A 144,179-nucleotide genomic window follows, 5' to 3' on the forward strand; every position below is an offset into this window, starting at 1 on the left:
ACACCTGTACAAGCAATCACTCAACATACAGGGGCCAACTTCTAGTGATCAATCACTATTAGACGAATGGAATGAACTTAAAGGGACACTGTGTAGTATTTATGGGTTTATATAACCCAAAATCCACTTTTTTATACATATTATGTGCTCCTGCATTGTCTAGTCGCTGTATAATAGTTTTTGTTTCATTTTCGTAGTGTTTCAAAAAGTCATGTAAAATAACATGGTCGCGGGCCGCGGTTGCATAGCCACTGTTAGCAGTGAGACGCCATGTTTCTACCGGAGCCTGTAAGGACAAACTCGAGAGTACAAATCAAGCGTCTCTTTAATTGTAGCGGAAGTCCCGCCTCCACTCTCTCCGCTTCGTCTGCTACGGCAGCGGTAGCTCCGCCCTCTCCCTCACCTCACGAACCTCATCTGCTGACACGGAGAAAGACGACGAGGACGACATTTGACCAGCTGCGGATACCGTAGCGCTCAGGGAAGGGAGGGGGTGAGCAGAGCAGCAGGTCTTTGTTGTAAATTTCAGCCTCGACTCTAGATGGCACTATAAACTACTTACTTCACCTTTAAAAGTATGGGACAGTGGTTCTGCACATGCACGAGGAGAATTTGTTGTTGTTGCCGATGTTTTATGGAATTTGGCATGCATAATGTTCTTCTCTTTCCTTCTTCTTGACTGTACTGCGAGTAAATGTTGACGCAGCCTAACAGGTGCAACCAAACTGTCACTCCAGAACGAACCATGTACTACACCTACACAGTCATGAGATCCACGATGAACCTCATTTGAGAAGGTGGAGTCAATACTTGGTGCTTACGGATGTGCCAGGTGATGTGCTCCAGTGGCCAACAAAAGCAGACGAAACAAAACAAACCACTTTCTAAGGTAGAGCAACAAAGAGAGAGGGGGGGGAAACATGTTTGAGTGGATAAAGAATTATTGAGTAAGTGATTTGGCCACACCTTTGCAGCGACTCGGTTAGAACAGAGGTTTTCCCTGGGTTTCCCCCGGTTTCCTCCCAGAGACCAAAAAAGATTTGGTGATTAGGGCAAACTGGACACTCTAAACTGACCGTAGGTGTGAGAGTGGATGGTTGTTTGTCTGTTTGCGGCCCTGTGATGGACTGGCTCATGCGGAGGATAAAGCGCGGTAGAAGACGGATGGATGTTTTCATAACCCTCAGCTTAAAATTCTGACATTTCTACGGACCTTGAAGCACAGCACAAACAACGAGGATTTGTTTACTAATATCTGCACACAGCACACAGTGGTCCACTCCCATCACTGCTGTCTAAACATACCATAGTTGAAGGGTGTGGTGATCATTCCTTTTGCACAGAAAGAAAACGTACTCGCTGCCGTTTGTTATTGTTGTTGTTATCGTGATCCTGCAGGTACATTTTTTTTTTTAAATTTTGCACATGCGGTGGGAACTGAAACAAGGTTTTTTTTTCCGAACACCACAAGACGAAGAAGAAGAAGAAGCAGGTGACAGTATATGTACTGGTGTGTGTGCACTGCTGCGTGCTTTAACGCCACAAAAGGCCTCAAAGACCAGATCAGCAGCAGCGTGGTGAAGCTGTGTTTGCTGTTTCTCAGCAGACATCAGAGGGAGAGGAGCTTCTCAAAAAGAAGAAGAAGAAGAAGAAGAAGGGAAAAAAAAGAAGGTGTTTTCTTTGTCCATGAATTCACAGAAGACTCAGTAGTTTGACCTTCAGGTGCTTATTTACAGTGAGTTTGATCAGAAGGGTGGAGGACATGAATGCACCTTGATGTCTCGAGCAGGGGTTTAAGTTACTTTTGGCCGTTGTCATGTGAATTTGGCCGACAAAAAAAACATTGCTAAAGGTGAAAATGTCTGATGGAAAAAACAAATAACAAATAATTAAATCAATAATTAAAGGGGCAATAAGTAGTTTATAGTGCCATCTAGAGGAGAGGCTGAAATTTACAACAAAGACCTGCTGCTCTGCTCACCCCCTCCCTTCCCTGAGCGCTACGGTGTCCTCAGCCGGTCAAATGTCGTCCTCGTCGTCTTTCTCCGTGTCAGCAGATGAGGTTCGTGAGGCGAGGGAGAGGGCAGAGCTACCGCGGCCGTAGCAGACGTAGCGGAGAGAGAGGAGGCGGGACTTCCGCTACAAGTAAAGAGACGCTTGTTTTGTTCTCTCGCGTTTGTCCTTACAGGCTCCGGTAGAAACATGGCGTCTCGCTGCTAACAGTGGCTATGCAACCGCGGTCCGCGGTCATGTTATTTTACATGACTTTTTGAAACACTACGAAAATGAAACAAAAACTATTATACAGCGACTAGACAATGCAGGAGCACATAATATGTAGAAAAAAGTGGATTTTGGGTCATATAAACCCATAAATACTACATATTGTACCTTTAAGGGACCGTTCACATTTAGGCGACTATGCTTATTTATTTTTTTGTCGGAGAGGCATTCCGTCCACATGGAGACAGCGTTTTCAGGACATGAAACGCCTCCAAAATCTAAAAATTCTGGCATTGCGTTTCCGTGTAGACAGCGAATAAAATACTTTAGGAAATGATGATGTCGTATTCCCCAGCTCTCTCTTACCCTGTCATTCATTGTCTTGTATTTGGAGAATGTTTTACCAACTACTATCAATGAAAAGTCACTAAAGTCAGCCCTGAAAAGACGTTAGAACACGCCCTGTTTTTAAAGATTTCACCCATGCGGGTGAAAAAGATATCGACTATAAATGAATATAGTCAATATAGAAATAATGAAAATAAAGTTCACTTGAATAAACACAACAGGTCACTCAGGATGAAATGTCAACACTTATGCTTATCAGTGTAAATACTGTGGTGGTGGCAACAAATACATTAAAGATTGGGTGCCGTTTAGTGTCAAAGTAAACACTGCTCTCCTCTATTTTGACCGCACGCACGACAATATTATTATCTTACCGTTGTGCGACATGCCGACGTGAAGGCACTTCTGGAAGCGACAGTATTGGCACTTGTTGCGGGACTTCTTGTGAATGCGACAGTGAAGGTCGCAGTGATCGTACACCAACTTTAACCTGATTGTGCGTCTGAAGAAACCCTACGAGAACGACAAAAAAAACAACACAATCACTTATGGACAATGTCAGTGCAAACATTTATCATTTAATTTACCGAGTCTGCCCCCTTTTTTTAAAGAGTAAAGGAGAAATACACTACCGTTCAAAAGTTTGGGATCACTTAGAAATGTCCTTATTTTTTATAGGAAAAAGCACTTTTTTTCAATTAATACAACATTAAATGAATCAGAAATACACTCTACACATTGTTAATGTGGTAAACGACTATTCTAGCTGCAAACGTCTGGTTTTTAATGGAATATGTACATTATTATTATTATAGGTGTATAGAGGCCCATTTCCAGCAACCATCTCTCCAGTGTTCTAATGGTACATTGTGTTTGCTAATCGCGTTAAAAGGCTATTTATTATTATTTGAAATAAAAAACATTATTTCTAATCTTGTCAATGTCTTGAATAAAAGTGTGACTTTTAATGGAAAACACAAGAAAATTGAATCGTTGACGCGAAACCTTTGCGCCACAACAGTGCAGATGTACAGTATGTATTTATCTTTAATTCCAAATTTGTATTCCACTTCTTCTGTAGGGTTGAGAGACTGTCTGTGATGACAGTAAAATAAGGAAATAAACACACGATCACACATAATACAGAGACCGGACATAACAGAGGAAGTCTTTTAAGCATACACAGAAGTCTTATCAGTAAATATTCTATCACTGATCCAAGTTACATCCAATTATTTTTATTGAAGCATGACATTGTGTATTGTATATTAAGATTGTTTTCTAATCTGTGAGGAAGTGTCCGACACAGCGTCCAGAGGTGGATTCAAAGCAGATTATTATGGTGGATTTGCGCTTTTCAACCTTAGGACCAAAAGAGCCATAACACTTATCTCAGCTGTAGTCATACTCCTACACTCACGTGTTTGTCTAAGGTGACTAAGAAAAAAAAAAAAGATATGAATAGAAGAAGAAGAAGAAAAAATAAAAAAATAGTACTGGGATTGTATTCATGCTTTTTTTTAATTTTTTTTTAAAACCTCACAGGTGGCTGGAGGCTGGTGTGTTTGACATCTGCATTCCTACAATCCACACAGATGTCCCTATTTTAAATGTAGGGTTATTTAAAGCAGGAAAGGAGGAAGTTAAAGGGGGTCAAGACTCCACCTCAATAAAGAATGTTTTCTGTTTAGAAACAATTAAGCGTTTGCCTGCTTGGCTGACCCCCTCTTCTGGTGGAGTGTCCCCTGAGAGCGGAGCAGAACAATGACCACTGTGCTTTACCTTCGCTCAGCCTCCGTGGAGGTACAGTGCGATGTTCACAAAGAGGACAGAAAAACAGAAACCTTTGTACATTGTAATGGCCCCAACACAACAGACCCGACGGCGTTAAAGATTAGGTGATTTCACGCTATTCGCGGCCGCGGTGAGTGGGTGGGTGAATCGGTTTGGCCCGAGTTACACGATAAGTCATTTTATTTGTTGGACTTTTTTCCATCTAAAATGAAAAATAATGTCGACACCTTTATTTTAATGTTTTTTAATATCAGGTCTCTTAGAGCTAGGCGTATTTTATTTTACTGTCTGTGTGTTGTTTTGTGTTAAACACAGGATGCCAAGGCAAATTCATGTGTGTCTATGATGCATTTGGCCAAAAAAAAAGTGATTCTGATTTTAACAGCTGAGCATTTGAAATGAAAGGTAAATAATACTCTGTATTTTTTATTGCTAGTATAAACTAGTATAAATACTGTAAATCTTCATCATATTATTAATTCCCAGAGACTGGAACAGCACTCACAGATCGGATGGGGGAAATTTGTTTTATTTATTAAGGAATAAAATAATAATAATAAAAAACATGCCAACATTTCTATTGTGATTAATTTATCCAACATGTCTCTCTCAAAAATGGCTGCACCATTTTATCCATTTAAATAATTGTAAGTGTTACATAAATGGCTGTAAAACAGTCAGAAACATTGTTATAGTCTCTGCTCCTCTTATCACAGTTTATAGTGTGAAGTGGGTCGATTTACTCTTGTTGCTTTTAAATAAAATAAATAAATAAATAAAAAAAGAATGGGAAACACTGCAGTTAAAGACATTTTTGTTTGCATTTCAGTTCTTGTAAGATTTGTACCAAAATCTCCTCATAAAAAGGCTCTTAATTATTTAAAACATTCCAAAAATTTGTTCAGCTTTATACTCAGATGGTCAAATTATGTTTTTGCTGACAATGCCGGAAAACAGAAGACACGTAGTTGCTCTTATTACTAACCCAAAAAAAAAAGAAAGAAAGACGCATCGGTAGGACCGCTGCGGTTACCCCACGTCTTTAATCACAAAAAAACATATATAGCTACTCTTCTTATACAGACTCAATATTTCAAAGAAAATGGAAATATGTGTGAAACCCCCCCCCCCCCCCCCCACACACCCTCGCACCCACACACACCCCCACTCTCTTCTATTAGTTATTTATACTCTGTACGGATGGAGCGTTTAAGGGCTCGTCTGAACAAGCAACCAAAACCCGTATGTTGAGACCATGCGGGGTGGAAAGTGTGTATGAGGCTTGTGGTTGAAGTGACAGACATGAAAGGCATTAGTGTACACTTGTCTCCGTGCTTTATAGTTTCTTATTCCACCGACACGTTTCATTTCAGAGTGACACGCAGTGACAGAAAATGTAAAAGGCTGGCAGAGAAAACCCACTGTTACACCCGTTACCATTTCCTGACATGACTCAATAGGTGACGAGACGGTCAATTTGATTTTTTTTTTTTATTTTGAGAGGAGCGATCAATCAAAAAGACGCTAATCCTAACAAAGAATGGACACACTGACACGGTTAAGCCTTAAATTTTAAACGTCTGACGTCCGATCGGCTGGGCGTGATGTGCAATGTGATCCATTGGTTACTTTCCATTGAAAATCTGCTTCCTTGTTGTCTTTTGTGGCGTTAAAATTAAACATATTTTGGTTTTAAACTGTTGGTTGAACAAAAAAACTGTGAAATATCAACAAAATAATCTTATTTAGTGTAATCTAGTAGGGCTGCAGCTATCGAATAGTTTTGTAATCGCGTATTCGACCAATTCTTAATCGAGGACGCAAAACTATTATAAATATGCATATATATATTTTTTTTAATCCGAGTACTCAATTAATAATCGGTAGAATACTCGATTACAAAAATATTTGATAGCTGCAGCCCTAGTAAGCTACATTAAATCAGCTAACATCATTGTTTACGTTAGCATGCGCTGGAAGCGTTAGCAACTGGATTTTCTGCCTTTTACGGGCTGTTTCTCCGCCATCGCGCCAGCTGAAATCCGGACGTGTGGTGTGCGTCTGCTAAAACGGTCCATGTGGAACAATGATCCCTGCACTAAACGGGCCACGCGAGTACGAATTAAAATAACACTATAATAATAAGGCAGAATTTTTGTAATCGAGTTACTCAAATCACTCGAGTTATCATTGCAGCCCTATAATCTAGTCATGATACTCTACCGTTCAAAAGTTTGGGTTCACATAGAAATGTCCTTATTTTTTAAGGAAAAGCATTTTTTTTTAAATGAATATAACATTAAATGAATCAGAAATACACTCTATACATTGTTAATGTGGTAAACGACTATTCTAGCTGCAAACGTCTGGTTTTTAATGGAATATGTACATAGGTGTATAGAGGCCCATTTCCAGTGTTCTAATGGTACATTGTGTTTGCTAATGGCGTTAGAAGGCTATTGGATAATTAGAAAACCCTTGAAAACCCTTGTGCAATGATGTTAGCACAGCTGAAAACAGTTTTGCTGGTTCTAAAAATCACAATTTCTAATCTTGTCAATGTCTTGACTATATTTTCTATTCATTTTACAACTCTTTTGATGAATAAAAGTGTGACTTTTAATGGAAAACACCAAGTTTTTGAACAGTAATGTATCTATCTCTGAATTGGTCCGTGTGTCCTACCTTACAGCCCTCGCAGGCATGGACGCCGTAGTGAAACCCTGAGGCTTTGTCTCCACACACGCGGCACTCGATGTTTAGCGACGTCGCCGACGTGTCGTCTTGGAGCTTTGAGAAGACGGGACTGTCGGAGTATTGAGGCGGCGACTCGGGCTCCAGCTTGATCGAATCGGATACTAGAAAACGACCAAAGCAGAACACGTTTAGCCTCGTCTCTGCCACCTGAATTGTGTGTGTGCGTGGATGAACATCTCGGACTTACTGGGCGTGCTGGGCTCCGTCCTGTAGCTGTGCAGGTTGGTGTAGTCCATGTGCGTCAGGTGCTCGTCGCTCTGCGGCAGACTGGGGTCGTACGCCAAGCCGACGGAAGAGATGGAGGATACGAGCGGCGGAGACAGAGGGGAAGGGACGGCGGCGGAGGAGATGGAGGTGTAGTCCAACGTGGACAAATGCTTCATGTCGAGCGAGTGGGAGCTGTCTTCCAGCTCAGAGAGGTCCACGGCGTTCAGACTGAATCCCACAGGCCAGGCTAGGAGCTGCTGGGTGTCCACCATGTCTGCTGTGGTAGAGAGAGAGAGAGAGAGAGATGAAGCAGTGATGAGTTTTGCTGGAGCCATTATCGTATGTTGACTCTCTGTGGCCTCGTTCAAAAAGAAAACAAGAACTAAAAGAGAGGAGGGGAGGAAGAGGAAAAAGTTGCACTGACGGAGAAAGAAAGGGAGGATGAGATAAAAAAAAATTCAAACAGGAAGGGAGACAGAACGATGACAATGAAAATTGTACACGAAGAAACCCACATGCTGTACATGATGTTAATGATTGGACATAAACAAAGCAAAAAACACAGCACACCCTCCCACACACAACCCGCAGCAAAGATTAATCCCAGTGTCGGCGCTCGTTTATCGTTCTCAAGTTTGTCGGTTATCGAGTAAACAGAGAGGCAGACTGTGCCGCGGGGAGTACAAGGCGAACTCTTGCACATCTTTTCTCTGCTCAAAACACCACGTCTGCCTTTGCTGCTGTTTGGGCGGCTCGCTGCGTTATTGCCCAAGCAAAGGACACAGAAATCACAACTGTGTCAACCTCAGTCTGTCTGAGGCCAAGGATGCAGGAGTGTTGGGAGTAGAACGCGCTGTATGTTCTTCTGCATGTCACGACGATTTGGCACAAAAACGTATTTTCAATTCAAGACTAAATAACTATTTAAAGCCGATATAGACGGCTTTTTAGCTTTTAAAATTGGCAGCATTCATGTTCATTGTTTTTCCAATACCGAATTTCTCTATGGCCGATGCCAACCTTCAGAAATCAGTGCAGGTAATGGAAACGGTCATGAGTTTGTTGAATAAATAAAGGAATATACGTTTTGGTGACATAGCAGCATTTATGAAGGATGTGAGAACAGAAATGTACAATGTGAAATAATAAATCAACCAATCCAGATTATTAAAAAACTGCTAATTTGCCACTGGATAAGATTTTCTATTTTTATAATTATGCATTTATTGAATTAAGCTAAAAAGAAATGTACTGTTTTATATCCAAAACAGAGCAGGCAATTATGTTTACTCTGTATAAAAGTTAAAGTAACTGTGTCTTTACTGGCAATCTTGCTATAGCTGAATCTTTATGACACAGGTAGAAAATGACTGAACCTACGATGCATTCATTCCTCTCCCTGTACTCGACGAGACATCTTTTCACTTTAGTTAGTTTCTCTCTTCTCTCATAGTGAAGATTTCTAATAATCTTGACAGAAAGGTGACATATGTATACGGGGACTGTGATGATTAGTATCCGTGACTCAAACTTGTGTGAATATAGTTCCTGAGTATCTATAACAACAGCACCGTCTATATATGAGGTTTAATAAAATTAAGTGGTGAAGTAGGTCAGCCTCACCAAAACGCCAAAGAAAAATAGATTTAAATTCACTGAGTTTTTTTTTGTCAGAGCACTTTGTGAACCTCATCTTCAACAGTGTTATCTTATAATAAATACATAGGCAATGTTTGATGTCCTAGAACACAACATTCTTAGGGTATTCAGGTCTGTGCAAATAAATAAAAGACACCGTGATCCGATTTTGTCTTTCCAATATCTAACTGACACGGTCAGGCATTAGAAGAGAGAGAAGTCAGCTGAGATGGTCCAGAGTCCAGTCATCAGAGGTTACTCCAGTCCACACAAATCTATGTCATCACGGGTAAATGTGTACAAGGCTTTGGGGGTTAAAATTGGTAGAATGTTGGTTTTTTTTTTCAATGTTTATATAATTTTCAGAGAGCAGATCTTATATTTTATTATTGTGAGCAATTGGCATTAAAATACTTTAACAAAGAATGCTTTTGTCAGTGTTATTCCAGCTTAAAATATCTGTGTTTTCTGCTACACATGATCGGCATGACGGGCGTGTCTGTGGCACAGGGCCAGATTTGCTACTTATGTTCCATTTAAATTTGTTTGAAGATATTTTTCATGCAACATCTGAAGCCGATCTACGAGTCGACTGCACATATATCGTTTACTTTCCCACATTTGTGTAATTCCTCTGAGCCTAATTTCAACTCTAGAGAAGAAAAAAGACCAGAGAAACAACAGTATATAAATAATCAATAGAGTCAAACTACACGCCACGGCCTGACAAACAACCTTTTGTATTATAGCCAGCGCTGAATCTCGAAATAAACGTCCTCTAATTAACCTTGGAGTTCTGACTTTGGAAAAAAAAAAGTGCCACAAAGAATGTGATAAATTATGCAACAGGGCAAAACTAAAATTAACAACACGGAGATGGCACAGTCACACAGGTATAAAAATGGCTTGAAATGGCTCCAAATACCCGACACAACATCCCTGTGGAGAAAAACATCCTCCTTTCTCAGCTACTTATTGTTTCCTTTTACTTGTTTGGCATATCCACTTAAATGTGTGTGTGTGTGTGTGTGTGCACATGTATGTGTGTGTTCTTCCACTGCCTTGGATGCGTTGCAGGGGGAAAAAACGCAGGCTATTAATAACCAGTGAAACCTGACTATTCTTTCATTTGTGGGCCGGTTGCCAGGTTGAATCTGAACCTAAAACGGGCACAACAGCGCTGGAAGTGACTTTGTATTGTCCTGGTTGGCATCAAATCAAATAGGGACAGAAATCTAGTGGGGGGGGGGGGGGCGGGTGGGAGAGAGAGAGAGAGATACTGAGGGAGATAAAGTGAGAGTGGTGACAGTGAGTGGAGCGACTCCTCGAACCACTTCAGGAAATCCAACTGCACTCCAGAGGGTTTAAGAAAAAGCCATTATCTTAGGAAATCCACGCTCTGGAAAAAGTTACTGCAGCAGCAGCAGCAGGCAGTTACACAAACATGCTCCGATAATGTCGTCATCAAAGGTGAAACAAGTTTTCTCCTCACGGAAACACCGTCGTACCAGCATGTTCCGATCTGCGTTTAGTGTCAGACACAAAAGATGACAAATGAGTACAAGCAGCCGTGTATTGTGTGTGTGTGTGTGTGTGTGTGTCAGTTTAGCCGGTGTCTCCTGATACTGCTCAGATTTCCACATGTCAGAACTGGTCCTCCAGGTAAGAGCAGCACAGTGCGTAGGAGTTTCTCTTTCTGTCAGCTCGCGCTCGGCGATGATGACGACATCCTACCAGAACAACCACACCGACCAGCAGACCGGCAGGTCTGGCAACTTAACGTAAACAAAACGACACACACCAGACAGGTGAGGCACGAGTGAAAGGTCGGCGGGGTCACGCACTTACACCGAGTTATACGTTACGAAGTGAAATGAAAAGTGATCTATAAAAAAAAAAAGTCAGACGCTGTTCTCAGCACTTCTACACGAGGTCAAAGAAAGACGTGATGTGAAATCACTTCTTCGTTCGGGGACGCGGTTGCAAAACGAATGCAATTTTTTTTTTTTTTTAACAGTCGTATTTCCTCACAACTGAAATGATTCAACGTGGACAGCAGCAAAGGCTGTGGGGGATCGGGTTTCTGCACACAATCTGGCTGAAGTCCCTTTTTTTGGGGGGGGTTGCAGCTGTGAATGTAGAGTTTAATTTAAAGGAAACAAGCTTTTTTTGGTACAGGCTGTATGTACAAAAATGCACAACGACACAAATGATCACAACAAACAACACACACTCGCTCACTCACACACTACATGCACGAATAAGGATAGGACACGTGTGAACACAGTAGCTGCTCTGGTGCATTTAGTAATGTGGGAGACAAAAGAAACCAGTCCTGCCGCATTCAAAAGTTTAAGTACACTTATCTTTTCTGCCTGAATGAAAAGTGTCCTCGTCTCTGAGGGGAACTAGAACAACTATGAAGAGAAAGCACTGCTGGAAATGTTTGTTTGATATTTCATTTTTTTCCCACTGGATATAATAAAAAAGTTGGGTTTGGTGATGCTTTTAATGGCGTATGGTTTTCACACAAAGTCTGTAAAGTTCTGCAGTAAATCACACAAAAATAAGTATGACAAATAATAATAATTCATTGTTAAATCAATTTATGAAGTAACAGTGAAAACACTGTGCAATAATCCATCCAATATATCTTAATCTGTTCTATCTATATGTGTATATTTTGTGCCTAAGAGTTTACTGTTTATTTTCTTTTCTTTTATATATTGCTGGAAATCTAATTTCCCTGAGGGAGTCATCCCAAGGGATCAATAAAGTCTAAGTATAAGTCTAAGTATTATTAGACAAACTATTTTCACAATTGAATAAGCTTTTGAGTGAAATGTGTTAAATATGAATATTGTCCGTTTTCTTTGCTCATTGCTCTGCGGAAGAAAGAAGACTTCATTTTTATTTTTATTTAACCTTTATTTTTCTGACATTAGTTAATTAGTAAATAATAAAAAATTATCATGAGGTGACACCCCATTTAAACCATAACACGTTTTCCTGCTCTTGTCTTGTTGACATTGTGAAGAATATAAGTATATGGACATGTATATGTACATGTACACTACCGCTCAAAAGTTTCAGGTCACTTAGAAATGTCCTTATTTTTTTCAATGAATATAACATTAAATGAATCAGAAATACACTCTATACATTGTTAATGTGGTAAACGACTATTCTAGCTGCAAATGTCTGGTTTTTAATGGAATATGTACATAGGTGTATAGAGGCCCATTTACAGTGTTCTAATGGTACATTGTGTTTGCTAATGGCGTTAGAAGACTATTGGATGATTAGAAAACCCTTGAAAACCCTTGTGCAATGATGTTAGCACAGCTGAAAACAGTTTTGCTGGTTCTTTGACGAAAGGGCAACATTATTATTTTGAATAAAAATCATTATTTATTTCATTTTGCAACTCTTTTTGTGAATAAAAGTGTGACTTTTTAATGGAAAACACAAACAAATTGTATAGGTGAGCCCAAATCTTTGAACGGCAGTGTATAATATGGCACAATCTCTCATTCTCTCTCACACACACACAAACTAAGAGAGAAAGCGACATAGAGATAGAGCTGGTGCTCTGAGTTCAGTGACTTCCTGACCTTGTCATGAAGGCAACATGTGGTTCAGCGTCGGTGACTAAAAACAAAGATGTGCCCGCCTGCATGTCTGCCTCACTTTCTTTGAAATAGATGAAGCATACTCAAAGAGTGAACATCTATTCTGGTTAGTCCTATATCAGGTCAACTTTGGGACACTGATTTTTTTTTTTTTTTTTTTTATGAAATGAGCTAAAGAGCTGCTGGGGGCTTTAAAAAAAAAAAAAAAAAAAGTTGCATGCGGTGTAGAAAAGCTGCCATCCTGTTTGACTCCTCAGGAAGCTGCAGACACTTTGCTTGATCTTTGTTAGTGTGAAGCCACTGCAGGGCAGGACACCCGTACCAGCCGTCTCTCTTTCTGAACCTAAATAATGAAGCAGTCGTGGAAAAAACCTGGTGCAGTGTCAGCCAGAGGTCTGGACTCTTATTCTCGACAGAGAGCGAGAGTCTGCCGCTCACGTCTTTAAACCCACTTTTTCCTGGTTGGTACTGAGTTTACTCACGAAAACTTCAAAGCAAAGCGTGAGGTTACAAACCACCATTTCCATCCGCGTGGCGCGGCTTGAAGTAAAAAACTGAACCCAGATCTGTGTGTGATTTCGTTTGTTTGATTCTTTTCTTCTACGTTTCGTCAAAAGCTAGGAAAGAAAGCTGATAAGCATCAGGTCGACCCGAGGTCAGAGTGACGTGGAGGTGCGGAATAAAAAATGTGCTCAACAACACAGCACATTTGTGGATTTTCATATTCAGCTGAGAACGTCTGTAATCAGTGAAGCAGATTTTCCTCCTCGGTGGACAATAAAGATTTATTATATTCTATTCCATCCTAAAGTATCAATGACACTCCTTAATATGGGACAGTACCAGACGTCACATGTACCATCATATCATATAAAAACTGAGAAAAGTACTTTAAAGCGGAACTAGACCGGAAGTTCCTATTCTCGCTGTTTTTTTGGTGTGTATCTGCGTCATTACCTTGTTTATGAAGCCCTGACGGTTCGAAACAAACAGTTCAGCCACTGCTGAGAACGTTGTGTTTTATTGTAATCTCGGGGCTCAACGAGATCACTGAAAATCCCGTTATAGTTACGTAAGCAGCGGTTCTCCTGAACAACCGATCGTCCTGCTCCGGGCGGTAGTCCGGGCTCATCCGGTTACGTACATTGAACCGCAGAAGAAGAATAACGTCCGTTGTGGAGGTGTTTCACGAGCAACAGTGTCTTCTGACTCTGGGTCTGACTCCGGTTTAAAGTCATAAAAGGGACTGCGGCGGGGAGTCGTGACGAAGCTATTTTTAAACACTGTTAAAACAATGTTTTGATAATGAGGAGCAGTGCATCCGCCGTTCCAGAGGGGGGCGCTGCGCTTCTGAGAACGGATGTGCTGGATAGTACTGGCCAATCACAAGACTCTGGTCTTTTGGGGGTGAAAGTTCACTCTGAAATCTCGCAGCAGAAAAACACCGTCAGAAAAGAGGATTTCTATCGGCTAGTTTACAGAAACTAGGAGGTTTTTGACCATAAAAACAAGTTAATATGTGTAAGTAGACCTCCATAACTAACATTTATGTGCAACAGGACCACTCTATGTGACCTTTAAACTATAGTTGTTTTTTTGGAGTTGGTGCAACCAAATACCACACTACAAAACCCAAGCAAGCTTATGTTGTGATAAACAGTTAAACAGTCAAATTTGACTGACTGAGCTGCAGTATATCTCGCACTGATGAGCCCCAATGTCTGCTCTTCATTGGCTAATAGGAAATCTCCTCAGACACCATGATGATACACAAACAAATCTCATCGCCGCTACCTGAAAACCTTTATTTAGACATTTTAGGACGCTGCATTGACCTGGAAATGAGGTTCTGCCTCTTTAGGACCAGATGTTGGTCTCCATAAGGACTAACTACCAGAGCTGAAGGTCAATATTCTGCTACAGATGAGGTAACGGAGACGAGTCGAGTGCAGCTATTCTTATTGGAGAACCAAAACCATTACCACACCCACAACCATAACCATAACCATAACCATCTGATGCCTTGTGACAACACAACAAGTGGGTGTTAATAGCAGAATAGATCCTGAAGAGCTGCTAAAAACAAACACACACACATTGACAGAAAGTGTGGGCTCACCCCGTTTCTCCAGTTCAGTTCAGAGAGTGCTGGTCTGAGTTCACTGACCAAACCAAGTGACAGTGACAGTGACAGGAGAAGTGACTGGTGTGTGTTTGTGTGTGTGTGTGTGTGTGTGTGTGTGTGTGTGTGTGTGTGTGTGTGTGTGTGTGTGTGTGTGTGTGTGTGTGTGTGTGTGTGTGTGTGTGTGTGTGTGTGTGTGTAGAGTCATGCTTTTCCTCAGGAAGTGATGACCGATAGAAAGAGAACTACACACATTTTCTCCCTCGAACAGACTCTGGACTCAGCAGAAGTTCAAACAGCTAACTATCATGTGCTCTCTCTCTGTGTGTGTGTGTGTGTGTGTGTGTGTGTGTGTGTGTGTGTGTGTGTGTGCATGCCATGTTTCATTCCCAATTTCTCCCCATGCGTCCATGTCTCTGCATGATTGTATAACGTATAACTGTATATGTGGCCGATTCATACAGTATATGACAATTCTGGTTGCATGTGTGTGTGTGTGTGTCAGGATGTGTGTGTGTGTGTCCTTACGTGGGCTTGTGTGTGTGAGCGTATGTGTGCGAGGTGGTAGACATCATTTGCAGATGATTTCCTGTTTCTTCACTCTGACAGGCGACCTCATCATGCCTCTCTGGTTGCACTTCTCCCCCTCAGCTCAGTCACTCAGTGTGTGACAGCAGTGACACACTTACTTCTGCTACCTCATGTCATACCAGCACAACACAGGCGCTTCATTTATAAAATATATATATGAATAAACGACTCATCATTTCTTTGCTCCGTACAACAAAGAAATCATTTAAAGTAAGTGAATCATTTTGGGACAAAACGACACGATCGTGAACATCATCATTTCCAGGGTTTGACAGACATTTTCTGACGCTTTATGGACCAAACAATTACCGAAGAGTGAATCAGACACGAAGAGAGAGACGAGTGAGGCAGACTTAACAATACGCAGACACAGAGGCTCGGCTATCTCGGCCACCGTCAATCATTCACTCCTAATCATGTTGTTTTGACAGAAACGGGGTCAAGTTGGGACAGATAGGGTTAAGAGATGTCAGATAGGCTTGGCACAACTCCCATACTACAATCAGTGCACAGGGAATTATAACTGATCTCTTTACCTTCTTCTTCCAGCAGGAAAAATAATATTTATATATATAAAAACAACAGCACACAGAGTGTGTACCTGCTAATTAGTAATTTACTCATTTGCATTGACGCTGATCTACTAACAGGGCGCAATGAGGATTGCGTCTCTCATACAGGCAAAATAGCACTCGTAATCCATTTAGCGGTCTTGCCTTAAAGCAGAACTAGACCGGAAGTTCCTATTATCGCAGTTTTTTTGGTGTGTATCTGCGTCATTACCTTGTTTATGAAGCCCTGACAGTTCGAAACAAACAGTTCAGCCATTGCTGAGAACGTTGTGTTTTATTGTAATCTCGGGGCTCAACGAGATCACTGAAAATCCCGTAATAGTTACGTAAGCAGCGGTTCTCCTGAACAACCGATCGTCCTGCTCCGGGCACATCCTGTTACGTACATTGAACCGCAGAAGAAGAATAACGTCCGTTGTGGAGGTGTTTCACGAGCAACAGTGTCTTCTGACTCTGGGTCTGACTCTGGGTCTGACTCCGGTTTAAAGTCATAAAGGGACTGTGGTGGGGAGTCGTGAAGAAGCTATTTTTAAACACTGTTAAAACAATGTTTTGATAATGAGGAGCAGTGCATCCACCATTCCAGAGGGGGGCGCTGTGCTTCTGAGAACGGATGTGCTGGATAGTACTGGCCAATCACAAGACTCTGTCTTCTGGGGGTGAAAGTTCACTCTGAAATCTCGCAGCAGAAAAACACCGTCAGAAAAGACGATTTCAATCGGCTCGTTTACAGCAACTAGGAGGTTTTTGACCATAAAAACAAGTTAATATATGTAAGTAGACCTCCATAACTAACATAATATGTTTATTGTAATTAATGAATATGCAATGTGGGGCGTTTACATGCAATTTTGTGTGTGCGCTGGGAGGAGAAAATGTAAATATAAATATAATTTTAGCACGGGCAAAGTGATTTATGAAACCTGAAACTAATCGCGGTGCTTATTTTTGAGTCTATAATTAGCACGTTTGAACGGCAGGTCTTAACCGGCACAGCCGTGTGCACAAATGGCTGCGGTCACGCACATACTTCTGCACCCTTGCTGAAGCATAATCCTCTGAGAAATCCATAAACAAAAATACTTTATGTAAATCAGGAAATTATGCTTTTCCAGAGCATGTTCAACTACGCGTTCACAGATGACGCACATTCATTTAATTTCAAATTAAATTTTGCGCTTCCGTTGAGTCTGCTCTTTCTCCATGTTGACAAACCTTGACTAGCACAAAATCCTCATTTAAAGGTACAATATGTAGTATTTATGGGTTTATATAACCCAAAATCCACTTTTTTATACATATTATGTGCTCCTGCATTGTCTAGTCGCTGTATAATAGTTTTTGTTTCATTTTCGTAGTGTTTCAAAAAGTCATGTAAAATAACATGGTCGCAGGCCGCTGTTGCATAGCCACTGTTAGCAGAGAGACGCCATGTTTCTACCGGAGCCTGTAAGGACAAACGCGAGAGAACAAAACAAGCGTCTCTTTACTTGTAGCGGAAGTCCCGCCTCCTCTCTCTCCACTTCGTCTGCTACGGCCGCGGTAGCTCCGCCCTCTCCCTCACCTCACGAACCTCATCTGCTGACACGGAGAAAGATGACGAGGACGACATTTGACCAGCTGCGGATACCGTAGCGCTCAGGGAAGGGAGGGGGTGAGCAGAGCAGCAGGTCTTTGTTGTAAATTTCAGCCTCTCCTCTAGATGGCACTATAAACTACTTATTTCCCCTTTAAACAGGGTGGTCTTAATCACTTCTGCACCTGTAGTCAATTGCGGTGGCAATCTAAGTAGGTCACCTGCAAAACGCAAACCACCAGCGGGCGCAAACTTTAAGCTTGCGCATGCAATTTAGCGTTCTCTATTTGGGGATTTTAGTAAATCAAGCCATTTGTGTGGTGGTGGAGATTAAAATGGTATAATTGCAAAATAAAAGGGTCCAGAACAGTTTTAGGGGAGAAGGTAAATTGCATCATCTCCAAGGCCATGCAATCGTTTCTCAAAAGCTTTTGCACCCAAGACAGATCTACCGCAGCGTATCGACACTGAAACACTGCATCTGAAGAAACCTAAAAACTGTGAAAATGACTCATAAGTGCAATTGTTTTTTGTTTTGTTTTTCCACAACAAGCATTTTCACGTTTGCTGCACGAGCAGCACACACACACACACAGACGACTCTACGAATATGACTCTCTTACTAAGAAAGCACCAAGCGAGCTGTGATCTGTGCGTGTTCATGCACAAACACATGCAGACAGACACTGTGTCTGTTGGATGATTCTCGTTTTGTCTACTAACAAGGGTCTGTATCGTGTTTTTTAAATACTGAGAACCAGCTAAACCTGAAACTTATGAGGACTGGGCATGGAGTTCCCACCATTTTGGCTAGTAAATAGCGGGTAATAATAATAATAATAATCATAGGTTATATTCAGGGAATACATCAACAGTTATGTAAACAACATTTCCCTTTATTTTTTGCCAAGAGCTAGATAAGAAAATCAAAGACAAGAGATAAAAGCAGGAAGTGGGAAAAAGTTTTCCTCAATGTGTCCAAACATTTAAGAAACACACCTACCAGCAAATCTACTATCTATATAATTTGTTTATTTATTTAACAGAAGTATACATGTTAAAGCTATCAACGCTGGTTTATCAGTAGCTTGACTAAGTAACAAGTTGGCAATGGTGGAAGCACTGATTGATCCGTGCATTTAAAGGGCAGTTTCACCCACTTTTTCCCCACTCGGTCAAATAAAGAATCAACTTGAAATCATTATGATGCTGCTGTAATGATGATGCTTTGGGTAATTTGACCAAAATGTATCATTTTCAGATAATTTATTCATAAAACTTGACAGAAACACAGTAAAGAGAGCAGTGTAGGGCTTTTGTTTTCTTTAAAAAGGAAACGACTTTGACCATGACTTTTTGTCAATTTTATTTATTTATTTCAATCCAAACTTCCTCTGTTGTTGAGGGAATGAGACATGCGTCTCAGATCCACTGTCGGATCATCAAATAACACATTTATCTCTGGAAATTAGTAAAAAAAAAAAATGTACTAGTTTTATTGGGTGAAGTATTTCTTACCTGTTCAACTGTTTTCTGACAAAACTGTTAATTCTGGTGGTCTTGGACACACTCCATCATTATGACTAATGACTAATAACATTCAGAACTTGCACACAATGCTGCAAATTAAGACACACAAGACACACACTGCTAATCTACAATGCTTTTTAAGCCATTCTAATTTAAACCTTTGACTTGGCTCTGGTGGTCCAATAGAACCACTGCACATAAAATCGTAGACAAGTTGGACAAGGGCAGAGCCTGGAATCAGCAACAGAGACATGTCAGACGTGTGTCCACGGTTTAGCCGGCCCATATTACAAAAAAGTAACTTGGCAACACCTGTGATAGACTGTTTTCTTTGGCTGACCACATTGTGCAGAAGAAGAGGTCACCTCTGTCTGCTCAAAATGTCAACATGCACGATCGTCTGCCCGAGCAACAAGTCAACGGAGTTCACACCCGTTACGAGTCAAATTATTCAGCGTAGACTCGTAAACGTGGAGACGTTAGACGTGTTTGTTTCATTCGCTCGTTCATATTTTGTGACAGTTCTTTTTGTGATGATCTGTTATTTAAAAACTGCAGCTGTAGATTAAGCTACAATTAAGTAAATAGTAATAACTAGTCAGTGTCAAGTAAATACTCACCAATAATAAGTTTGTTTATGATTGACACACACACACACACACACGTGGAAGTTCACCACTGTCAGAATCATAATGTGATTGGATCAGTGAGTGAGTGAGTGAACTGTGCTGACCTGCTGATACGCAACTCTTTTCATGCAAACAAAAGGCACATATTTAAGGACACACACACAAACACACACACACCAGTCACGCCACATCTATTTGCACAAACAAGGCCATGTAAGTGCACCACATGCCCATGAAGACTTGTTATTAAACTGACGGATAATGGTCAAGGCTACGCAAACAACAAGGTCAACTTCAGATGCACGAGGACGCGCTTCATTGAGCCGCACCGTGTACTGTATGTATACATCCATGTTGACACTATTGACGCTGCTCTCTGGGAATCTGCCGTTACACAATAACCTAAGGACGTGAACTTTCTCCAAGTCCTTTAAATAGTCACGAGTTGATGAGTCCCAGGAGCCCCAAAAGATTACTTGCTGGATAAAGGGATGGACCAGTGCTTTCGAAACATACACACACACATGTTGGCGCAGCAATCGTGGTGAGGACACTCGCCCCTTAAAGGGACACTATGTAGTATTTATGGGTTTATATAACCCAAAATCCACTTTTTTATACATATAATGTGCTCCTGCATTGTCTAGTCGCTGTATAATAGTTTTTGTTTCATTTTCGTAGTGTTTCAAAAAGTCATGTACAATAACACGGTCGCGGACCGCGGTTGCATAGCCACTGTTAGCAGAGAGACGCCATGTTTCTACCGGAGCCTGTAAGGACAAACGCGAGAGAACAAATCAAGCGTCTCTTTACTTGTAGCGGAAGTCCCGCATCCACTCTCTCCGCCTCGTCTGCTACGGCCGCGTTAGCTCCGCCCTCTCCCTCGCCTCACGAACCTCATCTGCTGACACGGAGAAAGACGACGAGGACGACATTTGACCGGCTGCGGATACCGTAGCGATCAGGGAAGGGAGGGGGTGAGCAGAGCAGCAGGTCTTTGTTGTAAATTTCAGCCTCTCCTCTAGATGACACTATAAACTACTTACTTCAGCTTTAACTTTACCGTAGCCACTACAAGTAAACTAAACACCTAAACCTAATTCTAACCCCTGACCCCAAAAACAAAACGTTTCAACCCTCAAAAAGCCTTTTTTTTACGGGGTGAGAGAACGCGAGGACCAGACAAAATGTCCTCGTGTTCCCTATAGTTTACATTTTTTGTCCTAACAAAGACACCCATACAAGAACACACACACACACACACACACACACACACAAAAATGTATGTATGTACGAGAACACGTGCACAGCGTAAACAAAGCACAGTCGGGGACACTCCTTCCATTTATGACGAGAACAAAGTCAAAATCAATTTATCTCTGTCACTTTACACAAACTGTCACTCACACACACACACACACACATACACACACACACACACACACAGAGCTCACTGTGAGGGTAAGGAAGAAAGGAGATGGAGGGAGGGGGGGGGGGAAGAGAAGGACTTGACAATAGGTAGTAGAGAGGAAGGTGGGCAGGTTCACGGCCTGTTCCTCAAAGTGGAGCGGAAAAAGGGGGAGTGCGCGCTGCCTGCCGTCCGAGCTCGAGTTTAGCTCGGCTGGACAATAACAAAACACGGCACATGACGTACGTCTCATTCACAGAACGTACTGGAAGCACAGCGTGTGTGCCGGACGCAGAGGTGTGTGCGGACGCATGAGAAGCGGATACTGAATTGTCAGAAACTGGCAAAATAAGTGTCAAGAGTTTTTACAATAAACAAGCGAGTGTTCACTCAGATAAGCGGCGACTGTCCAGTCAACAATAACACGCTAGGGCAGGAATTGGCAAACGTGATGTGGCCGAGTAAATAAGTTTACCTGTACGATTAAATACATAAAGTAAGTAAGAGTGCATCTATATTGACTGAATTTGCGATAATGGTCTTTTTTTTTTTTTTACACGTGTGATATTTGTGCTGTGAGAAACAAAGATGTTTTCCAAAGTCAATACTGTATTAAATTAAAAGTACAAGTGCAGTGCCCGTATTCCTGTATTCCTATAGTGGGAGCTGAAGAAGATGTTTCAGTTATGGTAATGCGTGATAAGGAACGTAAAGGCTAATATAATACAAAACACTGTGCAACCTCATTAGGCGCAACGCAATGTGCCACTGGTGTGGCTGACAGTCACAGGAGCTAGCTACGCTAAAGCCCAATTTATACTCCTGCGTAAAGTGCTCTGCGTAGGCTACGCAGAGTCCTCTGCGTCGACGCAGAACCTGTCGAAGAGTCTCTGCGTCGTCTCCGGGTGCACGGAATATTTTTTAAGTGTCCGTCACTCCGTCAAGGCACAACGGAGACGGCAAGAGCTGCGATTGGTCCTCAGGACAGGCCGAGCGAAGCTGCTCTGTGCCGGCTCACAGTGAGCAGCGAGCGTCCACAGAGGGCAGAGCTGAACACCGCCGACTTCGTCGCTGCCAAACTATAAATACGTCATATCTTAACACACACAGCACATGTTTAGACTCTAAATGGCCAATTTCTCGCCTCAAATTATCTTAAAACTGCGTTCCGGGACACAGAAAAGTGACAAACGGCCACTGTTTCAACAACAACAGTCTTTCTCCCTCGGACGCCATTGCTCACTGTAGCCAAAAGCACAACAACCTTGCGCACCGACCCCTACTGATCGGGCGGGTAATTGCAGCGCCTGTCCGTTACCACGACGCAGAAGTATAAAGACTCGAGTGGTCTACGTGGTGACGCAGACGGATAACGCATTACGCAGTCGGAGAAGTATAATGTGGCCTTAACGGTCAGCGAGATAGGCCCGTCACAAACACACAGACGCAACTTGCTTTATAGAAAGATTAAAAGATATATTGCGATAAGTCATTGTTCAGCTCAATTGTACATTTTGTTTTAAATATATGTTGCAAAGCAAAACAAAACAAAACAAGGCAATCGGAGATGGCAGATTTCACCCCATTCACACAACAAGCCTCTGGCGGCCTCTGCTGGTCATATGGGCAAGTGCAAGTGTGGAAGCACAAACAAACACACTAACTAACAGACAGACAGAGACAGACAGAGCCGCTAAAAACAATACTTCACTCCCACACTGTGGATTGAAGTGAAAACCATCTGCACCTAGATGAGTGTTCGGCTCCGCATCAGTAAAACAGAATCTACATCCAGCTGCAAAAAGTGCATCACATGACCACGTCACGTACACTGAACGTAAACGTGTGTACCGGTGTCAACAGGATGCAGATGTTCTACTCTGCAGTTGTTTTTTTCTTGCTTTCAATAAGTACAATGAATAATGGGAAATAAGAGAAAGAGTGCACAGGACTTCTTGAAAAGTGATACTAAATGTAAGTATTAACCACACTTCTTTTCCACAATCAGGAAGCAAAGCAGTTAACTGCGATAGTGTGATCTAGGCCTGAACAACTGTTTCTAAATCAAAATTACAGTTTGAAAATAACAAAATAAGAATATTACAAAGGTTCCAATTAAGTGTTTTTTACTTTACATTGTACATTGTTTGCGTAATATTAATTGATTACTACTTTAATTGCCAACAATTTTTTGTGACTGCAAATAGGGCAATAGAGACTGCAGTGTTTTGGCAATTACTCAGCTGTCCACAGGGGGGCGATAAAGGGTTCACACTCGAGGTTTAAGTGTTAACCAACTCTGTGATTTTAGCTTGAATGTGAATGTGTTTCGTTTTCATCCTCTGCGACAGTGAACCGGACATTTTAAAGTTTAGAAAATGCCACTCAACATTTTACGACACGTCTCAAATTAGTTTGAGAAAAGAATCAACAGTTGGCATATTTTCTCATCTAACTAATTTTAACAAACCAATCAATCTGTTACTGAGCCTCTAAAATCCTTAAGTATATAAGTGTTTATGGTCTGCAGTCCACCCAAGTGCAATTCTACACCACATTTGATAAAGGAATAAGTTAAAATCCTAGGATACCGCCCAGCTCGAGTTCAACATAATTATTATTTTAAATAAATTGTAATTCTACAGTAAAGCCCCTTCTTCAATAATCCAAGTGAAAGCATTAAAAAAGAAAATGGGGAAACACCGTCACCGTCTTTGTTCCTCTTTTGTTAACATCACCATTTGGCATTATCAGTATGTGCCAATTTTAAATTGAGGGGGAGGATGACACACACATTGTGCTATCTTCGTATAAGACCTGAACTATGACGTCACACAGTAATCCCACGTGCACTGAAGCATGTGCGTGTGCACACATGCGTGAGTCAGACTCGTGTTTCCATCAGAGAGAAAGGTTTCGACCCCGAGGAGCTGAGGTCTGCTCCCACATCTTTCTAAAAGAGAAAACAGGGACAAAGGTTTCTGGAACGTTGCTACTGTCTGATGAATAATATCCATGTTAAAGTGCACTGGTGAGGGAATATCTCAATAGATTATTTGTGAAATAGTTTGGGATGATGAACCAGTACAGAAATAGTGTGGCACTTAATCCAATTTGGGCCCTATTTTATCCATTCTGCCTTTTTTTTTTTTTAATTATACTATTGTTACTGTATGTGAGCAGGGTGACGTTATAAATATGTAGAGATGGGATGATACCACTAGTTTTGTTATTAGCCTGATACAGTAATTTAAGACTTTTATGACATTTATGAACGTATGGAGTTGTTGACAACACATTTTTGCTGAGTCATGATTCTCCAACTGTATAACAAAGGTCTGTTCTCCAAAAAAAGAAGAAATAAACAGCGGGAACATGACTCTGCAATTTTTTTTATTTTTTTTTTTGTCTGTGCATAGTGAAGCATGCAATATTTTGAATTTTGTAGGATTTTTACATTTCTATCTTTCAGATGCAATCATTTTAGCCCATTTATGAACGTATGAAGCACATTTTTGCTGAGTCATTTCAAAGACGTAATCCTCCCAACTGTCGGCTAAAATGTTTTTGCTGATTTTTTGGCCCTGCATAGTGAAGCATGTCATGTTTATGGGATTTTTGAATTGTATAGGATTTTACATTTTTCATCTTTTTCGATACAGTCATTTTAGCCCATTTATGAACATAATGGAGCTGTTTTTGACACATTATTGCTGAGTCATAATTCTCCAACTGTGTAACAGACGTGTGTTCTGCAAAAAAGAAGAAATAAACAGCAGAAACATGACTCGGCAAAAATGTTTCTATTGATTTTTCTCTGTGCATAGTGATGCATGCGATATATAGGATTTTTTGGATTGGATTTTTAAATTTCTAAGTTATACCTAAATTCACTACACATTTCAACACAGGTTTACACGAGACAGTCTGGATATTAATTACAGTTTTCCTATTTCATTTATTTTTACTAATAAATTCTCTCATATGACCTCTTCTTGGTATTTCCAGGGGTTGACCTGGATGTTGTGTAAATGTTGGCAAGAAAAATTAAAAATTCCTGAAAAGACCTTATTTACTCTGGTAAAAGCCAGAATTGCTCCATCACCAACACGGATGGCAAAACTACCGCTATTTTACCATCACTTTTAAAACCATAACAATCTTGTCTGGTGTTCATCATCTACATATATATTTTTTTACACCAAATAAAAATGCTGAACATTTACTTATTTAGACCACCGTGTGGCGCTGATCCCTGCCATAACCTCCACCACAAGCCCATCGTCTCCACTCCCGACTCCTTCTCTGCACGTTAACAAAAAAGGTCAAAGAGGTCACACAGAGTCTCTGCTCCGCTCTGTCCGTCATCCACAGAGGTGAGAAGCAAAAACCTGCTTTGATGTGCGACACTGAATATGAGTCAACTGCTCGAAAAGTACCAACAAAGAAGAAGAAGAAGAAGAAGTAGAAGAAGAACGTGTGAGTCACTTCTGGGATGTGAAGTGTTTTATCTTCACAGCATCTCGTTAGTCCCAGAAAACAATTGCTAATAGGTGAAGCGACAACTGAAATCAAACTGTCTTTGTTCATCTCCATCATGTGAGCATATAAACTCTGAATGTTTGACCCTGACCCTGTTTCCTGCTGCCTCTCAACCCCAAATATAAGCTGACATTGACCTCTGCTCCTCACACACAGCCCCGTAAAAGGGGTTAGGGGTTTTTGACAATAATAGATTCAATTAGAGCTGAAATGATGAATCGATTATTAATCAATTACTAAATTAATCGGCAACTATTTTGATAATCGTTAATCGGTTTGAAGCTATTTTTCATGATTAAAACCAGATTTCTGATTGTTTCAGCTTCTTAAATGTGAATATTTTCTTTGTTTCTTTGCTCCACATAAACAAAGAAATCATTAAAACTGAATCATTTTGGTTTGTGGACAAAACAAAGACATTCAAGAACATCGTCATTTCCAGGTTTGACAAACACTGATCAACGTTTTTTTTTAACATTTTATGACATTTTATGAACCAAACGATTCATCGATTAATCGACAAAAAAATCGACAGATTAATCGATTACGAAAATAATCGTTAGTTGCAGCTCTAGATTCAATATGCTTTTATTGTGAAGTATACATACCGTAATTACATATCAAAACAAGCACTTTTACTTTGGAATTCTGTGTAATAAGTAAACGATGTATGTATGTATGTATGTATGTATGGATGGAGGTTCCAGTTTACAGACTTTTTTTAGATTAGATCAAACTCTACAGCGCTGTAAAATGAATAATACTTAAAGGTGCCATATGTAAGAATGTGGCCAAAAACGGTTACTACATTCAAATTCAAAATACCGAGGTCTTTTAGGTTTCGTTTTCTGACGCAACTGGCAACCCGTGATCGCTCGGTAGCTGAGACTCCATTGACTTCAATGATTGGTAGACGGCAGTAGGTGGCGCCACATGACGCCAAAACTTGATTTGCAGTTTGCAAAATGTTTTTTTTAATGCAAATATTTTGTCTGTACTGTTGTTGGTGAGTTCAGTTTGTTATATGAACATTATTCCTGAGTCTCTGTGACATATTAGGAGAGTTTTATGGCCAGTTGCTTTAGATTTATTACATAATGCACCTTTAATTAAAATATCCTGCTCTGAGACTACAGCAGACACACTGTTTCTTGCGTGTGTGCCATATTTGTTCAAAATACTATTCTTACAGTTAGACAGTAACTTAAGAACCGACTGGCCTTGAGGTTAATAATTACAGCTAATTTATAAAAAAAAAAAACAGATAACCTTGGAGGTCAAACTACATCAATGTCATCTGATAAAACCAAAACCATAGGTGGTCTTCTTTTTTTAAAAAAAACGACAATGTTTAAATCAACAAGATGAAAAGCTTAAAACAAAGCAGGATGTGGACAGTGAAGAGGAACTATCTGTGGGCTGAACTGACACACGTCACTCACTTTATCCTCACAGACAGTAAAACAGTAGGAATATCATTCATTCTTTTGTGCAGTGATGCTTGTTTAACTTATATATATATATATATATATAAAGCCCTTTAAAGCAATGACAAATAACCGCCGCTGCCGCCGCTCAGACGGATCTTCGACACCTAACCACCTCGAGACGACTTCTTTAAAAAAACACACCGGAGCCGGGTCGTCTTCACACCAACTCAAACAGAGCTTTGTGTGGAAATATGCCGTACACACACACACACACACAGAGAGTTAAAACATGACTTTCAGGCTGTGTGAGGGACACAACATAAACACTGCACGCTATCTTGCGACACTCCTTTCATTTATCATTTATAACAACAGAGCAAAGTCCCACTCCGTCTCTGTCTTTCACACACACACACACACACACACACCTCTTTTGGAACTTATGTAACTTAATAAGCAATAATTCACTGATTGGTCTGGCATCGAAAAGCAGCTCGAGCAGAAATGACAAAGGCAACTTTGCCAGTGATTTGTTTTCCTGCGATTGATTCGTCGATAATCGGGTCGATCGCAATCCACTGGCAAAATAGACAGACAAAGCGACGGCGCCATCAAACCGGCGCAACAGTTTCACATATAAATTAAATATTGCAACGTAACGGGGAAAGGAAAATGACCTCCCGCTAATTTATCATGAATTCTGCAACTTTAAATTCACATTATCACACTCATAATCTAACTTCTAAGCGCATCCTCTAAGACCTTTTGATATAATCGACGGCGGCAACAACTCCAACTAAAAACAATGACATGTCAACATTACGGCACCAACAACATTCACTTTGTAATGTAACCGGTGAAGACTGATTTACTGGTAGGCAAACTGGTTTTTAAAAAAAAAGGACTTCAGACGATCAGATAAGCGCGTTAATGCCGCGCTGTCTGAGCTTTCAGCGACATCACAACAACAATGTGAAGTGGACTATAATAAAAAGCACACACGTGTACGTGATACGTTATATTCTGTAAAATCTGAAGTTTTAAACTCTGAAATAAATGAATTGGCACATGGAAAGTACGTAAAAAAGAAAATCACAAGCAAGGAAATGATATGTATATAATGCCACATCTTTTCTGCGATTGCTCGCCGTTTAATCCGATTATTTACATACAGATCACACAAAGCAACAAATCTTAAAATCGGCCACAATGAGGATTAAGGACTAGACTCACTGATGGAAATGAGTCGGAGTCTGAGTCTTGTAAAAACACACTATTAAGTTCTCCTTTCATGAGCCACGCAATATATCAAGATTAGGAAATTCAGCAGCCACACGCAAACATCACTGATTAACCAGCGTTGGCCCCATGTGCTCGTGTCTTAATACTGCTGAGTCACGGGCCAACATTCATTTCCCTGTCAGTTCACAAAGCACACAAGGAGCTGCGACTGAGAGTGGCACGCGATCTGGAAATCACACCGCAGTCAAAGACAGTCAAAAATAAACAAATATATATATATATATATATATATATATATATATAGATAAATAACTTTTTTTTTTTTATTCATACAAAAGAGAGTTGCTCTTGAAGCTCCCAGTGTGTCTCGTCACTCACCTGGGAAGTTGAGACCACTCTGACGGCTAAAATCTCTGCCTGGTGTTTGCATGTCAAGCTGACACTCACGCTCTGGCCCCGCAGACACACTGAGGACCAACATTTGACTGAGTGCCACTCGACAGTGGCTGAGGCTGAGGCTGAGGCTGAGGCTGCCCCACCTCTCCTCCCCCTCCATCACCACCACCAACCCTGTCACACTGAGAGAAGTGTCCACCTCCACAAGTCAGCACAGTCTCATCATCACTGCTGCTGGGCTCAGATCATTGATTACTACTATATATATATATATATATGACTTTTATCATCATTATTATTGTTGTTAAAAGTAGTATTAGTGGTTCTCGTGTGTTTGTTATTTTCCCGACTAATATGTGTTTCAAGTGTCTTTATTTAGCATTAATGTCAACACTGATGTTTATGGATTACATCATGGTTCTCAAACTCAAATGACCCAGGGGCAAACTGAGTCTGGTCAATTTCCCCAAAAAAGTCCAACTTTTTATATCAAACAAATTGCAGTAACAATATTTTTGATCACACGGAACAATATGTAACAGAAAAAAAAACAAGTGTATTTATGATTTAAAATTAATCTTTGCCTTAAAACTACTGCTGTGCAATAGGTTAACGCGTTATATATATATATATTAACACACGTTTCCATGATGACTGACCGGAAAAAAGACGCGCGTGACGTCATGTTTACGTGCCACGACACACGTCCAGGCACCGTTTTACCAGTTAGCTCTGTTAGCTCCTTTTAGCGCCGGTTAGCGCGCCTACAGTGGAACTGGAGCTGGTCTGTTTATTAAAGGAAATTACAGACGATATAGCGTTACTTTACAGAGTCATTTTAACAATCCCAAGTCACGTAAAGATGACGTCACACGCGTCTTTTTCCGGGTCAGTCGTCATGGAAATGCGACCCGCGTTAATGTCATGAATGACATCTATAAAGAACTACTGGTTGCAGTACCATAAAATGTCTGCAGGTGGAGCCCCATTATACTATGTCTTCCAAAATTTGAAAAAAAAATGTTACCAAAAATGTTTTGTCCAGAGTTAGACAAAAATGTCATACTATACTACGTTGTCCAAAATTTGAAAAAAAAAATGTGACCCAAAATTTTTGGTCCAAAATTTGACAAAAACGTCATACTATATTATGTCGTACAAAATTTGAAGAAAAAAAATTGACCGGAAATTTTTGGTCCAAAATTTGACACAAACGTCATACTATACTATGTCGTACAAATTTAAAAAAAAAATGTGACCCAAAATTTTTGGTCCAAAATTTGACAAAAATGTCATACTATACTACGTTGTCCAAAATTTGAAAAGAAAAATGTGACCCAAAATTTTTGGTCCAAAATTTGACAAAAACGTCATACTATATTATGTCGTACAAAATTTGAAGAAAAAAAATTGACCGGAAATTTTTGGTCCAAAATTTGACACAAACGTCATACTATACTATGTCGTCCAAAATTAAAAAAAAAAAATTTGACCCAAAATTTTTGGTCCAAAATTTGACAAATATGTCATACTATACTATGTCGTCCAAAATTTTTGGTCCAAAATTTGACAAAAATGAAATACTATACTATGTCGTCCAAAATTTGATTTTTTTGTTTTGACAAATTGAGTATAGCATGTTATAGCAACCTAAGGAAGTGATTTCAATGAAAACAAAGTGAGGACAGGCCAACATGTCCTCACTCCGTAAAAATTACCTCACTTTGTTGGTTAAAAACCCTCACTAGTCCTCAGTATGCTGCAAGTACAAGAACACACACACACACACACACACACACACACACACACACACACACACACACACACACACACACACACACACACACACACACACAGACAGAGGTATAGGTGACTGACCTGTGTGAGTGTCTGTCACGCGCAGAAGACACGCTCCTCTTTGATGTTTTGAAGTTCCGGTGAACTGGTTTTCGTGAGTCCGTTCGTGTCGTCGCTTCTTCCGCTTCACTCACTCACTCACTCACTCACTCCCGGTCCGGCGTGTGTTTGCGGTCATGTAGCCGCCGCTGCTGCTGCTGTAGTTAGCTGCTCCTCTCTCCTCCTCCGACCTCCCTCGTCTCCGCTGACACACACACACATACACATACACACACACACACACACACACACAGACACGCGCGAAGGAATCAAATTACCTCCGCAGCTCTGATTTAACTTCGCACGCTGTCTTCATGTTTTCTTTCATGTCAGCGTTCAAATAACTGTCGTTAAACGACGACGGACGCGCACGGAACGTTGGTTTTTTAGTGAGAGTGACTGAAGAACAACTGTTGACAGGTGTTGTGATTGATTTGCCCGCCACTAACTGGCGCGAGCTCACACAGCCTATTAAAGCTGTATTGCGGAATTTATGCATACATATAGTGCTGTCAAACGACGTGTTTCCTTGACAACTGACCGGAAAAAGACGCGCGTGACGTCATGTTTACGTGACTCCCGATTGTTAAAGCGGAACTAGACCGGAAGTTCCTATTATCGCGGTTTTTTTCGGTGTGTATCTGCGTCATTACCTTGTTTACGAAGCCCTGACGGTTCGAAACAAACAGTTCAGCCACTGCTGAGAACGTTGTGTTTTATTGTAATCTCGGGGCTCAACGAGATCACTGAAAATCCCGTAAACGTTATGTAAGCAGCGGTTCTCCTGAACAACAGATCGTCCTGCTCCGGGCACTAGTCCGGGCACATCCGGTTGCGTACATTGAACCGCAGAAGAAGAATAACTTCCGTTGTGGAGGTGTTTCACGAGCAACAGTGTCTTCTGACTCTGGGTCTGACTCCGGTTTAAAGTCATAAAAGGGACTGCGGCGGGGAGTCGTGAAGAAGCTATTTTTAAACACCGTTAAAACAATGTTTTGATGATGAGGAGCAGTGCATCCACCGTTCCAGAGGGGGGCGCTGCGCTTCTGAGAACGGATGTGCTGGATAGTACTGGCCAATCACAAGACTCTTCTGTCTTCTTAGGTTGAAATTTCACTCTGAAATCTCGCAGCAGAAAAACAGCGTCAGAAAAGAGTATTTCTATCGGCTCGTTTACAGCAACTAGGAGGTTTTTGACCATAAAAACAAGTTAATATATGTAAGTAGACCTCCATAACTAACATATATGTGCAACAGGACCACTCTGTGACCTTTAAAATGAGTCTACACATGTACGCTGGTTATTTGTGGCGCTGCTCTTTTGGTTTAATAAACACACCGCTCCAGTTTGACTGTAGGCGTGCTAACGGCGCTAACGGCGCTAACGGAGCTAACCGGTAAAATGGTGCCTGGACTCCGGTGTCGCAGCACGTAAACACAACGTCACGCGCGGCGTTAATGTGTTAACCTATTGCACAGCGACCATTTACAACGTAAGATATGTCCTTTAGTTGCTGCGGCTGATTTTTTTTGTGTGTATGCGTATTGGAAACTACGGATACATCATTTATAGATGTTTTTTTGATTGCACTGTATTATTTTTCACTCCTTTAAATACCTGTTAAGGGCGAGTGTAAACTGTAACACGCAGTATTCCGGGTGCCAAAAAGTGCACTGTAAAAAAAACTAAAAATTTCAAGGCAACTTGCTCCAATCATTTTTTTTGAGTTTACAGCCCACGAAAAAAGATCTTGAGTTTTTAAAATAGTTCCATCAACTAATACTATTTTGTTAGACAAACTTGTAAGTTAGAGTTGTGCCAACTCAAAATTCAATTTCTATTTTGAAAAAAAAAATTTTTTTTTACATTATCTATACAAGATTAGAATTTTGAGTTGGATTTTGAGTTGGCACTTCTTAAAAAAGTGCCAACTTCTTAAAAAACTCAAGATCTTTTGTTGGGCTGTAAACTCATCGTTGTCTTGAAATTTTGAGTTTTCTCAAAACAAATTTTTACAGTGTATGACTGTGGCTTGTGGATGTCGGTACAGGAAGATACTACTTTTTTGCGTCCGATACCGAGATCAAAAACTTGAGTATCAACCGAGACCGATATTAGACCGATACAGTCATTTTAGACCGTTTATAAACTATGAAGCACATTTTGTGCCGAGTCATTTCAAAGACATAGTTCTCCAACAGCCCAAACATGACTCAGCTAAAATGCTGATATATGTAAGGATTTTTGGATTGTATCAGATTTAAAAAAAATTTATCTGTCAGATCCAGTGATTTTGACCAGTATCGGACCGATACTGATAATGACCGATACTGACTCCCATCCCTGTAGTGGGTTAGGGTTAAATTTGGTTTATAATTTAAAAACTTTATAGTCCACAGTTATTTAAACAAGTTAAATGGACTGAGCGCGAGTTCCAGCAGATGTGAGTCAGTTTCTGACTGAGATTTGATTCAGAAACTGACAGACAGAGATTTTTGCCATGTTAGAATTGCACTTTTTCCAAATATGTACTGTATATAAATATATATATATATATATATGTGTGTGACCTAATATGAACCTCACAATTTATAACCAGACAGACAAATCTATAGGCACTCCCATGTATTTTACCCCTGACGTTGTGTGTGTGTGTGTGTGTGTGTGTGTGGAAACTCTTCACATTCTTTTCTTCCCACTTATCTTGAAATCACAATAGATGTGGAAAGTGTAACAAAAACAAGCTGCACGTGATGTGGGAGTGTTCCTTAAGTTTGTCCGTTTGGGTGTGAAATATTTGAAATATTGGTCTGACACTTGCTCTGCCACCTTTTACCCCCATGATTGCATCTCATCTGTGACCAAAACAACAACGATTCTCAATTCTCAAAGCAACGGACTCATGGAATGACAAAGATTTCAAATGTTCTGACATTATGTCACGAAGAACCTGAACCAGATCTTGTGTTTAATTCTTATAAATGTCTCATTTATGTTGGTTAGAAGCAGCTTTTCTTAGCACGTGATGCTCAGGATGAAAATACTGTGAATTTGTCCACTAAAAAAAAGAAGAAATAAGAATGATCCTGTTTTTTTTTTTATTTCTGCTCCTCACTAACACTACACTCTTAGAAATAAAAGTGCTAAGTAGAACCATATAAGGTTCTTCGGAGAACCCTTTTTGGCTCCATGTAGAACCAATAACCCTTGAAAAACCCTTTCTTCCGGGAAAGGGTTTTTTAAAGCAAATGGTTCCAGGTAGAACCTTAGCCACTGTAGAAGGACTCTTTTGGAACCCTTATTTCTACTTTAATCAAAATCTGTTTTTAATTTGAAAGAAACACCGGCTAAACACAAAAAGAGATGATTCAGAAAGTTTTGTTCAGCTTTTCATCAGAACAAAACACAAAAAGACACAAAACCTGACAGATCATAAGGTTACCACACTCTTAGAAATAAGGGTTCCAAAAGGTTCCTTCTACGAGGGCTGAGGTTTCTACCTGGAACCATTTGCTTTCCCGAAGAAAGGGTTTTTCAAGGGTTCTTGGTAACACTGAATGGTTCCAGTAAGAACCATTTTGATCCAGAGAACCCTTTAAAACCCCTTTCCTGAATAAAGGGTTTTAAAAGGGTTCCAGGTGGAACCCTCCAAAAGGGTTCCAGGTGGAACCTTTATAAAAAGGTTCTACCTGGAGCCAAAAAGGGTTCTCCTATGAGGACAAGCCGAAGAACCTTATATGGTTCTACTTAGCACTTTTATTTCTAAGAGTTTATTTCTTTGCATTTTGTATTATTCTATCTTATTTACTTATGATAACAATAACGACAATCAATACATATATATATGTATATATATATATATGTATATATATATACATATATATATATACATATATATATATAAATTAGACCCTACAGTATTTTAGATACAGGCCTCTACCAAACGGTTGAGACGTCTGTTCATAATAAACCTGGTTTGCATAATTCATAAAGTACAACATTCAGAACAAGTCACATTAACTCAGTGTTAGTGAGTTCAGCCTTGATGCATTTTCCAATGAGATATAGTGACTTAAAGTGTGCTCGACCAAACGGTTGAGTAGTACTTTAAAGGGTTAAGTTTCAATTGCTGTTTTAAAAGCAGAAACATTGCATATTGACTGATTTCAGCTGACTTTGACCCCGATCATGACTCAGGACTCAGGAGCATACGGGGCAGCTGCAGGAGTCTGCTTATTTACAGACCTACACACTCTCACATTCCCTCGCTGTCTCTCAGATGTATAGTCGTCCCTCCCCACGCACATGTTTCCTCTAATGCTGAACTTGTGGAAAAAAAAATAAAAAAAATGAAATGACGCCCTTGAGGCTCTCGCTGTCACAAACAAAGCAAAGTAATAATATTGGAGCTGTTTACACACATGAATCCCAGCAGACCTAAGCTCTGAAAATGTTCAACTCCTACACATGTCTTTCCCTGTGACACAGTCATGATAATACGTGGACCTGACAGGTCGTGTTTCAGGCCCCGGTGCAGATGAAACAAACGATTCGTGAATTATTCTGGATATATAAGGACATTTTATTTTTTTTAATCGAGTGTAATTTCCCACTCCTTCCTACAACCGTTCCTCCTCCGCTGACCTCGGGCCTCGGGCTTCAGCAGGTTGGGATGATCACCAAGATAAACAGCGACTGGCTCTATAGACCGTTGCTTTGGTGCGTTGGGGCCGCCCACGTCCGTGTCCCTATGAGCCGCGTGGTGGAGACGTTCCCACAGATCTGAGTGTTTATGCTTCACATTATCTGTAACGACAGAACACTAAAAAGAAGAATTCAGTGTCAGTTAAAGAAGTCCCTGATTCAACCCTCCTTTAAATGTCTATAGAATAAATAAAAGAGTGAAGTATTTAATGACATTTTAACAGAAAAGAGACCCACGTGGATGTCAGATGACCCCAAAAAGGGTCGACGACCTTTTAACGCAGATTTATAACAGAAAACACACTGATATTAAAGCATTATTTATAACTCTGTCTTGTTTTAGATATTCTTCAACAGACACTTATCACAGATTATAATCTATATATAAGCGTCTTTATGGATCAGACGTGTACTGTATAATTTCTATTCCCACAAGTATACAGTGCCATCTGCTGGTTCACAGCTCAACTACAGCGCTGAGCGCCTATAGCTGTGTTGTTGTTGGCCTTGTTGATGCAAGATTAGGACTTTTTATTTTTAAATGTGATCTTTCATTTTAAGAAAACGGGAGCAACAGAGACAAAAAATGATCAACACATCAAGGCCGGTGCAAAAGGACACACACAGGAACGACACAGCAAACAAGGACACAACAATAGAATTTGATTACATAAGTGAATCAAAACAGCCTGCAAAACAAAAGCAGAAAGTGGACAATGAAAAATTGGGGGATAGAGGAGAGGTGGTGGGTTAGAAGAGGGGCAGAGAACACATACGAATAGGACATTAAGACAATAAAACTATTAAATAAGTAAGACAGAATAATAGGAAGAGAGAACACAAACCAACAAATTAAGGTCATTGCACAAAAACACCCAAGAATGGCACAGCAAAAGGACCAAATAAACAAGTTAAAATAGAGGAAAAGTGGGGAACAGAGGAGAGATGTGGGAAAACAAATAACAGAGGATAAAACCACAAAACTGTCCAATTAAGATTAAAATTAAGATGAAGGTTTTTCTTTTTTAGACATAATGTACATTAAGAGCAGCGGATCAACTGACAACAGAGCTCTGCCTGGAGTGTTTGGCTTCAAGAGCTCTGTGCAGTTAAAAACAAGTAATAACAATAAGCTCTTCAGATAATCCTAAAATAGAACAGGGAGCCAGTGTGAAGAGGCCAGAACATTAGGGGTATACGCCGTCTAGGTTTTGGCCCTATATATATATCAGAAGGTGAGCAGCAGCATGTTTGACAAACTGTAAGTGTTGGAGAGCAGATTGATGGAGACAGAACTAATAGGGAATCACAGAAGTCCAGTAATGAAGTGAATTATCCTCTTACATATCATTCAAGGTAAGATAGGAAATCTAATGGTCTAAGACACGAGAAAAACTGTGATTTTCATCTACAAGGTTGTGTCTGTCTGTGACAGCATATCTCGCTGACCGTTAGCCAGATCGCCCTAAGATTTTGGATATGGGTTGAGCATGGCCCGACGGTGTGCATCCTTGATTTTCAGAGGGCGGAGCTGATCCCCGCCGACTTCGTCGCTGCCAAACTATAAATACGTCATATCTTAACACACACAGCACATGTTTAGACTCTAAATGGCCAATTTCTCGCCTCAAATTATCTTAAAACTGCGTTCCGTGACACAGAAAAGTGACAAACGGCCACTGTTTCAACAACAACAGTCTTTCTCCCTCGGACGCCATTGCTCACTGTAGCCAAAAGCACAACAACCTTGCGCAGCGACCCCGACTGATCATGGCGGGAAATTGCAGCACCTATCCGTCACCACGACGCAGAAGTATAAAGGCTCGAGTGGTCTACGTGGTGACGCAGACGGATAACGCATTACGCAGTCGGAGAAGTATAATGTGGCCTTTAGCGTAGCTAGCTGTTTTGTGATCGTCAGTCACGCTGGAATCTCTTTACAAGGCGTATTTGATTTGCGGTGTGCACATACTTCCTACGGGCACTGCACTAGTTAAAGGTGCCATACGTAAGAATGTGGCCAAAAACGGTTACTACATTCAAATTCAAAACACCAAGGTTTCGTTTTTTTTTTGACAGAACTGGCAACCCGTCGTTTCTCGGCAGCTGAGACTCTACTGACTGCAATGAGAATACGTGATTCTGATCAATTTTGCAATTTTGTCCATGTGTTAGAAAGGTTAAAGGTCATGTCCAGAAGAAATTGAGCCCATCATTGACCTACAGTAACGTCTATTTATCTTTCAAACAAGAAGAAAGAAATAATGATTTTCCAAATGTAGAACTAACATCGTTTTGCGTGATAAATTAAAATCTCTGATCATGTAAGGGTTACAGAAAGTTGTTACATGCTGTGGAAAATTGCTTAAAGCCTTCATGGTTATTTTCATAAGCTTCCTGATGACTTTGTACAAGTGTTATCACAGACAAGTGCGACGACTCGCCGTGGGGGAAACGTTTTCATTTCTTTGATGAAAACTGCTCCTGTCGGCAGAGATGACACGCAGTGAATAACACGATGGAACCACATCTTTATTAACTTGGATCTGTACAGAAAATAAGAACACGGTCGTCATCATCATCATCATCATCATCATCATCATCAGTCACCAGATCATGCAAAGCAGTATTGCATTACGATTAAAAACACAATACAAAACAAAGAATATACTCTACCATAAACATGGGGACCTCGAAAAAAATAAATCAGTTAATATATATTACAAAAAATAAAACTCCTGAGATGACACGTTCATACGTACAAATACAATGTGTTATAGTTCACTTGCAACAGAGTACTTAACCACGATGAAGCGGAGAGGCTGGTATACCGTTCATATATATCTATATCTATATATAATTCTTATTTTTTTCCACACATATGAAACTGAAAGGTGGCAACTTAACTAAGAAATGATAAGTTTATTCCAGGTTGCTTTGAATTCTGTAATCCTGCAATCCAAAAAGCCAACACTTTTTTTTATTTTTTATTTTTTTTAAATACAGCATATATATATATATATATATATAAATCTTAAACCCAGCATCTATAGGGTGCAGTAAACAACAACCTGGAGAGTCGCCACTCAACGGAATCTTACGTGGGGGGAATGTACAGTAAGTGTTAAGGAATCAAACAGATACACAGGTCCTGTATTGGCATGTATGATCATATCTATTATTTATAGCACGTCTCCAGAGTCTGTCTTTTTCATGAGAATAACCAACAAAGTACAATACTGTTCGAGAAGTCTACACACAGAGGTGAACACAGGAACATCACCGGTTACAGCAACAGACGCTGAGATACTGATCGGAACTCACTCATTTACCTTTGGTCAGTCAGTCGAAAAACAGAGGTGTCAAACTGGCAGCCTGTGGACCACAACTTCATCTCATGTTATCATGAAAACATGGCCACAACCTCCTCTTACTTGTATTTTTTATAATGTATTGTATAACGTAATGTATTACATTCCACATTAAATTACATATGCATACATATATATGTATACATAAAAGTTTGGTTGGTGTTCTAATTATAGTTGTTATTTAGTTAATTTTTAGATTGTTTTTGCCAGTAATAGGTATATTTGGCATCATCTATGTGCTTTTATTGTGAAGAATACATCACTCCAAATCAAAACAAGCACTTTTACTTTGGAATTCCGTGAAATATCACCATGAATATCTTCACTTTTAAGCTCATATTGCCAAATCGTACTTTTTATAATAGTAACAATTAGACATGTGGTTGTTACCATACATGTAGAATTATTAAATGTATAATTTAACGTTATTATTTGGGTAATTTTTGGATTATTTTTTTAGATTTATTTTATTTTGCATTGTCACTATGCTTTTATTGTGAAGGATACGTCGTTCCGTGTCAAAACGAGCACTTTTACTGTAAAATCTCATCATGAATATCTTCACTGAGGAAATATTGCGTTATAATTTTAAGCTCATATTGCCAAATCTGCTATTTTTAATATTTTTTTTCCGAGACACGCCCCCTCTTGAACAGCCTAGATGCTCATTGAGACCCCAGGCCGTTTGAGTTTGACACCACCTGGTCTAAAACGTTACGAGACATCACCAAAAGTCCCGAAAGCTCCAGAATCGACAAGAGCCCAAATTAGTCAACTGATTAATTCAAAAGTGTTGTTGTTGTTGTTGTTGTAAATGAATGAATTTCAAGCTGTAATCGACTCAGGGCTCTGCACAACTAACAAGCGAAGCTTGTGAATAAGTTCACAATAAGGCTACAACATCTAGAGAGGAAGAGGAAGAGAGAGGCCACGGAGGGTAAAACTCAAACACTGATAGAGAGAGAGCTCACCTTCTGCTCCAAAAGTCACACCGAACCACTTGAGGAGGAGGAGCCATGCATAACAACTGAGCACAGATGTACACATGTACACACACACACACACACACATTATTTCCAACTCCCACAGACGACAATTAACTTTGGAGACAAAAAAAAAACAAGGGAGGGAAGGGAAGGTGTGGGGGGGGAGGGGGGGTTGGGACAGCAGTGACGAGCAGTAACCAAGGACCAGAGGCACAATGGCTGGATTTACACCAGAGAAGTTTCCAACCTTTTCCTCGTGTTACTTTCACTTTCTGAAGCAAATTAATTCACCGGGAAAAGAAAACCCATCAAATCATGTGATCATATTTTAAACGTGGATAAATCCAGCCACTGAGAGAAAGAGTTATGCCACTGACGCATGTGAAAAGTGCTACTAGATTTTCAACATTGGCTTATCTCCCTTCATAAGTGTCATTTACTGTATAATATATATATCTATATATATATATATTGTATGTACATGAATAATATACTGTTTTTGTTTTTTTTAGGGTGTGCTCTGGGAAAAATAAAGATTTTTTTTTTGTCTCTCTCTCTCTCTCTTATTACGCCAGTCAATCTGTTTCTATTCAATGACGTAACTCCTTCGGTCCATTTACTCTGGCACAGGATCAATAGCTGAACATCCCAGCCGGGCAAGGCCTCACTGTTCACTCACACAGAGAAAAGCCCAGAAGGTGGAGGAGGAGCAGAGGGACTCGGAACAGGAGGGGAACACAGTACAGTTAACACACACATTATTTTGTCTTTTAAAATCTCAGACTGGTTTCACATTTAATGTCAATCGAGTCAAACCGGCCGAAGACGAAAAAAAACAGGGGCCCCCGGGAATTAATCAAAGAGGGCCCTGACTATGGCTTTGGGGGCCGTATCTAGTCAGAGAAAAGGCTGGCGAAGGACTTTCGGAGATTGCGAATGGTCTCCGCCTTTGCCTCGTCTTGGCCGTCGCCTGCGGAGCTCGAGACCCCGCGGAAGAAAGAGGAGTCGCTGAAAGCGTTGAAGGCATTGGTCAGGGACTGGGACTTACTGGGAAGAGGGAGGAGATGAAGAAAAAAAAGGGGAGGAGGAAGTACAATGGAGGGGAAGGGAAGGAGTGAGGAGATAAAGGGGAGGTACAGGGGGAGGGGGGGGGGGTGGTATAGGGGAGGAAAAGAGCGGTATATGAATATTAATAAAGATACCGAGGAGCTTGGTGAGGAGCAAAGACACACAGGGAAATGTGTAAGAGGTCACACACGCAATATTTAAGCAACAGTCCTTGAGAAACTTTACAGATAATTTCACTTAGTTACCAACTTCACTATGAGAACAAAATGTACTGTGTAATGTTCTGCTTCTGCATCATAAACATTTAAATTACGGCCCACTCAACTGCACCTGCCTTTTGCGTTATCAACAGAGTGTGTTGATAAAATGGCTCTTACTTCAGCAGAGGATGGGTCTTTTGCCCCGAAGCTGGCTGTTCTTCCCCAGCAGCGGGGGCCTCGTCGGGGGCCTCGGCAGCTGCCTCAGCTGGGTCAGACTCGGGGTTCTTGGCCTGGAGCTGAGCCTTAGCTGGAGACTGGGCGTGAGGCGGGGACTGGCTGGCTCTGACTGGGGACTGAACTTGCGCCGGGGAAGAGGCCGAGGCGGCGTCTGAGGACGGATCTGGCTGCGGTTTGGATGAAGATCTGGGAGGAGGAGGCGGGGTTTGTGGCTTCGGCTGGATGTGAGGCTTCGAATTCCTGCGCACAGGTGGGATGGGCTTTGCGGGCGGTGTGGGTTTGGGGGGCAGCTCTTTGGGTTTGCCAGGAGCTGGTGACGGGGAGCCTTGAGGCTGGGGCTTGGGCTGCTCTATTGTAGGCGGTTGGGTGGTGGAAGCGACCGGGGCTGGAGCTGCTGCTGCTGCTGCTGGTTTGGTTGAAGGAGAACCTGGAGCTGCCACAGCCGCTGCTACTTTAGCTGGGGATGACGGTGAAGTTTTGGCCGGAGATGGGGTAGAGGCGGAATCTGGAGCGGACTTTGCGACAGACGGGGCTCTCGTCATGGGCGGAGGCCTCTGCACGGGAGGTCTTGTGACCGACTGAGACTTTTGGACCGGGCCTGGCTTCTGAGTCTGAGCTGGTTTCTGAGCTGGACCTGGACCAGGTTTCTGGGCCTGGTCAGGCTTCGGTACAGGTTCAGACACTTTCCTAAGCGACTCTGGCGACGGGTCCACGCTCTTTGATTTCACTGGAGCACCAGAAAGATGGAGATACGCGAGGTTAGAACATCGTCACAACGTTGTGCACAACACAATGAAGCAACAAAGCAAAAATACAAAAAGAGGAATGAAACAAAAACATTGTTATTGTGTTATAAATTCAGCAGCACCTGTTGTTTTAGTGAAGCAGTTAGAAAACCAGACCAACGACCAAAGCAGAACATGATAATGAGCTTCGGCTAAACATGCCCACTGAAATAATGACCTCTCACATTCAGACAAAAAAACAACCCCCGACTCATCTGCCATGAACAAGACTGAAGCAAAGCAGGCTCTGAATGTTTGTGAGTGCAGTGTGGAGGCCAGCAGGGGGCAGCAGATAGCGAGTCAACAAAGCCCAAGTGTTAGTCGCTTGTGTGTGTGCACGCTGTGACCATTAAGAGGTGGAGTGCAGAGCAGTGAGCTGAGCGGAAAAGAGGAGGAGATGGCAAACAACAGTAAACAACAATAGAGAAGAGACGACGGTGAACCTGAAACACACTGTTATCGCTATTATACGATTACACTAAAACACACAGGCAGGCAAAGCAATTCATCATGCAGCGCAACACAAACAAGTGATTATACATGCTGAGTAGAAAATGACGAGCAGGGATGAGTTTCCAAAGGGTAATAATTCACTTTTCCTGGCTGCAGGTTGCAGATTATACTGAGCTGATTGTGTGAAGGAGGTTTTAAAGCCTCTTTTTGAAGGCGTAATCATGAAGAATGTGGAGAAAGTGTAGATTAAAGTTGAAAATTCATCCCATACACTCTTAGAGAGTCATTAACTTCAGGGCAGCTAAATGGCCACAAGTCTTACGTTTTTTTTTTTTTTCAACGTTTGTCGGAACTCACGATGCATAAAAATCAAAGAAAATTCCATTTGTACAAACATAATTTGTAAAGGGTGAGACAGTAAATATTTGCTTGGATAGAAACCCTTGTTTTAATCTGATTGGAGTCGAGGTTTTGCTTCATTATTTGACAAAATACTCAGACAACTGTTTCACCTGAGGAGGCACTTAAGAAGCCAATCGACTGGATCGAATCTCGTTTGACTACATTAACTGTTCTGGATCCAAGCAAATAAGCAATCTTTGCGAGACAGAAAAAGATTTTCAGTTAAAAGAACTTTCAGGTCGTAAGTTGAGAGGGAGTTTTCTTATAAAGAAAATCTGTATTTGAAACACTGTACTTTTTTTTTTGTCTCAGGAGTTATAACACAGAATTACAAACAGTTGACTTTAAACCAAAGACGACGCCAAGCCGAGTCATTCACAGAGCATTCAGATCTTGCAAATGAGGCTTTGGAAAAAAAAAAATCACCAATTTTCATCACAACAACAACAACACACGAGATTTTAAAAAGACAGCCAAGCATTGCCCCCACAGAAACCTAGCTTCACTGGCCAAATTAGCACAATAATCAAAAGGTTTAAGACGGAGTAAACGTAAGACCAACATCCATTTATGCATAAGCTAATTTTTGAAATTATTATCTTTGAACCTTTCAAGGATAATAATTCTACGACATCATCACACAGTAGGCACGTGTTCATCTCGAGCAGTTCACCTCGTAAAAAGCTGCCATTTCTGGGACAACCAGCACAAAGACCAAAAACACCACCGCAGGCTTTTCTACGCACACCCATGCAAAAATAATAAATAAAAAAAACATGATTACTAAACATGCAAACACACACACACACACACTAAAAACTCCACTTATAATTACTTTGTTCACCGTGTTAAGTCCTGTTTAACAAGCACTTTTCTTTTAGTCAACAAACGTGGTTTTTCCACATGTATTTTGAACAACACTCAGCTCCGGGTGCACACATGCTAACACAGAATTACGCTATGGCTCTCGTTAAAGTCAGCACGCTGCTTAAGTGCTAGTGTGTTAGTGTATGTTTGATCGTGAGTTAAATGTTGATGAGAAACAAGGACAGAGGTACTTAAAAGTACAGCAGACGCCTTTTTCTATCTCTGTACGCAGGCTAAAGCGGCGCTAATCCTCACCGCTAACGCTAACTTCACGTAAAATTGTGTTGTCTGATATCACAGCGACACTCTGCGTTGTTTCCAAACAACAAAGTTAAGGATTTCCGACAAAGTGCTTTATCTTCTTCTTAATGGACTAGACTTATTCATTTTCTTGCCAGAAGTCAGATGGTAGGTGTGAAATGAGACCGCTAAATGCTAAAACCAATAGCTTGTTACTTAGCAAAAGAATGGAAAATGAAGATATCTTCTAACCCTGTTCTTTTTTTTAGATAATCTTAAATTAAGTTTCAGATGCACATGTATCTGTTGTTGTAATTTCAGATAGTCAAACTTGGCGATTGAATGTTAAAAAGGCTTTAGCTTCTTTCTTCTCATCCAACTCCTGACAAAAAAACGAGTACATTCAAATATGTCCACGTTACTTATTTCCTTCAGATGACCGTTTAAGCATCGGTTTCATAATCACTATTGTGGCAGTAACCGGACGCTGTAACGTCATTCGTCTCGTCCTCTAATCCTCTCATCTGTCGTCTTGAAAAGAAAAATGAGGAAAAACGTTTCCCTAAATATCAAAACGTGTTGAGGATCAAGATTATAATAGTGATGACGGCAGTCTGGGATACAAAGTAGGGTTGCCAACCGTTCCGTAGAAAAATACGGATTGTTCTTTATTTTTGATAATCGAGTCGGTGCAAAACCATGACATGGAAAAAAACAGATTGGTGCGACTTAATGCAGATTTGTATGAGGGGAAAATAAAACCTTGCTTCTGTCTCCACTGTGCGATGTAAAGGTAAAATGGGGGAAAACAAGAAGATTGCAAATTATTATAGCGATTTTTAAAATCATTTGGTTGATAGAAAGATATAGACATAAAAATATTACTGTAAAACTGCAAAACTGTCAAAGTGAAAGTGTCTAAAGTGCAATATATTCCTTATTTTCTTATCAGGAAGTTGGCAACCCTAATATCAAGTATCTCAGGATAAAACTGATGTTTACTCACAACGTAGGACTTAAAACCACTATATTAGGTTCAATAACTTTAAAATAAAATATCCCAGTGAGAGTTTTTCATTAATGGCAGTTTGATGCAAAAGGCTTTTACTGTTTTAAATACCAGGGCTACGTTCAGATATTTGAAAATGAATTTTGCCCACGGCTGATTCAGCGTTTCCTAGACATGCTTTGTGGCTGCAGCAGCAGCACTCGTGTTACAATGGAGAGCAGGATTCAGACAACCTTGGGATGGAGGGCGCTGGCCTGAGGTCCTGTTTGGATCTGCCACTCCTTCCTTGAGGGCAGCGCTCTGGGAGAGAGACGACGGAAAAGAAAAACAGAGAGAGAGAGAGAGAGAGAGAGACGGGGTTGACAGGAAATCATGAGTAAACTCAATTTGTGAAAGCAGCAGCAGTGAAAGGTCACAACAAAATCATTTCTCCCCTGGCGTCGATAGCTTAAATTTTTAATAAGCAACACTGCTTGTGTGATTCATGAGCATGAGCTATTATTAAAGGGGATATAATATGCAAAATCAACTTTTTAATCATTTTAATACTTATATTTGTGACTCTAGAGGCCCTATCAGCTGGCAAAGTGTGAAAAAAGATGACTCAATTATCTTTTTGTGGTCCAGGAGATAAAACACGCGATGTTGACTTCGGTGCTCACTGGGACATCACAATGCGCTATATTGTCTCGTGGAGCTCCGCTTTGTCCGTAAAACACGCGAGAGTGCTGGCGAGGGCAATGGTATCCGAAAACCGGAAGTCCGTGAAAAGTTCTATTCTTGGCTCCACAGTGCAGCAGAGAGTTCTACAACTTCTAAACTTCCAGCCTCAGAGGATTTATCTGTCCAGTGGATACATGTTATATATGACGGCAATGTGCCTGCTAGAGCCTGCAAATGATCACTTTTCCAAATGCTAACTTCTGTTAGCTCCCAGTAGCCTTCGTGGCCGGTGTCATTTCCTGTCCCTTAAAGGGACACTGTGTAGTATTTAAGGGTTTATATAACCCGAAATCCACTTTCGCCCTCTCCCTCGCCTCACGAACCTCATCTGCTGACATGGAGAAAGCTGACGAGGACGACATTTGACCGGCTGAGGATACCGTAGCGCTCAGGAAATGGAGGGGGTGAGCAGAGGAGCAGTTCTTTGTTGTAAATTTCAGCCTCTCCTCTAGATGGCACTATAAACTACTTACTTCACCCTTAAGTTTTACTTTTTGTTTAAGGTGGACCTAAAGAGATACTACTAAACTGAGCGTTCTAAACAGGGCTGTTTTGGTGATTGAACTACTGTGGTGCTTCATCCTTATGGTATTTTGACCAAAGCATGTCGCAGACATGTTCATTAGGACACCAGGGAACTAGTTTAACTTTGAGAAATAGGGTATAATATGTCCCCTTTAACATTCATTTGAAGTGATACAGTATAAACACAGCGGTTGTCTTCGTCAACGCGTTCAAGCGAATCGCGCTCCAGCGTTTTACCTGCTGAGGCTGCACGGTGGTTGGTTTCCCACCCTGAGGAGAGCGAGCGGGCGAGCGGGAAGCCGAGGACGAGCGGGCGACCAGAGCTTGGTTCATTTTAGTGAGCACCACCTCAGAGATGAGCTGGCGGTCCTCGGCCTGGTGATCGCCGATTAACTGCATAGATGAACCCACAACCTGGACAGAGAGGAGACACATACAGTATATGAGGACATTTGGGTGTTTTTCATTGAACTGTTTACGTGTTTATTAAAGGATTGAAGTGTTTTTTCCGTATCGGATAAGAGGTTTAGTTCAGTGCTGTCAAACCATAAATAGTAAGATTATAATATATTTAGACACATCGTCATTTCTAATGCCATAATACCATCTTCATCTCACATGGCTAATCTAATAGAACGACACATTCACTGACACGCACACTGACAGAAATCCTTTTTTAATTTCACTATCCAAATGCCCGATCATTGCAGCAGCCGGGCAGAATAAGAAGTGAGCAATCAACACCGTCGAGGGCTTATTTTGTTTTGTTATAAAATCTAAATCCATTTGCGATGCTGTCATTATTAGAGGTTGAAGTGCAGTAGTACAGCCAAGAAGCACCATCAGATTTGTTGTTTTCATGGCTGTCCAATTCTGTGATCCCTGGGAAAGATGTTACTGAAAGACATTACATTACCTGTATTTTCTGGATATATACCAATAAAGTGATTGAGCAATAATTATACTGCCTGGTCATTATAGCGTTGCTAAAACAACACATTTAATGCTGGACTTTTGCACAGTGCTGTAGTCATCATTGTTGTGCTATGATTAAAATTGACATCATTATAATTTTTGCTATTGCTAATACGAATAACACTATTTTTGCTGTAAAATGATTACTACTGTGACTGTTATTCATCCGTTTCTCTCTCCACTCAAGTGCTTTGCTCACTGTCGGGTTTCTCTTCTTTCTATAATATTGTGAGGACATAAAGCATGATCATTAAAGTTTGATTTGATTTAATCATAATGTGCTGTATCACTGCCAAAATGTGGACACGAGTCCACCAGGCTTTTTCCACGGATGATGGATTTCATTCATTTTGTTTGAGCCTCGACAGTCCTGCCTATTTTATCCCTTAAGAGTTCCTTAGGGACATTTAATATTATATTAATAATATATAAAAATAGTGAATCTTTGCTGCATGCTTTGAATGGGGAAAATGTAGTGCCACCTGGTGGACAAATATAAAAAAGTGAAATGTAATGCTAATAGTCCAACATGAAATCTTAACATAAAGAAATGCATTAGTTTATGTTAAGATAAATGTGGGATCAAAAATAGTATTTTCAATGGTTTTCAATTGGACGTTTTTTGTCCCGAGGAACAAATTAGTAAGTTTTTTTAAAGGAAATCTTAAGGGTTAATGTGCTTATTCACTAGCAAAAGAAACCCTCCTCACTACTGTCGCTGCAACCAAGCTCTATGTTATGACCCTGGACAATGAGGCTACATGTCCACTCATAACCTGCCTGCTCAGATTCAGCTCTGTCGGCTCATGTCATAATAGTGTCTGCATTTTTATCCTGCTTTCTGTTGCATACAGCTACAGCTGAGACAGCGGTTGGTAACTGGAATATCTCTTGTACTTAGTGCACTGCAACATTTCATTTTCTCAGTCTTGCGATTGTATTCTGTGTCATTGTTTGTACTTATAATATATTGAGGCAGTCTCTATTTGCTTACTCATCCCTACCTCGCCCACCTTACAAACACTTGCATCATGAATTCAAGACTCGAGGCTATAAAACATGAATCCAGCGTGCTCAAAATGAGTAGACACAGACAAACAAATATACCCATAAAGAACAGTCAAACTCAAAGTGTAGCCGTGCTAATGATGCTACACAAAACACATTTTGCTTGGTCATTGTCTTTTAAACAGTGTCGGCTTTTCTCACCTCAGTAATGTAGTCATTACCGTCCTTGCCGCAGATGGCTTTAATGGCACAGATGTCCAGCCCTCCAAAGATCTCTGAACAGGTATCGACCCACAGCTTATACCTGTCACAAGGAAAGGGGAAACATGATGATAGAGTACTGCACTGGGCCCTGTTCACTGGAAAAAAAAGCTGAAGAATACTTGTGTACTTTTCTACATCATTCATGAAACAGCATTTGACACTTAAACCTGTTTGTTTTCCTGAAAGATTTGTTGTTTATTTTCCAAACTGCACACATGTTTCCTAATGTATGTGTCCCAGCATGTATCATTAAAAGAAGCTGTGATACAGAATGTGTAGCTCAGTAACTGATGCTAATGCCCCGTGTTGATGTCCTTGATTACAGCTCCTGTGACAGGTCGCAAAATTAATGAATGGAAAACAATTTCTATTTCAGAGTTCAACACTGTAGTCACTGAAATTAATTCCCCTTTCTTTCTTTGTACACAAATTACTCAGCCTGTGTTTTTACTAATTTGGAGTGAATAAATCTGCAACTGTGACATCACAAAATAATAATACGTGACACCAGGGCAGCCGGAGCGTCACTAACGTGGAAGCATCGCTCACTTGTCAGTCATGGCTACTTGCTCCAACATGGCAGATCCCGTGTTGCTCTTCCAATTACCAGAGATTGACGTTCGCCTAGAAAACAAGAGGAAATTACACATTCAATTATCGGAGACAACTTTCAAATTAGGTCACACTGTTGGCGTAGTGGTTAGCGCTGTTGCATACGCAGAAAACAGCGGCCTTTTGGCATGGAGTTTGCATGTTCTCCCTGTGTGTGAGTGGGTTTTCTCCAGGTTCTCCGGTTTCCTCCCACAGTCCAAAAACATTCAGAGTTTAATTGGACACTTTAAATTGACCGTAGATGTGAATGTGAGAGGGAATGATTCGTCAGGTGTTGTAAGTGATGTTGAAGAGATGGGTTTTGAGGGAGAGACTGATGGATTTAAGGTTTGCGAAAAGTGATTGTGCGGTCCTGTTTGGGTTGGGGGGGCGGGAGTGTCAACGTCAAGGGTGAATGCCAGGTGGTCAGATAATGGAGAGGTCGGTGCTGGAGATATTGTGGATGTGGAGGCCAGTGGAGCAAACCAGGCCTAAGATGTGTCCACGGCTGTGGGTGGGAAAACTGATGTATCAAAAGAAGCTAAGTTTATGCTGTATTAAAGCAGCTGTCTGCACATTATTGCTCCTATGCCTACAGTTGAGTACAGAAAGACAAAAAATAATGTTCCCTGAAGCATGCTAACAACCTAGAACACACTTACATGTATGCTTTGTAGTCAATGCCGATTTTCTGGACCCTGATGTCGTACTTGGCGTCTATAAATGGCTCTGTGGTGCAGTAGGTCTTGGTGATGGCGACCACACTCGCAATGTCCTGGAAATCATTTATATTGTCCACTTTGACCTGCAGAGGAATGGTAAACAATAAAAAAAACATTATTTAGTGAACGTTAAGGTAGGCTCTACAACCATTTTAGTGAGTTATGGGAATTATTTAGCAAGGGATATTAACACAATATGAGCATTTCAGGAGAATGACGTGTGGTGGATCGATAGAGTTGTCAATCAATAACAAAGTGATGAGAGGAGAAGCTCAGGCGATAATATGTAGAGGTGTACTGCAGCAATGAAAGGGAAAATGTGGTGTTTTATTCAACTATGTGTGGACACAGAGAGACTTTCAACCACTTCCATACAGAGATTTTGTCAAATGACTCAGCTCAACTCCAGCATTCAGCTATTTCTTATGTGTTCAATTAAAACGAGGCAAAACAGTCGGATGCTGGTGCAGCGACAACTGCGTAATAGATGTCATTGGCTATTAGCATTTATAGTGTATAAAGGGATTGCATTACCTTTCCCATTCCAGAGTGGGCATGTCCAATCTTCACCACTACTGGGAAGCTCGGTGTTGTAATCTGAAACGAAACAGAATAATTCAATCGTAAGTAATGACGATGAGCATGAGCACAAAATCAAACGTTTACCCATGTTTACCTGCATTTCTACACAGAAAGAATGTGTAGATTAGAACAGCGTTTGATTAAAAGCTGTTTTAGTCAACATTTATTTATGAAATGTTGTCTTGAAACAGTGCTACATATTCAAAATTCAACGTTAAGTTCATTTAAATTTACCGACGATATGGATCGCCTATAGGACGGAGACAAAATGCGAAATAGGTAATGGCGTCAGGTGTCAGGCAAGTGCGCTGGAGATAAACAAACAAAGCTATATTGGGTCATTACACATATACGGAAATGTACCTCAAATATACAGAAAATACAAAATAATGTAGAGTTTATATCTCGTGAGAAAATGACAAGACTTTGGGCTGAGTTAGAGCATTTTTTGAGATGTGTAAAAGAATCTTTTTGGTTTGTAACAGATACTTGGATGTGAAGAGAAAAATGAAACTGGGTTAATAATGTGAGCAAAAATCATAGGGAAAAAACAACTTGACAGTATAACAAGAGCCACTGAACCCCTAATTTGAACTCTACAAGAAATCCTTTCCATGAAGTACAGTTCAATTGTTAAAATACGGAACTGATTTAAAGTGAATTTGAAATCCCTGTAATTGAGCTCAGACTGTCTTTCTTTTAAATAGATGTTTGCATTTGTAATTTCTGTTTTGGTGTGTTAAGGTGGAGCCAAAGACAATTTTCCGCATTGTGGACAATAAAGTCTAACCTAAGGCAAGGCAAGGATAAACGTGCATTTAAAAGACAAGAATTAATTGATAACTAAGTTGATTATTTAAGAAAAAGCAGCAGTAAATAATAAAGCTGAAACCAATTACTAAATTAATAGTCAACTATTTTGATAATCGAATTAATCGATTTAAAGTTTTTTCATGATTAAAACAAGATTTCTGATTGTTTCAGCTTCTTAAATGTGAACATTTTCTTCGTTTCTTTGCTCCACATAACGAAGGAATCATTAAAACTGAATCATTTTGGTTTGTGGACAAAAACAAGACATTCAAGAACATCTTAATTTCCAGGTTTGAAAAACATTGATCGACGTTTTTGAACATTTCTGACATTTTTGTGGACCAATCGATTAATCGAGAAAATAATCGATAGTTGCAGCTCTAGTAAATACGCGCCGAGAAAAAAAATAAAGGAAAAATGATTTCTTTTTAAATGTACTTATGATAACAATAACGACAATCAATATATATGTATATATATATATATATATATATATATATATATATTTATTTTTATTAGACCCTACAGTATTTCAGATACAGGCCTCTACCAAACGGTTGAGACGTCTGTTCATAATAAACCTGGTTTGCATAATTAATAAAGTACAACATTCAAAACAAGTCACATTAAGTGTTAGTGAGTTCAGTTTGATGCATTTTTCAATGAGATATAGTGACTTAAAGTGTGGTCGACCAAATGGTTGAGTAGTACCTTAAAGGGATAATGATTTCAAGCCTGATTTAAATGAGCAGACCTCAGCTAACCTAACCTAACCTAACCTTCAAAACCAGCAGCAGCCTCTAGAAGGAGAAAGAGAGAGAACATCATAAAAGGGCAGCAGAGGAGGCAAAGGATGTGAAGTTTTCTTTCCTGTGTTCAAGGAGGCTGTCCCTAAATTGTTGAGTACATAACAGGCTCCCTGTGTGCGACCCTCTCAGCATTCAAGACCAGAGTGAGAGGGGATCCAACTATTGTAAGTTTCTCCGTGTGTTGTCAGAGACAGAGAGAGAGGGGAGAGAGAATGGCAGCAGCCTAATCTTCATGTTATTTCCTCCAGCTTGAATTCAGACGAGTATTTTTAATCTCATTAAAAAAAACAAACAAAAAAACAAAACGTTTCTATCCACAGCTGAATTTCAGTTCAACAGAGGTCATCTTACTACTTTCTCTACTCGACCGTCTCATCTGCAACGGGAACTTAACGGGACCAGAAGAGGCTGCGGGGAGAATTGATCGAGCAGCAGTGAAGCTGAGTCACAGAGGGGAAGCCAGAGTTGTTATGGCCATGTCCCGGGAGCGGAGTGCTGGGTGTCTGGGGCTCTGGGTGCTTCTTCTGCTTGGTGCAGGATTAGAGGAGGCAGTGGAGGGATGTAGCTGCCACCCAGCGCACCCACAGCAGCTGTTCTGCAGCGCCGAAATAGGTAAGTTATTAACAGGATGTGTTATTATCTTGGGCTGACTCGGGGGGTAAAAGTTAAAAATATAATAATTCAGGTTCAGGGCAGCCTTTTTTTTTCCAGGTAAAATAGGCAAGAATTATATTAAATTTCACTACTATACTAAATTTCTTTCTTTAGTTTTTTTAATGCATGACTGACAGCTAAAAGACCTGATATTAGATTTTAGTTTTCTAATTTATAAAATCGGGATTGTCTTGCATATAAAAACAAACTACAAACAAAGTGGCCTGCTTTCTATCTGTCTGTGTGTCCGTCCCCCTCCTGTCCCCCTCTCATCCCCCCCGCCCCCCCATCATCCACTTCTTTCTTGTCTTAGCACAGGCCAAAACCAACACTCTGCTCTGACTTTGAGCACTTGGCTCCAGACTGTGGAAAGCTGGTGTATGTGCTCCTGTCAAAGGTTACACTCCAGCAGGGGGAGAGTGCAAGAGAGGGAGGAGGGAGAGCGTAAAAAATAGAAGAAGAAAGAAATTGCTTTGATTTAAATCTTTATTTTCTAATTGGTCCACGTCTCGCTTCAGATTTTTTTCCGAGAGTGTCTGCTCCTTCGACTTCGTCTTTGCAAATAATGTGGCTTAAAAAAAAAAAAATTGGAAGCAGAGACCTGTTTTCAAAACCTCCATTACCCCAGTTAGATCTGGGTTATGGGAACACAATGGCCTATTTAGGGCAATGTTTTTGAGGACAGTATCACATGCAGAGGCTCATGAATGAGACGCAAGTTTGATTATTCAATTTTGTTCAATGAAAGACATATTCAGAGTGAGAATGAGTTTCAATGCAAAGATATGAGACGTACTGGTCTATGATGACATGCACACGTGTGAATCTTACTGGTTTGACCGCACATTTGTTTCTGACTGGTTAATCTCTACTGAACAAATACTATTCCATCACATCACGCAAGCTCTGGCAACATCCTCTAGAAATGCATAAGTAAAAAACCTATAAGGTTTATGAAGAGTAAAATTTCTGTATTAAATTAATGATTTTTGCTTAAGTAGCTTACAACCTAAATGAACCCTGCTTTTTCCCCCCATTACTATGTTAAAATGTATACAGAGGCTATAACAATGTCCTTTTTTCAGCACAAGCTATAGGTAATCGGATATTTTTTTCTTCATTTTCACCAATTATGTAAACACATCTAAACAAAAAGTACTCAAAACTGTTTTAAATTGGATTGAATTTGGGAAATTGGGAAAATGTCACAGTTCAAAGTTTGCAATTAACACTACTTCCAGTTTAAAAAAAACACGAAAACAATATAAAACGAATCATATCTTTGACTCAACAACACATAAGAAGACAAAAAAAACCATGTTTTTTTAAAAAGACTGAAGGTGTGACCTATAAACACACACACCCCCAGGATGTCCATATAAGGAGTTGTGTATTATTCCCACGGCAATTTACAGAGGGTGCGCGTGCGGCACAGATCCATGCCACGTGAGCACGAAGGGTTACTTAATAATTTTTAAAGATTAAAAATCCAGAGTCCATTTTGGATTTCCATCCTTTAGAGTACAACATAATGCTTGCCTAAGGAAACACCAGCATAGTCACTGCTTCAGCTAACTTTATATTACCTTTAAATTCGTTATTTGTCCTCAAACTCAAAGCCTGTGTGTGAAAAAGACAGTCTGAAAAATAAAAACAATAAACCAGACATCTCATGACATTCATATCCGCTGTTGTACGTCCAAGTACGCATCCAAACAAGGGTATGTCAAAACGAAATAACTGATCTTCAATTGTCCAATGTCATACTGTAATAAAGTTCACGCAACAGCTAGTTCTAGTCTTATTTAAATGAGGTGCAATAAGTTATGCTATTAACAAAATCAGCTGTCCTTGGTTAGAAGAGACAAACTCCATTTTCTTTACCTCTGTGTAAAACCAACAATCCAAAAGCTGCAGTTTCATGCAGTAAAACAAAAAGTTTGAATGTTTGAGTAAAGTTTTAAACTTCAAATGAGTCGTCCCGTTGCTGGTAAGAAGCAACATTTCTGTCTTTTCAACGAACAAATCTCCTAAACCTTCTCATGTGGTGGTTTCACTGTCCCGCTTGTCTTATTGACTGGTGGCGGCCTCTCGTTGACCTGACAGTGTTGTCAGAGTTGTTGAGTCGCTTGAATAAAGCTGTACATCTGAGTAATATCCCATCTGGACAAACCTTGGACGATTCCCTGGCCGTGGGCGCGTATTTCAGATGTGTGTGTGAGTGCGTGCATGTGCGCTGGACGGAGGCCAGGCCATGCCAACACAGTCTAATCCATCTCTCTCTTTCTTTCCCTCGGTCTTCCTACTTCATTTCCATGTCTATAGGCTTGGTCTAATGGGCTGCATACTAACAATATCAGTGTGAAAGCCCGCTGACAGTCCAGCTTTGTGAGCATGACAAGGGTGCCGATTCATCTGGGAGGGGGGAAGTTACTTACTACATCAGTTCTCATGGTACAAGTTTGCAATATTTCTTTGGTTATGTAGCCGTGAGGCACATGTGCGGTCACTTTGGCTGTGTCTGTGTTGATTCCTGTTTGTTGCACAGATGCACGCACGGGAAGCGAGTCGGTAAATGAACACGATCGGTTCAAAACGGTCTACTTATGTTAGGGGGTAAACATTTCGGAGAATCTGACTCAAATGTCCAAAGTAACCAAAATGTCCAAATCCATGCAGTGATCATTCAGAGCTTTTTTCAGTTTCATCTGGCAAAGAGCAGATTTTGCATTAATAAATGATTAAAACCACTGATCTGCTGTACTATAAAAATTCCATATTTGGCTCGTTGGCTACAGCAAATCCTGTTATCTTGCTCTCTTACAAGTTGCAGTGATACCGCGTACTGTTTTGCCTCAGCATATTATTTATTATTAACAGGCCATCCAAATGGCTCAGCTAATTTAACTTAATCTACTTAAATACATGTGTTTTATCTCGACACATGACATGCACACCAAAATACTGACATTTAAGCAAAGGCAGCATGATAATATGACTGGAAAATGACCAATGACCAAAGAAAACTCAACAAGTGAAGTCATGAGTTTAGTTTAGCACAAATAAAAAATGAAAGCAGGAGAAAAGAAAAATGCAATATACTTACACTTATAACTCCCTGATTATTATTATTATTTTTTTTTAATGCTAAGCTACCTTGAAATTTTGGAAGAAAGTGAAAGTGTATGGTTAAAAAAGAAAAGAAAAAAGATTATCAAACCTAATTAGCAGATTGAAACTAAATGTGCTTATTGTTTTATTAACTAGGGTTATGGAAAAGGGTTAGGGTTAATACTTCTTCAGCCTAATATTACACAGTTTTTGAAGCGTTTACTCTATGTAGAACATGTAACTCAGTCTGCAGAGTAATTTCTCACTGCAGCTGTGAACAAAAATTAAATATTTCCATCTAAATAAAACACAAAATGGGAATTACAAACAGCTAAAAATTGCAGATTGAACCATGCCTGCATGAAATGTCACAGCTACGTGTGTTGTTGTTTACAGACAGATGTGTCCTTCAGAGGTCGGACAATAACAAAGTATTATAGAATTACTCACTAACTAGATCACAGTTTATACTGTATTCATGCTGTCATGTCTCCTGTTGTAGGTCGTTGCTTGCACTTTTTTAGGATTTTACGACTCGAGACGATTTCTTCTCAGTAAACCGTGCCTTATTCATCCACATTCACACTTTCTCTTTTCGTAGCACTGCCTTTCCCTCGTATGGTGTGTTCAACAAACAAACAGAAGGAGGAGAGAAAAAAAGAAAAAAAAAAGTCTCTTCTTTTTTTCCTCCTGAACCAATTTCACAGACCACACTGAGCTCCTCCTCCTCTTACCAGCACACAAAAACCGTGGTGTAGTTATGTGATGAGTGGGGAGCAAAAACAAGGGGGTGGTTTTCTTAGCTGTATGAGAGGGTGAGTGGGTTAGAAGAGGAGGGGGGTGCCAGGTCACACGTTCTCTCCCTCTCATTAATCCTGTAGCTTTACTCTTTTACTTTCACGGCAACAAGGTCACGAGCAAAAATATCTGCCTCTTCTACTGTTTCTCTCTCTCTCGCCGCGTTTGTTTCGTCTTGCAAGAAAGGAAATGGCAAAACAGGACGTAGAGATCATAATAATATTCTTTATGTGGGTTATAATAACGTGGTGATATTTCCATAGTTGAACCCTGACTTCATGAGTACAGTATGTTGTGCAATACTTTGCTATGGCACCACTGCTTTTCAGAGTATTACTGCAGCTGTGTGCGACTGAGCAGAGGCTGAAAGACTTGTGCTCTTATTATGCCTGATTTATTCAGCTGCAGCAGACAATGTACGTTTTAAAGGGGGAATATTTTACAGTAGAACTGAATTTACCACTTCACAGTGTGATATAAGTGCAACTTTTTCATAGGTCTGTTAGCAGGGGAAATAAAAACACAATGTTATGTTATATTATTCTGTGGCCTGGGTAAATAAAACTCCTATAAAGTCAGTAATATTTTGATTAGAATGAATCTCTTAACGAGACTTGACATCCTGGTCCATCCAACCACAGACCAATTACCTGACAGTTTTACCCTTGTACTTGATTTAGAATGTGGGATAACATGTTGTGATGATCACTTTGGCTTGGCTTTAGTAATCGGTCATGTACTTTCTCTGTCATGAACACTGGCCTCGTCTGTGTCAGTTGACCAGAGGAGATCAATTTCAGGCTCTGGCTTAAGTTACGGCTAAGATGCGAAGTGTAGTTAAGGTTAAGGTTAAGGTCAGGGTTAGGCATTAACCGGTTGTGGTTCAGGGTTAGGGATAATGCTTTGTTTTGGTTTTCGCCTGCACAAAGGAGTGGAATTCAACGCAGTGTCCTGCATGTATGCGTGTCTGTGTTTGTTCAGTTAAGTAGCAGAAAGCTACTTGTCATTCCATGTGGGTTTTGATTTCACCGAGAGGAGAGGGGGACACATCCTGTATCACTAGTTAGAGGAGCTGCTACTGCTTATCTATCTATCTATCTATCTATCTATCTATCTATCTATCTATCTATCTATCTATCTATCTATCTATCTATCTATCTATCTATCTATCTAGCAAGCTAGTTAGCTTGCGAGCTACCAAACTAGAATCTATCCATCTTGCTAGTTAGCTTGCGAGCTACCAAACTAGAATCGATCTATCCATCTTGCTAGTTAGCTTGCGAGCTACCAAACTAGAATCTATCTATCTATCTATCTATCTATCTATCTATCTATCTATCTATCTATCTATCTATCTATCTATCTATCTATCTATCTATCTAGTTAGCTTTCAAGCTACCAAACTGGAATCTATCTATCTATCTATCTATCTATCTATCTATCTATCTATCTATCTATCTATCTATCTATCTATCTATCTATCTATCTATCTATCTATCTATCTATCTAGTTAGCAAGCTAGTTAGCTTGCGAGCTACGAAACTAGAATGAATCTATCAATCTATCTATCTCGCTACTTAGCTTGCGAGCTACCAAACTAGAATCAATCAATCAATCAATCAATCAATCAATCAATCTATCTATCAATCTATCAATCTATCTATCTATCTATCTATCTATCTATCTATCTATCTATCTATCTATCTATCTATCTATCTATCTATCTATCTAGTTAGCTTGCAAGCTACCAAACTGGAATCTATCTATCTATCTATCTATCTATCTATCTATCTATCTATCTATCTATCTATCTATCTATCTATCTATCTATCTATCTATCTATCTATCTATCTATCTATCTATCTATCTATCTATCTAGTTAGCAAGCTAGTTAGCCTGCGAGCTACGAAACTAGAATGAATCTATCAATCTATCTATCTCGCTACTTAGCTTGCGAGCTACCAAACTAGAATCTATCTATCCATCTTGCTAGTTAGCTTGCGAGCTACCAAACTAGAATCTATCTATCTATCTATCTATCTATCTATCTATCTATCTATCTATCTATCTATCTATCTATCTATCTATCTATCTATCTATCTATCTATCTATCTATCTATCTATCTATCTAGTTAACAACCTAGTTAGCTTGTGAGCTACCAAACTAGAATCTATCTATCCATCTTGCTAGTTAGCTTGCGAGCTACCAAACTAGAATCTATCTATCTATCTATCTATCTATCTATCTATCTATCTATCTATCTATCTATCTATCTATCTATCTATCTATCTATCTATCTATCTATCTATCTATCTATCTATCTAGTTAACAACCTAGTTAGCTTGTGAGCTACCAAACTAGAATCTATCTATCCATCTTGCTAGTTAGCTTGCGAGCTACCAAACTGGAATCTATCTATCTATCTATCTATCTATCTATCTATCTATCTATCTATCTATCTATCTATCTATCTATCTATCTATCTATCTATCTATCTATCTATCTATCTATCTATCTATCTATCTATCTATCTATCTATCTATCTATCTATCTAGTTAACAACCTAGGTAGCTTGTGAGCTACCAAACTAGAAACTATCCATCCATCCATCCATCCTACCTTTGTTAGGAACCAGGGAGAAGATAAAACCTGTCAGTAAACATAAATCACAATGTTCTCTCTCGTCTCTGGGGTGTAATTTACCATCCCATCTTGTCTCGCCCGCTTGCTTTTCACTTGTTAAATCAATCAATTTTAATCCTACCTTCTTTATGTTGTGTTGTTTTTTTTAATGTTTTTTTTTGGCAGTGATCAGGGCAAAAATCTCCGGAGAGAAGATTGTGTCACCTAGCAACAGCTCCTCACCTTACATGAAGATGATCCAGTATGAAATCAAAATGATCAAGGTGGGATCTCAGGGCATTTATAGTAGACGCTGGTGCAGTCGTACATCACTCTTGTTTATGCTGTGTTATATGTGTGTGTATAGTAGTAAATGTGCAAGGGTTTGCCTGGATGAAATATGACACAACAAGTAATGGATTTAACTTTGTAAATATCCAAAATGATGAGCGCGTTCAACAGTAAACCAATTATATTTCGACATTTTGGAGTGGATTTAATATCCATTTATGACTGCGGCATTAAAAGTCTTGTAAAGAAAAGTTGTTCTCGTCCAATCGTTACTCAAGGTTACATTGCTGCCACATTACTGTATACGGTGATATACTTTTTATTGCAGCCCAACTCTCCACGTATTTGTCATTTGTGTATTTCTTTGGTTTTTCAGATGTTCAAAGGTTTCGACAAGGCCAAGGACATCCAGTATGTGTACACTCCAGTCTTCTCCTCACTGTGCGGAGTCAAACTGGACTCCAACAATAAAGCAGGGTATCTTCTTTCAGGTATAGTCATGTAACAGAACAGCTCCACATTCAGGCTTTATCAACTATATTGCTGAGGGTCAGATGAGGAAACAGAAACTTTTACCATCTCGATGATGCTACTTGTAGGTGTTTTAGTGCACATTTATTTAAATCTATACAAAAAGTGCATCACATACCAGCTATCCTCTCATGTAATTGACAAGAAAACCAAAATTATACACTACTGTTCAAAAGTTTGGGGTCACCTATACAATTTGTTTGTGTTTTCTATTACAATTCACACTTTTATTAATCAAAAGAGTTGCAAAATATATCGAAAATATAGTCAAGACATTGACGAGATTACAAAATAATGATTTTTATGCAAAATAATAATTTTGCCCTTTCGTCAAAGAGCCAGCAAAACTGTTTTCAGCTGTGATAACATCATTGCACAAGGGTTTTCAATGGTTTTCTAATCATCCAATAGCCTTCTAACGCGATTTGCAAACACAATGTACCATTAGAACACTGGAAATGGGCCTCTATTCACCTATGTACATATTCCATTAAAAACCAGATGTTTGCAGCTAGAATAGTCGTTTACCACATTAACAATGTATAGAGTGTATTTCTGATTCATTTAATGTTATATTCATTGAAAAAAAATGTTTTTCCTTAAAAAATAAGGACATTTCTAAGTTACCCCAAACTTTTGAACGGTAGTGTAGTTCCTAAGATGCGTATGATGTTTCGTCTTGTCTCAAATCAGGGAGCATGTGGAGCGACGGGAGGATTTCTATTGGCCAATGTGACTTGGTGGAATCGTGGGACAACTTATCACTGTCGCAGAAAAAGAATCTCAACTACAGATACCAGATGGGCTGCGAATGCAGGGTGAGTAAGGACTGTTTCATCTTTTTTGTTCATACATATTTATTTCTCCTCCCTTTCGCCAATCAGTCTTGGAAAATGCATGCATGCGAGATGAGGTCCGCGTGCGGAACAGAGTCTTCTCATCTCACTCTTGCTCTGTCCCTGACATAACAAAATGTCCACGGAGACACAAATTAAATGTCTTCACACCAGCTCTAACTCCTCGTCATGGCTCACGGGTGGCCAGACTTAAATAATAAGACGTGCGAATGAGCAAGAGAATAAATCAAAAACTCTTCTCTCCTCAGATCAACACGTGTTACACAGTGCCGTGTGCATCCACAGGAGACAACGAGTGCTTGTGGACTGACTGGCTGTTGGATAACAGCCTTAACGGGGAGCAGGCTCGGCAGTACGCCTGCATCCGGCGCTCTGACACGACCTGTAGCTGGTACCGGGGTGGACCTCCACCTGAGAAGGACTTCCTGGACATAACCGATCCCTGACCTACACATTTGACCCCTGTAACTCAGATGTAACGTCTTCACTTAAACAAAATTGGCCGATTTTATTTTACATTCAAAAGGGGGAGCTTAAATCACCACCACTGAGCCTCTTTTAGCAGAGGCTTCTACAACAAGGCTAGGACACGTTTTCAGCAGTCCTCTGAGTCACTTTCCCTCAGTGTTTGCCACAGAAAAACAATAAGACCATCCACTGCTGATTAATATATAATGTCTCATCTCTGAGGGTCTGTCGGTACAAATTGAGAACCTCCTTTTTCTTTCCACGCATGGCTTACAAAACGTTACGTAGCACTTTAGGCTCTACCTTCACTGAAAGAATGTAAGGAAGTTACTGTATAAAATACCCCATACATTACATCTTATCTGCATAGATTATGCAGGTAGACTGCAGCACTGCCATGTGTATCATCAAATAACTGTTCAATGCAAATGAAACTGCTCTGTACATATATATACACAGACAGGGCAACACTGTACATTCCCCACACATGACCATAATCCTTGTCCTTTTAAAAAAAATCACAATAGTTTGAGCTCTCACATATCTGAGACTGTAAATATTGTACTTTAGTGAGATTAAACATTAAAAAAAAGCAAAGTAGATCTCGTCTTACGGCATATACATTTTTTATGTAGTGATTTTTGTGTGTGTGTGTTTGTATTTTTTAGTTCCCTTCATGTGCAAAAACAAACAAACAATCTAATCCAACAGCACTGCCACCTCTACGTAGAAGCCCCAAATGATGTAACAGGACAAGGTTCAATTCACTCTTTTAGCTTCCTACGAACAACAGGAAGTGGTTTAAGTCCCAGAGCAGGGAGGGAAAAACATTGGCAAAAACAGACAATAAGAGAGATAACGCTTCATAAATGACCTGTAATTAATGATCGACAGGGATGCAAACATGACAAAACTCCTCCAGTTGCAAAACATTTTACTTAACAAACTCAAATTGCACCGCGTGGTTGTTTAATTCTAGTTTTGCTGATACAGCAGTAAACAGGAAGTAATGCTTTTACGACATAAATTCTCCCCATTAACCACAGATTATTTCATTTTTCTTTAACTGCTGAAATAACATAACCAGGACTAATAGTGTAATCAATGTTAACAGTGTAATTGTACACGAAGCACACGCATTAGGACGGCGGTTGAGCTATTTTAGCTACATGGAAACATCCCTTATGACGTAGTTTAAATGAACAGCCACATTACGTCGCTCCAGAAGGAAAACTGTAGCTGTATAGTTATTACTGTGTGCCAGTTTTTCCTGTTAGAAGTCGTTATATCCTACACGAGCTGTGTGTTTTAATAGATCAAACAGCTGTTAAGAGCAGCAAACGCATGAATTATTCACTCACCCGTCCTGTTCTCACACTTTTTCTCATCCACGTCGAGTTTGCATCCCTGGATTTGAGTGCTATTTTTAATCCCTGTTATTTCATATTATGATTAAAAAAAGAAAGAAAGAACATAACGACCCCAAAATCTGAATTGATCCCTGTCTTCTTGATGAATTACTTCGTTAAAGTCATACGGATTAAAATACATTATTTATTTTTTTCATGCATTGGCCGATATGTCAAATTACATATTGGGTCGTAATCAATGATAAAATAGTTTCGGATCATAATGTGTTCAAACTGTATGGCTTTAGTAAAGTGCTATCTATAACTATTTCATGTTTTTTTTTTGTTTTATATTGAGCATTGTATTGTATTTATGTTTCCGTTTCTGTCTAAATAGAGTTTTCTATTTCCATGTACCAAAAAATATTGTATATAAAATGTCTCAGTGGGACGAGGAGTGTCACCGACTCTTATTTCTTTTCATGTGTTGACAAAGAGGACAGATTATATTTTTCAAAATATTAATGTCAACCTAATTCCATTAAATACTTTGGTAGCACTGATGTGTTAAAATACCTCAGGGCATTTGAGACATTGAAGAATAGAGACAATCTATTCTAACACTTTTAACACTATTAAGGAATCATATTCACCATGAGCTAGGTGCTTACTAACATGCATATAAGTCGCATACTAGACCTTTATTAGTAAATGTTAATCATGTTACCCCTTATTTGGGAAAAATGTTAAATCACATCACAATACAGGTAGAATAATGTAGTATAAGGGGCTTAATAATTACTAATAAAGGGCTAGTATGCGACTTATATATGTTAGTAAGCACCTAGTTAATGGTGTATATGCGTTCCTTAATATAATGTGCTACATAATTTCTTATTTTATCACGAACACACACACTACAGTGTGTACAGTATATACAGCATATTCTGCGTTGCTGAAACATGCATATAAGTCGCATACTAGACCTTAATTAGTAAATGTTAATCATGTTACCCCTTATTTGGGAAAAATGTTAAATCACGTCACAATACAGGTAGAATAATGTAGTATAAGGGGCTTAATAATTACTAATAAAGGGCTAGTATGCGACTTATATATGTTAGTAAGCACCTAGTTAATGGTGAATATGCGTTCCTTAATATAATGTGTTACAGAATTTCTTATTTTATCACGAACACACACACTACAGTGTGTACAGTATATACAGCATATTCTGTGTTGCTGAAAATCTGACATGTACAGTAAGATATACGTGACTTTGCTGTGTGAAAACAAAAAATGTAAATATTCTCACCATGTCTTTGTAGTTGGGGTAGAAAGTCTGATCAATGAGAGGGAACTTATCTGAGCCGAGCCTCTTCTGATTATTGATCAGCTGAGAAAACTGCAGAGAAAAAAACCGACAGAGAGAAAATGAATTTACTGCTAATGAATCAATGTGATGGAATAATGTAGAACAACATCAACGTTACTGCGTTTTAATTGCGCTCGTGCGCTCAAAGGTTTATCCATAAAACATCACAACAATGCTCCAAATGATCTTTAAAACCAACAAACCATTTTATTCCACATCCACCTGCAGGGCCACAGTCATCAATAAAACACAGTGTGTGTTTTTTTTTTTTTAGCGTTTCTTGTTCATTAGCGGAGCTGAAAACTCGCTGCACTTACGGCCCAAGGTTTGTCACATAGGTTGTAGATGGAGTCCAGAGAGTTGACCGAGGCGACGCCGGCGTACTGCAGACCGATGATCAGGTTCCTGAAGTCCTCGTTCTGGGTCATGCTGAAGGCGTGCTGACGCACCAACACGAAGTCGGGCTTGAAAGACCTGCCGAGTGAGAAATAAAATAAACACAACAACAATGACCATTAACCCTCATAGTGTCAAATCAGAGTCATGATAACATGAAAATGAAGCATATGGTGCCTGCAGCTGCTTTTAGACATTATTATACGGTATAATATATAATTATCATAGTCGTGTGACCATTTCTGATTATGCTCATTGTTGTTATTGTTATGGCTGTTATTGTGATACAGGTAAGGAAATAACTGTGTTGTTAGTTATTAATCCCTGATGGGATCTGCGGTTGAAACATGTCCGCTGTTTTAATGATGATTTAGCTGCTATTATGAACATCCTTTTATTACCTCCTTCCTCATTATCCTCACATGTTTAAAAGAACGCGGCCCTCCATGTTTTCCGAGAACACCCACTTTATCTGTGTCGATTCTCATTCATCCAGGTCATCGTTATCCAAGAGGCATTTTCACAGTTAATGTCACTGAATGTGTTTTGATTAACTCTAAATATAGTGTTTCTACTTTGGATGTCACCAGAGCAACCAGTCATTTTTAGTTTGTGCAGTAGAGATTAAAAACACACACAGCCAATTTAAAGAAAGAGTGAACTGTACACTGATCAGCTGCATCATTTAAATAGTCAAGGATAACTGGTTTTAATGTTGCGTCTACTTGTATTTTACAGTGTAAAGTATCATCCGTGCAGTTTGCCAAGTCACATGACAGAGGAATTACTTTTTTTTTTTTCTTAGATGCTAAACACATGAATCTGGTGGTACCTGAAGCCTGAAGTGGGTAATTAACCTAACACTTGTGCATAATTAAAATGTCACGACTACTTACACTCTACAACTTCATATCATTTATCATTTTACAGCATCATTGAGACTGAAACAAAAGATAATAAAGTAAATTTAATAAAAGAATATAACTTGCTGGCGCTCTGCGAGAACGTCACTATTTCAACCCCTATTTCCAATATTTTAACCCTTAAAGACACATTTTTGGCTTTTTATTTCTACAATATTGTATCCATTTGTAATGCATATTGTTAAAAATCTATGCCAGGTTGTGCATTTTCTCATGTTTTTCAATGTATGTTTTATTTTTTATTGCAAAACAAAGTGAACTTAAGCACTCGCACTAACACACCTACGCATAAAAGTGTGCTCATTGAAACCCATTCAGATCACTATTTTTTGATGCATCATGAAAAAAACGCGGCAATTTTGTACAATTTTTATAGCTTCATTTTCATTTTTGTAGCTTTTTATGCGCACAATTTGGTGCTCTAGGTGTGTTAACGTGAGTATTTTATGATAAGCAAATAAAAAACATAATGCATATAAATAAATGTTGATGCTAATCTCTTAATCCTCACACCTTTTCAGTCAATGATCAATATGATTCCCATTTGTACATTGGTAGGGGGGTTTTGTTTGATGTATGGGTCAACAAGGTTATTTTTTTACTTTCCAATTTCTTAACAACAATGAGTGTTTTATGAAAGTACGAACAGTACTAGATGTTTATTATTGTCACCAAGATGACAGAGCTCAGTGGTTGTGGTTTCCAATTTCGAATCAACCATAAAAAAAAGCCACGAGAGGTGAAACGTCTTCAAATTAACTAGTTTGCATACAGCAAAACCTCTAAAGATACATGAATGAGAGTGAGAACCATAACTTAACTAAACATAACCAAAACCAGAATATATTATTAATCCCCAGGGAATTTTCAGCTGTGGCTTGAACTGCAGGATTACAACATTCAGATGAAGTAAAATGGAGGAGAATTTGAAAATAGCTCCTTGTGTAAACTCATATTTTCCAGTTTCTATAACAACCTTATAATTTCCTTTTTTAAATACTTTCTTTATACATTTGTGGATCCAACTCCGTTGTCTCTCGGAGAGAGTGAGGAAATATGAGGGGGAAAGTAGAGAGTAAAAGAGATGTAGAGATCAGTGAGAGAAAGAAAAGAGACGCAGACACACAGAGACAGAGAGAGAGAGAAAACTCTGGCACAGAGAGTGACCACCACCACCAGCTCTTTATGCACTGAGAATACTAATCAGACACTCCGAGACACTAAAAAAGACTCTGGTCGGGGGAGAACACAGCAATTAATGCCACTGTAATCACTTCATTACAGACAGCAGACAGTGAAGATCAGCATGGTCTCGCCTCCAGAGTTGAATATTCAGGATCAGTCGTGCCAGCATTGGCATGGTCGTCCTAAAAGGCACTCACTTTGTATTTTACACCGTTTCCACTTTGTTCTTCACCAAAAAGTAATGTTAAAACAACTGATGATGAGAGAGAACTGAAAATATTGTCGTCTTTAGGAAGCAAGAAAGATAAAAAAAAAAGTAGTTTTTTTCTTTGGCGTGTTCATGTGTGAACAGATAGTTTTCCAAGTATGCACAGATGTAAAAAATAAATAAACCAGCATGAATTCTGAGATTAAAGTCAGAATTCTTACTTTTTTTCCTCATAATTCTGACTTTTTATCAGAAACAAAATCAAAATTCTGACTTTAATCTCAGAATTCTGTTTTGTTTCTCATAATTCCGACTTTAATCTGATAATTCTGACTTTAATCTCAGTATTCTGACTTTACCCTCATTATTCTGACTTTAATCTCATTATTCTTACTAATTTCAGAATTCTAACTTTTTTTTCCTCATTAGTTTTGATGTTTTTTCCTCAGAATTCTGATTTTGTTTCTCATAATTCTGACTTTTTTCTCATAATTCTGACTTTTTTCCTCATAATTCTGACTTTAATCTCATAATCCTTACTTTTTTTCTTGGAATTCTGACTTTAATATCAGAATTCAGAAATTTTTTCCTCAGAATTCAGATTTAGTTTCTCATAATTCTGACTTTTTCCTCATAATTCTGACTTTTCCCCTCATAATTCTGACTTTTCCCCTCATAATTCTGACTTTTCTCTCAGAATTGATTTATTAATTTTTTTCTACATGTGGCCCTCATACTCTTCCATAGATTTGCACTGCAATACCGATGAATGAACTTCAAAGTTTTCTCCATCTTGTACTCACAAAGACATAAGACTCATATCTTTTTTCGCAGCATCGCTGCTTTGACTTCAATGAATATAAATCAGAGTTTGCCTCATCATTGTGCATGACATCAGGCTGCAGCAGAAGACTGCTGAGTGTATGTTTGTGTGTGATCTCTTTTTTCCGGAGCAGCCTCTCATAAACCATAATAACAGACAGAGACGCTGATTCTCAGTCTGACGCTGCTGTCTTTTGCTTCCTGCTGGTTTTGCTTCCTGGTGAGCAGTGGGAGTCACTGTCTCACTGTCAGTCTGTGGCTGGGAAACTGGTGCCTGTGTGGGTTTTGTGGTGTGTGCGAGTTTGTTTGTGTTATTGTGCGCTTGACAGTGCATTCACATGTTTGTATGTATGTGCTGTGTAAACTGTGCCAGTCTGTCTGTGATGTGGCTAATGTGTCTCCACCCTGTTTTTTCTCCCACAAATCAGAGGTTTTAGCAAAAACCATTCAAAGGATTCTCTGCCTCATCTCATTGAAATGGCTTTGGCTCATCAAGCAACGCTTTGAACACAGTGTCTGTGTTTTTATCCTACAAACTGGGATTATGTTCATGAGTATCATGGTAGTAAAGTGAACATAAATATAATTCATAGATGGGTTTTATATATACGTTTGTTGGGGTTTTATATACAAGTTTGTGGGAGTTTCATACTGTAAATATGTAAATATTTGGTGATGGAATAAAGTAGTGTATAAATTGTTAGCTATGTACCGCAAATAACACTGCCCTTAGATATCGGGGAAGCCAGCTCACTCGATATTTTTAAAAGAAGACTTAAAAACTACTTTATAAAACTTTATTTTGAAGCACTTTGAGCTGCAATCCTTGTATGAAAGGTGCTATATAAATAAAGTTTATCATTATTATTATAATAACTTTCAGTCTAAACATTCACACCAACCTGGATAATGCCCACGCGCAACTGTGACCCAAGGCCGTATTTCTCCTTTCACAGGTTGGCCTTTTGTGCGCTACACAGATAAGTTTGTGACGTGAGAATCGGCTATAAAAGTGTGTTTCTTTCTTCTCTGTGTCTTAAGAGCCACTTTTGACTTTGCCTCTGAGGTGTTGGTCCATCTCGACTCTCTCGCTCTTTGCAAAGAAATAAAAAGCACTTCAACAATCTGATTTGATATTCATGCTTTTATATCGTCATCAAACATCTTAAGAGACATTTTTCACCAACTAACTAACGAGTATATAGTCGGACAGAGTGAGTGGCAGCTGAGGATGCATCAACCTTTTTAAAAAACACATTTTACCTCTGTGTCTGTGTGTGTGTGTGTGTGTGTGTGTGTGTGTGTGTGTGTGTGTGTGTGTGTGTGTGTGTGTCTGTGATGCTAACCTGACCACTTTGGTCCCGCTCCTGATGACCAGCATGTCCACGTTACAGGTTCCATTTGAGTGCGAGACGAGGTTGACCTCAGAGAACTCGGCCTGTGAGGAAGGGAAAAGGGACATGGGACGGTTGAAGCGCAGATGGAATATCAAGAAATTGCATTAAATATGAAATACAACAGTCAAACATACACATGTATTTAGTGAAGGGATCCTAACTGAAACAGGTCATAATACCAAAGAAGCAGAAAGAGATATTTTCCCCTCGCTAGAGTCACTTTTACTGTGAGAAAGCCAGTAAAATGAGATGAGGAGAAAGACTTTGGCACTCCTGCAGCTTGTATTTATTTTATAAACATAAACCATATTGTCAATCTGGAGTAAAAAACCTACATGCTATGTGGTTGGTGGTTGGTGGTGTGGTTGCAAATAAGAGAGGATTTCTCTGTGACTCATAGCTGCCGACCGACTCCCGTTTCCTCCAGAGTCTATTTTTTGCTTCTGTGGTGAGACTTGGGGGTTGTAATTTAACTGTCAACATCTATTAGGTGTGAAACTCTGCTCAGTGGCATCACAGAGTCTAGTCATTTCAAACGCAGTAACCAGAGAAAAGGGAGAGCTGCTTCTGAGGTTCACCTTATATACAGGCTGTTATGACTGGTAACACCGCTATGATACGAGGATAGGAAATTCCAGATTTAAATGTACACCTTTAACAAAATGTCTTTGCCTTTGTAATACTATAATAATAAACAATAATTACAAAATAATAAAAAATAAAAATTTGAAAATGACTCTGTATGAGGTGATGGGTTTGGAACTGATTTCTTTCGGGGTCACAATAATAATAAACTTGTAACATTATGACAAAAAAGTTGTAATATCAGGAGGATAAAGTTGCGACATTATGAGAATAAAGTTGTAATAGTACAAGAATAAAGTCGTAATATTACAAAAATAAAGACGTAACATGACGAGAATAATTTTGTAATCTCATGAGAATAAAATCGCATTATAGCGAGAATAAAATTGCATTATAACGAGAATAAAATCGTAATTTAACAAGAATAAAGTCGTAATATTATGTGAATAATAGTCGTAATTACAAAAATAAAGTTGTAATATGACGAGAATAGATTTGTAATCTCATGAGAATAAAATCGCATTATAACGAGAATAAAATCGTAATATTATGAGAACAAAGTCGTAATCTCATGAGAATAAAATCTTAATATAACGAGAATAAAGTCGCAATATGAGAATAAAGCCGTAAAAAAAATCTTTCAAGATTAATATTATTAATCTTGAAATCTTTTTTTTTTCTTTTTGTTTGGCCCTTATACTCCACCGTATCATTAGACTATATAATATCAAAATCATTAATATCAGTGACAACTTTAGAGCCACTTTATAGATGCATGGAGATTCTGAACTCACTCAAGTGGGAAGTTAAGAGCAAATACAGTGTGACCTCATTATACTGTAACCACCATGCAGCACATACAGTATAATGTGCTGTACAATGTGATATGTGACCGGCGACAATTAAGCAAAAGCACATTATTGAGCTTATTGCAAAGAAATGTTCTTCTTTATAAATTTAACTATAACCATTTTCATTTCAGACATCTTAATATGAGGTCAGTCCACTTTCACCTCTGTGCTCTTCCCCTTTTCCCCCCTCTGTGAAAGATAATATGATTCTAACGATATCATACCTGCTCCACTCTGATGTCGTAGTCTCCAAGGACCTTCTTTCCCCTGAACACTTTGGCCCTGGGAACAAAAAAAGGCAAGAAAGAAGAGATTCAGACTAATTACCAGCTGTCTGTGCTGCCCTCTACTGGATATGACGCTCCCCATGGATCAAATAAAAAGAGAAAATGGACGCCTGCATGAGCACTGTCTGTTCATGACATGACACAAACTTTCTCAGCTATGGGGGGGAGACTTGCTGCCTAATGATAATTTCAGAACAGCTTAAAAAAAGAAAGAGAGATACAGCAAAGCAGTGATGTCTGAGCTGAACTTTGCAATTCATGTCTGTCAGCGGGCGGTGACATTAGAATCTAATTAACCCTGCAACTCTGCTGCCGTCCTGCAGTTTGAATGATGAATGTGCCCAATAACAGCCCGGACTGATGTCGACTTCTTAATATCTTGGTTGCTATCTCACATCAAAAGTGATGCAGACGTAAATTGCCAGCAAACACACACACACTGAGAGAAGGAGACAAACACATACACATACACACTGCCAGCTGAAACACAAACAGACAAAATGCTCAGGATGTTGCACTCTGAAAGGTCTTTGCTGTATGTGCTTTGAGATAATTATGTTGTGATGTGGTGTTATGCAAACAAAACTGATTTGATTTGTGCACAACACTCTAGGTGCATTAAATCACAGACCCTGGGACTTGATAATGTGGCTGATAAAAAAAAAACCCAAGATCTTTCAGCTCTAGGTGTAATTTGGAATAGTTTCAGTGAAGCATGTACTGTTTTATTTACCGGGCTGGTATCAGTTTGGACAGAGCTGAATCCCAGAAAACCCTGCCCCCGTTTTCCCATAACCGCACATTTTAAAGCCTGTCTGACATCATCGTCACATCCTAGACTGATGTACTCGTGCTCTTTTTTACCTTTTGAACATACATTTCCAATGCTTGACAAACAAATGTGACAATAGCAGCACGTGTGTTGGCGCTCCCACACTCAAGAAAACAGGAAACACCTGGTTTTCTCCCATCAGATCCAAGCATCCCTTCGTTAACTCCCTTTTGAGCTTTATTTAATTAATTCCATATACTGTATGTGTATGTGATGGCCTCCAAAACAACTCCCGTGGTCCATGTCAGAATGATACGCACTGCACGTCTTCCCAGCCTTACAACAGGATATTCAAAAATAAGAATTAGCTGCACACGACATTACAGTACACAGTATATCTGCAAAATACTGCAAAAATAGCTCGACTCAAAATATCTGCAGGTCCTTGACATAACATTTATCCCCCCCTTGAAACCATATTCTTTCTTATGCACCCCAATCTGCCCTATAATAATACTGTGTATAGTGTAAACATGGTTGCTCTTCTCAAACCACAAATCAAAATGTGCATTAAAAGATTCTTTCCTTATAACCTCATAGCATTTTTTTTTTTTTTTTGTGCAGTACAGCACAGAAGCATCTGGCTCGTTAGTTTGGTTCATTAGGATCATACCATCTGTGAGAGGAACACTCTTGAGGGTACAACGCAGTGGTTCTCAATGGGAACACAAGCAAAAAATTAGTGACAGTAAAAATTACAGCAGTACAGCAGTCTTTTTTTCAGCACTCTTGGAAGGTTAAAGTTGATTAGGGTGTACGTGTGTTCGCGTTTATTATTTCTGTAAAAGACAGGTGGTTGAACACACTTTGATTTTCCATTAGCGATAGTACCTTAGTACCTGCTTACAGGGGAGCCGAGGCGACTGCCGTGCACTGATGAGGCACAAGAACAAGGCGGAACTGTAGCTCAGTTAAAAAGACTCAACAATCCTGAAAACATGGGTTACATGGCTACATTGAGCAAAGAAAAATATCTAAAATCTCATCATTAAACATAGAGATCTGGTGTATTTCGCGATCGCGAGCCGCATCACAAACCCTGTAGTCTGTGCTCCGGTCATGGAAAAAGTAGTGAACAAATCTTAATTAACTCTAATGATTCAGTTACATCGAAAACTTCTTTACAAGTCACTCGTTTTTGTGCGTCGCGTATGCAACAATGTCACGGCAGTTTCATGCAGCCGTGCTATGATGACTCCGCCCACGTTGAGGACTAGGTACTGTATCGCAATGGAAAACCAACTAAACCGTGTAGAGTCGAGGCGAGGCGGTACTATGTAGTGCAAAAAAACGCCGCTTGATGTTCATCTGAACCTGAACCAAACATCATCACTCTGTTATAAACACACCATTCAGTGCAGCTTTAGTAGAGAATTTAAATTACAGTTTCGCACATCATCATAATCATAAAAAAAAGCATATCCAAGCGCACTACTGAACATGTGCAGGAGCAAACGAGGCTCCACATTCAGCTCGTGTTTCAGTATCTACTACAGTGCACAATGCAAAACAACATACAGAGACACGGGGTGTCAGACAAACACCGTAATAGACAATTACAGGCTCGTGATCTACTGAAAGGCTGTGCTGATGTAGCTCCCCCCATTTAATTTCCGTTAAAAAGCATAACGCAGCTGTCACATCGCAAAACACGGCACCATTTGAAAATGTGAATCAGAGTAGTGGGTGAATGTCAGGGGGAAGACGAACGGGACAAAAGTGCTCATGAGCCGAGCGTTGTAATTAGTTTTGAAGGGTGGCACAGCAGAGCGTCGTCTTTCTGTACGGCAGAGTGTGTTACATTTACAGTAAGCAAAAACTGAATATATGACCCATGTTTGTAAGTGTGTAATCTAGGGATATGGATGATTATTTATCTTTTGGTCAATGAAATGTCAGAAAATGTTGATTGGTGTTTACCACATCTGGAAATTCTCAAATATCTTCACAGATTAAAATGATTGTTTTATGATTTTTTTGTTATATTGAACAAAGAAACCAGAGAAAATGAACATTTAAGAAGCAACATTCAAACTGATTTATCAATTATGAAATTAGATGATTAGATTAGTTCATTAGATTTAGATCAATTAATCATTGTAGCCCTCATACACTCACTTCAAAAAATTAGTGTACTTTCATTAGTATTTCAGTATTTTTATTTTACCTTTACACAGACATTATACATTGGAGCTTTAAAAATGTGTTCAAGGTATTTATATCTGCTATGAACCCGAGATTGAAACAATTCCACACCGCCATTGTTCATCGAATGGACTGACTTAATCTCAAAAACTTCCGTCTTTTCTGATTCTCCATTTTTTTCAAAAACAAAAAGTATCCAATGATTTTTTGAAATTGAGGAAAGTATCTATTTGCCCTGATGCACTTTGACAGCCAGGTGACAAAAACAAAAAGTATCTCGGAATTACTTGAAAATCTCCACCCTAATAGTCGGCCTCGCCCTGAACAAGGATCCGTCGAAAATATTTGAAAACCTCTTAAGGAATAATTTAAATGATTTTTTTTGGAATTCAGGAAATTATCCATTTGCCCTGATGCACTTTGACAGTGAGCTGACTTTCTTCACAAAAACAAAAAGTATCTCGGAATGACTTGAAATTTTCCATCATAATAGTCTGCCTCGCCCTGAACAAGGATCCAGGATTACACAGACATTATACATTGGAGCTATAATGTTATTAAGGAATAATTTAAATTATTTTTTTTGGAATTCAGGAAATTATCCATTTGCTCTGATGCACTTTGACAGTGAGCTGACTTTCTTCACAAAAACAAAAAGTATCTCGGAATGACTTGAAAATCTCCACCCTAATAGTCGGCCTCGCCCTGAACAAGGATCCGTCGAAAATATTTGAAAACCTCTTAAGGAATAATTTTAATGATTTTTTTTGGAATTCAGGAAATGATCCATTTGCTCTGATGCACTTTGACAGTGAGCTGACTTTCTTCACAAAAACAAAAAGTATCTCGGAATGACTTGAAATTTTCCATCATAATAGTCTGCCTCGCCCTGAACAAGGATCCGTCGAAAATATTTGAAAACCTCTTAAGGAATAATTTTAATGATTTTTTTTGAAATTCAGGAAATGATCCATTTGCCCTCATGCAGTTTGACAGTGAGCTGACTTTCTTCAGAAAAACAAAAAGTATCTCGGAATGACTTGAAATTTTCCATTCTAATAGTCAGCAGCGCTCTGAACAAGGATCCGTCGAAAATATTTGAAAACCTCTTAAGGAATAATTTTAATGAATTTTTGAAATTCAGGAAATGATCCATTTGCCCTGATGCACTTTGACAGTGAGCTGACTTTCTTCACAAAAACAAAAAGTATCTCGGAATGACTTGAAATTTTCCATCATAATAGTCTGCCTCGCCCTGAACAAGGATCCGTCGAAAATATTTGAAAACCTCTTAAGGAATAATTTTAATGATTTTTTTTGAAATTCAGGAAATGATCCATTTGCCCTCATGCAGTTTGACAGTGAGCTGACTTTCTTCACAAAAACAAAAAGTATCTCGGAATGACTTGAAATTTTCCATCATAATAGTCTGCCTCGCCCTGAACAAGGATCCGTCGAAAATATTTGAAAACCTCTTAAGGAATAATTTTAATGATTTTTTTTGAAATTCAGGAAATGATCCATTTGCCCTGATGCACTTTGACAGTGAGCTGACTTTCTTCACAAAAACAAAAAGTATCTCGGAATGACTTGAAATTTTCCATCATAATAGTCTGCCTCGCCCTGAACAAGGATCCGTCGAAAATATTTGAAAACCTCTTAAGGAATAATTTTAATGATTTTTTTTGAAATTCAGGAAATGATCCATTTGCCCTCATGCAGTTTGACAGTGAGCTGACTTTCTTCAGAAAAACAAAAAGTATCTCGGAATGACTTGAAATTTTCCATTCTAATAGTCAGCAGCGCTCTGAACAAGGATCCGTCGAAAATATTTGAAAACCTCTTAAGGAATAATTTTAATGAATTTTTGAAATTCAGGAAATGATCCATTTGCCCTGATGCACTTTGACAGTGAGCTGACTTTCTTCACAAAAACAAAAAGTATCTCGGAATGACTTGAAATTTTCCATCATAATAGTCTGCCTCGCCCTGAACAAGGATCCATCGAAAATATTCGAAAACCTCTTAAGGAATAATTTTAATGATTTTTTTTGAAATTCAGGAAATGATCCATTTGCCCTCATGCAGTTTGACAGTGAGCTGACTTTCTTCACAAAAACAAAAAGTATCTCGGAATGACTTGAAATTTTCCATCATAATAGTCTGCCTCGCCCTGAACAAGGATCCGTCAAAAATATTTGAAAACCTCTTAAGGAATAATTTTAATGATTTTTTTTGAAATTCAGGAAATGATCCATTTGCCCTGATGCACTTTGACAGTGAGCTGACTTTCTTCACAAAAACAAAAAGTATCTCGGAATGACTTGAAATTTTCCATCATAATAGTCGGCATTGCCCTGAACAAGGATCCGTCGAAAATATTTGAAAACCTCTTAAGGAATAATTTTAATGATTTTTTTTGAAATTCAGGAAATGAGCCATTTGCCCTCATGCAGTTTGACAGTGAGCTGACTTTCTTCACAAAAACAAAAAGTATCACGGAATGACTTGAAATTTACCATCATAATAGCCGGCATTGGCCTGAACAAGGACCCGCCGAAAATATTTGAAAACCTCTTAAGGAATAATTTAAATACATTTTTGAGATTCAGGAAATTATCCATTTGCCCTGATGCACTTTGACAGTGAGCTGACTTTCTTCACAAAAACAAAAAGTATCACAGAATGACTTGAAATTTTCCATCATAATAGTCGGCATCGCCCTCAACAAGGATCCGTCGAAAATATTTTAAAACCTCTTAAGGAATAATTTTAATACATTTTTGAAATTCAGGAAAGTATCAATTTGTCCTGATGCACTTTGACAGTGAGTTGACTTTCTTCACAAAAACAAAAAGTATCTCGGAATGACTTGAAATTTTCCATCATAATAGCCGGCATCGCCCTGAACAAGGATCCATCAAAAATATTTGCAAACGTCTTAATTGATCATTTTAATGAATTTTTGAAATTCAGGAAATGATCCATTTGCCCTGATGCACTTTGACAGTGAGCTGACTTTCTTCACAAAAACAAAAAGTATCGCGGAATGACTTGAAATTTACCATCATAATAGCCGGCATTGGCCTGAACAAGGACCCGCCGAAAATATTTGAAAACCTCTTAAGGAATAATTTAAATACATTTTTGAGATTCAGGAAATTATCCATTTGCCCTGATGCACTTTGACAGTGAGCTGACTTTCTTCACAAAAACAAAAAGTATCTCAGAATGACTTGAAATTCTCCATCATAATAGTCGGCATCGCCCTCAACAAGGATCCGTCGAAAATATTTTAAAACCTCTTAAGGAATAATTTTAATACATTTTTGAAATTCAGGAAAGTATCAATTTGTCCTGATGCACTTTGACAGTGAGTTGACTTTCTTCACAAAAACAAAAAGTATCTCGGAATGACTTGAAATTTTCCATCATAATAGCCGGCATCGCCCTGAACAAGGATCCATCAAAAATATTTGCAAACGTCTTAATTGATCATTTTAATGAATTTTTGAAATTCAGGAAATGATCCATTTGCCCTGATGCACTTTGACAGTGAGCTGACTTTCTTCACAAAAACAAAAAGTATCTCGGAATGACTTGAAATTTTCCATCATAATAGTCTGCCTCGCCCTGAACAAGGATCCGTCGAAAATATTTGAAAACCTCTTAAGGAATAATTTTAATGATTTTTTTTGAAATTCAGGAAATGATCCATTTGCCCTCATGCAGTTTGACAGTGAGCTGACTTTCTTCACAAAAACAAAAAGTATCTCGGAATGACTTGAAATTTTCCATCATAATAGTCTGCCTCGCCCTGAACAAGGATCCGTCGAAAATATTTGAAAACCTCTTAAGGAATAATTTTAATGATTTTTTTTGAAATTCAGGAAATGATCCATTTGCCCTGATGCACTTTGACAGTGAGCTGACTTTCTTCACAAAAACAAAAAGTATCTCGGAATGACTTGAAATTTTCCATCATAATAGTCTGCCTCGCCCTGAACAAGGATCCGTCGAAAATATTTGAAAACCTCTTAAGGAATAATTTTAATGATTTTTTTTGAAATTCAGGAAATGATCCATTTGCCCTCATGCAGTTTGACAGTGAGCTGACTTTCTTCACAAAAACAAAAAGTATCTCTGAATGACTTGAAATTTACCATCATAATAGTCTGCCTCGCCCTGAACAAGGATCCGTCAAAAATATTTGAAAACCTCTTAAGGAATAATTTTAATGATTTTTTTTGAAATTCAGGAAATGATCCATTTGCCCTCATGCAGTTTGACAGTGAGCTGACTTTCTTCAGAAAAACAAAAAGTATCTCGGAATGACTTGAAATTTTCCATCCTAATAGTCAGCACCGCTCTGAACAAGGATCCGTCGAAAATATTTGAAAACCTCTTAAGGAATAATTTAAATGATTTTTTTTTAAATTCAGGAAATGATCCATTTGCTCTGATGCACTTTGACAGTGAGCTGACTTTCTTCACAAAAACAAAAAGTATCTCTGAATGACTTGAAATTTACCATCATAATAGTCTGCCTCGCCCTGAACAAGGATCCGTCAAAAATATTTGAAAACCTCTTAAGGAATAATTGTAATGAATTTTTGAAATTCAGGAAATGATCCATTTGCCCTGATGCACTTTGACAGTGAGCTGACTTTCTTCACAAAAACAAAAAGTATCTCGGAATGACTTGAAATTTTCTATCATAATAGTCGGCATTGCCCTGAACAAGGATCCGTCGAAAATATTTGAAAACCTCTTAAGGAATAATTTTAATGATTTTTTTTGAAATTCAGGAAATGAGCCATTTGCCCTCATGCAGTTTGACAGTGAGCTGACTTTCTTCACAAAAACAAAAAGTATCGTGGAATGACTTGAAATTTACCATCATAATAGCCGGCATTGGCCTGAACAAGGACCCGCCGAAAATATTTGAAAACCTCTTAAGGAATAATTTAAATACATTTTTGAGATTCAGGAAATTATCCATTTGCCCTGATGCACTTTGACAGTGAGCTGACTTTCTTCACAAAAACAAAAAGTATCTCAGAATGACTTGAAATTTTCCATCATAATAGTCGGCATCGCCCTCAACAAGGATCCGTCGAAAATATTTTAAAACCTCTTATGGAATAATTTTAATACATTTTTGAAATTCAGGAAAGTATCAATTTGTCCTGATGCACTTTGACAGTGAGTTGACTTTCTTCACAAAAACAAAAAGTATCTCGGAATGACTTGAAATTTTCCATCATAATAGCCGGCATCGCCCTGAACAAGGATCCATCAAAAATATTTGCAAACGTCTTAATTGATCATTTTAATGAATTTTTGATTTTCAGGAAATTATCCATTTGCCCTGATGCACTTTGACAGTGAGCTGACTTTATTCAAAAAAGTTATGTCTTCCATTTCACAAGGACCTCACTTGCATCAGAAAATGAGTCTCCGCTGATGAGTATAACCACCGTAATCAGGGCGGAATGACTAGCTGCAAATTAAAGTATGATACATATCACATTGTGACAAGCCATGTCCCTTGTCTCTCTCTCTCGGTCTCCCACACACTTCAGTGCTATTTTTCACCCTTCTCTGTCTTCTTGAATTGCTATAGTTTTCCCTCTTAGCCTCTCAATTCGTTCTTTCCCTGGCACCCATCTGTTTTCCTCTTCACTCTGGTTATCATGATCAATTTAAGGCAAAGGCACATTAATGGAATGGATGCATACAAATGAGCAAATGCATAACAAGTGGCTGCATTTTGATGCGTTTAGAGAGGGATGAGAGTGATTGGACAAGTGTGTTGCTATGGCGGTTTACAGTTTATAGTCAATAAGCAGGGTTAGTGAGGTCGAGGAAAGGCTGTGTTAAGCCACATCCTCCTTTTTCCTGGCACAGAACATAGTGGTTCTGGCAGTGTAAGACTTCACATGCTCTGTCTGTGTCTGCTTATCCAGTGGAGTAGAGATGGTGTAAACCAAAGATCTGCAGGTTGGGGGTAAAAGGGCACAAAAGTCGTAATAACAGACTTGTCGGCTCTTGTGTGGTGGGAGATAAAATCTGCTGCAGGTGGAAAATGAGAGCACAGCGGAGGGAATAACACATTGAACTGTGCAGGCAGCAGACCAATATCTTATCTTATCTACAGTTTCTATGGAGACTTTCTGCAGCGACAGTACTTGTTACTGTCAGTTTTACTTTCTAGAAAGAATTTAAAAAGAACAGCTTTTTAATGTTCTGTGTATTTTAATGCTCTGTTGCTTCTTTCATAATGTTGTCATCCGTCTTTGAGCATCTGTTTAAAGTGCAATATAGATAAAATGCATCATTACGATTATAGTTTTTTACTAAATGTAATAGGGTAGAAACCTGGTTGGGATGTAGCCTTAAGTGCAACACAGGTTCTTAGAGTTATTCAACCAAGGCAGAGCAGAAACGATCTGAAGGGCTTTTCGCTCCATTTTCTTTTTCCCTCATAAGAAAGTCAAGTGAAAAAAGAACGCTGCACACTGAGGGAGACTATATTATTAAAAAGTACAAAAGGTTGACAGGTTGAAAATGTAAGAAACGCAAGCAATTCTGAAGCAAATGAGAATATAATATAATAAAAAATAAAGTGTGGGTGTTGACCGTTATACCTGATATTCTCATTTGTGATATATATACATATATATAGGTATTTATAAAGATGCTTAAAAACCAAAGTTCATTGGTTTCTTCAACTTTCTTCAAAAGAGAGTAAGAAGATCCTTGATCCAAGTCCAATGAGCCAAAATGTTAATGTTGGTTTATATTCTGTATTCTTCCCATATGTGTTGTTGTGTATGATTTTAAGTGAAATGGAACAAACAAGCTTTTCTTGGCCAGGTCACCATGGCCCCGGCGTCACGACGTCCCTGCCTCCCTTTACTGAAGATCAATGACCACTTTACCCCAAACCGAAGAATTCAACTGCATTAAGTTGAGTCATTAACTGCTGGCCTGCAGGTCAACCTTGTAAAAGGGATTTCTATCTTAAGGGACTTCCTGGTTAAATAAATGATAAAGACAAAACTAAATGAATAAAAGAAACAATAAAATAAACCATATTGTAACAAATTGTTACACATTTGTGCCTAGCCATGGAAAAAACGGGAACAAGTCTCCCGAGAGGTATTTAGAGTTATTTTATTTAAAACAAAAATTGTACCACAGCTGAATTGTATGATCATGAGCTTTACTTGGGTTTATTAGAACGGTAAAACCAAGCTAATGTATACAATATAATCTCATAATGTGATTTAAGCTTGGTATGACACTGTAACACAGTAGTGTGAAGGACTGCGGCAGATCACAACCCCGTCAAACCCCGCGGCTACCTAGTCTACATTCTCTCTCCGTGCTCAGTGATCAGTCATTCGCCCTGCGATTGCTTCTTCGAGTTGTGATTGGCTACGGCAACTGAACATGCACAGCATACAAAGCGTCGCATTAACGTGGTATTGGCTCATGTATTCTTGCCTGACATAAAGCTGTCGCGGGAGGCGCAGGAGGAGGTAGTAACACCACCTTCGGGGCCATTATCCTCCTTTTCTCAGCCCCATGAAAATCAAGGTATCCTGCACTTTCCTCACCCACACAGTAACTGTGTCTTGTCAATGTGTGTGTGTGTGGAAAAAAAGCACAAGTTGTGACAGCTGTGGCACTGTACGGCCGGGAAAAATGGATTCAACCATCGCTAAGGTTACAATTCAACTTATATAAGATCGTTAATTTTCTATTTAAATCACTTCTGCTTCATGAAAATGTGCCAGAAATACACGAGAACATCCACAGGCAGCACATCTGCTTTAGTGAAAAGGGCTCGTTATAAGGGGCAACACGGTGAAACCAATAGCAACCCGGTGGACGGCTTACTCCAGGTTTCACTGAATCCCATCTGAACGTATAAAGAGATTAACTAACTGTGTGTGTGTCTGTAGTGGGTTGTGAGGAGGACGTATTTTGACTTAATGAGGTTATTTGAGCAGATCGTCAGAAACCTAAAGGACTTTCTGAGGGTTAAGAGTTGGTTTTAAGAGTCCCGGTTATTCAAGCACAGTTATTGTGCTCCTTGTCCTTGGAAACCAAACAGGTGTGACAACATAATCTTCTTTTTGTTTCAGCTCTTGTGTCGCAGCTTTCTTTGTGCGTTTGTACCTCTTCTTGTTCCTCGCCCACTCTCCACTCTGTTAGGTTCGGTTTTTAATGATCACATCCTGCATTTTCTTCACAGTCAATAATTTCTACCTTCATTAAGACAAGGTCTTACAGGCAAAACAACATTTCCCTAAGGTGTGACATATTTTGTTTTTTAAAAATACAAACAGTAGAGTAGAAATTTGTTCTAATATATACAGAGCCCAAAGGCACGGCTGGACACATATTGAAATGCAAGGATTTTTCTTCTTATAGTTTTTGAGGGCTTTCCCATGCCCCAAAAGTCATGAATTTTTGTGAAATTGGAAGTGGGAGGGGCTAACACAAATGAAAGAAAATAAGCTTTTATTAGGTGATAAAAAAAAAGAAAAAGTTTTACATAGATGAACGAAAGTTGGTACACGCCTTAATCATGTCCGGACGGTCCAAAAAGTCAATGACAACTTTGCTGTAAATCCTACAGGAAGCCCGCCATCTTGGGTTGAATCTGCGATTTTGGCAATTCCGTACCTCTAGAATTTCAACAAACTTGTCCTAGAGTTTCTGTAATGATTAATACACTAGTATGTACAGGTTCTTTAACCAAAATGATATTTTTTTTATGCTAAAATATAAAAATTATTGTTCAAATTTACTAGCAGTAGTAGCAGCAGAGTAGTAAAGAACATTACTTTAACATTACAATATTATTTCTCGATTAAGATGTGAAATTTTTTTATTTACTTGCAGAAAAAAAATTGCTTTAGTGGTTGAACATTACGCTTGATTAATTTCTGACTCCTTAGAGAAGATGCCCAGTGAGCCAGGCACAAATTGGGGTATAAAAAGGTGAATTTGAGTTTGTTACTTGCCAAATAAATAAATAACATTTCTATATATTATGTATATTATATGAGGGACATACTGGAAAAGGCAATTCTCAGATCGATCAGCACTGTCAGTCAAGGCTTTCAGTCATTATTCATCATCACCATAAAAAAAAAAAAAATCAATCGGTGAATAAATATGAGAATAGAGAAATGGACACAGTGAGCAAGTCCGCAGAGAGGAGAAACTGTAATTAGGAAATGTAGAGACGCTTTCAAAAATATTGAAACTTCAAAAGTTACTATAACCTACTTTATAAACCTCTCTTGAAAGGTAAATTGTTTTCCATGCACATGTTATCTGCTGTGGTACCACGTTATTCCGTCAAAGTGTGACCTGAATGACCAGCTGGCCTGTGTCCATGGTTTTCTGGTCACTAATTGAAGGGAGTGACAAAAACAGAGCATGACTGCTCATTTCAGCGTGCGGTTCTCCAGGCAGATGAAAACCAAGCGGCTTATTACAGCAAATTGTTGGGTGTGTCAGAAAAGCCTTTATGATTGTGGCCTTTGAATAAAAAAAAAAAAAAAGTCCTTGCTTGTTTAATTAAATCATTAGTAAGGGCTGTTTATTTGTAACTGAATCTGGAAATAAAAAAATATTACTTTAATTTAGTGGGATTGCGATGCAAATTTCACTTTCATACATCATTTTCTAACCCACAACAGAGACAGGTTTAAAATGTGTCCACCAGCTAATAAAGAGGTCATTCCAACATGCTTACTGAATAAATACAGATATATACTGTATCCAAGAACAGCATTGGGAAGTTCCGTTGCTCCTCCACCAACTGAGAGTGGGCCTGGATTATTTGATTAATCTAATCCCACATGAGCAATAACCCATGACATTATGAAAACTGAGCTAAAAGACCAGAACCCTTTATTGAGAATTTGCACGTCAAAGCCAACATGTGGTTATTACAGTAATTTCACTCATGCTGTTTCAGGAATAATCGTAGTTTTGGGGGAAAAAAAACGCCTGAACATAGTTTCCATTTTTTGGACAGTGAGACAAAAACTCTGACAAATTCATATTTCAAATTTCATACACAAAAATCTGGTGTTTGTGTACAGCTACAGCTTTTTTTTCTTCATTTTAGATTGTTAATACACCATTTTAACATGCAGTAAATTGTAAATAACTGCCAGAAATTGAAAGTTATTCTGGAAAAAATGGGCAAAATCACTTACTCACAGGGCATTTTATGGCCCTTTAATTGGTTAAAATAAGAAAAAAATAGTCCAGACGAGACGGACATTTTGAGGCTTAGGTGTTAAAGGGTTAAAGTGACACAGACTTTGAAGTGTTCTTAACTACTTCTGCCCAGAGAGTGTTTTTTTTGTATATTCAAATCTATTTATGTGCATGTATTTTTAAGAGCTTTGTGCGAGTCTTAGGTGTTGCACAGATGGACAAGCACAGCGAAAGTGACAGTAGCCAGATGAGCATCTGGATAATGTGCTCACGGAGTCTAATTTGTGCTGAGCCACGGAGGCGCGGTTGTCTGCAGTGATTTGTCTGTTCTTCATCTTACCACAGACACCCACTCTGTCTCAACTCACCACAGGGACCAGGACTCACCTTAGCTTCACCTTGCTAACAGACAAATCACTGCGTGGCAACAAAGCGTTATACTTGGCCTCGTCTTCTCATTGTTTTTACTCGACTTTAAACGTCAACTTGCCCAACCAACGATGCCCGGTTCATTCAGGACACCTGATTAGATTGACGCACTGCTTTTCCAAGACAAATGAGGCGTGGCGAGCACTTCACCGTCTCCTCTACTCTGCATCCACGAGTGGACAGCTCAAGAATAACACAAAATCTTCATCCTGAAAGCCCCCTGACTGCAGAGGAGCATATAAATCTTTCCCTTTGGAGACAAATAAATGAAAGGCAGTCTTTGAAATGAATTTTAGCCTTCAGGATTGAACCACTCATACACCCAGTCGAGTCATTCTGCTGAGGATAATATACAAATAATAGCCATGTTTTTATAATAGACACAGAATGAGCAAGTGTATTACACGACAGACAACATGGTTTGTAGGCTTCATGTTTTTTTGTGGAAACCACTTTCCTTGCTGGGAATAAAATTAAGTTAAGCTATTCCATCCTCTCTGTTAGCTATTTAGGGCATTTTCTGGCATCCAGACTAACAGATCACTTCCTGTTTATGTCGACAACCAAACATTACCTTATCAGCTTACATAACAGGACATTTTAGGCTGTATTTAAAATATTTAGTGACATGCAGCTCAGAAGAATTAGGAACTGTATACATATACTATGGCACAAACTTCCTTGAAATCAAATGATTCTTTTTGCGGTTTTGTTGACCATAGTTTAAAGCATTTGGCTGGAGGGAGATGAGTCGGGCAGAATCCATTACCAGCAGGTGGAGCGGGGACAGGCATCAACAATGGCTGATGACATCAGCTCCATCTTTAGAAGCAGCAGACTGTCTCCTAATGGGCCGGGTGGGGAGTGTGTTTGGCTTTGCCACAGAGAACACAGTATTTTGTCTAGGAGGAGCAGCAGCAGAGTCCCACGGTATAAATATAATATAATATACAGCACTCTGAATCTTATATGGCTAAAAATAAAAACACAAATGAATAGAGACAAAAATGGAGTTAATCTTAGCGGTTAGAATCACAGGGTCACGATACGATGCGTGACACATGGTCCACGACACCAATAATACCACAATACTGTGATAATCAATATATTGCAAGACAATCACATAGCCATACATCTGTGCAACCATAGAGAACAAAGTATTGAACGCGGATCTCTTAACGTATATTTATCTTCCAGTATCCCGCTGTAAACTCCCTCTCCTTAATTTGTTAATTAAAATATTGACATTTGCCTTGGCATCTCAATTATCTTATTGCACGAGAAAGGGGCGGCGGTATATGTCACCAAATCAATATTTTGAAGAATCTATACAACTAATTTAGATGTGTTTCTAAAACGTGATACTGCTGCATATTCATCATCTTCCTGACCATTTTAAAAACGCTGCCAGCACAGGTGTCAGGAGCAATGTGGGGTTTAGTGTCTTGCCCAAGGACACATCAGCATGTAGACTAACCAAGCCGGGAATCAAACCCACAACCTTCTCATTGAAAGACTTAACATAAGTTGCCAATATGTACTGGGAGAAAATTAATACTTTGATCTGATTGCAGGAAAAACACCATTTTATTTCACATAATTGCGCACCTGATCTACATATTTTTCCACTGCATCCACGACACCTACCTTAGTACTAATATAAGCTGGTTTATTTGGGGCTTTGGTACAAAATAACATAAGAGAATACAAAGAAACAATTCATCCATTGGCATTATCAGCTTTCCACCTGCACTTCAATAGCGCTTCCTCTGCCACAACATGTCCTTGATGTTGTACTTCAAAGCTTTTCCCGGCACATACAAGAAAATGTTCCAATAAATGTTGGTCCAAAAGTATACTGAAAACTTCAATATTTTCATGCACTCCTCCTGTGCTGCCTATATACCTTAAACTAAACCAAACAGCTAATGATGGAAGCCAGGGCAATTTACAGCTCCAGTGCATAGATTACAATCAATCAGTCGTTAGTATTGGCAGTAATTCAGACACGGAACAAGCTCAAGCCGGTCGATGCCTCAGTAACTGTTTTTCAGGAGCGAGAGTCAAGCCTGTGAAAATAGATGAGGTTTAGCAAATGTAAAGCCCGGTGGGGATTGGCGCTAGGCAGTGGACGGCGCAAAACCGCGCCGCTGATGCGTCCGGTGGAAATTTGGAGTAATCCCGTATCGCATCTCATATCCATAATGCATTAAACTATACTGTTTGGTCCCATTTGGTTTGGTTGCTTTCACACCAGAGGAACCGTACCAAAGTAGAGCAGATAAAACGGTCCAAGACCACCCCTTCAGGCAGGTCTCGAAACCGGTTGATTTGGTGCGCACCAAAGTACCGAGATTACATTCACACCTACGCAAACAAACCGAACCAAGGGACCAAACACCTTTGGTGCGCACCAAATGCTGTAGGTGTGAAAGCGCCCTAGATTAAATATTCCTGTACATTTTAAACTTTGACATGAATGAGTTGCCTGCAGATGATGTGATATATAACTTTGAAGAAGTCCAAGTTCAAAAGTTAATATATAATATAGCTATTACATAATAAATACAGCTGCAAAAGAACCACCATTTGTTTTTCCAATAAAATCCTTACAAAACACTATGACGTTGTTCATTGAATTCTACACTATGATGACGTGTACATTTACAAGAGAAAAGGGGAAAATAATTGCAGTTCATTCAGGGACTGGGATTGGTGCCACTTGGCCGAAAAACACTTTTCCCATCAGCAATTTAGTTCCAATCACTAATGGATTGAAAAAGAGTGGCAGTTAAATTATTTAGCCATATTTAGAGTTTTGTATTTATATTGCACTCTTGTCTATTTCTAGTGATGTGCTTACATTACATTACAGTAGTATACAGTATAGTGCACACACAGTAATTGCTGTTGTGTGCAAAGAATATTGACCACAGTATGAATCTGCTGAAGGTCAGATAGTTTGAGTGTGCATACGGTCCACTGCACACATTTCATCAAGTATTATAGCAACACAAATGTCTGGTTACAACAATAAGGCTCTTCATAAGTCTGTAATAAAAATCTCATCCAGACAGAACAAAAATATGGATGATTATTTAGTTACCTCATCCATCTCTTTTAACTTTATAATGCATATTTTGGCAGGACTGAAGCAATGATCTTTCACCTAGATTTAGTTTTTATTGTTATTATTCATTTTCGCTGCTTTGACCTCATTCATCACAAAAACCACAACATTTAAAAAGACCCAGGGATCATTAGCATAGTTTATAGCTAATAAATGACTATCATTAAACACATCGCAATCTCATTAAATACTGTGGATTTCTGTGGTCCTTACTTTCTTTAGTAGCCGTGTGGGTGATCGCACGGCAGATCATCCGTTTATCACAGCTGCTCGTAGTAATAACAGTTTTAAAGCCGCACTACGGGGGACCTGCAGCTATTCACGCTCTATCGATTAAGTGTAACATTGGATCTATAGGTCTGCAGCGTGTGTGGGCTGCTATTAAGTAACTGAACAGATGATAATGTTGTGCTTCACTGGTTCTGGATGAAGTTCTCCAACAGAGATGAGAGGAACAGAGGAGATACTGACTGTCAGAGGCAGAGAGGGGATGAAAAAGGAAACCGAAAGACTTGACAATCGATGTCTAATTGATTCATTAATTGATTAATTAGCGTGGAAGTTGGGTTCATTAGAAACTAAACCTATACTGCAAGTACGTGCACATTATTAAACAATCCATACTCAGTGTCTTGTTTATTTCCCTCCACAACTCAAGAAAGACTAGTTTATAAAGAGATGAAGATTATTTATCAGGTAATACAGTTCAGCTCCATTAAATGAGAATACCAATGAGTGTGTGTGTATAACTCCTGCTAATCAATCTGGTGCTTATAAGAGTCTAGAGGCTTTTAAGAGAACGTCTCTCTCTACTGTGTTTGATGGCCGCGTCAGCAAGACGTGAAGCTTTGCATGAAACACCATTGTTCAAGAAATACCATTCGCAGGGCAGTGAGATCCACCCGTACCCTACCATTGCTCTGATACCCCAACGGTAGGGTACTGAAAAATGGAACAGTTGGAACTGCGAAGACCATCGGCACTGGAGCCAGACTAACCCCCGATTTCCACCAGGTGAAGCCACCGCAGCAGAACATAAGTGTTGCGGTCACCGGAGCTGATCACTGGCTCGCTGAATATGGCTGGCTTGCAAGGCAGCGCTCATGGCAGCGCCTGGTGGGGATTGACGCTGGGCAGAGGTGCTGACGTGCCGCGCCACTGACGCGCCTGGTGGAAAATTCGGGGGTAATCCTGTATCTCATCGCATATCCATAATGCATTAAACTACACCGTTTCATCCCATTTGGTTTGGTTGCTTTCACATCAGAGGAACCGTACCAAAGTAGAGCAGATAAAGCGGTCCGAGACCACCCCTTCCGGCAGGTCTCGGATGGGTTGAGTTGGTGCACACCAAAGTACAGAGAACCAAGGGACCAAACAGGTTTGGTGCGCACCAAATGCTGTAGGTGTGAAAGGACCCTGAGATATTACCATTATCAACCAAGTAAATTCAGTATGTGCCAGAAGACACAACAAGGACAATAACCTCCTGTAAAACCTTAAATTATACTTCCAGATATTAGAGCAAATTATGAGAACTTTGGACAGAAAGTGAGCCCTTTCCCTCTATTTTAAAAACAAAACTCTTGCCTAATAATGACTCCACAGACATGTAATCGAACTCTGTGAGGATGCAAGTGAGAGAATGTGAGACGCGAACAACTACCTTTAGCTTGTTAGTTCACACCAACACCGTATTGAATCTCCCTGAATGGGTAAACTTGGTCGTATTGTATCACGCGCCCTCTTGTCCCATGGAAGCAGCAGTCGTCGTGATCCACACTGCAGAGACAGAGTGGAACCACTAAAGTGAACGAAAATAGAAAGCTAATAGACAGCAGTCTGTTGTGTGTCATCGTTTGTGCCAAGATGCAAAGCTAAAGACCCATTAAGGCTGCTCGGCACTGCATTCCCACAGAGCACATGCGCAGAGACACCACCACGTCCTTTAATGTGATGTCCCTACTGTTCTCTTTAATGGCTTGTCACATAGTGGCAACACCAAGGACAGCTGCTTTCAGTGATGCAGTGCTACTCATTAATTGAATCTTGTGAGGTGCCCAGCAACGTTGTTACTGTGTAATTGATTTTGTGTGTGTGTGTGTGTGTGTGGCTTTGACACTGACCTTTTCAGGATCAGTGGTCTTCAAGGAGACCAAAACCTGGCCCTTGTGGGGAACTGGTTAAGTGTTAGGGCTCAGATTTGAGTTGTGGTCAGGTTATGGTGAGGCATTAACTGGTTGCGGTTGGTTAATGTTAGGGATAATGCTTTGTTCAGACTGTCCTGAGTAGCATAGCTGAGCAAGCCTCTGTGTATGTGAGAAGATGAAAGTGATTTTCAAAGCAAACCCACAGGATCACGGTGAACCTTCAGAATGTCAGCGAGACGATGTTGATGTCGTTTTTGCCTCCGACTTCTGAGAATGTGGCGAGAGCGACTGACTACGCACAGAGCTTTTGCATTTTTAAACAAGATCTTGTTGCGTATGACAACTTTTATGGGTCTTATTATTATAATAATAATATACTGAACTGTTATACTGGTAACAATTGCTAGAGTTATGTAAATATGCACTTGTAAATATGGATGTATATTTTCAGAGAACAGAGCCAGAATATGCATTAACGACAAGTTAGAGTGGTCAACAACAACAACAACAACAGCAGCAGCAGCAGCAGTGAAGGAGATTTATAGACTCTTAAGTTCTACACACATGGCAAGAGTAAAAGTTGAGTCTTTGTAGCCCACCGAGCATCAGCAGCAGTAGTCTGAGAACACTCAACCGCTCACTTCATATTAAAGTATTCCAGTTCTGGTTTATCAGCACATGCAGACTCACCTTTGCACCAATAATAATGAGTCAGGGAAAATAACATAATGCAGCTGTAGCAGTGGCAGCACTCGAGCTGTTTGTGGTCTGTGATTTTCCTGCTTCATTTGTATGTCCAGGCCTCACTGGTGTGAGATTCTCACTTCTCACTCTCTGCCCCTCTTCCTCCTCCTCTTCACCATCTCTCCACACCTCAATCACTATTTTCTCTGCCTTCTCTCTCTCAGTACATTTCCACGCACAGTTAAGTTAAACTGTGCTATTATCTGGATAATTGTCCTCATCCTTGTGTACGGACTAGCGAGGAATCGATTGATTGAATGACGTGCGTCCGCCTCCGCTGTGATGTCTTATTCTTCTGTGTACCAACGTGTTGTATTATTTCTTGATTTGAAAGCAGGGGTAGTAGAACGAAAATGTCCACTGTGATTTTTGTCGTTGGCCAGCTTTACACAAAGATAACGTTGCTTCCTAGAAAAACAGGTATCGTGTGTGCAGATAACAGTTGGTTTAATTCAAAACCTTTCATGGAACGGGAATGTTTTGATCATGGGAATGTGGGAATGCAAAATAAGGAACAAGGAAAACGAGCGAGAGCACAAAAATAAGTCAAAAATATCCTCATATGAGGTAACTTCCCCATGTCTTCCTCCCACTTCATAACATGACATGAACGTGGAGCTGACCAGCCATTTGGATTTATTGTCAATGAAAAGAATTCCTTGATACTGTATAAGAAGGCAAAATTCCGTTCACAGATACGTGAAGAAAACAAATACTGGAAGTGCCGGAATTGCGGCCCTAAGTGTAACATACGTACGTAGTAGTAATTTGATATTTTAAAAGTCTGGTTTTACTTGGACTAACCCAATTAACCGCTTATGTCTGATGCCATGTAAGCCTAGTGACTCGGTGACTCACTCTCTCTCATCACTTGCTCTTTCACCCTCTCATCCTCCTGCAAGTTTCCCACTGTGTGTGTGTGTGTGTGTGTGTGAGCGCGTGTGTGGATCGCTGAGCCATGACATGGCTGAGTGCAGCAGCTTCAGGGCTGTCATGTGCTTCCGCGGTGCTCCGCAGAGGCACGTGTCGCAGATTTTTTCCCCGGGTTGCCGTTCAGTACTGACCCGTCTCTATCTTTCACACTCTGTTCTCAAGCACATGATGTTCACACAATTATATCTTATAGTCCTTATAAGCCTTTTTTTGTTGTTGCTATTTTTAGTTTGCGTCTCTGAGTTCAATGTGTCCAGATGTATTTTTTAGTCCACTCTCCCATAGCAAATGTCCAGGTAGGCGTTTCTTTTCACTTTTTAAACAACAACTATAGGTGATATCCTATCATAATTTCTTGACAATCCTCACATTATATGCATCATTTTTGAACATCGATACAGGCAGAGGTGGTACTAATATCTTGTCCTCAAGCAAAAGTATCAAAATACTTTGATGAAATATTACTCAAGTAGAAGTAAAAGTAGTCATCTGAAAATGTACTCAAGGAGAAGTAAAAAGTAGTTCATTTGAAATGTACTTTAAGTAAAGCGGAACTAGACCGGAAGTTCCTATTATCGCTGTTTTTTTTGGTGTGTATCTGCGTCATTACCTTGTTTATGAAGCCTGACGAAGCTATTTTTAAACACTGATAAAACAATGTTTTGATAATGAGGAGCAGTGTATCCGCCGTTCCAGAGGGGGGCGCTGCGCTTCTGAGAACGGATGTGCTGGATAGTACTGGCCAATCACAAGACTCTGTCTTCTGGGGGTGAAAGTTCACTCTGAAATCTCGCAGCAGAAAAACACTGTCAGAAAAGAGGATTTCTATCGGCTAGGTTACAGCAACTAGGAGGTTTTTGACCATAAAAACAAGTTAATATATGTAAGTAGACCTCCATAACTAACATTTATGTGCAACAGTACCACTCTATGTGACCTTTAAGTAAAAGTAACTGAGTTACTTTGCGTGGGGTGTGAGGGTAGTAGAAATATGACAAGAGGTCAAAAATCCAAAACTATTTTGGAGCTCACGCGCCCGGCGCGACACAGGATATTGCATCACTTTTGGTGCTATGTTCAAGCGCCAGTGCTGGTGATAATCACATCATCATTGGTCTGGTTCTGGTGTATATTTTCCCCCTGTAGGTCTTCATTGTGCTGAATTTTTATTTTTACTGAGTAACGGACAGGATTTATAAAGGAACTAAGTACAATACTTGACTCAATACGTACTCAAGTAAAATACAAAATCCTGCAATTTTAAATTGTACTTAAAAAAAATACAAAATACACAAAAAAGTATTCAATACAGTAACTTGAGTAAATGTATTTCGTTACTTTCCACCTCTGGATACAGGATACATATTTTACACATTACACATTCTCTTATAAATGTGTTTCTCATGCACCAAAACACCAAAGTAAAGTACTTGCAATAAACATGACCCTGACTCATTTCCTGGGACTTCACTTCACACAACGGGAGTCTCTCTCACACACATACGCCCCTGGTGGGATTAACGCCTCATTAAAAATGAAACGGAACGTTTGTTTTTGTATTATATTCAAGTCTCGTGTTTACTTTTAATCAAAAGGGTCTGATTGTATTTGTAGGCGAAAGATTGGTGTATGACGTGACGTTTTTGCACTATGGTGAATTCCAAAGTTACTCCTAGTCCTATTTACTCATTCAGTCTGATCATTTTGGCCTCCTGAGAGCAGATAAATAATCGTGTACTTACTTGGCAGAAGAAGGCTCCCTCAGGTTGTGCTAAATTACGACTAATAAGATTGATTTTCCGTGACCTCCCAATTTGCAGCTCTATGTCTTTTTAATCTCGGCTGATCAAATCTCATAACACGAGGTGGATTCAGCAGTTGAACGACAAAATATACCTTTTTTTCCCCCTTCTCCTTCTTTTCATTAATTTGGCTTTAATGAGAGAGCAAATTCTCCAAGTTGACTCATGTCAAAGTCAAATTGAGGATGTTAAATACAACACTGGGTGCAAATACTAAAAATACTCGCAGATATACTCACACAATCTCTGTTATTATAAGCCAGAGGATAGGATGAAGAAGTGAAATGGGGAAAAATAAAAGAAATACAACACAATCTGTGTCAAATATTTCACCTGTGGAATTGATCTGTCATTACACTGAATCCAATCATGCACACACTTTTTATGGCTCACTGACTTGTTCCTCTCCTAATCGCTCCCCAGTAGAGGATTGTGAGAGAGTTAATACACAGATGACAAGAAATATTTTGGCTTGAAGTTGTTTTTTTTCTCATCCAATCGGCTCTTGTGTTCTCTTTCATTTTTTCATTTGAGCTCCTTGTCTGCAGGGAAATAGAGAAGAATGTGTGACAGTTTATAGCCACTGGGCTGAGACGGATAAGGTTTGGTGTGATGATTTTTAAAAAAAAAGCAGAGTGGGTAATAAAAAGGGAAGGGAGATAAGATTAATTTGAACAGACTGGATCTTAGTCTGAGCTGAATTAGATTTGTGTCAACACTTTTCACGAAGCAAACAACACTTTTAAAGAAGCAAATGAAATATCGATTTAATCATTCTAAATTTTGTATTTTATGGTTTGAAAACACACTTGTTCTTTGCTCACCCTGATTTGTTATTTGCGCTGTCATTTTTGATTGAGATTCTGACCATGGGGCGGGCCTTAGGAAGCTGCCTGCCGATTGGCTTATGAGTGTTTTGGAGCAACAGCTCAATGGACAGGAAGTAGTCAAGGGCTTGGAGTCGTTGTCCGTCTGGTAACTCGTGCCCCAAGTCTTCCGTCGTCGACATCCGACAAAATAATTGTAAGTATCAAACATTTATGATGTTCTGTTAGATACTTATGTAAGTATACCCATCTAACATAACAAGCCTGTGACCACTGCCGGTCTATTGAGTTGCCACTCCAAAACTCAGTAGCCAATCAGCAGGCAGCTTCCTAAGGCCCGCCCATGGACGGAATCGCAAACAAAAAACTAAGGCGCAAAGAACAAATCAGGGAGTGCAAAGAACAAGTAGATTCAAACCATAAAATACTATATTATTGAATGATTAAATCAATATTTTATTTGCGTTAAAGCGTTTTTTGAAAAAGATTGACACAAATCTAATTCCATATTGGTGCACTTCACACACTAGTCTTGTCCTTTAAAGGTACAATGTGTTAAATTTAGCAACATTAATTGGTGACGTTGTATGCAAGTAGCCTTCAGTTAGCATTCAAACTCAAAAGATACTTTATCCATTGTGGGCTATTGTAAAAACATGATAGTCCAATGTAGCCTGGCTGCTTATATAAAAACAGAATTCTCATTGTGGGGTAATGACAATTAACACTTCATATGATAACATGATTACACCAGTTGAATTATATTTTCTTTTCTGCCAAATGAAAAAAACTAATATTTTCTACATTTTACAAATTGGACCTTTAAAATTGCATGCTATTTCTGGCATACGTCTTAAATCAGAGGGGGTTTGTTTAGGACAGCAGCTCAAAAAAACACCAACACCCACAGGGCCTGTGTGAGCTGTGAGTGAGTGAGTGATAGGCTGCAAGCAGATGATGGAGCCAGACAAGCCTGAATACTGAAGAGACACAGGTTCTGACAGGTGAACGTTAACCATCCATTTTAAAAGATTCATACTGTGTTGGGAGAGAGAGTTATTTGCAGTTTCACCAGCGCATCCTTCCTTCCTTCCTCTGCTCCCGTCTACCGTCACATCATACACGACATTTCACAGTGAACACGGCAGCAATCCCTCACTGTGGGTGTTTGAATCCCAGCTCAGGAGGGAGGGATATGTTTTTTTTCCTGGTCACGACTCAAAGGCGGCACGCGCCGCACATGCAAACGTGCACGCACTTCGACAGACAAACGTGTCCAGCCGAGTGTTAATCTATTCCTGCCATGATTTCTTCAGCCATTTTGGGAAAAAAAACTGCTTGCTGAGTTGTGTCATGTGACCCCTAAGGTATGTGAAATGTGTGGCGAATATGAAGGAGCAAGGCTTCTGCATAACAGCACGCACACACACACATACACACAAATCCGCCTACACAAGCCACACACACATCCTCAATTCGTTTGCAGGTTAAGAAAAAGCCTCTTTCTTTAATCTCCTCATTCACATTCTCCTTTAATCGCTTTGCGTGTTGCTGTAATTATTTAGGGGATATTTCAAGGTGTGGTAGCATCTGATACAAATTCAGTAATTTAACCACCTGAGTCTTAGTTTGCGGATAGGACGGAAAAGTGAAGTGGAAATGCTAATGCTAATCTACTGAAATGAAACAGGAGGATGAATCGAGTTTTCATCTTCGTTTGTCGTTTGTCACATGTAAATGATTAAGAGGTCACTAATCGTGGACGCTGGCTGCTGTAGACATTCACTAATGCAGTTTTCAGTATTTTAGATGATATATGATGATGATACCAATGAACTCTGAAGCAGGACTTCTTATGTGCAAATGTCTTCAGAGCAGGTATAGCAGACTGTGTTATAGCATTTTATACAAATATGATTAAGAGAAATGAAAAGTAAACCCCCCAAAAACAACAACATATACCATAAAGTAGAATGTTGTAGTTCTTTTTGTGGCATGGACCCAAACCCAAAGGTCCCATAGTGCTCAGGCTTGGTTGATGTACATTCAAAATAATCTTGGAGACATTATATGAAGGTTGAAATCCTACACTGTGTCGCTTTATGTGTGTTTAAGTTGTGTTTAAGTTTGAGGTCATCGTTTCTTTCTGTATCTTCACTGGCATGACATGATTTTCCCTCCAGAAGCAATATTTTGTTTTACTATAGAAGGAAAAGTAGACATTGTTTTTGTCATTTAGTATTTACCTCTGCTGAAGAGGTGGAGATGCTTTCAGCGCTGTGTGTTTCTCACTTTCTTAAATATTGCAAAAGGTGTTATTCAACATTTTCAGAAATAATGCAGAGATAAAAAGGAGGAATAAATAGTGTGTGAAGTAAACCACCAGTAAATCTTGAGTCTTGTTGGTAATAATATATATCATATATCGTTATATTGTGAGTGTTGACAGTATAGTAAGTGTGTGCATGCACGTGTGTTTGTTTGTTTTTATGGAGCACAGAGAGGAAGTGATGCTCCACTTGCCCATTGCAGTTTATAGCGCCTCCATATTGACAGTCTGACACTCACACCTACAACGTGACTGCTACGCACCATAATGTGATAGAGAGGCAGCAGATCAAAGTGTTTCTGGTTTATACGACAGTTGTACATATTAACTTTGTTGCTCCGTCCAATTTCATATACTATCCATGCGCCACTTACTCGAGCGGCAGAATGAAAGTCAATTAAGTGATAAAATTCGAGTTATTCAGCGCGAGTACAGTCGGTGTCATGTCACGAAGCTCCCCCAGCACCGCATACAATATTTCACAAGGACACCGAATAATTGGTGTCGTCTTCTTTGTGTGAAAGTTGTCACTGTTCTCTGCTACTGTGGTGGACAATGAGAGCCGGCCGGCAAGCACAGAGACTGTTGGATTTACTTGTTTTTGCTGGTTATCTCACTTTTATATACATTAGTTATAGGAGTATTGTTTTTTAGAAGGTGAAAGTGACTGGGTCTGACGTAGATTAATGCCCGATGCAGACTCTTTTTGTGTCCACTTAGGAAATACACATAGAGGCCAGTCACCAGTCTCACATTCTGCATCGATAAAGGTACATCTAATCTTATTTAATGTTAGGTTAGACTATTGTCAGGTCAATAGCCGTCTTCAGTACTGCTGCACAATTCAACATACCCTTGATGTAGAATTTTTGTGACTCTTTACACTATACTTCCTTATTTCCTGCCAAAATACATCATAGCACCTTCCACCATATTCTGGTCAACTGAGACATTTAAGATCACTTAGAATTAGTCCTTACAGCGCTACATCTCACTGAATCAGTCACAGATCGTCTCAGGTACCTTTTTTCTTGTCCAACTAGAGAGATATTGTCTGCTTCACAATGAAGCATTTGCATTTGGTAACAGTTTGGAGAAGAGGAGGTTTTGACTAGAACCAATGGCGGACAGATACCAGGTTTTGTGCTTTATACATAAATGGGCTTCATTATGGGTTTCCTTGTCGGGTGTATTTATGTCCTTTCTGTGGATGTCAGGTAGCCTGCTGCATAAAAAAAACCAATGAAAAGAACGCTGCAGAACCAAGGTCAGGCCTATGTTACGATCGATAACCACGCCATCCTTCACAGAACACTTAATCTGATGAGTACAGTAGCCCCTGTACCACAGCTTCACCTTTCAAATCATGTATAACATACTGTGTGCACCTAAAAAAATATATTTCACACTGTCGCAGAGAAAAAAAGAAATCTTACAATCATGAAAATGTGCTTCACCAGCATGTAAAAGTATCTATTTCACTATATAAAAACACTTTCATTTCCAGCAGGAATTGCAGATGCAAGACGAGCTGTCCAAATATACCATAACAGATTGGCTTTTAGGGTTTCTTTGCAAATTTGAAATTAGAGAGAGTGGCTATGAGTCACTGCGGCGCACAACACTCCTGTCATCGCACTTTCACGATACGCACGCTTTGAATAATTAACAAGATAATCATCATTTTCGGAAAACGCTGCCTTTAGCGCAGGCAAATGCCACATTTCAATTTTTTCCCCCCTCTCGTGCCCCTCACAGCTCCTTTTGTGGAAAGTGCGAGCGCTGTGAATCGATAGTGCATGTCCTCGTGTGACGTCTCGCTGACAATTGCTCTCTCGAAAAGAGAGGATAACACAAACACAGGACTGGATCGCACTATTTGTTATAAAACCAGGTCTCGCTTGAGAGCTAATATTATGCTGGACAACAGCGGGCGTTGTAGTGAGCCAGGCAGCTCAGACTGGCTTTAGGCCTATCTGATCCACTGATGTACCGGAGCCTTTCATAACGCGGAGCGAACCAAGGCGGTGGGAGGAAGAGGACGCAGCAGACCGGAAGAGGGAGAAAACATTGACCTCTGTCTGAAATAGCTTATTGTGACACGCCATAAACTATATTTAACCAGGTAAGACAAGTCTCATTGAGATTAAAATCTATTTTTAAAGACAGACAGAAGCATCGGCACACTTAAAAGTTGCATCATAAAAATAAACGACTATACATAACATAACTAATGGTAATGGACTGAATACTTTCTTTCACGTCTGTCTCACCTATAACCACACTTTTCTAACATAATCTGTTTTACGTTGTCTTTTCAATCTATGTTTTTCCCCTTCACCTCTCACTTCCTCCGATGTCCATGATTCCCTCCTGACTCCAAATCTAAAAGCGATTCTCATCGACCCCTTTCTTAATGGAGCACAAATATAATGGCACGCTGAGGCTTTTTCTCCTCGTGGCGAATGAAAAAAAAAAAAAACCAAACGGACCACGACTCTCCATCTACATTCGACAGGAGGGGAAATCCATAGAACCTCAAAGTGAATTTGCTCTGTGTTTAATAACACAGTTAGACCCACGAGCAGACCCATCTGTACCCTCTGCTCACTCAGCTTACTGCTGCTGCTAAAACGGATCCAATTACATGTACTTTTGTTACAATTACAGTTACATGGTGCACGTTGGTAAATACAGGGGAAATCACAGTCACATTCTATCAAGGATGGGAAACAACAGTACAGAATATTTTTTTGGATACTTTCTTCCCTTCACCAAAGTCCTCACTTCCTCTTACTTCCTTATTATCGGAAAAAATTCCAATGGTTTCTTAAAAGCTGAGAAGTTGCACGTCAAAGTCAACGTGTGGTTATTACGGTAATTTCAATCCGTTTCAAACCAATTTGTCACCAGAGAGGAGAGAGTTGGAAAAACGCCTGTACATGGTTGACATGTCTTGGCCTGTTTCTTGACAATTAGACAGACTCAAACACATTTGAACAGTATAAATATGTTTTATACTGTTCAAATTTCAAATTTATCACACAAAATCTGGTGTGCATGAACAACGACAATGTTTTTTCTCAATTAAACTTCATTTTAAATTGTTAATACAACATTTTAACATGGAATTCATTGCAAATAACTACCAGATATTGAAAGTTATTCTGGAAAAAGGAGCAAAACGGGTGTTAAAATGGATCATTTATAATGATTTTGCTTTTTATAATACTATAATAAGTAATAAATAAAATCTCATGAGCTTTTTGTGAATCGGTGAAATTCATTATTTGACCAGTGCAGAGCTTATGCCGCAGAAAAAGATGAACATAAAATATAAACAACATGCATTTACAAAGCAGTAAATAATCAGATATGATCAGTAACTGACACTAAAACTGAACCTGTTAAACTAACATAAGCACTTTTAATCACCACAAGTACACACTTTGTGTGCCAGCCTTTAAATATAAAACATCCTACGTTTCCATGACAACTAAGGCAGCAGAGAGATATCGTGTACACATCTTTCTGTCATTTGTAGATCTGAGCTAAACTGTTTTTTTTTTGATTTTTTGTTTTTGTTTTTTACAACAGAAAGAGCACGACCACATCATTGCTGCCATGTCTCAATTGATATACTTAATATTTATATTTAAATATATACCATAACCTCGAGAGGATTTACTCAGATTCGTGTTCATATGAAGGATAATAATGATAATATGCATACCTTCAATGATGCCTCTGCTGTTTGAGTCAGAGATGTGATTAATGAGAACACCGTAGCCATGGCTATGAGCCCGGGGGACACTTTCATTACAAATCTTGTAAATCCAATTAGGTAAAATAGAAAATTAGTTAGTGCACGTGTGTTTGAGGTGGTTTGCTCTTGTATGTGCCTGTAAGAAGAGAGGCCACTGGCTGCTCTATATTTACATGTGTTGGGAATTATTTTACCAAGTTAAAGTTGGGTAAGATCAGGCTTCAACACCTATGCAAACACTCCACTGGCTGTTGGTCTTATCACTTAAATCTGTGCAATGTGCGCGCACACGGATGTGAAAAAAGGGTATATCTAAGTTTGCGATTGACTCGTGTGACTCATCAGAGCTTTTTACGTCACGCCACTTTTCCAAACCGATAATGTGACTTTCGCACCGTCTTCACACAGCTGCCGTCCAGGTGTGTGAGGGTTTAGGAATTTGGCAATGTTAAGCCTTCTTGTGGGAACCTCATAATTCTGCCGCTTGCGCTGATCAAAAACTCATCATCATGCTCATAAAACACCGACAGAACTTGAGCAGAAATGTGGAAAAGTAGAAAGTACAATCAATTGTCCTGCTTATTTTTGCAACTGTGAACACTGTGGCAAAACCCCACGAGCACCTTTTCCTAACCATACACGTTCCAAGTTTACCACAGATCGCCTGTTGCCATAGCAACAGTGGATCGCCTCAACAGAGGTTTGTGCGTTGCACATCAGTCTTCGTGAAGGCCCTCTTAGATGTCTCGGTGTACGCCATGCGCCTCATACCTCGTAATAAGCTTATCTCTGGAATACTGCGGCAGAGTCTCACACACTAATGTCTTTGTAATGTTGTATCCCAGCAGTATCCACTTTCTCTTTGTGTTTTTCGTTTGGGAACAACAGATATTTTTGTTTCTTTAGTCAGATTGATTCATCTTCTTGAGTTTCTCTTAGAAAAAAAAAAAACCAGCAGATATCTGAGACACACACACACACACGTTTGTACATTTTTGAGTCTCAATGCACACCTACTTTATAAATCAGAGTAAAAGCCTCAACAGCGAGATCGATAAACTGCCTCGGTATCAAGTAGACTTTTTTGGGGGAGTTTCTTCTCACTGATGAGGCTGTTTGATGAAAGACAATCAGCCTGAAGGTCATAATGGAAAGATTACATTAAAGTTGCCCGGTCTGCCGGAGCATTGATCGTTCTCCTGCTGCACTTAGAATAAAACTTTTCACATCATTATTGATTAGTGATGTGTACATTATGCATTTTGATTAACAGCAGAGTGTTTTTGCATTTTGGCTGGTGAGGGTTGTCGGCTCCGTCTTCTACTCTCACGCTCACAGTTTGAATAAATGCCTCTAAAAGTACATTACAGACATAATTTCAACCGCAGTACTGAATATTTTAAGAGTTGTAAGCACTGGGTCACATTTACTGCGCTGCATGTGCAGAGCTGCTTCATATTTCCACAGACCGTCGCAATAATTGGTAGAAATTTATGTCAAGCATAATTACAGAATACATAAAGTATGACCTGGACCTAAGGACCCACTTCCAATGAAGGCAATGATGGAAGCATATTTTAGTGAGTGTGATAGCGACAAATAAAATGATAATAATAAATGGTATTTATACTTCATGAGACCCCATGGGGACGATCTCACGGTCAGAAATATCCAGTCAAGTCAAGTTCTGCTGCACGTTGCTGGATCTTAAACTTTGCAATGAACTCTGATGAACTTGAAATTGGCAATAGTGGAGTTTATTTTTGCAGAATTTTTGGCAGGGTTCACAGTATATTCAGTTTTTTTTTTCTATATTATATTTATTTCTGCCAATATATCCTCCAAACCTCTACCTGCTGGTCCTTCAAATTTTGCCTTTCACAAGGCTAAATTAACACAAATGTCATAACATAACCATCTAGCAGATATCACTTTGCCTGTTATGACAATGGCATTTCCATACACTAGAAATACCCGTTTTAATTAAAAGGGCGTCAAAAACCATATTTATTATTATATCATATAATATCTTCACGACTTTCACTTTGGACTCGAAGCCAAGATTTAGCATAAATTCTTCAAATCTTCTTCCCCCCCCCCAGTTACCACTTTTGTTCTTTGTTATGATGAGACAGATGATCTTTGTTTTGGCATCATTCAGGCAGGCTGCAGCTTTTTTGGATGATTAAATAATTATTTTAGAATGAAGCCCCTCAATCTGTCGTATCTTCTAGTTTAACACATTTCACGGAGATTTCAGAAAACAGTACGGGCTGTGTTTGTCGTAGAAAAAGAGCAAAGGTAAAGGAAAACACACTGTACATAAATTCTAATGCACGGGAGGGGATAGTTTCCTTTTCGTCAAATACAATTTAGCTGAAAGGCTAATCTGAGGTTGAGCTTTAGTCTTTACAAGGCTTAATGATAACAGGGCGTCTCTGTGTTGATTATTAGTCAGTGGTTAATGACATAGCTGTCGTTCTACCAGTAGGCAATTCAATTGCCTGGTCCTCATGGTATAGACTCAATCCTCCTGTTTTCTCCAATAAGGTACCATTTAAATAGAAACACAGAAGGGGAGCGTGCAACAGGATTAAAAGATTGCCATTCAATCAATATATATATGCATATATACATATATGTATATACATATATACATATGTATATGTATATATACGTGTATATATATATATATATATATCAAATATATTAGTGAGATTTACAGGAGATTTACAGACAGCAGTTAGTGTGGGAACATTTCTCTGCCATTTTACACTGATAGTGATATGGTTAGGCAAGCAGCAGCCTATTATGGCAAATTATTAATGTCTATTTTTGCACACAATTCAGGTCACTTCTCCAAAACTTTCAAGGCCTAAGTTTTCTTCTCAAAGCCATAAACCTTTACCTCTGTCATTTAAATGCACGAGGTTAATTTAATTACTTAACTGCATTGATTGGTAAAGTTGATTGGAAGTTAAATGATCATCTGTGCCCATCCTGGCAATGTTCTGCATCATCGTGTGGGATTAAAAATGCCAGGTAGGAAGTAAACAACATTGCAGTCAGACAATGACAAGGCTTAAGTTCAAAAAGTGCTCTTTCACTATTATGTAGATGTGTTGTTAAACTTGTGTTGTGAAGCAAACTTGGTAAGCACACACTAAAAAAAAAGTACAGCATGACCAAAAAAATGCATCATTAATGGTGTAATCTATCAAATGATGACAGGGGAAGGAAAGAGAAAGCAGGTGTGTATGAATGTGTTCACGCTGTGTTTGCGAAATGTTGAAGGATATACGCAAGGTTCCACCTCCCCACCTGCTCTCACTGTGTACTCCTGTCTCCACCACCGACTATGGGAGGTACACACAGACTCACACAAACTGCACACACACACGGGTTTACATTTAATTTAGGTCAGTGGCATTAGGCCAAAAAACGTACACAAGTTTGTTTCTCACCCACAGGAAAACAATAACCTGTGGTGCGTTTTTTTTAGCCATGTTGGCATCAATCAATCAGTCAGTTGCTCAGTTAGTCAGTCAGCTGGTCCACTGCTTTATATCTCAACAACTACTGGACGGGGCTATTATTAAACAGGTGTTCATGGTTCCAAGAAGATGAACTGCACTGACAACTTTACCACCACAAGGTTGTTTATGACTTGCGGTTTTGATTAAAATGTCCTCAAATGCTGGATTATCTGCCATTAAATCTCACTCAGAAATGTAAAAACACCTCCTAGATTACTTTGCCGATTCACTGACTTTTCATTTAGGCGCACCATCTGGACTAACCTTCAAGTTTCCTATACTCCCAGTACAATAACACAGGCACATGCAAAAAAACAATAACTGTAATTGTTTTAAGGTACAACGTGTACATTATAGTAATATGTTTTGGTGGAGTTGCAGCTGAAACCAGAGAACCTGGAGAAAACCCACGCACACAGGGAGAACATGACTTGTTCAAAGGCAAGAGTGCTAGCATCAAAGGTCCCCCCCCCAAAAAAATTGTTTACTTGTCCTTTGTGAGCTATTTTATTTTATCAAGTTGCATTATTTGACATACCAACGAGTTAAAGTTCAAATCACATCTGGAGGTTAACTCGCTGACATTCACATCAAAAGCCCCACAGAGCTGCAGGCAAACCAGTCACTATGATTCATATACACAAAAGTCTCTGATGGGCAGTATAGGTGGTAAATGCAGTTGCTGGCAGAACTGGGAGAGTACACAAAAAAAAACAAAATTAAGACAAATTTAGAGAGCAAAGCAAAAGAAAAAGAGTTGGCCTTTGGGCTGAAACTGCTGAATCACCCTGTCATCTCTCATTACTTCATGTCATGAACCCAGAGCACTTTCTCTGTAGCTACATGGACACGGACTGTCATGATAAAAGGCTGAGACGATGCAGATAAAAAGGAAAAACATGAGGCTGCTTAACACTCTCACACTGAATTCACTCTTTCATCCAGGCTTTATTGCCAGACTTCCATTGTGGTCTCGTCTTGTGGCTCAGTTAGAGTGAGCCATCATAGTAGCATAGTTGATATTTGAGAGCTTAGAGAAGCAGACTCATAATACCTGCAGCAGCTAAATCGACTGCCAGATATGAAATGCCAAAATTATGTGCCGTTATAGCCCCTTTGTATCTACAAGTCTGGCCTCATTCGGTCTGTAATTCATGCCAAATGTTCCTTTTATGCTGATTTTGTCTATTTACAAAGTCTGCAAAGTTGAGATTAGCATTTTTAAATTAAAGAGAAAGAGAAAGTTTCAAGAAAATACAAATGAAAGTAGAGATAACTGAACCACGACAGAGAAGTAGAGGGTAAAAGTGGCCTTGCTTCGAGTTACTATCATCCACATACTTCAACAAAAACATTTACGTTATGACAATGTTTTAGTTAAAGTTATCTCACGTCCAGTGCAAAGCAGTGCACAGTCGTCATTTTTATGGCCAGCGCCCCAATTTGTGGAGGTAGCAAATGTAATTACGCTCATTAGAAAGCCAAATCAGTTTGTTGGTCTTAAAATTAGGTCTGGTTAGTCACGTTGTTATCTTGAGGCAGCAGAAAGCCACTGTGCCATTGACCAACAAATAAATTCAGGTCTAAAAAAATCTTTCTCCTCTCCATTAGCAAACCGTTGACTCAGCTGAGAGTTGAAACGGTAGCAACCAAAGCGTCTCGCACAGTAGTGCCGGTGCTACAATATTTATCGTAGATAGTGTGAGACTCATCGCCATCGATTTCTACCACTCGTTCTTATCTTCAAACCTGCCTTTGGCACATTTCTTCAAAGATCGTGAAACGAGCAGATCCATCTCCTCAGTAGAGAATCATTCTCTCCAGTTTCCTGAATTTGTCAGTTAATAAAACTCCGATTGGCTAAATTGATGCGATGCCCAGAAATTCAGACCCCTTTACACCTTGTGCTGTACTTTGTGCAAAGATCACGCACCCTGTAAATAGCAAAATTGGCCCTAATGTTCAATCTCATGGGCTGAATAGTATTGTGGGCCTTTGTGCAAAATATAAATAAAAAATAATTAGTGTAAGAGCTCATTCAGCCTACTGTTTTAGTAATATCGAGGGATCTTGGCGTATCAATAATACATTTTAAATGAGCTAATAGTAATCGTGCAGAAAATAATATTATTGTGCATCCATAGACTTTCATTCATTTTGGTCACATTTGAATGACACCATCTGATTTAAATCACCATTGCTCTAAATTCTCCTCTGTACTCGGTAAAATGCCAGGACTCTTATGTATGAAGTATAAAACCAATGCTTCCCCCTGGTCTTTTCACAATAACACAGCGTTGTTTAAAAACAGAAATGCTAAAGTGCTTTTACTCTCACACCGATACAGAACCTGTTGTGACCAGAAAAAGACCTACTGTTCCAGCAAAGGTGCGATTCACCAGCAGAAGTGAGGCGTCTAATTCTGCTTTTCTGTAGCGAGAGGAGAGAGTCTAATAGGGAGGTGCTCCCACGTTGCCCTCCAACATCATTAAACTAGAATTTTTAATATTGTTTCGATTGTGAGCGTCCGAGAGAGACCCCTTGTGGTTCCATCACTCTGTTTATCATATATTCCTTATAATTTCCCAGTGTGTTGTCTTTGATTGTTTCCCTCTTTTCTTACTTAGCATTCCCAGCAGTATGTTGCATGTCCGTGTTTGGTTCTTGCTCTTGTCTGTGTGTCTTGTTTACTCAGCTTGTTTAATCAACTCCTAAACTAGTACACACTGTCAGACCCCTGGTTTCTAACCTCTGTGCCTTGGCTGTGCCTGAGCACACAGTAACTGCCAGGTTCAGCCAACTCCATTTGCTGGATTCAACAGTTTAGATGCCGGTCTGCATTGTATTTGCTAAAAAAACGTACCACTGAGTCATTACTCACTGTCTCACTCAAGGCTCTCCTCTGAAGTGAACCGACAGCATTGGCTTTCAACATACATTTTGGAATTGATTTTCAGAACGGTATTATTTGGAAAGCGCGTCTAAAGTTGACCCCACAGCGCAGATCTCTTTACAGTTTATGAGCTAGACTCTGAGGTTACATAATCCAATCAGTTACCCAGATGCAGTTATGTGACTGGAGGGAGGTTGGGCCTTTCCTTTAACACTGAGATGCACCGACTCCCTGTAGATTGTTAGTCTATCGACATCTGTGTCAAAGCCTTAATAAACTTGTGTTTCAATGTATTTGCACGCCTGTTTTAATCACTTACTTTTCATTCAACTACTATTTTGATTTGGTAGTTTATTCTATGTTTTGCATGTGCTTGATATATATCTTGTTTTTATTGCCATGGCAAGCACTATGTGAGCAGAGCCCATCATCTGCTAGTGAATAACAACTCTCAGACTTCAAGGAGTCTTGGTACACTTGGAGATTTAAAGGGGTCTGTCAAACACATGTAATGTGGTGTATATCATGTGAACTGATGGGGTCTTCCAACAATCATTCAATTCACTTTTCCCTTAAGATTTGTGACTTCCTGCAAAATGAAGGATATAATGAAGAGGAGGATCGCTACGCAAACATCTGTCTTTAGGCTAAAATAAATCTTAATGGATGTATTATTTATTTTTGTACGTGCAGATATCAACTGATGAGAATGAAGCTTTGTGATTAATCAGAGAGTTGGGGCAGTGTCAGAGAAAGTCCAGGGTGACTTTCTGGGTATTTGACTGCACCACACAGTTCACTAAGTAGAAAATCAATAACATTTAGTAGGCTGCTTCTTTAAGGGCAGCTCTGTCTGGAAGCATCCCCATCCCAAGGCTAAACCTTAATATTGATGTTATGTTATGAGAATTTTGAGAATGGGAACATTATGACAATAAGATGATTCAAGCTGCAAATCCATTGAAATTGCGACACATAAATGTTTTAGTATTTATCTATTTGACATCACAGATGTTGCTCTGGTCCTGCGATATTTATTTGTATGACAGGTTTGGGGATTTCCTTTGGCTGTGCCAAGAGAAAGAAGAAAAAGAAGAAAAAAAATTCTATATAGTCTACAATGATATAATACATTTTCCAGTTAGTGAAAGGGGATCTGCAGTGCATTTTCTACATGTTATGTTGTTTTCACTTGTTTAAGTGTTCAGGTAGGAGACAAAAGCATGAACCTAAACATCTCATGATCTATTTGTGTTCTTATTGGCAGTTTTAAATTAATATTATGTCTTGATGTGAGTGTGGTGTGATGTAAGGTTATTGAAGAGATAATAAAAGAATGCAGGCTGCAGTGTCTCACATTCAGACGTCACCACGTCACGGCCGGGTGGCAAACGTCCAATCATACGTCACAGAAACACTCGCAGCAGGATTACAATGACTCTCACAATCGTTCAGTACACTGTAGTGGAGCCTCAGTACGTGTGCATATACATGCATAATGCACCTTTGTAGAGGATAATCCTGTGCTGATTATGTTTAAAAATAAAATCCATCGCAGTGAATGCTGAAAACCAATTCGGTACATTTTCAAGCACCCCTCTAACTCAGCCATTATGTGGCACAAATTTATTTAGACTAAATCATGGTTTCAAGACTCTATAGAGGACCCTCGTCAGTTAAGTAGAGTTCAGAAATTCAAGAATCTATGCTAAAATAGCGAATAGTGACGATGCATTTGGTTATATTTGCATTTGACATTGTGCAGATACATCTACAATGGCAGGATCCCAAAGAAAGATATTATTTCATTCTTTTTTTGGCACTAAAGCATGTCTACATATTATTCTATGCCAAACATTACCTCACCATGATTTTTCCCAATCAATTTGGCAACATTTGGAGTAGAATCACTTTCCAAAATCATTGTACAAAGATGTATTGACTCCACCCATTTGACCCATTTGTTCTGGAGCGTCTGACCACAAAATCTTCTCCAAATGAAACCATCTGATATTATTAGATTCTGGAGGGAAACGGCAACAATCTCGGTTTCAAGGTCTACATATTGTTCACTTGTTCTGCTATGCCTTTGGCCACATCACAAGGTTGTATGTGTGTGTATAAAACAGCACATAATAATTGCCCTATGAGAGCACTGCATGCCCATTAAAAATGAAAAGGTCAAATGTGTGTTTCGTGTGTCTGACACTTTATCATGTGGGCATCAATACAAGCCTGACAAGATAAAAACCAGAAGTCCAGATGATAGTGGCAATAAACGGTCGTAAAAAATCCATCATCAGCATTCACACAGAAAACCCTTCACAGCATGAAAATGTGATTTGCAGGGACACGGAGAGAGAGTGAGCGGAATAGCGACGCTATTTCAGTGCCGCGCGCTCACCTTTCACATGTAGAAGGCGACGTTTTATTCAGAGCTGCACACTTTGATATGAAAAGCACAACAGCAATATCTGGATCTCACTGCCAAACCAAGTAAAGATCACACTCTGTAGTACTCACACACACACACACACACACACATTTACATACACACGCAATGGCGTCACAAAGCGTCACAGTAACACACAAACCGAGACAGGTGACAGCGCTGGGTGGTGGGATGTGTGAATCCGAGCCCCGCAGAGATGCTACCCTGTTTGTTCAGATTAAAGGAGCTGTTTCTATTTTGGGAACAGCCTCTGTGAGAGGATGCAATAAATTTTAACACAAAGAGGCACGGTCATAAAACAACAGAATTGATTTGTTATATTATGCGTGTGTTATTACTGATAAAGACTGCACAAATAAATCAATATCAGGCTAACTCATTTGTAGAGCAATGCAAAAATGGAAATGGCAATCAAGACTTGAAGTCAACTGGACAACACTCAACCAACCATTGAAGCTGCTTGTATCTTACCACTCATGCTGTGGCTCATCGATGACCAACAGGATCTTGAACTTCTTGGAGAGCGATGGCGAGGGAGCCGACTGCTCCACAAACCCGGCGGCAGTTGCGGCCGTCTGTTTGACCGCATTGGTGATGGAGCTGAAGGAGCTGAAGAAGCCAGAAGAACCGCCGGAGGAGGAGGACTGGGCCTGTTGAGGCTGCTGAGCCGACTGGGATGCACGTCGCTCCTGAGCTGCAGGGCTGGCTGGAGCCTGGGATGGTGCTGGGGCTTTGGTCGGGGACTGGGCAGGGGCAGGTGCCGTGGCAGGGGCTGCGCCCTGCTGGGGAGGTGAGGTGGTGGTAGGGGGTGGAGGTGCAGGTGAGTCCGGCCTCTGGAGGTCTGTCATGTAGCCATTGGGCAGGTTGGACATGAAGGTGCTGTCCGAGAGGCGGCGTCGTAGGAAGTTCATGTCTGCAGTTGAAAGTGGTCCCTGTGGCGGTTTGGCGAGTTGCTCTCTAAAATGCTCCTCTAATTTTCCTGGCTGACTGAAGGAGAGCAGAGACAGAGGCAGAGATGGTTACAGAGAGAAGCTCGCGGATCAGAGGTTAGATGAATGACAGTAAATCACTCCAAATAACTGGAGGGGGCTAGTGATGGAAGGCTGCTTCTGTGTAGGAATGAAAAAAAGGGGTGGATGAGGCGATGGATGCAGCTCTGGTCCAGTCCTCAAAGAGACAGCTCTCCAAAGCTACGCCAGCAATACAGCGTGTGCTTGTGGTGCTTCCTCCTCCTGAGCCTCCTCACAAATGCGAGTGTGACGTGAGCGAGGGCGTGTGTTTGAGGGAGAGAGAGAGAGAGAGAGAGAGAGAGAGAGAGAGAGAGAGAGAGAGAGAGAGAGAGAGATGTGGTGTCGTCCCTCCTGTGAGGTACCAATGCTGCTCTTCCCCCCTCTCTACTCTGCCTCTTGAAGTGCTGCAAGCTGAATGTGCTCAAAAGATGCAGCTCTCTCGCTCTCTCTCTCTGCTTATCTCACTCTTTCACTCGCTCACGCTGCCTATGCCCTTTTTCTTCTCACTCTCTCACTCTCTCTGCACGCTCACTGGCTGCCTCCCTCTCCCCCTCCCCCCCCCACCTCCTCCTCTTCTGTCATCAGCCCCCTACATCATAGGCGTGTGTGTGTATGTGTGTTGTGTTGCAGCCTTGTAGAACTGTGTGCCGTGTGCAACCAGTGGAAGGGGTTTCCTGAGATCGTGCTTAAGGTGGAGTTCAGATGGAAACACCCTCCATCCAGCTCTGCAAGCCCCACCTCCTGCATCTTCCTTCTTTTCCCTCCATCTATCCATCCATCCATTCATCCATAAACCCCCTCCTCAACCCGTCTTTGCCTCATGTCTTTTTCTTTAACGTCCATTGTGGGCTCTGTATTATGTAATATTGTTGAAACAAATAAATCAGTAAAAAAAAATCTGGCATGACATGAGGAGAGTCTTGATTTGTACATTTAAAGCTTAGGTGGAGAACAGGATGAAAAGAGAAAAAGGGGAGCAGATGTACAGGGATTTATGCATCCATGTTTCTATCACTCTAATGAATCCTTCCTGTGATGGCGCCACTGACCGAAGGTTAACCAAGGTTGACGAGACAGTCATTATAAGTGTGATTGCATTTTCATCTTCGTAATGTGATAATCTGTGTACAATGAGTATTAGTGCAGTAAGATGTTCCACTGTGGCATTAACAAAATAGTGAAAGAACAGCGTGGAAGAACAGATACAGCATATTTCTTCACGCTATTTGCTCTCTGTGTCTATTCCTTAAGCATTCCCTTTCTCGTGTCTCGCGCCATTATACAATCGCTATTTCATGGCAGGGTAATCGGGTCAGGTTTCTCCAAAGCCGTCAGCAGCAACAACAGAGTGCATCTGCACTGTTTACTGCTCCAAGCTTTACTTCAACAACAGCCAGAAGATGACAGGTCAGAGAGGCAGAGAGAGAGAGAGAAGATTATTCAAGCGGGACGAGAATTCCACATTTCTCATTCCCACCAAGGAGAAGAGCTTGGCATCAGTGGAGAGCAGCAGCGACCCTTACAGTGCTTCTATTTTGCCTTCAATGGGCAATTACTCTTTAAAGGATGCAGAGCTGTTTCGCTAATTTAGAGATATTCACCAGCCCACTTAGTGGATTTGAAATTCAATGTCAAGCACTGAGATTTCTGCAAGCTCTCTCCGTGTGTGTCTCTCTCTCACTGATATACTCTCTGAACTGATGGAAATGCGTTCCTTGACCTTTATGCAACTGAAAGGTTGATTTATTTTTTCCGCCTGCAATCCGAACTACTCACACAGCCGCATCCTGAACCCCAGCGACTTGTTGTAATTTCAGGGTTATTATTCGTTTCAAATGAGACATTTGAGACGGCACTCTGAACTTTAATTCACCACGTATTCTCGGTTGTCGTACAAAACACTTCTCTAAAATGGTGACCTGCGCTTTTACATGAAAGGCAGATGCCTCTACATCTCAATTCGATGTTATGTACAGCATGAGAGAGAAATGTGCTGAAAAAACAAATTTCTTGCCATGTTAAAATACTGTGCATGCATGCTCATAAATATATATTTGGACATGAACACAGGTGTGAAATATAAGTTAAATCCACAAAAGAGGTGTTTTGCATAGCTAATGCAGGACGTGTATTTTGTACAAAGCCACGATAAGTCGAGCCCAGTGAGGGGGAGTTTAGTGTTTAGTCAACCAGAAGAGAGCCAGAGTGAGTCACGGAGCTGCAGTGTGTGAACTGTAGCGACATCCTAAGCTCGTCCTGGCTTATATGTTTCGTGACACAGACACTCGGCCACAGAACGCATCTCCAAACGGAGCCATTATATAATCCAGTGCGCATTAAATTATGCAAGTGACAAGATTAAAGAAGTACACCTGATCGGTGCTGAAAGGCTGAAAGAAAGGGGTTTCTTTTTTTCCACTGCCAGTGTACATACACATGTAAGTCATTTGCATAAACCATCACCTGCTTTAAAAAAAGAAAGAAATGAAGTCCAACAACAAAAATACTACACCTCTCAACTTTCCTTAGGTTGAACATAATCATCTTAGACCGCATGGTATGGGTTTAGGGTTGAGAACATTGCTCTGCTTCATTGGAGAAAACAGGAGGATTCACAATTATAGAGCCAAGAAAACAAGAGACACTGTCAACTCCGATCAAATAAAAACACACCTCTGTTATTATTAGTATACTAGACAAGACAGTTTAAGCTATCATTAAATATTAAATGGAAAATCTGGCTGTTTGAATGTTTGACATGGCAAATTGGTAGTTGTGGAATGTTTTGATACAACCCGAGTAAAGCATACAGCGTTATTCAAATTATTCAACTAATTTCCAAGTCAGTACAGGTTGCATTTTATAGATACATTCATTTTTAATAACAGGATGAGGGCCCAGGGTTGGTGTAGTGGTTAGCACTCTCGCCTTTTCAACAGGAAGACCCAGGTTCCCGGGTTCGAGCCCCAGCTTCCTCCCACAGTCCAAAAACATGCAATATGGGGATAAGGTAAATTGGTCAGTCTAAATTGAGAGTGAGAGTGTGAGTGAATGGTTGTTTGTCTCTATATGTGGACCTGCGATCGACTGGCGAACTGTCCAGGGTGTACCGCGCCTATCGCCCTATGTCAGCAGCTACCCCCACGACCCTGCAGTGGAGGATAAATCGGTAGATAATGGATGGTTGTTAATACTGAGGAATACATTTCCAGTACACTGGTGTTTCAAATGAAAACACAGGGGGAATGACTGACTGCAGGGAGCGACGGGGTTACTTTGGCCCCATGCTGTTGTCTCCCAGCGCTACATCACCTCACTAAGCTGCTTTCAATGCAAATGAGTCATGATGCCAATGCCTCCGCTGACACATCACAAACAACAAATAACAACACTTTAAAAGTCAACAGCCTCCAACAGCTACTTCAGGGAAAAGCGCTGAGTCAGCCAGCCGGGCCATTAAGAAAGATAGCTCTCTGATATGAAGTGCATCAGAGCTGTATTGACGGATGGATGGAGCTACGAGATTAAAACACCCACATACTGTAGCAGATCCCCCCCCCCCCCAAAACACCCTTTAACTGGGCTTCTGTGCACCAACACAAACATTTCTTTACCGAGTTCCTCAGTGTTTGTTCTACGCCTGCTGTTCATGCAGAAAGTAAAATTGCCACGGCAACAGGTAGAACAGAAGCTGGTTCATACTCGATAAACATTTCAACTGACAAACCTGGCTGAGGCTAACAAGCACTGCCAGGCAATAAAATGTACTCTGATGGCTAGATCATTTATCTTATGTAAAATGTCACAAGATATCAATAGAGGAGTGTACAAATTAGGGACATCCAGTGGTGAGACTGCAGAGTGCAACAAACAGAAGACTCCTTCCCAAGCTTTTAGAGAGGATATTAACAATCTATCACAACTCTCTCTTTTAACAGGTTCCACTTAAAACCTTAAAAACATGAAATGCACATCCATTTGGGCAGCTATTGAAACACAATGATGCATTCCCTTATTCCCTCATTATACAAAATGCTTATTCTTAGGCTATGAAAATGGTTTAAGGGTTTTAAAGTGATTACACACTTACACAACACAAACCTAGTGGATAGTATTGCCCATAGTCATTAGTGCCAAGTGTCACGTAATGAGAGATTATCCCCAGCGGGCGTTTATGAATATGGCTTTGTGGTAACTACATTTACATGGTCACCAAAGGGTCATTTTCACAGCAGGTATTTTGGAAATGCTTTAGCAGGAAAAAGTGCTGCCAATATCATTCATTATGGGTAGCAAGGACGGTGTGACAGTGAAACTGCATGCACTCTGAATCACTCCGAGGCTGCTCAATGGAATTGTGCCACCATTAATTTGATGATTTACACTTCACACTCTTTTCCAACAGTGACGTGTCAAAACGCCTGCCATGAAAAAAGAGCTTCTAATGACAAGTCGTCTAATTCTAACAAAGATATCATTCCAATAAAGACATCTCAGTATGAGTATTTGACTCGTATTTACAGAGCATAGACTGATTATGTCTCATAGAACCCATAGGACTTTATAATTCAATGAAAATATGTCGATGCAAGGGATCAACATTTGTATTTGTTATGACCATCGCTATATGAAATGCATATCAACAGGAGTTACAATATGATACAGTCTGGAATGACATATTGATTTTCTGTCAATTTCCACTAAATGACAGTACAAGTACTCCTTTTGCAAGCCTAAACATTGAAATGTTTTAATTTAAAATAACCATTCCAGTATCTGTGCAATTGCTAATCAAACTATTTCAAAACTAAGCTTAACTGTGCAGATAAGTTTGTCTTTCCCCTTACTCATGCCTCCCTTATTATGAATATTTAGGTTTCACTTTAACCTTTCTGTGAGGTGAGACAAATGCAGCAGCCTCTGTTCTTCTCCTATTGTGGCGCTCTGGAGCAGCCATGTATCTACAGAAGGGAGAGTGTGATTGTGTGGTAAATGGTGCATATTTTGTTTGATGTTCCATCACCAGGGATAACGGACATCTCCATGGCAACAGGTGTGCAAAGGCTGAAAAGCTTCTCTTGTTTCGCGTGTGCATGTGTGTATCAGTGTTTGGGATTGTTATTCAGTGCAATTGTTTTCCCCCACTTCTTGTAGTTCCTGACAATGCGACCAAAAGGATGGTGAGACACATTGTGTTTTAACACAACGAACTGCAAGCCTGGTTTTTTTCCAAGCTGTGCCCTTTAAAAAGGTCTTGACATCTAAAAGAATTGTTCCTGATGCAGTCATGAGACAAGTACACTCTATCCAAGTCAGGTGGCACTGACTTGCCACTCCAGACCAAAGCTTTGCCTTCAAATTGGAAAATCAGCTTGCAATCATCACGGACAAAAAAAAAAACGATTCAGTTTAATTAGATGTTCTTGGTACAGACGAAAAATAATGACAAAGCCAGCCTCTGCTTCCATTCTTATCACTGCAATCGTGTTCACACAAACATGAAGAGGAAAGATGGAGGTGTGATAAGACGAGTCTCACTGCAGTTTGCAGATTGCGCTAACAAGTCCGTCTCATGGCCTGGAACATTCCACTTTGTCTGACAACCAATCCATTAATGGGTTAGAGCTGAAAATATTGGTAAACACTAAGCATTAAGGTGTCTGTAATGCTTATAATAGTCTCCCTTAATGCAGCTATAAATATTTTTTACAATATGTATAAAGTGGCATAGCTGCAGAGTGTTATTTAACAGCTCTCTTGAGCTGTAAGATTGTCTAATAATAGCTGGACTCTTACATTTCTCAGAGGAGCCTTGTGTATTCACAGTGATCACAATCAGATTTGCAACTTAGGACACAATTGGGGGAAAAAAGCTGATGTACAAGTATGTAGCAGCACTGCTTCCTCTCATCTAATAAATCAACAAAACTCATGTGCGTCTTCATCCACAGCTACTCTTCTTCCATCTGACCCTTTAACCAGCAAGGCCAACCGACACAGTGATCTGGATGTAAAATAAATACCTCTTTAAAAGCCAAGTATGCCTCACAAATGATCGGCAATGCTCAAAATAAAGCAAAGAATATTTTCAAAAGAAAAGGAAACGTCCTCCAATACCTCCTATACTATAAAAAAACAAAGAAAGCTTAACAGTAACTGACACAACCATTATATCCAAACCCCCCTCCTCTCTGCTATCATGTCAAAGAGAGAGCCATCAATTAATAAAATTGTGTTAGTGTTTTGGAAACAAATTGCGTGCCCAAGTTTTAATTACCAAGACTGCAGAGTCCTGCCACACTCTAATATGCCCTGCCATGTTTTCATGTTGAGACTACTTTCTTTTATAATTCTCATCCTAATAAGAAATCCACTCACTTTGCATTGTTGCAGCTTTGCGTCACGCTCGCTCACACTCCCGTCCATGAAAGCCTGTTATTACAAAGTAGGCATAATCTATGGAAATACACAACACAATGGATGTTATGAGGATATTATTATCTATACGCGTAAGTATAATCAGGCATAATAGTAAGAAACCAGTGGGAGGGAGAAATAGCCAGAGTAGCAGCAGAATACAAAGTAAGGGCACCTCAATAGAGACATGATCACAAGTGATAAAATACAATTCAACTTTGTTAGTCTTACTGGTGCTTCCCAGAATTAACATGGCTCTTTAACACAGCGAGCGAGCTTGTTAGTCACCACTCAGTGTCCTTATCAATATTCATACAGATCAAAGATGGCTCACGGCAATTACTGAGGAAATAATATTTGTCTTACTCATCATGACAATCCTATAATGAGCTGCAGACATATGTCTAACTGTCAAGAATCTACATTCAATATTAATTCATTCAAATCGATGTGAGCATAGGGCCGACCGTGTAAGACTCGGAACTGTTGCCGCAGTGAATACAGATGATCAATTTTGTTGGCTTTTACTGCTGCAGAGGAATTTCAAGTGAAAACTGTGCCTAATTCTACTTCTATTGTCTAAGTTTATATAGTAAAGTAAAAGGATTTTGCATTGATGGCTTAATTTAACAGTTCCAGCAGCTCAAGTCCATTCACTGTCATCGTCCTCTCACGACCTGCTAGATTTAAACACCACAGAAAAATCAACTTTAGGTTAAAAAAGCTAATAATAATGTTGATTATTGATCCTTACTTTTCACACACCTGGTTGCTCAGATTTATGCTTCACGTGCAACTTGTGATGCTACATTTATTTAATGAAAGGACTACTGCCAGTGAATCCAAGCCAAACGTACAACTGTGTACTTGAATGCTGTCACAATTATCACTTTGGCTTTACTGGGACCCAATTTTTAAAAGATCACAACTATTGCAACACAATTCACAATCATGACAACTGTGGATTTGTGCAGATTCCAGAAAACACAGGATGGGATGTTGATATCCTTGTGCAAGCACACACAAATAACTGGTGGACTTTCCGGTGAATGAAAGAATTTAATTTGGGACGCATCATCAGTAGTGTTCCTCTGGGTCATAGGGTGTTTTGGCCTTTATACACTATACACCCTCGTATAGTGTATAGTGTGATTGCATAATATAACGTTTATGACAGCCATTTCTAAACTACTTTCTGAACAGGTTAACCAGCTATTTCTAATACATTATGTTTACAATTTAAAATACAAGTCAAATATAAAAGGTGGGGGGGAAATCTGCATATTTATAACCAAAGCCATTAATGGCTGCTCTAAATGAATCGTCAATCAATCCATTACACTTGATTTATGTAGCACTTTTCATACAGAACACTGGAGAACCAAATGTATCACACAATATAAGCAAATAGCACAACAGTACCCCCTATAGACACAGAAAGGAAACACCATCATCATTGAGGAAACAGTAGTGGTCATATACAAGTAAATACAACAAAAGGGTAAAACAATAATAAAAACAAAACAAACAGAGGTTACAAATAAAAGGAAGAGTACTAAATAAGACCAAATACTAAAACAGCTTCAAATAACTAATAAAAAATATTTTAATATTTTAATAAAAATAAATAAAAATACTAACAGAGTACAATGAAAATAGAACATATCAAAGATAATAAAAACAGATTAAAAGGCAGGGAACTAGACAGATAATAATAAATACTAGCATAATAAAAGACGTTTAGCTAACAGCGAGGCTACAGAGGAAGTTCTTGAGTTTGCATACTGTTGTATTAGCCTGCTTTTATATTTGCTAATTTAAATATTTAATATACTAATTTAATGTACGCGAGCACATTAAATTAAAGACAGTTTCTTGAGAAGAAATATGTTTGGGCTTCAAACTCACCTCATGGATTAGCATCATGGCCCCTTTGGCCATGTATCTTAACCTGGTGGAGAGCCGCCCTCTGCTGGCCTCATTTAACGTTGATATAATTGTGGAAAATATGAAAGGTGTGGAAAAATGTGTCCATAATGAATGACTTCATTTAGTTATTAACACAAATGGGTGCGAAATACGTCGTAATGTCGTCATTTTTACTCACTTTTGTCCGGACCTCAATTTTTCACTCAATTACCCATGAGCCTTTGCGCGGCGCGGATTCTGTGACGCACATTGTAGTCGACTGTCATGTCTCACAGCTGAGCCAAAACACGATGTGAACGGACGCCACAAACTGTCACGTTTATTCGTGTGCGGTGGCTTTTGGTGGCGTTCTGTGGCACCGAGTCCCTTCGTCTGAGATGCATCTCTTAATTCGTGCGTGCGAAACCTCGATTTACAGGCTATTTTGTTCGTTATCTGGGGGCATAAAGGCAGCTGGTGTTGCTGCTGAATAGCACACCAAGTCCTCACAAGGCGAGTTCCAAAAATGACTCTTCCTGCTTTGCACAACACCGGCGTCCTTTACCGAAGGATTCTGTCACAGTTCCCCCAGGATATAAGTTTAGCTTTTGCCTATGGATCTGGTGTTTTCAAGCAGCATGGGACCAGCCAAGGTCAAATGGAGGTAAGACGAGAGAGACACAATATCACTTGAACATTTCTGATCAGGCACATCTTAGACATAATGTGATAACTGATGTTTATTGACATTTTTCAGTTGTTTTTCTTTCTGATTACTGAGCTCTTTTACATCAATAAGTTGGCACTCAAATGGGTAATTAAGTAACTATAACATCACTACTACTAACAATAAATACAGATCATACAAGTTTGGTTGTGATAGAATAAAAAAAATGGAAGGAAGTATAAAAATGTCAAATGTAAAACAACAATTAAAGGTAGTAAGACAAAATAAAAACAATACAAAACAAATACCAATTATGTCTACAATTACTTTATGTAGAGACTGCAGGTGTGATGCTACGTTATTGTAAACATTCATTAATGTGTACTGTCCCTATTAATGGAAATAAGTAACATACAAACCATCAAGCCTAACTTTAAAATGTGTCAGTCCCTCTTGTACTTGATCTCGTTTGTTTGATGCAAAGGAAGTTTTCACTTCTGATTTGTACAGAAAAACATGATGGACTTTGTCTTCGCGGTGGACGACCCGGTGACGTGGCACACCCTGAATCTGCTGCAGAACCGCAAACACTACTCCATCCTCAAGCTGCTGGGGCCCACGAAGATCAGCTCCATGCAGAACGACCACGGGGCTGCGGTCTACTACAACACGCTGGTGCCTGTCGATGGGAGGGTAAATGACCTACAGTATCCTAACCTACAGATCCGATGTTCTCAGAGATGTACTGTATATCTAGATCAGGGTGGTCTCAAAGTCAAATGACCTGAGGGCCAAATGAGGTTCAAGTCTGGTCAGTAGGGGGCAGTCAAGTGAAAAAAAAAAGCCAGCCTGTGTGAGGGATAACAGCGAGGGGTGGGCGACGTTAGCTTAAAATGATATCACGTTATTCCGTCACGATATAACAACAACAACAACAACAACATTTGTCACAATATTTGACATTGTTTCAAAGTAAAAGGTGTATGTTTTGATACGCAAAGACATACATATTGATGATGCAAAATATGTAAATAATGAATACAATTACACATTTAAGTGACGGGCCACATCAAATAGATTAGCCGCGAGTTTGAGACCACTGATCTAGATGAAAATTTGATGAAATAGAAATTAGATTTGTATACTTTTTTCACCAGGCTCTCTTCTTATTTACAGATCATCAAATATGGCGTGATAAGCACAGAATCGTTAATCGATGACCTGATGCACTGGAAGACCCTGTACGTTGCTGGACGTCTTCACAAACCAGTCAGTATTACGATGAAAGACTAAATATTCACACAAGTATCAAAAGTAGAGGTATTGCAGGTCTACCTTATCATGAGCCACATTCTTAGTTATGTGCACAGTTGATTCTTATCTTATCAGGGTTTAATATGCACACACACAAAAAAAGAGTACAACGCAATATGTGTGTGTGTGTTTCTGTGTCAGGTGAAAATGCTGGTGCAGAATGAGAATGGAAAACTCCGTGGAGCTTTGGTGGCCAACCTGAAGAGTGCTGTGATGGCCTCCTTCCTCATGCTGCCGGAGAGCTTCAATGAAGAAGACCTTTTCATGCAGATAGCTGGCCTTTCCTTTGCAGGTAAATAACCAATAAAACCCACATTAACATCAACTGTATTCAACTAAAATGGAAGCAGATTTCCTGTGTGCTAACGCAAACATGAAAATTATCAAACAAGAGTGTTGTAATATTGTGTCTCTGTACAACAGAGGTGAGTTTAATGTCTCAGATCGTGAGGAAGACATTTTGATAAACAAAATATATTTGCCCTTTCCTTTGAAGGGGATTTCAGGATGGTGATCGGAGAAGACAAATCCAAAGTGGCCAATATCGTCAGAGACAACATTGAGCACTTCAGGGGCCTCTACACCAACATCCTGCAAGACTGCCCTCAAGTGGTCTACAAACCTCAGCAAGGAAAGCTTGAGGTAAGGAAATAAGTGATACTGCGTAGGTCAAGGTTTCATGAAAATCAATTTATCACGTGTACCTGCAGGTAGACAAAAGCCCTGAGGGACAATTCATCCAGCTGATGGCTTTGCCGCGCACTCTCCAGCAGAAGATCACCAAGTTCGTCGATCCTCCGGGAAAGAACCGAGACGTGGAGGAGATCCTGCTGCAGGTGGCTCAGGATCCAGACTGTGGAGCTGTTGTTCAGCAAGGTGCAGGGGGAGAAACAAGGATATAGAGGGACTAGAGTGGTTGGAGGGATTACCTGTGTTTTAAAATGTAAGTTTTTATTTGCATATTTTAACCACATTTTGTTACTTCTCAGGAATCTCAACTATTGTGAAATCCTCCAGCATAACACAGAGTATCAAGGGAATCGCCACAGCTGGTAAGAACTAATTTCTTTCTTTCGTTTTTTTTTGTTTGTTTGTTGTTTTGGAAAAAATCCTGGAATTGCGCACTGTCAGGCTGTATTGGCAGATTTGGATTTGATTGTACCACTTTAAGAAAATGTGAATGAAACGAACACAGCAGCATCACAAGGATCTTAAGTTAAAGATTCAGTGTGCCGTGTTTCTTGCTCTCCCTCAGGTATTTGGAAGTCGGCGTCGTACAGCTCTAAGAAACTTTTAAAGATGTGGAAAGGCTGGAGGAGGAGGAAGAAGCCGTCCGTGTCCCACATGTCCTGAACCTGCCTAATAGATGTGATGTCCGTACTTTGATATTTGACAAAAAAAACTTAACTTCTGTCCATATTTTGTATGAATGGGATCAAGAATGACGTCCCAATACCTGTATAAACACTCTTTATCATGCAAACGCGAAAAAAGTTGTAGAATAAAGGGTGACACTGAATTACAGCTGACATTTTAGAGTTGACAGTTGACAATGACAGTGAATTGATAAAGTAACACAACCAAAGATGAAGAAAGTGTGACGTGACGTACGATAGTCATTCCCATCGCTGAGATGAACGTGAGAATGTGATGTTATTTCTCGCCAACTTTCATCACAGTATTCAAAAACAGGGAGGCACTAATCGATTCAGCTGTGGTTTATAAAGTAAACGCATGCAGATGCACTTGTTTTTTTCTCTCTGTTTTGCCAGTAAATGATCTTTAAAAATGGTTCTGTTTGGGTCACACTTTTGGGTACACTCCCAGCCACAGGTCACTTCCTATTATCTATTGTTTATCAAGTTTGTCCATGTCATAACATCTGTGGTTATTCTCACATCAGTAGCATATTTCTTTGTTGTTGTTGTTTTTTAGTTCACAAAATATGTTTATTGAGTAAATGTCAGCATCCGAGAGAATGTGATTTACAAGATAATCTATATCTTATATCTTAACATCATTCGCCAACGCACCATGGAGGGCTTTAAATGTCATCATAACACAGCACAGTTACACATTGCTTGTTATTATATTCTTATTACTTTTTTCTTTTTTTTAAATCAAATATCTTTTTATTATTTTTGATGTGTTAAAGTGAGAAAAAGCCTGGGGGCACAGAGCAATTTACACCATATACACACACACACACACACACATATATATATATATATATATATATAAATTAGACAAAGTTTAATTATGAGATGTCATGATTTACTTGCAGATGACAACCTGTCATAAAAACAATAAAATGTTAATATGTTAGAAATATTGAAGAAAATATTATATATATATTCTAATATATATAATAATATATATGTATGTATATATTATATATATATAATTTTTTTTATATTATTAATTTAATATTTAGTTTAGTTTATTGACACGAACATGTGAAGAATAACGAAGTAATGAATAGAAGAAAAAAAACAAACGAATAAGAATAATAACCCAACAAAAAATAAAACAAAGCAACAAAAGCAACAAAATACAGTTTAACATGACCGGAAAGGAGTAGTAAGAATAATAAACCTATATAATACTAACCCTTCTCCATTCTCAAACTTTATCTCATATTATTTTGCTTATTTTACACACAAGATGGCTTTTTATTATAATTATTACTATTATGAGAATATGACTTTATTCCCATAATATTAAGACTGTATACTATAACGACATCATCGTCACCTGTAGTGAGTGCGTGCGTGCGTGCGTGCGTGCGTGCCGTGCGTAACTGAGCGGTAAACACCTTCACCGGAAGTGACGCAACGGCTTCACTCTGCTAATGCGTGCTGATGATGTCACTGCTCCACTCTCCTCCGCCAATCAGCGCGCTCCGCTTCCACCACCTGCTAGGAACTGAATTCCATCATTCCAGGCATTCCTGCCCTCCTTCCTCCTCCTCCTCCTCCTCTTCTTCCCTCCCTCCCTCCTCCTCCTCCCTCCTTCTCCTCCTCCTCCTCGTTTACAACCAAGTGAGTCCCGTCAGCTCTGATACTATTGTCTTCCCGTCTCAGCTCACTTGCTCAGCCGCGGGGTTTGTTTTTTATTTTTGTTTTGGATATTTACACTTGTTTTTATTTTTTTATTTTTCAATCTCTTGTGTGGATACTATCAGACTGGAAGAGGCTAAAGTGGCGCGTGAAGGAGGAGGTATGTGCTTTAAATAGGAAGTTGTGTTTGTGTGACACGCTGCAGTGTGTGTGTGTGTGCGTGTGCGTGCGTAAAGGCGATCACTGAGTCACGGTTTGTTTTTTATTTAATCGCGTTCGAACACGGAGACGTTTCGTGGGCATGAGAGGTGAAGTTTCACTCACACGGGCTCTGGCGAGCTTCCCAAAACTTTCTCGTGTCAAAGAAAACCTCCTCTTTAACCGCACACGTCTTCTTTCTCTTCGTCTAATTGGATATAAGTGATATAAGGAAACTCTGAGTCAGCCTGGTATTTAAATACTATCCGCGGCTGCACGATGGGAATAAACATGGACGCACTTGCTGCTACTACACGACACTATAATCCAATCGGTTTCACTTTGGCCCCAGCCAAAGTTTGGCGCATTTCCTTTACGCACTGCAGCACCAGCGTTGTCAGAGTATGCGTGTGTGTGTGTGTGTGTGTGTGTGTGTGTGTGTGTGTGTGTGTGTGTGTGTGTGTGTGTGCGTGTGTGGATCACTTTTACTCTACAGCGTGAACCTGCACAAAATAGTTTCACATGGGACTTCTTTTACTCGCTGTACACTCGCTTTTTTTGTCCCAGAGACATGAGGAGGAAGGAAGGCATCTGAGGAATGTGGAAAAAGAGGGGAAGAGAAGCTTGGTTTTTCCTCATTCTTAAATACCAGTCATGGCACAGTGAGGCTGAAGGCTCAACGTTACAGTGCAAAAAAAAAAAAAAATGGGAAAAATGCTTCAAACAAAGTTCTTCAGTGGAAAGTCGTGATGTCTTAAGGGATAAAACGTTCATAAACTCCAATAAAACCAATCTTATTCTATGTCTTAAGTCATTGGAAAATGTTAACGTAAATGATGGCAGGATCTTATTCATACTGTTGCCTTAATCTGGTTAATACTGAGGAAAATTGTTGTCAGCATTTTCTTATTACCTTGACCCATATAAGGTCATGCTCAGAAAAAAAAAAACAATTATCAAATCATTCACAGTATTCCAGTCTCGGGTACAGTATGTACACATTTACAGTGACACAGTGTCCTAATCAGATTATATGAATCAATCAATGTTTATTTATTCTTATTAGAGCTTTTCAATATCTACAATGTTCTCAAAGTCTTAAGGCTTAAACATTTACAGTAAAACTGTAAAGGAAAACCAATAAACCAATAACATAGGAATCAATACAATAAGAAAATGTACAATAAAGAACAGAGGGAAAGTGTCGGCGTGTTGTTGAAGTTTAAAAGCCATTGTAAGTCCAGTGTTCTCAGGTTTACTTTAACCCTTTAAGTTACTACTCAACCATTTGGTCGAGCACACTTTAAGTCACTATATCTCATTGAAAAATGCATCAAGGCTGAACTCACTAACACTGAGTTAATGTGACTTGTTCTGAATGTTGTACTTTATGAATTATGCAAACCAGGTTTATTATGAACGGACATCTCAACCGTTTGGTAGAGGCCTGTATCTAAAGTACTGTAGGGTCTATTTAAAAAGAGAATAGATGAATAATGAAAAATGCAAATAAATAATTTTCCCTTTGCTATTTTCTTGGTCCGTACCTTAAAGGGTTAACAAAATCCCAACACAAATCTGACGATCACCTGTTCCAGAGGTTAGGAGCAGCAACAGCAAACCACCGCTTATTTCTTGACCATAATTATCGTTAAAAATCTCGGCTCAATAACGTAGAGCGAGGCCCGCTGGTGGCTTTTGAAAGCAAAGAGCCAAATCGTAATCTTAAAATCAATTCTAAATTGAACCCGGGCAGCCGATGAAGTTCGTGTAAATGCAATGTAAGTGTGAGTTATAATCAGACGGGGAATATGAATGGAATACTCAATGTAAACATGTACGTGCAATAATAAAAGGTTTTTCAGAATAAAGGTCAGTCGCCTGAAGCTCGGGTGTGCAAAGGTATAAGAGTTAGAAGGAGGCGGTACGTAAAACACGTAAAGAAGAGAACATAAAGAACTGGAAAAGCACTCGGGGAGCGCAGGCCTCCGCCAAGGCAGCTCAGTGCCTACAAAATACACCCTGCCGGCGTGCATTGTCTACCCATCACGTCCAAAATTTAATCACTTGTTCCTGGTCCCATTGCGGACATTTCCCTGAAAATGTCATACAAATCCGTCTGTGACTTTTCGATGTTATGTTGCTAATATACAGACAGACAAACAAACAAACTCCTTGGTCGGAGGTCAATAAAGTCAATTATGTGTCTGAGAGTGTGATGTACTGAAAATAGACGTTTAGTAGGAAAAACAGAATTATATTCATCACTTCTGGTGCCGTACTGAAAGTTTCTGTATATACTGTTGTACAGCGATGACAGCATTTTTAACCCCCCCCCCCTCTCTGACCCACAGGCATCGAAGCATGGAGACACCGCTGGATGTTCTGTCAAGAGCAGCGTCATTTGTTCATGCCAATGAAGAAGAGAGTAAGTTTTCTCACACTTTACGCTATAGTATATGGCTCACTCTTCTATGGCTTTGTTTGTTTTGTTTTGTTTTGTTTTTTGTCGCGTCTGTGGTGTCAAAGGTCGCGTTGTCGAGACAAGTGATTCGGACGATTAGCGTCGCCTTTGCATATCGATGAAGTGCAACACTATGCTCGTCTATGAGCAGCAAGTTCTCCTGTTTTCCCGGCGTCGGACAATAGGCGTCTTTGTGCTGGCGGAAAACGTCGCAGATAGACAGGCAAATAAGCGCTCAACTGCCACCAACGCTGCTGCTGCTGCTGCTGCTGCTGCCCTTTTTTTAACCAGCTGCTTGCTTGTATTAACCTGCTTTTCATTGGAATCAGGGTGGGGTGATTCTCCTTTTGCACGTGAGGGTTTTTTTCTCCAACCTTTCCTCCTTCTTCCTGTTCCTGTCCACATTCTAGAGGAAAGAAAGAAAAAGAAAAATCCTCCCAAGATTAAGGGAAAAAAAAATCTTTAATCCTTCTCAGCAGGGCCGCTCTGCAAACCAGCAGGGCCTCAGGTCCTACTGAAACCTACAAGGACATGTTCACATGTGCTCAAGTTTTTGAGACTCGGAGTTCAGTTGTGTGTTTTTTTTTTGCATATCACACAGGTAGTCAGGTATTTAAATGCTCTTTTCAGATTTAAAGCAGTCATGTAACCCGGTATAACAGGATTTTCTCACTCCCTGTTCCTGAGGATCCACACGCTTAGAAATAAAAGTGCTAAGTAGAACCATATAAGGTTCTTCGGCTTGTCCTCATAGGAAAAACCCTTTATTCAGAAAAGGGGTTTAAAAGGGTTCTCTGGATCAAAATGCTTCTTACTGGAACCATTAGTGTTACCAAGAACCCTTGAAAAACCCTTTCTTCTGTAAAGGGTTTTTCAGAAGCAAATGGTTCCAGGTAGAACCTCAGCCCTTGTAGAAGAACCCTTTTGGAACCCTTATTTCTAAGAGCGTTTCCCCTGCTCCAACACAGCTGATTCAAATAAACGGGTCGTTGTGAGGCTTCTGCAGAACTCTGATGACGAGCATTCGAATCAGGCGTGTTGGATTCGAGAGTTTATTAACGAGCTGTATTTTTCTTCTGTGTCACCAGCTCATTCCTTCAATTCCTGGATCTTAAATGAGCTGAATATGTCCATTCTCGTAGTGAAAATGGTAGCTCCCAGCTCCTCCTCTTCTTCTTCTCCCCCCTGCTCCCCTGCGGTGTTTTTGTTTTGTTGTCCCCTTTGCTGATGTCACTTTTTGTTGTGGGTCACGCATGGCCTCTTTGTCTAAAGACAATCCGCTCGACCCGTTTCCACAATAGCGCGGAAAAAGAAGGAACCAGCGAGTGTCCTCGACCCTCTCATGAGCTATAGTCTGACTAACCGCAGCCACTCTGGCAAACTTAAACTACACTTCTGTCAGCAACCACTACAGGACAACAACAGGCAGCTGAAGCAGTAAACTCTTGTCCTGCTTGTTTGTCTTTTTGGACGAGCCTGTCTAATGCCTGTGCAGCACTTGACACCAGAGCACTTGCCACAGAACAGGGAGAGGCTCAAGCCTGTCTTCACAACAGCCTCTTGAACTCAGAGGGACAGAGTTGAGGCTTGTCAGGGCCAGTGCTGCAGCGCACAGTGTTTAGAGCTTAAAAGCAATGTTGAAAACTCTGCAGAGAGTTCATATTGACGGGGAAGTGTCCTGTAGTTCTAGTTCTAGAAATGTAAACGACAGCATTAAATGACAGCACATTAATTAATCGGCCCAAGGTCATTCAGCTTGGCTCTAAAATGGGAAAATGTACTGCAGTCCTGGAATAGAATAGTTGGCTTTAGACTAGATCACTTAAGGCTGTTATTATAATCCTCTTGATTTGGTTGGATCACTTCTAAAGACATAAGACGTGCAAAATTGGAGACTCTAAATTTACCATCGGTGAATATGAGTGTGAATGGTTGTGTCGTCTCTGTATGTTGGTCCTATGATTGGCTGGCGACCTGTCCAGGGTTGCCCTTTTTTTTTAGTAGATCCATCCTTTATCCTCCACACGAGGGTCACGGGGGGAGCTGTGGCAATCTCAGCTGACATATAGGGCAATAGGCGGGGTAACACCCTGCACAGGTCGCCAGTCTATCGCAGGGTCACATATAGAGACAAACAACGACCCACATTCATACCTAAGGTCAATGTAGAGCAGGGTTACTCACTCCTGGTCCCTGGGGAGTCACTGTCCTGCATGTTTTCCCTGCTCAAACACACCCGTTGATTCAAACAATCAGCTCGTCAGTAAGCTCTGCCGAAGCCTGATAACGACCTGTTTATTTGAATCAGGTGTGTTGGAGCAGGGGAACATGCTAAAACATGCAGGACAGTCGTGGTCCACCAGGACCAGGAGTGAGAAACCCTTATTTATTTAGAGTGTCCAATCTACCTAATCCCCATATTGCATGTTTTTGGACTGTGGGAGGAAGCTGGAGAACCCGGAGAAAACCCATGCACACATGTGAGTAGAACATGCAAACTCCCTGCAGAGAAAGGCCCTTGTTGTTCCGACCGGGTCTCAAACCCGGGTCTTGTACTATTTGTTTGTAGTTCCTGTCGCACATAAAAGGACCTAAACCACTGGCCCTCTTTTAGAATGACTGGCTGATCTAACAACCATACAAATCTAAATATTTGGATTTGTGGTAGTGGTTAGCAAGAGTGCTAGCAAGAGTGCTAACCACGACTACACCAACCGTGTGGCCGATATGTATTATATAAAATGTAAATTAAATGTATCACACGTGGAAGAACATGCTTCTACTTCTTTTCTTGTAGTTCATGTTGCAAATAAAAGGACCTAAACCACTGGCACTCTTTTAGAATCACTGGCTGATCTAACAACCAATAGGTACAAGTGATTAGCAAGAGTGCTAGCAAGAGTGCTAATCACGACTACACCAAACATGTGGGCAATTAATGTAAATTAAATGTATCACACGGGGGAAAATATGCGAACTCCACGCAGAGAAAGGCCCTTGTTGTTCCGACCGGGTCTCTAACCCGGGTCTTCTACTCTTTTCTTGTAGTTCCTATTGCACCTAAGAGTAGCAAGAGTGCTAGCAAGAATGCTGGCAAGAGCGCTAGCAAGAGTGTTAACCATGACTACACCAAACATGTGGCCAATTAATGTAAATTAAATGTATCACACGGGGGAAAATATGCGAACTCCACGCAGAGAAAGGATGCTAGCAAGAGAGCTAGCAAGTGTGTTAACCATGACTACACTAACCCTGTAGCCAATACATATTATATATAATATAAATTGAATGTATCAGGTAAAATGATGTTTTTCTTCCTGTAAGATAATGGTCTTGTATCTTCATGTCTGTGAGCAACACTAATCACAGACCTTGAAGATAAAGACCCGGCGTTTTACTTTAAAAAAAAAGTGAAGTCACGCGTCCTGCATTTAAGAGTGAACGGAGAGAAATGTATAATATTACGTGCCATCATCTCCTCCATAGCAATTTCGCTAACTACTTGGGAAAGATCTTGCGGTGTTCTCCACCCTTCCTGGAATCACACCTGTATTTGAGTTTAACCTTTAACAACCTTTTTTCTGTGCTCTGCACACTCAGCTGCAAGGACACACATCCAAATATTTTGGTTCGGTCGGTCGTTACAGCGGCCAGACGTTCTAAAAGAAGGTAGCCGGTGGTTTTGGGTCCTTTTGTGTTTGACAGGAACTGCAACAAAAGAGGCAACGAGTGCCAAGAGAAAGGTGGTTGACTCGAGATCAGCGCCGTGCCCTCTGCTCCACTTCTGTGCACTGAAATACTGCCTGTTTGTTTGGAGAGGAACGCACACAATCACAGACGCACACGGACTCCCCCGCTGATTGTTAGAGTTTCCATGGTTTGTTCAAACACAGACAGTCTTTAATGAAGGGTTTGCTCCAAAGGAAGAAGTCTATTAAATATGTGGGAGAATAGACAAATATCAGAGATTAAAAAAAATACAATATAAACAAGAGGGGAATATTAAAGGCGCCATATGTAAGAATGTGGCCAAAAACGGTTACGACATTCAAATTCAAAATACTGAGAGGTCTTTTGGGTTTCGTTTTTCTGACGTAACTGGCAACCCGTGGTTGCTCGGCAGCTGAGACTCTACTGACTGCAATGATTGGTAGACGGCGGTAGGTGGCGCCACATGCCAAAACATGATTTAAAAACATAAACATGATTTGCAGTCTGCAAAATGATTTTTTTTAATGCGCATATTTTGTCTGTACTGTTGTTGTTGGTGAGTTCAGTTTGTTATATGAACATTATTCCTGAGTCTCTGTGACATATTAGGAGGATTTTATGGCCAGTTGCTTTAGATTTATTACATAATGCACCTTTAAGAAGTAAGCGAGTAAGATTAAATACTAATATATCGTCAATTCAAAACATTCTATACTCTACACTTGTAATTCATGCATTACGTTGAATGAGGTCAGATAAATAGAGTCGGTGATGTTTTACACCAAAACATGCCATGTCCAAACAGTTGTTTATTTAGCTCCGTAAACACACAAGTGTGTAATCAGATGGAGTGTGTTAGTGTTTCTACAACTGTGGGAAGTTTGCAGGCCAGGCAGAGGCAAGGAGAGACTGATGACCAAACACCAGTGCTTTTAGGGTTTTTCTAAAGCAGTATCATTAGAACTTCAAAGAAACTCCTTAGTATGATATTACCCATCATACAGTATCAGAAGGTCTATGGGACTTCACTGATCGAGTACTCAGAGCTGCAGTGAGAGAATAGAAAATGAAAGCTGCGACACAGGTCAGGAATCCTGCCGCAAATCAATCTATAGGTCTTTATCTTTATCTTATCTTTAAAGTCTTTTGTCCCTGTCAGGATCCAATGGGAGTGATGACCTTTTGACACTTACACTGTTCATTTTCTCAAGATCTAGAGGTCAGATAGTTAAAATCCTCCTAGGGCTGCAATGAATGACTATGTTGATAGTTAATTAAGCACTGATTATTGGAATGATTCATCAACTAATCAGATAATAAATCACAGTTATGCAATGGCTCTATTGAGTTATTCAATTACATTTTTATTATTACATTTAACTTGAGGTTGTGTTGTATGTCTTCCCTGCATTTTAATAGTGAATGGAAAGAAATGCATGATATTACCCCTCCATATTAATTTTGCTAACTACTTGGGAGATCTTGCAGCGTCATCAACCCTCCCCCGGAAGCACACTTGTATTTGAGTTTATCCTTTAACAATCTTGTTTGCACTGCAGCCTGCAGCTGCAAGGACCAGGAAATCTAAATATTTTTGTTTTTTGGCCTGGATGTTACATCAGGCTTAAAGAAGGGCCAGTGGTTTAGATCATCAAGTACAACACAAACAAGCGAGATTGTCACCTGAAAAGCAGCACGTGGAAGTATTTGTACTACTATACTACTATGTCTGTTTTCACCCTCCCAGCAGAGATAGGTATAAAGCAGGATGACTCACTCCATTAAAAATATGTTTTTCTCTATCCTTCCCTCTATCCTTCAACTGGTAAAACTATCTTAATATAAACACTGTACGATAAGTAAATTGACTAAAAAAACCATTAACTAAAATACCCTGAAGCGCAACAACTCAACAAAACATATGCCATAGTCATTTTAGACACGCTCATGTGTAAAACACTGTATAATACCTATAACATAACATATAATACTTTTCAGCAGCGCCAGACTAGTCAGAGCTTGTGTCAGATCAGCGCTGAAAGTGAAATGTAAGACCTTGTATCGTGGCACTTTGACGTAATCTGTCTGGAGGCGAACATAATTCTAGGTGGGAGGTAATTTGACCGAAAACTAATGCCCCCGCTGGGTTGGGTGGACAGGGTTGCTGGGTGTGTGTCAGTGTGTGTGTGTGTGTGTATAGATCCTTCTTCAACAGTGAATGGATTTGCCCTCAGGTCTGTCCAGGTCCAGGTTTCTGACTCTCGATTCATCCTCCCTTTGCATGGCTTGTTATTTTAAACTTCAACACATGATCTGGACTTGTGCAGGTCTTTGTCTCTCTTTGCTTTTGTCGCAACAAAACGAGTGCAGTGATGAAGGGTGGGCAATTGATCCTCCTTTTCCTACAGGATTGCAAACAGCAGTCAGCTGTTATATTCAGGCTGTATCCAGAATCTAGGGTTATGACAGTTAACCACTTTTGTGATAAGTGGAGAATGAATAATATGGTGTTTCATTGAGCAGCTGTTCAATGGTGTTAAATGGATCGTTTGGATCACTGCTTCTGACCCAGAAATGGTCCATAACCACCTTTTAAAGTCATGTTTTTTTCGCGCACAGTATTTTGTATTCAAATCAATTCAATTCAGTTTATTTATATAGCGCCAAATCCAAACATTTATCATCTCAAGGCAATGTACATGGACAACATCATGAAAAAACTCCCTTTTAACAGAAGAAGAAATCTCTTGACAGAATCTGCCTAGGCCGGTTGTGGTGAAAGGAAAAATGGGGCACAGGGGAGAGGTGGGGGAGAGAAAGGACCAGAGGAAATGTGCACTAATGTGTAATTAGTGAGTTTAAAAACACTGATGGATGCTCGTGGATCTTCTGGATGTAGTTCATATGCATCAAGGAGATTGTTTCTATGAACAAAAACACAAGAATAAAGGATCTATTTTGAGAATTTTGCACAATTATCGCCACTTTATATCACGACTAAAAATGCGATATAAAACGAATCATAACTTTGACTCAACAATACAAAACTAACCCTAAAAAGACAGAAAAATAATATATATTTTTTAAAGCCTGAAGATGTGATATATGATTATGTCCATATAAGGAGTTGTATATTATTCTAACAACAAATTACCATGGGTGCACCTGCGGCACATATCCGTGCCACGTGAGCGCTAAGGGTTAAAAGTAGTGGCTGTAAATTTTGAAGAGAACCTCTTTATGAACAAAACTTGTGAGTAACATTGCAGTTACATCACACTGTGTTAAATATACAGTAGCTTTAAATGTGGCCACACAATCTGTGTGTATGGGACAACAGTATATCAGTTTTTTTTTCTGTCAGTGTACATTGACTTTTCATTGATAAATACCATATATACCACAGGCCATACCATAGTTATCGCTGCATATCAGTGTTCCAGGGAGTGGTGGTTAAGACGTCTGCAGGTGCTTGTCTACGAGCGAAGGTTTTATCACAGCAACGATCATTATATGCAATAATACTCATCCCACTTGAACACTGACTTCACTGTTACACACTCCCGGTCTTGTTATCTCTTACACTCAATTCAGTACTAACTAATCATGATCAGGCGCTGACAAACGTGTCCATAACCCGTGATAAAAAGACATTTGCAAATGTGCTTCTGTATTAAAATGAAAGACAGCAATGAATCCGGAACTCCATATATATGTATGTATATTCGATTATATGTATATATACAGAAAAGTAGATGCACTTTCTAAAAATGCAATTAAACAGTTTTTACTGACTAGCTGTTAAGAAGTTTAAAACCACAATCAATTGGCAAAACTCTACGTCATTTTATATGTATATATATATATATTAATTATTGTTATTTACGGAGCCCCCGAAGTGACAAATGACGAAAAAAAACCTCAAGATATCTCGACTTTCAAAAAAAAAAAAAATGATGGGAAAAAAAATTGACAATTTTCGGAGAAAAAATTAAATTTTTTGGAAAAATAAATTGAAATTTTTTGAAAAATAAATTGAATTTTTTTGAAAAATAAATTGAATTTTTTTGAAAAATAAATTGAATTTTTTTGAAAAATAAATTGAATTTTTTTGAAAAATAAATTGAATTTTTTTGAAAAATAAATTGAATTTTTTTGAAAAATAAATTGACAAATTTTTCAGTAATTTTTTTTTATATATATATATTTTTTGTATTTCAAACTCAATATCTCGACTTTCAAATCCGAGATTTCAAGCTTTTTTTTTTGTTCTCATGTCACTTAGGGGGCTCCGTAGTAACTGTTTTTAAATAGTGATTTTGGCTATATTGCGCAGCCCTATAAAAACATCCATTGGTCAGCTGTCAGTATTTGTTGCTATGCTATTTCTCGGTCATCTCTAATGCTGAAAGAAGAGCCAGGTTTGAAATTTGGGAATCCATTCATGATGTGCTTAGCGAAAGAGTACGGACACGTGAAAGCCTCCCATTCCCACTGTTTACCAGTCTGTCTTCTATTGTCTCAGCCTCCTCCCACTCCATCACTCCATGGCCCTCTATACACTTCCCTCTGTGCTCTTTACTCACTTGTGCTTTGACTCAGCTTCTTACGTCACTGACGCCGCTTTGTTAGCGTTGTGGTTCACCGAGCAGCCGTTGAGACTTGGGGGTCAGGAGGTCGCCGTGGTCACAAGGCTTAGATGTCAAGTGTCAATGGGTCACTGGGCCGTGTCACATGGTTATAGACAAGTAAAACTTGTTTTTCCAATCCCAGGCAACTTTTCTGTGTTGCAGTAGGATTTAAGATTTCTACCATTGTTGTGAGTAGCTTAGTTAAAGATTATGTTATTATTTGCAGATTGATTTGTCACCAGCTGCTTCTTAAGTGAAAAGAAAAAAAACTATAATATTACAGAAAACCCTACATCTCCAGCGTCTGTAGATCAAAATACACATGCAAGAACCAAACACATAAATCCAATTTAAACAGTATAGTCAGTATTTCTGGACAAAGACGGTGTTTTTTTGCTCATTTCTTTTGTTGCCACTTTACTGGAAAATGAAGTATTTGACATTTCACTCTCAGTAAATGCCACACTCTGCTGTTCCAGCGAGGGAACTCTGTCAGAGCTGTGCTGACCACACATACTTTACATTCCTGCCTTTTTGATAGCACTCACCATAGTTACTCAGAATGAAAGGGATGGGACTGCTTTCGCATGACAAAAAAACACGAGTGTTTGTAATGCAAAGTAACTACGACGGCGTCGGTGAAGGAAGTCAGTTAAAGATTGAGCACGAGACGTATGCGAACAACCTTTCTCAGATCACTATGTATAGTCATTTGCTGCTTTGTTGTACCAGCGATTATGTTGTTGTTGATGACGCGATCGCACTTGAGGCTGTGTTATAATCCAGGCACAGATGGAGTGGCACAGAGCCTGCGTGTCGGAGCAACCTTAGCCAATAAATAATAAGCCCTTGGGCTCAGTTTGCCATCGGTTCATTGTTAGCACGGCAAAAAAAGAAGTTGTCATACAAGCTCCCGCTGGTTATTGGACACGGCGATTCTTTTTATACGACAAGAAATAAAAACGTGGTTTGGAGATATTATGTCAATTAACCTGACTGACCTCAAAGTCAAGAGTTGGATGATGTATTTATTTGGCCACATGGGTTTTTCTGAACGTCAGGTGGAGAGAACTGATTATATATTTATGGATTGATTTTGATCTTTCGCATAACTTTATAACCACATTTTTCAAATACATATACAGTCACTTTCCTTATGATTATGCCTTATGTGTTTAGTTTGTGAGCAAATTGGCTGGATATTGGTGGTGATCAGAGGAGGAGAAGAGGAGCTTTATTAAAGGGGTCATATTATACCCTATTTCTACAAGTTAACCTAGTTCCCTGGTGTCCTAATGAACATGTCTGTGACACGCTTTGGTCGAAATACCATAAGGATGAAGCACCACAGCAGTTCAATCACCCTGCAAAAACAGCCCTGTTCAGAACGCTCAGTTTAGTAGTATCTCTTTAAGTCCACCTTAAAAAAAAGTAAAAACGAAACCTAAGGGACAGGAAATGACATCAGCCACAGAGGCTGCTGGGAGCTGAGAGCAATTAGCATTTGGAAAAGTGATCATTCGCAGGCTCTAGCAGGCACATTGCCGTCAACATTTAGCCACTGGACAGATAAATCCTCTGAGGCTGGAAGTTTGTGTAGAACTCTGTGCTGCACTGTGGAGCCAAGAATAGAACTTTTTGTGGACTTCACAGACTTTCCGGTTTTCGGACACCGTTGTCCTCCAAGCACTTTCGCGTATTTTACGGACAAAGCGGAGCTCCACGAGACAACAATTCAAGGAATTTAGCACATTGTGACGTCCCAGTGGGCGCGGAAGTCAACATCGCGTGTTTTATCTCCTGTACTTAGACTGAGGAGGACCACAAAAACATGACAGTCGTCTTTTTTCACACTTTGCCGACTGATAGGGCCTCCAGAGTCCCAAATATAAGGATTTAAATGATTAAAAAGTTGAGAAATCCAATCCACTTTATTTATAGAGCACATTTAAAAACAACATTCACTCCAACGATGACATTAAAATGACACAGGTAAAAATTAATAAAATAAGTGGAACAGCACAATGGAAAAGAAGAACAAGAGAGGGAGGACAAATTGGCAACAAGGATTAGTCGGGGTCACACCTGTGTCAGATGTCTTTACTGTAAGAGAACACTGTGTCGCTGGCTGATCTTGTTTCCCGTCACTGCAGATTATATAACGTTAATTATAAAACGACTGCAGGTAATTACAGACAGGTTCAATATTAGGCAGCAGCACAATGGAATAAGACAGACGGCCAATAACATTTGACACTTCTCAACACAACTCACCACACAATTAGAAAACAAAACAGCGCTGACGCCAATGTAAATGAGACGGACGTCCTCGCTTGACTCAGGGATCAGCGCGGAATCAGACGTTAAGCACCGTCTTCATGTCAACGGACAAAAAGCATTTTGTCAACGTTCCCTATTGACACATTATCTAAGCTGATGTTTGCCACTCAAAGCCACTGTAAACCCGATCGCTGACAGTCGCAACATACTGTGTACAAGTCTGAGGGCGACGCCAGCTTTGTTTGTTCTTATGTCTGGGATCATTGGCATTTGGATTGGAATGATGTGACTATAGTCTGTCTGTGTGTCTGTGACAGGCATATGTCGCTGACCGTTCAGTCAGATCACCCTAAGACTTTGGAAAGGGGTTGAGTATGGCGTGCATCCTTGATTTTCATTTTTTTTGCTGATTTATCATGCTGCGCTTTCGCTGATTTATCACGCTACACCAGACAGCGCAGCGGCTCATCAGCAGCAGCTGCGCTGTCTGGCGCGGGGAGGTGGGAGTGAAGAGTGGTTTCTTCACGGTGGGTGAGACATTTTCACACGCTTCACCGCAGAACGTGGTGTCACACTGAAACGACGAGGTGTCCGTTCACCAATACGCGAGCACATATTTACAGTATTTAGCATTAGCATGCTACTACTTTGCGGCGAACTTGGCGTACCTGTTTCCAAAAGCGAGGCTATGATTAGAATTAGCGTAGGGCTAACATAATACAGACACTGTGCGCTAGCTTGGCTGACAGTCACAACAGCTAGCTATGCTAATGCTAATGGAAAATGAAAACATTTGCGTTGCACAGTGTTTGTATTATGTTAGCCTTTACGTTCCTTTTCATGCATTACCATAACTGAAAAATCTTCTTCAGCTCCCACTATAGGAAGACACAGGCACTGCACTAGTTATATACTGTATAAGTATATAATGTGTGTGTGATCAACATGGCAATGAGTTTAACTCTTACATCATGTGTTCGTAAAGCTCAAGCATTTCAGGTTTTACCGGTAGCTTTAATTAAGCGTAAGAGTCGTTCACACTGAATACTTGACACTTATAGAAACCTGTAGAAGCAGTTTTTTGTGTGTGCGTGTGTGTGTGTGTAAAAAAAATGGTTAATTTAAATCTGCATACAAGAAATAAGACCGTATAGAAGGACTTTGTTATCATAAAATATACACAACATACTACTCATTTAATAATTGAGGTCACTCTCACACAGCCCTGAGAAACACAGAATGAAAAGGATATTCAAGGGAAACCGTGCAATATACATAACTGCACTGAACAAAATACATCAGGGAGCATTTAAGCAGAGTCATTGCCATGTTAATAAGTATTTATCTGTTTTGTGCCATCATTCCCATTCCATTAAATTGATTCCTAGCAAAAGTATATACACATACAGTACTGTGTAAAAGTTTCCACCAGCGCTGTTGTTTTTGTCTGTCTGTCAAATTCTGTGATCACTGGAATTAAAGCTGGTCGTATATATTAACGAGCTGTCAGTGAGTTTAACTCATGCAACATGTGTATGTAATGCTCAAGCGTGTCTTGAATAAACCTGGTGTAATAGACGTTTTTTTTTTTTTTTTTAATTAAATAGTTGGACAAACACAGGATTTACCAGTAACATGAATTGAGATTAAGGTTCCACTTCAGCATTAACAGAGATGTTGTTTGTTGAAGTGTAATGCTAGATCACGTTAAATACAAAAATTAATATTTTTAACCAACAAAAAAAACTGCATACATATTTCTGGATGTGTTCCAGTGACGTGAAATATAAATCATTTTCCTTTATTGTCGTTATAGCATTGCTAAAACCACAAATCTGAGCCAAAGGCCTTAGATGCTATAATCGACATTGCAATTTGAAAAGGCTGCAATGAAACTGTTTTGTACCTATTCAACAATACAATACAAATTAGAAACAATCCATAATGTAAATCCTCATCCTTGCATTAGAGTACAGTAGTTAAATCAGCTACCACCAGCAGTACATGACAGAAAACATCTTTTTTTTTTTACTACATTTACTGAAGAACATGGCTGCCGGTGTGAAAGTAGATCAGCTTCCAGGATACACACACTCACACACACTAAACAGAGAGTCACAAAGAAGGAAAATGTGAATGTATGTGTAACAAATCTGAACTGAAGCTTGATTTAAAAAGGTTCAGGTATAGGTATTTGTATTTTTAAAGGGATAGGTTGAGTCACGGTTGAAACTGAGCGAGAGCCACCACAGCCACAGGTGTAGGATTTCAGATCAGCCTCGGTCAGGGCGGAAAAATGACCGAATAGCTTTATTTCCACACAAACACCTGTTGTTATCTTTGTTTTAGTGGAGAAACCTGATATTTCCTGCTGCGAGTGTTGAGGATATTGTCATCTAAACACACCCAGAAACCTGACGTTATGTGTGTGTGTGCGTGTGTGTGTGTGTGTGTGTTCACCTTTTATTGCCTCAAGGTTTGTGCCAGTGTGTGTGTGTGTGTTTGAGCTGAGAGAACATATTTCAAGGAGGAGGAGGAGGGGGGGGGGATAAACGTTTTCTGTGCATTATGTCACTGTGTAAACAGGTTGATATTTCAACACAGGGTGCCATTAAGTATTCAAAGACTTGACTTTTGATCTCAGTCTATAGAGCGTTTTTTTCTCCAGCCCCCCCCCCCGGTTTGTGACGAGTGAAATATTGCCTCATTTTAAAGGGAAAGATCCTTTCAGCGACATCGCGATAATTCAAACCGTCAAATAAGAAAGCAGGAAACGTGGTCTACGTTGGTCTTTTTGTTGAGCCAGTGTTTGTGTCACAACGCCGGAGCGTGTTAATAAAGCATTAGGATGAATCACCGCCTCGGCTGCACGTTGTTGTTGTTGTTGTTGTTGTTATCCAGACACACCCACTCCCCGGAGAAGCCCAGACCTGTTCAGAGAGAGAAAGAAAGAGAGAGAGACACATGACACCACAGGAGATGAAGTCAGTCTGGAAGCACCTTGTCCTTATAGATTATTCAAATACATCAAACAGATAGATCACTGTATGGTTGGGCGGGTTGTGAATAATACTAATACTGCTTATAATAAACTTTATTTGTATAACACAAAAATATAATTTGTAAAGCAAGTACAACAATAAAACTCAACGCAGGGTTGAATGAAAAGGAAAAGTCTAAATCAAGGGTCTCAAACTCAACCTGAGGACCACTTTAGTTTGGTCACTACACTCTTAGAAATAAGGGTTCCAAAAGGGTCCTTCTACAAGGGCTGAGGTTCTACCTGGAACCATTTGCTTCTGCAAAACCCTTCCAGTAAGAACCATTTTGATCCAGGTGGATCCTTTATAAAAAGGTTCTACCTGGAGCCAAAAAGCAGAATAACCTTATATGGTTCTACTTAGCACTTTTATTTCTAAGAGTGTAGAGGGCCAGTGAAGTGAAAAAAAAAAAAGTCAAACTTTCAGGAATATTACCTCAAAATACTAATATTTATGATGATATTTCACATAATTTCACAATAAAAGTGTCCGTTTTGTTATGGTGATATAAAAAGTTCACAATATAAATGTATTTATTATGACGCAATAATTGAATACAGTCATTAAGAAATCACTCATACGTTGATGTGGCGGGGGCCACATGAAATTGATATGGGGGCCGCAAGTTTGAGACCACTGGTCTAAAGTCATAAAAGTAAAAAACCCTGTTTCAACTTTTAAAAGATGCAAATAAAACAGTAAAATACAACACAGTTTGGAATAAAATAGGAAAAAGGCTTAGAGGTCTAGAGGTTAAAAACCCCTGTTTTAACTTGAAAATAACGCTACAAACGCAAATAAAACACAACACAGGGTGGAATAAAAAGGACCGAGTTGAAGGCTAGAGTAAAAAGATACGTTTTAAAGGTGCATTATGTAATAAATCTAAAGCAACTGGCCATAAAATCTTCCTAATATGTCACAGAGACTCAGGAATAATGTTCATGTAACAAACTGAACTCACCAACAAAAAAAAAATTACAGACAAAATATTTGCATTTAAAAAAATCTTTTGCAGACTGCAAATCATGTTTATGTTTTGAAATCATGTGGCGCCACCTACCGCTGTCTACCAACCATTGCAGTCAGTAGAGTCTCAGCTGCCGAGCAACCACGGGTTGCCAGTTACGTCAGAAAACGAAACCTAAAAGACCTCTGTATTTTGAATTTGAGTGTAGTAACCATATTCTTACACCTTTAAGTCTTTTTTTTTTTTTTTAAAGTGGCATGTGTTCCAAAGTGAACATAAATCATTAGAGAGCAAGTAAACAATAATCACTGGGCATCATTTTGAAGTTTATTCTGAAAGGATGGAGGTTTTACCAAACAAACCCATGTCAATAAACACGGCTCATGTTCTGGAATTCAGTTGAACCTTTTACACAAAGGTTCAGCCTTTCATCGGTGTGCTTTTTACCAACACAGTCAGCGGTTGACGCCCCTGCCTTTTTCCACCTTTAGCTTTTTCCTCACTAATGGTCATCGTCAGCTGTCACCGGGGAGGGGAGGGGGAGGAGGGGGGGGGGAGCACTTCACCTTGACACTTAATCCCTGAGTCTCGCTGAACAAAACAAACCTGGGGAGAAAAGCCCCCCCCCTCCCCCCCCACAGTGGGCTCAGTTATGTGTAAGGACTTGTCCCTTTGGAAAGAAAGAGGTGGAATCATACTCATTTGTTGTATAACCATTAATCTTCTTAGAATACTTGTTCAAGTTTTCCAGCCTGCCAGGGCCAGGAGGACAAAGATGCTGTGTTAGAGAGCGTGTTTTTTGCCTTTTATAATTAAATTCAGCTTTTTATGACATACAGCATACTACAGGAGCATTTTAAAAGTACTATTTTTATTTGATCTATTAGTGTATATCGTCAAGCGCTGTCCTCCAGAGCCCATTAATCTGTGTCTACACTCGGTGGCCACTTTATTAGGTACACAGAACACCAAATATAGTGGTAGAATTGGCACCCAGTGTGTCTGTCTTGACATCCATCCATTATCTACCGCTTTATCCTCCCCCAGAGGGTCGCGGGGGGTGCTGTGCCTATCTCAGCTGACATTGGGCGATATGCTGGGTACGCCCTGGACAGTCATATATACATATAGAGACAAACAACCAATCACTACGGTCAATTTAGAGTGACCAATTCACCTAATCATGTTTTTGGACTGTGGGAGGAAGCCGGAGAACCCGGAGGAAACCCACGCGCACACGGGGAGAACATGCAAACTCTTTGCAGAAAGGTCCTTGTTCCGAAGTTGTTCCAAACGGGGCTCGAACCCAGGAACCCGGGTCTTCTTGCTGCAAAGGCAAGAGTGCTAACCACTACACCAACCGTGGGACTTGACATATCACACATTATTACAGAGTTAGTCTTCTCTTAATCTTGGTTAACAAGTGGTAATTGAGTCACAGTTGCCTTTCTATCATTTCAAATACTTCTAATCATACTCCTCTGACCTCTATATAGTATATACAGTATAAAGTATATTGTGTATATAGTACATATATTTTTTTTTATCTTATTTCTTTCTATGTACATGTCATTTTCTGTATATTGAGCTGCTGGAACCCTGTACTCTCCCCACTGTGGGATAAAAATAAAGCTATCTTATCTTATCTTAGCATCAGACAAAGCATTGTCACCCAGATAATTCTTCTCCTTTTTAGACCATTCTCTGTTAACCTCAGAAATCCCAGTAGATCGCCTGGCACCAACAACCATGCCCTTATCTCATCATTTAGCAACCATTATATCACTTCTCTGTCCCATTCATTGAGCAGCTGCCACGCGATTGGTCGATGAGACATTTGCATTAACGACAGTTGAACAGGTGTAAATCGTAGTGAGACACATTCAGTTCATTTTAGGCAGTTGAGGAACCAAAGATCTCCGTGTTTTAAGGTCTGAGGAGACATTTAAGTTCTTCAATTGCTGCAGAAGCTTCAGTGAGTTGCATTCAAGCAACGTCAAAGGACTTTTTTTTACGTGATAAGATACATGCATGCAAAGTAATAAAGAGCTCATTATCAGAGCCTGACTCAGCAGTCTGACTGGCATCCCCGCACTCTTATAACTCTCTTACCACCAAAAGTGAAGTCATAGTCACTTCGGTGATAAGAAGATACTTGGCAAATAAACTGGAAGTACGTGCCAACAAATGAGTTCAATATCTTTTTCTGTGCCGCGAGCCAGGTACACGCTGAGTGGAGTTTTAAACAAAGACTGAGTCATGCCAGGAAACAAAAAGACGTTATTTCTAATTACATGTTTTCATTAAATGTTCTTCCTTACTATCAGTGTTTGTTTTGCTTTTTAGTATTAAGGCTTTGCATTGGACTTAATTAAATTAAGATAAAGGTTTAATCAAACATTTTGTCTGGATAATGTCTGTCTAACTTGCACTGATAGATTTATTGTAACATTCTGCTACTAGATGTCAAACTGGCGGCTCTACGGCCCACCTCTTAATATCATGTTACAGCCCTTTAAACACTATAATGACAGAATAAATATATTTACTAGAAAAATATTTTTTATAATAGTAACAATAAGGCATTTGTTTCTAATTATAGCATTATTAAATGTTTTAATTCCTCCAGTTTCCACCTCCGGTTGTAATGTTTTGTATTTTTCTTTTTTTTAAGTCAATCGTTCGCCATTGGGAGTTAAGGCCACAAGGGGGCAGTAGTCCTCAAAAATGTAAACAAATACATATAATAATACATTATAAGCTGATCGATAATTAGCTTAATGTGTTAATGTGTGAAAAAGGACCATGTTCCACAGTTCTGAAGGTGAGGTCAGGAGGTTAAGAATTCGGGTGGAGACATTGAGACTGGTATGCTTTTTTGTTTTGTAGCATGTTGGTGTAAATGTTTTATTTTGCACATGCATATACTGCTTGTTTTTTAGTTGTGGGCTGTGTATGAATGATTTAGAGAAGGCTGGGGGACAGCGGCAAAATCCTCTGTATCTTAATCCAGTTTGAGGTGGTGCTGGAAGTTATGATATGATAGTTTAGTCTTCTAATTTAGAAGATATGCCCTGTCTACAATTGCTTTAACCTGCATGGACTTTAGTACATTGTTCTTTTTTTTTTTTTTGTCTCTGTGGCATGGAAATGAACATTTTGACTCCAAAATTGGGTCATACCACATAAAAGTCTACACTGACAGCTCCCAGGTATTTAGTATTTTTTTTTTTATCTGAGCCTTTCATCCCGTCGCACATTTCCGGGGCTGTGTGTTTTTGTGGGTAAAGTGTCACAGGAAAACACACACACACACACACACACACACACACATACACACATGACAAATGTGCGTTTGTGTGTAAGCTCACACTCAGCCACACCCTGCTCATTATATCCTCAGTCAAATGCCCAGAGGAAGCTGCTCAACTCCTCTTTCCACACAAACCATGTAATGTGATGACACTCATATTCTGTTCATCTATAATGACCATACTCTTTTTTTTTTTTTTTTTACTCTTTTCATCCCACTTGCCTGCTGCTTTTTCCACATCCTCCCTTTTTTTGTGGTCTAACCATGGGTGTAGGCCTGCTCAGGCACCAGCAGGGGGCGGAAGAGACCCACTCTAAAAGTGAGCCTTGGATAATTTTTTCCTCACCATTAAAATCAACATAGTAAAGCATGTTTTAACAAGGCAAACCAGATTA

At 39.7% G+C, this 144,179-nt stretch overlaps 4 protein-coding genes across 4 annotated transcripts in view; 2 read left to right on the top strand and 2 right to left on the bottom strand.

The window, feature by feature from the left end:
- Positions 1–28,671, bottom strand: part of pparg (peroxisome proliferator-activated receptor gamma) — a gene marked incomplete at both ends in the record, with an annotated part of 37,353 nt that extends 8,682 nt beyond the window's left edge. The window contains 4 exons of the mRNA XM_083892712.1: positions 2,946–3,084; positions 7,051–7,223; positions 7,310–7,606; positions 28,620–28,671. Of these exons, the coding sequence (XP_083748838.1) occupies positions 2,946–3,084; positions 7,051–7,223; positions 7,310–7,606; positions 28,620–28,671 (661 nt within the window). The remainder of the gene's footprint in view (positions 1–2,945; positions 3,085–7,050; positions 7,224–7,309; positions 7,607–28,619) is intronic.
- An 11,817-nt stretch (positions 28,672–40,488) lies between these two features.
- Positions 40,489–109,712, bottom strand: syn2b (synapsin IIb; the record flags this gene model as incomplete). The annotated part of the gene is made up of 13 exons (XM_083892503.1): positions 40,489–40,642; positions 41,041–41,827; positions 45,066–45,156; positions 46,342–46,518; positions 48,289–48,391; positions 48,901–48,975; positions 49,605–49,747; positions 50,199–50,261; positions 63,866–63,955; positions 64,243–64,399; positions 68,806–68,897; positions 70,517–70,574; positions 109,273–109,712. The coding sequence occupies 13 exons, from the start codon at positions 109,710–109,712 to the stop codon at positions 40,489–40,491; spliced, it is 2,430 nt and encodes an 809-aa protein (XP_083748629.1).
- On the top strand, positions 52,339–63,001 carry LOC310929682 (metalloproteinase inhibitor 4-like; the record flags this gene model as incomplete). Its single annotated transcript, XM_083892504.1, has 5 exons — positions 52,339–52,480; positions 59,241–59,338; positions 59,722–59,836; positions 60,570–60,694; positions 60,982–63,001. The coding sequence occupies 5 exons, from the start codon at positions 52,339–52,341 to the stop codon at positions 61,177–61,179; spliced, it is 678 nt and encodes a 225-aa protein (XP_083748630.1). The 3' UTR covers positions 61,180–63,001.
- Positions 109,713–118,424: 8,712 nt separating the features above from the next.
- On the top strand, positions 118,425–121,881 carry tamm41 (TAM41 mitochondrial translocator assembly and maintenance homolog). The gene is made up of 8 exons (XM_083892238.1): positions 118,425–118,800; positions 119,314–119,496; positions 119,980–120,072; positions 120,259–120,409; positions 120,614–120,759; positions 120,828–120,993; positions 121,107–121,169; positions 121,373–121,881. Exons 1-8 carry the CDS (start codon positions 118,663–118,665, stop codon positions 121,468–121,470), a joined length of 1,038 nt encoding a protein of 345 aa, XP_083748364.1. The 5' UTR covers positions 118,425–118,662; the 3' UTR covers positions 121,471–121,881.
- The last annotated feature ends 22,298 nt before the right edge of the window (positions 121,882–144,179 follow it).

This window comes from Microchirus variegatus (genome assembly GCF_963457635.1).
Source record: "Microchirus variegatus genome assembly, chromosome: 7".
Lineage (NCBI taxonomy): Eukaryota > Metazoa > Chordata > Actinopteri > Pleuronectiformes > Soleidae > Microchirus > Microchirus variegatus.

What these genes read in the sequence shown, in the direction of transcription:
- tamm41 (XM_083892238.1), top strand. Translation starts at nt 118,663, where the DNA reads ATGACTCTTCCTGCTTTGCACAACACCGGCGTCCTTTACCGAAGGATT. An exon ending in CTGGACGTCTTCACAAACCA is followed by an intron (nt 120,073 to 120,258) that starts GTCAGTATTACG and finishes TTTCTGTGTCAG; the next exon opens with GTGAAAATGCTGGTGCAGAA. An exon ending in CAAGGGAATCGCCACAGCTG is followed by an intron (nt 121,170 to 121,372) that starts GTAAGAACTAAT and finishes GCTCTCCCTCAG; the next exon opens with GTATTTGGAAGTCGGCGTCG.